Source organism: Lagopus leucura, unplaced genomic scaffold (genome assembly GCF_019238085.1).
Source record: "Lagopus leucura isolate 7727_CA_CO unplaced genomic scaffold, USGS_WTPT01 Super-Scaffold_774, whole genome shotgun sequence".
Classification (NCBI taxonomy): Eukaryota; Metazoa; Chordata; class Aves; order Galliformes; family Phasianidae; genus Lagopus; species Lagopus leucura.
Window position 1 is genome coordinate 5250681 of NW_024962258.1, and position 144179 is coordinate 5394859.

Here is a 144179-nt window from a genome sequence, read left to right on the forward strand (position 1 = left end):
GGGGAAATAAATGTCTTGTAAATTCCCAAGAAGTTGCTCCTTAACTTCATAATTTAACTAAATAAATATAATTAGCAGTGTGCACATTCAGCACAAATGCAAAATAATATACGCTTGCATGTAATAATATATATGTATCAAATGCCAGCTCTTCTTTTGGACTCGTTGGCAATAAGAATCTCAGTATTACTCATTCTCAAAGTTGGAACAAATTACAAACTTCTCCTAGTACTTCTACTTCAAGAGACGAAGTGCTAAACAGGAGCAGAACTGTTGATCCTGCTTTCCCATATCTGGCTTTAAAAAACAACAATAATAATTAAAATTAATTAACCAGCCAGAATTCATAATTCCATTCCAGGCTCTGAAAAGATGAAGCCTGGTTCCTCCACAGATCCACATGTCACAGGGCAGAGACTAGTAGTGCTTCAGGTACACCTGCATGAGCATGGGTCTGGAAAGCAGCCAGGAGTGCTGCGGTCCTTACAGGCTCAGGTTGGCGCAAGGTGATAGAAAATTAATCTCATTTTTATGCTGTGCTGTCTTGCAGATACTTCTACTTTCATTTATATCAGTTAGCACCCAGGCTGGACTTTTCCTGGGCTTACCCAGTCTCCCCAGTTTCCTATTTTCATACTCTGATGAGATTTTAAGGTGGGCAAATTAAAAGAACTGTTAGAATATTAGACAAACTGCCCTGCATTGGTAGCATTTTGCTCACCAATCTGTCTGCAAAAGCAATTTTAAATGCAGTTCTTTATACATCCATAAGAGACGGCTGTTGGACTGAGCTTGTGGTACTCCTAGGGCCTTCCTGCCTTTCCCATGCACCCATATTGGAGCCAAATTCTTGGTGGAAAGACTGGCAGAACAGGAATTAGGAAGCTGGTTTTCTTTTTCTGAGTAATGAGGTCCTTGGAGTTTTAAAGAAATTGAAGCTCATCTTCCTTCAGGACAGAAACTCACACTTGCATAAGGGCCATTCCTAGAAATAGCAATCCTGTGAGCTTTTCAGCCCTCTGAGGGACCCTGGCTGTCACCAGGTAAAATGGTGGATGCCTTTCAGTGCTCATTTCAGTCAGGAAGGCTGTTCTATGAAAAACTATGGTCATTTTTACCCTACGTTGGAAATGGAGGAGCTCTGCTGTCAGAAGGTGACTATACAACTATATAGACTATATTCAGGCTTAGTCTGAGCAAGGTGATCAAGCCCAAGAAATTTTCTGGCATTTAAAAGAGAATAAGGCTGTGTGAATGTGCCAAGAACAAGGTTAAAATGGCCCACAAAACCCGAGGAAAAAATCATGTGAAACTCTATCGCTAATGAAGTTATGAACACAATTTACTTTGTTCTGCCTTCAGGAATATATTGCAGGTATGACTGTGATGTTGGACTTCAAGAATGCAAAAATGCAAGCAGAGCACTACACAGCTGACTTGTAATCCTGTGCAGATAGGGTTTTCTCTTCTCTCCCCCTTAAAAGATATAAAGTGCAAGATAAAAAGAGGGCCCAAGTGATTAACGGTAATAGTGTAGAGCATGACTAGCCTACATCCCTGCATAACATTGCCTTTCCTGTCTTTGGAAGGGGCTCTAGTTTCAAGCCACCCTTCTGTGCAGAAAGCAAGTATTTGTCCATGGCTCCTTTCAGTCTGGGAAGGTCTTCATCAGAGCTTTTTCCTCTACCAAAAGAACAGAAATCCTGAGCTGCAGATTCCCCACTTGCCCATTGCTCTGCATTAATGGACTTGGTAAAGCAACAGGGAGGCGATCCTTCACATGAAAGCATGGATCTGAAAACCTTGTCATAAACTTGATTTGAGCTGAAGAGGTGGTAATGGTTATCCCAAAAGGGGATAATGAAGAACCAGCTTCTTAGTGCTTGTTTTGGTGGTCTGAATCCTGGCTGCTGGAAGCCTCCCAAAGATGTAATTACTGGGGACTTTTTCACCATTTTGTAAGCTGAATCCTACCTACCCAGAGCAGACAATGTCCCAGATTAGTTCCCACAATTGTAGCACTAGGTCCCACCTGGAGTGTTCTTTGATCTTAACTTCTTTCTTGTTGCAGAGGCCTTAGATGGGCTAGGGGGATCAGCATAAGGATGTTCATAACTCCCCTTGAACATCCATTCAACGCCTTCAGCTTTCTTCAAGACCAGACCAAATAATTACTGCAATAGGTATTGTACAGTGATAGGTACGAAGATGAGACTACCACAGCAATTCAGAATCTTGGGAGAGCCTGCTAATTGTCTGGGCAAATGGAGAAAGTTACAGCAAGGAATATTAACCGATTGCAACAACAGTGGCCCACATGAAAAACCCTCCTGAAAATAAACCAGTGTGATTCATGCAGATATCATCTCCAACTCACTGTAGCACATAGATAGGAACTCACTTGGGAAAGGCATCTACTGACATATATCGCTATGCCCTCTTTGCTTAGCAGCACCATCCCTAGCCAGCAGCAGGGCCTGGTGCCCTTCCCTGGGGACATGGTCAAAGACCCCTGTGTCACGGAAGAGAACAGCACACATAGGCACTGGGGCTGTGAGCTCAGGGCTCAAACCGAGGAAAGTGGCAGGAGAGAACAGCCCTGGCTGCAGGCCTGTAGCTTCTCCAGACAGAGGATCCATGCCTCAGCCCACCTGGGAGAAGAAGAGGGCCCATGCCTCCTGCCTCCTCTTGGTGGGGGATGAGGTCTCCCAGAGGGACGCTGCTGCTGCTGCTGCTGGCAATAATGGTGGTGACCTTACACTGCTTCGGGTCCAGCACTGCCAGCCTAACAAGGGAAGGAACTGCCTCACTCTGCTCCATGCTGTACAGGCTTCCCTTGAGCACTGGGTCAGTTTGGGCGGCATAATGTAAGAACATGAAACTGTGAGAGAGCACAGAAAGGGAGGTTACAAAGATGGTGAAGGAGAAGATGCTGACCTTTTGTGCACTCAGCTCAGAGCAGAGGAGCTGAGGGGAGCCCTCATGGCGGCTGCAGCTCCTCACAGGGAGCGGAGGGCAGCGCTGAGCTCTGCTCTGCTCTGTATGATATCGACAGGGCCCGAGGGAACGGCATGGAGCTGTGTCAGGAGAGGGCAGCTGAGGGTCAGGGAAAGAATCTGCAGCAAAGGGTGGTTGGCATGGAATGGGCTGCACAGGACAGTGGGCACGGCCCTGAGCAACAGACAAGAGCAAATGGCCTCAAGTTGCACCAGGGGAAGTTCGGGTAGGGTATTAGGAAACATTTCTCCTCAGGAGTAGCGATGCAATGGCACAAGCTGGCCGTGGAGCTGGGGGAGTCACAATCCCTGGAGGTGTTCAAGAACCGCGTAGATGTGGCAATGAGGGATGTGGTCAGTGGGCATGGTGGGGTGGGCTGACGGTCGGATTCGGCGAGTTAGAGGTCTTTTCCTTAATATTTCTTTGATTCTATGACCCTTATGTCCCCCCCGAATGGCAACATTTTGCGGTGACTGTCACGCTGGAAACGACACTCGCTCCACCCCACCCAGGGTCGGCTCCGTACCGCGACCGCGCTCCTCCCAAAGGCTCGGGCAGCCCCGCCCCGCCCCGCCCGCCCGTCCCCTGCCGCCCCGCCCCGCGCAGCCGCGTCCCCCGCCCCGCTGCGTGCTGAGGTCAGGCCGGGCCGTGGTGCAGGCACGGCGGCGGCGCTCGCGAGAGCGGAGCTGCGGCGCGGCCGGGAGCGGCTGCGTCCCGCGGGGAGTAGGGGCGTCTCGGCGGCGGGGAAGCCGCCGGTGCGCGGAGCGGAGCGGGGCGACCGGCCCGCCCGCCCCGCCGCCCAGCTGCTCCATGCGGGCGGTGGCGGGCGGGGGCGGCGCTAGGCGCTGAGGGGCCGCGGCCGGCGAGGACGATGGCTAAATGGCTGAATAAGTACTTCAGCCTGGGCAACAACAAGACCAAGAACCCCCCGCAGCCTCCGCGGCCCGACTATCGGGAGAAGCGCAACGGTGCTGGCGGCGCGCCCCGCCCCGACGGGCCGCCGCACCTCCACCGCCACCAGCACCACGCTTCGCCCGGCTTCCCGCACCGCCACCTGCGCGACGACACCAGCGAGCTGCTCCGCGCCTACCGCGCGCAGAAGGACCGCGACTTCGAGGACCCCTACAGCGGGCCCGGCTCCTCCTTGCGCAAGCTGCGCGCCCTGTGCCGGCCCGAGCCCTGCGCGCCAGACGAGCCGGGCCCGGCCGCCCCCCGCGCCTTCTCCTCCGCCTCGTGCGGTGCCGCCGCTTCAGCGCCGGCCGGCTCCCCGCTGCTCGCCCGCAGCCAGAGCGAGCGGCGGCCCGGCACGCCGCCCGAGGTGCGGTACATCTCCCCTCGGCACCGCTTGATCCGCGTGGAGATCGGCGACGGCGGCAAGTTCGGCCGCGGCGGTGAGCAGCTGGCGGCTTCCGCGCCCGCCAAAGAGAAGGTGAGCGCCGGGCCCGGCCCTGCCCTCCGGGGCCGGCTGTGGAAATGGGGCCGGGGAGGCGTTCGTCTGGATGAGCTGCTGGGATGGAGGAGGCCTTTGTGCGTGGTGCGGATCGTTGTGTGCGGGGCAGGCGCCTCCGTGGCGGTGCCTGTGGATGCCTACCCTGCCGACAAGCTCTGGGGCGTGTCGTGGAGTCATGGAATCGCTGAGTTGGAGAAGACCTCTAGGATAACTGAGTCCAGACATCAGCTCACCCTCCCCATGCTCATTCACCACGTCCCTCAGTGCCATATCCACGTGGGTGTTGAGCACCTCCATGGTTGGTGACTCCACCACCTCCCTGGGCAGCCTGTGCTCTGCATCACCACTCTGAGAAGCAATTCTTCATAGTATCCAACCCAAAACCTGTCTTTTGCTGGTACTCTGGTATGTCTTAGAGTAGATGTGCTGTGGAGGAACATGGAGTGTGTCCCCCGTTCTCAGAGCGTACTGTGATTATAATCACACTGTATCAGATCAGCTTCTGGGGTGACAGCAGGCCTGGGCCAAGGGCGATTGAGGGCTGGTTGGCCTCCTGGTGCTGCAGTGTGAGTGGCAGGGAGTGTTCCCGGTGTGGTTGTAGTGGTTTTTTCTTCCTCTCTCCTTTCCTGCAGTCGCTCACAGCCCCTTGACAGTTTTGCACAAGTCAGGCTGTGTACCAGCATCGTGCTTGTTTTGGCATGTGAGGACTAATTAGTTGGTAAGATCTCGAGAGCAGGGTACAGGCTGTTCTAAGGTCTGCATAAGCTGTAACTGTGTACAACATTAGAAGAGGTTTTCTTTATGTGTTACTAATCCTCTGCAAATCTGCCTACTTTAGTGCTTGCTACAGGCTTTGGCTGTAACTGCTGGAGGAGGTCTTTATCTAACATATATTTATAGGAAAAATTTGTGTCAGAAAAACAGTGTACTCCTCGCTTTCCTTACTGGGAAAAAAAAAAAAAAAAAAAAAAAAGCCATGCTCTAACTTCTTCACCTCCTTGTTCACTGCTGAAGGTGAGGTTGTTCAAAGTCCTGTGTTACAACAGCACAACACTTCCCTGGACATTTATGTTTCATATTCAGCTGACAGCTGAAGCAAGCTCTGCAGCCACTGGCTTGGCTGCAAATGCTCTCTTGTCTTTCATAGTGTTCTCTACAAATATTTACAAAAACACTGTAGGAACAGTGCTGGGAAGGTTCCAGGTGCAGGAACTCAGGTTACAAGGGGAGGCTTAGGAGAGGCTAGAGCAGCTCTGCTGTTGTAAGCACTGTGCCTCTGCTCTTTCTTTAAGTACATCTTTTTTTGCTGTGGTGTGTGTGTGTGTGTGTGTGTGCTGAAAATCAGTTTTTCTGCAGTTTGTAAATTGGCTTGTGAAACTTAAGCGTTAAGAGTCTCATCACAGGAATTCTAAGTATGTGCTGAACTTACCAATTTAAATTAACTGTGTGGGTGCATGTTTAAGTATGTAAAAGGATTGAATTGAGTGGTAACACATTTCTGCAACAACGTGATAAATTATATCCTGTCCAGGTGGAATTACCAATGTATCTGTTTGTCATGATGATGACAAGATATTAAAACACTAGCATTTATTACACAGTCTGTCACTTTACAGGTAGCTCCTGACTGGAAGCAACTTCTTTCTCGGAAGTGAACCATCATTAAAGTTACAGTCTCAGTGTATTCACTCTTCTGTCAATTACTTGTGTTCAGGCCAAGTGCTCTCAGGCAAATACTTCCAACAGCTTCATGCTGTAGGAAAAATAACTGCTTTGCTTGGGGCAAAACTATTCCAAGTGCAACTGCTGTTCTTCTTATGTAGAACAGGATTTACTACTATTATCTTTATATTTTAGGCCAACTGATTCAATCTGCAAAATGGAAATAACATCTGTTTCAAGCAACCCTCTTTGCCAGCTTCTGTGATTATAAATGTATGCTGCTGGTTCTAAAATTTGCTTTGAATAAGCAGCCTGCACTTCTGTAAGATAGGATGATTCCCCAGAAAAAACAGAATACTCATACTGCAACCACATTCCTTCTGGTTTTGAGAGAGAGTATACATGCCATGCAGGAAGTCTTAGCTTTCTGAAGAGTCAGATGTGCTCATCCTCACCTTGCCACAAGGTTTTTTTCATGTTCAGATGGAACTTCCTGTGTTCCTGTTTGTGGTCACAATCTGTTGTCCCGTCACTGGGCTGAAAGAGCCTGCCCACCTCTGGCTTCATTCCTGACCATTAGATATTGGTAAACATTGTTAAGATCCTCTCTTGATCTTCTCCAGACTGAACTGTTCCAGGCCTTTTAGCCTTTCCTCAGAAGGGAGATGCTTCAGGCTCTTAATCATCTTTGTAGCCCTCCACTGAACTCTAAGTTCCCAGTCTTGAACATGGGAGCCCAAAAGAACTCCAAAAGAAACCTCATCAGGTCAGATCAGAGTAGGAGGATCACCTCTCTTGACCTACTGGCCACGCGTTTTGTAATGTGCTCCAGGACACTATTGGCCTTGGCCACAGGGGCACAGTGCTGCCTGATGGTCATCCTGTTGTCCACCAGCTGCCCAGGTCCTTCTTTCCAGAGTTCCTTACCTGTACTAATGCATGCAGTCATTTCTTCCTGGCTGTGGTACTCTGTACCTGCCCTTGCTTAACCTTATAAGATTCCTCTCCACCTAACTCACCAGTCTGTCCAGGACTTGTTGAATGGCAACACAGTTTTCTTGTGTGTCAGTCATTCCTCCCAGCTTTGTATCATTGGCAAACTTGCTGAGAGTGCATTCTTTCCCTTTATCCTGGTCACTGATGAAGATATTGAACAAGGCAGGGCACAGTACTGACCTCTGGGGAGCACCAGTAATTACAGGCCTCCAGCCAGACTCTGTGCTGCTGAGCTCTACCAGTCAGCCAGTTCTCAATCTACCTCACTGTAGATGTCCACTCATCTATCTCACACTTCCTAAGCTTACCTCACAAGAGTGTTGTGGGAGACGTTGTTGAAAGCCTTGCTGAAGTCAAGATATGCAATCTGCTGCTCTCCCCTTATCTACCTGGGTAGTTGCAACTTCCTAGAAGGTTGCCAGTTTGGTCAGGCATGATTTCGCCTTGGTGAATCCATGTTGACTACTCCTGATAACCTTCTGTGCTTTCTCTTGCTTGGAGATGATATCCAGAACAAGTTGCTCCATTCCATTCCCAGGGATGGAGATGAGGCTGACTGGTCTGTAGTTTCCCAGGTCCTCATCCTTGCCAATTTCGAAGACTGGAGTAACTCTGGCTATTCTCCAGTACTTGGCCACATCTGCTGTTCTCCATGACCTTTGAAATAGAACAGAAAGTGGCTTAAGTCACTTCTGCCAGCTTCTTCAGCACTTGTGAGTGCATCCCATTGGAGTTCATAGATTTGCATGTGTTGAGTTTGCCTAGATGACCTCTGACCAGATCCTCCTTGACCAACGGGAGTAGCATAACTTAAGTACTTATATTATGAATGAAAGAAAATAAAATTGCTGTATAAGGCTCTTCTCACAGAAAGATATTAGTGTTTAATAATCCAGGAGTGTTCATTAAAGTCTTGTGGTCTGTTCCAGCACCTCTAATCTTTGTTTTTCTTCTTTTTGAATATACAATTATAATGCTCTGCTTTCTTTTACAGAGAACTATGGTTTCCCACAAATTCCATGAGTGGTTTTTCAAGCTTTGTTTCTGATGTCTGGGTAGGACTGCTGTGGGTTAAACTTATGAGAGATTCTGGAATGGGTAGTAGATCTAGGAAGATGCCTGTTCAATGTACAGGTTCAGGTTACATGTAAAGGACAAATGGCAAAGTGTAAATAACAGCAAACTAGATAGTATACATTTCTAGGAAAATGATAAACCAGATAAATCTGAGTAGTAGAGGAGATACATACTAAAAGTAATGGCAGGCCTGGCTGCATCTGGCAAGATTGCAGACATAGGCTGTAAAAGTAACCACAGAGGTGTAACTCATCTGAGCTTGAAGAGCCTTAATAAGCAGAGGTAAAGATGCTGACTGAAAAGCCAGATTGGTAGCAGGCCGTGCACATACAATAGCGAGGTGAACAACCTTCACAAGAAATACACAAGGCAGGGTGTCATCACTGCCAGGTATCTTTGAATTCATAATGGTTTGTGGACTTTTTTACCTAGGTGGTACAATCAGACATATTTGGGGGCTTTAGCAGTGATGTGTATCTGAAAGCAAAGGAGATTGGGCAAGGTTATCATTTGTGGCAGATTTATCTGAATAGCTCTAGTATAGACGATAAGGAATGACTAGCCTCTGTTTTCAGTGTGGGCCTGGGAGAAGTTAAATAGTCGGTTCTCCTGGAGCAGAAAAATGAGCTTAGGTGAGTTGGAATGGCGTGTCCATACACAGCAACTTCCAGGTTCATGCATCTTTGTAAGAATGGATGTGAGACTCAGCTTGCCATCAACTCAGTGGACAAACCTGTTAGTAAAGAGTGAACTTATGTCCTCTAAGTGATCTTTTTTTCTGGTGTAAGTCCATGAAAGTAGTAATACTTAAGCGTATAAAAGGTTGTTTTGTATATTTTCTTACCTAAATACTTATATGTGGCTTTGGATCTGAAGAGCTATTCAGACAGCAACTACATTACACTCCATTGCAGTAAGTTCTTAGTGTTTAAGAGGTGGACCTGTAGTGTACTTGTCTTGTAAAAGATGATTATTTCATAATAATGAGCAACATTTTTCCCTCTCTGTGTGCTGCAACTAGAACTGTGCAACCGATCTAGATAGTGTGTGCAGAAGGCATTGCAAATTGTAAGATCCATTTCTGGCTGTGAGAGAACCTATAAATGTCGCGTGGCAGCAGGAAACCATTGAAGGCAGTGTAGCTGCTGACTTGATTTCCAGAGGTCTAAAGGCTTATATGTATCCTGCGTTTGTGCAGGAAGGGAAAACTTAGTTTCCATGGAATCCATCTCGGAAGTGTGTGGTGCAGAGATTGAATGCTAGCTAAGTGTGAGGGCTAAAGCCATGTTTTGCATCAAACATCTGCCTTTCTTACATTACAATAGGCTATGGAAAAGCTGTTTGAACTTTCCAGCATTAACATCTGTGTATGATTAAAACCTTTTAGTAAACATTGAGAAAATGTAAATGTTTGTTATATTTTTTGTATCCAGGTCTGAGCTGTATTTGGTCTTGCAAGTAGGAATAAGTCAGGTGTATTTAACAGAATCTTTCAGCTGGCATTTCAACATATCTAAGCAGTGTTAGGGTTATTTATTTCAGGTATATACTTCTCAAAGCTTCTAAGTTTCTGATGAGACTCTGCTGTGTTTCTGTGTTCAGTCCATTTCAGCAGACTGTCAGGCTGCCATTCTTTCCAACAGGCTGTACTCTGAAGCTTACCTTATCTCTTCATGTGGTACTTATTGCCATATGGCTCTGACTTTAAGTCACATGTCTGAGAAGAAGATACCGGAGGCTGCTGGTCTTGTGAGTCTTCAAGAGTAGCTTGTGCAAGGCTATACAAGCTATATTTTTTTCTACGTATCTCACGATGCTATGGCAGTAAGACCCTGCTAGAAATGTGTTCTTGTAGAAATGTGAGCACCATGATCAAGGGATTATCAAGAGTCTTATGGTAAGATACTTAGTTGTTACCTGAACCTGTGGAGTGCTAGAAATTTTGTTACATTGTCTGTTGTCTGTTACAAGTATTGAGGTGGCCTGTTTGGGTAGAAGTGGGCCTGGCTTCTCATTGTATTGCCCAGCTGGGAATCATCTTAGGTCTGGAAATGATCAGATTTTCATACTCTTGGACAAAGAGAATTGAAGCAGAAAAAGGCTAGCTGAAGGGAGTTTTGAAGCTGTTGGAAACATGGAGATGGGAGAAGGGTGTGGTGATCTCCTGAAAGAGCATGGTATGTATACCTTTACAGTTAACAGATCCAAAACACTGAAAGCTCCTCAGTTACTTGATTCAAACAAAATGACCGACTTGCCCTTTTTTTGAACTCATTACTGAATCATTTACTGGAAGATGTGGCCTCATTCTGAAAAGGGCTAATGTTACAGCAGTGGACCTTTGTCCAGTTTTAACCCCCTACTGTGCAACATCAGTATCTAATATACATGAACCATGCTCACCTGGTGCTCAAGAAGCAGAAACATATGCCTGCAGTGCTCTTTTGCATGTTCCTTCTGTTGCTTTATGAGGAAGCAAGCAAGACTCGTGTATATGCTGGGATATTATTCCAAGTGCAGTATGGCCACTCTGTTTCTGGTGATAGTAGCTCTGATTTGTCATGTGCTTAATCTCTGCACTCATGAATTGAGGTGAACTGCTTATTCCCTTTGTCTCATCCTGTGAGGATGAGACAAAATATTAATTGGGAGGTTGAGGCTGCAAGTTCTAGACAAAAACTCAGACAAAATTGTTTGCTAAAACTGCTTGTGTCTTTCCTAGAATTGCCCAGTGTAAGTTTTTTGATTGCATCTTTAATCATAGACAGTTCTGTCTTGATTTTATGTGCCTGTGCTCTTGCCAGACAACAGGGTGTGTGCTTTTCTGTTTCTCCAGGCTGTATTCTGAACATCCTGTGGCCTAAGAGCTGACCAGTATGTGTGCTGGTAGTCTGTGCTTGGTGCTTTGATTTTTTTTTTTTGTCTCCTCATCTGTATTCATAGTCACATTTTCAAATGGTTACCAAAATACATGAAGTTGGCACCAGGACTTCATCCTTTATTGCAGGAGACAGAGTTATAGAATAGATTAGGTTGGAAAGAATATCTCAAGGACATCTAGTCAAACAGTATTACTGCTGTGGCTCTCCTCTTTGCACCTTCCCTTCAGGTATTTATATAAATTGATAAGATCTTCCCTGAGCCGCCTCTGTTCCAGTCTGAACAGTTCCTTAGTTTTCTTGGTGGCCCTTTGCTAGTCTCTCTCCAGTGTGTCTATGACTATTCTCTACTGGGGAACAGTGAAACAGTGCTCCAGGAGTGGACTCACCAGGGCTGAGTGGGAAGGAGGGCTCTTCTCCCTTGTCCAGTTGGCAATGCTTTGCTTCGTGCAGCCCAGGTTATTATTAGTCTTATTTGTGTCAAGGACACTGTGGTTGGTGTTCAACTTCATGTCCACTAAGATTTCCAGATTCCTCTTTGCCAAGCCTTTTTTCGTCTGTGGGCCCTGGTTCCTTCCTAGGAGCAGGACTTGAAGCATCTCCTTGTTAAACTTCACGTTGTTCCTGTCAGCCTATTTCTTCAACCTGTTGATGTCCCTCTGGATGGCAGCACAGCTCTCTATTATACCAAACTCTTCTCCCAGTTGAATCTGCAGACTTGCTGAAGATATACTGCCCCATCATCCAGACCATTAATGGAGATGTTAGACAGAGCTGGACCCAGCATTGACCCCTAGAGCATGGAGCAGAGTGAGGCTAAGCAGATAATATTCACTGTTCTTCTTGTATACGAGGCCAGTCATCTTCACTTCTTGACCATGGTATTTTATTTCTAACTGAAAAAACAGCAGAACTACTCATAGCTGCTGTGGCCTGCAGGTACTTGTGTTGGTTTCTCGGGAGGGATGGAAGCCAGCATAAGGTGAATAACTTGTTAATCTTTAACTCTTTAAAAAATAGTTGCGGTCTGTTTGGCATGAGTGAAGAATACCTGCTGAACTGCTTTGTTTTTTTTTGTAGCTGAATTCCAGACTTTGAAGTCAAGCAGTAATGCTTGAATTTTTTCTGTGTGATTTTGCAAAAATACCTGTTATTGAATTACCAGTGACTACAGTAATCTTGAAAGTATTAAAACATTTAATAGGCTTCATGCATGGGAGGGGAATGATGGTGACCACTGAGGGGCTTCAGCCACTTACTATTTATTATGTGATGGTTATTAAGGATGGTACACTATATGCTGCTGAGGTACCACAGGAGGAGCATCTTTGAAAGATTACTAAGATCTCTGCTCTTCTGAGATGTTCCAGCATGTATTTTAATCTTGCATGGTTTTTGGTTGAGGCTTTTTTTTTTTTTTTAAATAGAGCTACTCTTCAAAGAAAATCACAACAGTGTGACAGACATAGTTTTGAAGATCTGACATGCACTGTCGGAATGAGATACGATGGACCCAGTACTGTGTTACCTACTTACCCTGTGAGTAGTTTCTATGGACTAATATTGTAGAGATTGGTAAGTGCTGCATTGCAGTGGATCCTCCTCAAGTGATGACTTAAAGAAAGAGATACTAAAACAAGTAGAAAGCATTGATCGAGCTTGCTCCTCTCCTGTCTTCCATCCTCTGACATGTTTGCGTTAAATAACATGGTTAGCCACAATGCTTGCCACAATTGTCCAGCAGTCAGTGTAAGACTTGAAATTCATTTGAGAAGCTGTTCTGTGCCTAGCAGACACACAAAAGCAATGCAAAATTGCCGAGACAGCAGCAGCAGTGAAGAAGAGAAGCTGAATGATTAGCCAAATAGTGGGGGGAAAAATATATATATATATATATTTTTTTTCTTTTTCTTTTTTTTTTCCCCACTATTTGGCTAATCATTCATATATATATATATATTGGGAGGATTAGACAGCTTAAAGGTGGATAAGGATCAAAAGATATGACCTGCCACATGCTCCAAGATCATGGTTAAACAGTTGAGAGCTACCCAAAGTACTTACTGTATTCTGTCTTAGGAAGAAAAAATCATCCCCAAAGCATTAGCCAAACGCTTTTAATTTTTCCCACCCACACTCTTGTCATGAAGCTCACATGGGAAGTTCTAGTAGGGGACTTGGAGCAGTCTCTGGAGGCTGGGCCTCCTGCATAATACAGCACTGAAAATGAATGGATAGCTGATTTGGCCTGTTCATCATTGTGGTTCTATGTGTATTGAAAGGTAAATTGATGAGTCTCATAGTCTGGGTTGTCTGAAGTGCAAGTGCACAGGTGTTGTTGAAAAGTTTCCAGCTGGCTTTCAAGGGTGATGGAGAGCACTGGAGGAAACACAGGTGCTGTTAAATTAGACTTGCTGTCAGTATATTTTCTAAAGGGTTCTTTGGATACTGAGCAGTGAAATGATACATGAGGCAATACCGGATTTACAGTGATTTATTGTAGGGATAAAAGACTAGTTTTGCCTTCAGTAAGCAAAGAGCACAATCAGATAACAAATAGGAAAAGTAAAACATTAAGCAATTGCTAAAGCTCAGATTGATGAGATCTCTCACCCCCCTGGGGTGGACTAGCAGCCAAATCCATGCTGCATACCAGCCTCACACACCTCCACCAGGACGTGTCCTTTGCTAGGCAGACCCTCCAGTTCAGCTACCAAAATGAGTGGTCTCTCAAACCAAATATTCTTTGTGTGTTCAGGCTGGGAGACCTTTTTGCTCACTGGTTTATTCTGTAATCTGTTTTTACTGAGAGAATGGACATGCTGCCTTGCGAGCCTGCCTTGTTTTGGGTTGCTGCACTGAATTTGAATGAAACAGTGTGAACCATAAAGAGGAACAAAATGGCACATATTATGGTGTGAGCAGGCACACTTGACAATGGCATTTGTTGCCATCATTGTGTTACTGAGAGAATTGGAGGAGAGGATGGCAGCAGGTGGGGCATTATTGTTCACTGACACAAAGTTTGGAGAATGTTATGGCAGTGGGCAACTGTTGCTGGCTTGATGTATTCAGGTTGTGATCTATTGTGCAGGAGACCATGTGCTCCTGATGCTGGAGGGAAGGTGTAGAGGGCCACGTGCTGTTGTGATGGTATATGGCTGTGAGGTGAGATACCCTGTTTGGGAAGTGGCTATCTGCATACAGGGCAGAATGGCATGGCAGAGCACTGGCTGTATTTCCTTGGCAAGGTGTTAGGCTGGAGCTATACTTGGGCTTCTGCGAGCTGCTGGGAGGACTCAGCTCCCACACTGCTGCAGAAAGAGGAGCCCTGCAGCCCCTCTGCGGCTCAGCAGGTTGCTGTCATATAGCTGAGGAATCAGCAGGATGCAGAGATGTCCCTGCAGGGAGAACACTGCACCAGGGGCCTTCCAGGCCTCAGCACTGGCGTGCCCTTTATGAGCTTGACTTAGGAGTTTCACGGTTGGTTTGCATTTTAGTTCTGCTGCATAAAGCCACCACTTAATCCTTCTGTCTGGTGATTGCTGTGATGATGTGTGCTGAAAAAGCCAGCTGGGGGAAAGAGTGAAGAAACGTATTACTGCTGGATGCCTGTTGCTGATTCAATAGTGATGACTTTGACCTCATTCCAGTAGCTGACAAATGCATGGGGACAGAAGAGAAAGCTGCTGCAAATGCAGTGCTTGTTCTCCCAGTCTCTATAGATTGTTCATGTCAGACAGGGGGCCCTGAAGCATTTGGTTGAAGTTCACCTTGCTTCTGTTACAAGCTTTAGCTTACCAGAAGATTTAGAGGAATGAATAACGTTAATAGTAGTGGTGAGACTTGTCCCTGTGGTTACACTTCTGTCATTGTGCTTGTGTGTTGAGATATCAACTCTAATTGAAGCTGATCAAACTAATAAATGTAGCAGACAAGGGTACATGAAGAAGGCATGCTGTTTGACCTCAGACGTTAGTAACACAGTTTGCATAAGGCTGAACGTGTCTAGTAGACGTGAAGGAAAATATTACTAAAAGATAATGCAATACTGGGATTTTGCATGGACAGCAAAAGAAGGCAGATGAAAGGAGATTTATTGTCCTGCAAGTTCCAACTTCAGATAGAAGTGAAAAATAAGCGATAGATGCTATGCATTGCTTGTGAAAAGAGTTCTCTAAACAGAACGAGAGCAGAGCGGGAACTGGGGTAAATGTCCAGCACAGTCTATTGGAGTGGTGCTTGCATGCCTTCCATCTTCAAGGAAACTGTGAATGGAATCCAAATACACACTTGGTGCTTCATCTGGTGCACACATCTTCTGTCTGATCTAAAACTGTTGCTGCAGTCTGTCTATTACACTTGCATTCTTCATTTGTTTTGTCTCAAATGTAGGTTTCCCTGTTGCTGCATATTTAAATAACTTGTAATGTTTTCATATTTAAAAGAAGGCTCTAGGGAGACCTTGCTGCTCTCTAGGACTCACTGAAGGGAGATTGTAGTGAAATGGGGTTTGGCCTCTTCTCACAGGTAACAGTGACAGGGATTGTTCTTAAGCTGCATCAGTGGAAGTTCAGGTTGGATATTAGGAAAAACTTCTCAGGAAGAGTGATGAGGTATTGGCAGAGGCTGCCCAGGGAGGTGGTGGAGTCACCACCTCTGGAGGTGTTGAATGTGGCACTAAGGCACGTGGTCAGTGGGCATGGTGGGAATGGACTGACAGTTGGACTTGGTGATTTTTGAGAAATTTTTCAGCAGTAATGATTCTGTGATTCTGTCATAGGTATATACACATAAACATGGTGTATGTATTATGTAGCTATACATAAATGTACATTCTGCTTAAAAAGAGGTTATGAAACTTCCATCTTTAGAACATTTTAAAACTTGTGTGGGCAATACCCTGAACAATGAGCCCCTGCTTTGAACAAGGGATTGATATAATTGTTTTCAAAGATATCGTACAACCCAAGCCTTTGTTTCTGTGTCTATGCCAGATGCTCAAAACCTGCCCTGCAGTCTGAGTGCTGCGAACATGTTAATGTAGTGCATTCCTGTAAGAAGAGTAGTGTAGGATGCAAGATACGGCTCTGTCAAGCTGGAATGTTTTCACCGTTCTGCAGTTCAATCTTTGCAGCAGGTGAAGGTGAACTTACAGCAACTTTGGTCTCCCTGGTTCAAGCTTACTTTCTTCTGCAGAACATAAAGGAATGAATAGGGCTTTGTTCAGATCAGGTGTGTACAGTTGGGCATGGCAGGGTGAGTCATGGGGGGGGAATGGTATTGTGAGGACACCAAAGCAGGGCTGAATACTGATCAGCAAGAAGGAAAGCATTGTGCTTGCTTCTGTAAATTGTCCTCTGAACTTCTAGACGGGTGTGTGCAGGAGTTAAGTACATGTTAGTGCTGAAATACTGAGACACTCAACATCCGCTGAGGCATCAGCGTTACACAACTCAGTTTCTACAGTTAGGCCACCATAAATCCGGCATCCTTAGTGTTGTCTGGCAGCACGGATACTGTCTTCAGTCTTAAGCTGCTCAGATAAGGAAAGAGGTCTGCAGTACAGTTATTTACATATGCAGCTTTAGGGTGACTTGCAGAGAGTTAGGACTGTTCTACTGTAATGTGGATGTGGACAGGGAAGCTTTCTGCAGACAGAATAAGGTTAGTTTCTTATGATTTAAAGGGCCTCTAAATGAGAAGGCAGGCACAGTAAGAACATGCGTAGAAATTTAGCTAAGTGGCATTTAACCCGATTAATGAGAAAGAAAGTCTAGAAAAGTAAGAATTAAATCTGTTTCTTTTTAACCATGAAGCTGTCTAGTAAACTTCTGGTTTGCAATTTGACCTTGTGCTGATGGCCAGCTTGCTGTTGTGTTTGCTCTTATCCCTGTCAAAATGCCTGTTCTGTATCTTTACAAGCTCCTTTTCTCCTCAGGTTCACTGAGATTGTTGGAGGGACTTATGTCTCTGAACGTCTTTGGACAAGTCTTGACCAGCAGCAGTGCTTTTGGTGCCTGGTCCCGGATGTTAGTACAGAACTGTGGTCAGTTTTGCCATGACAAAGAGAAGGGTTTGACTTTTTCTTCTCTTTGCTACATTGTGACAATGTGATTGTATCCTGTAGCTGAGCCTAAGGCACTGCTGTCCTAGTGGCAGAAGAAATGCCAGCCCTGACAGCTGAAAAGGTATGTGGTGGATTCTGGTGACAGACAGGAAAAGGACTGCAATCCACATTTCCCTTGATATTCCATAGGTTACAGCAGGACAGCCCATTAGCATGGAAATGGATGCAAGCCATGATTTTGGAACAGTTGTGCATTGTGTATGAAATATGGAGAATTCTTATAAAAATTCTCATAACAGTGGTCCATGAGATATAAGCCTTTTTGGGGGGGGGGGGGGCGGGGGGGGGGGGGTTAGGATTTTGTTTTAACCTGGTATTCAAAAGGAAGCAAGATACGTTAAGCTGTATCTGTCCACTCTTCTGTAACTTTTGTAACTTATTGTCTGGAAAGTATATTTTCAAATTTAAAATAATAGAGAATAGCTCAAGGTTGGGCCCTTTCACTGCTGAAAGAAAAACAGAACTCCTTCTAAGCTTTTAGCAGCAGTTTTTAGGCCTGTGTTGCCCTATGTGAAGTAGGGACACATGGAGTATGAGCAACCTGATGTAGTGGGAGGTGTCCCTGCTCATGGCAGAGGGTTGGAACTAGATGATCTTTAAGGTCCCTTCAAACCCAAGCCATTCTGTGATCCTGTGCCAGGGAACTGCAGGCTACCAAGGGCCTAGGACAAGGGATATGAGCAGACAAGAAGGCAAGAGTTATTGTTAATGTCTCAGATTGTTAGTGGTTGGGTTCTGTTAGTGTGAGGTGGAGGTTAATGCATTTGTTTGAGATTTGGAAACTGCAAACTGCAGTCTCCTGTGAGAATGGAGCCTTACAGATGGGTGAGTGTTACTAAACACTTTTTTTTCAGTGCCTTACCATCCGTCCACCCTCTGTCTAAGGGTAGTATCTGTCTAAATTACTCTGTCTGAATTACTGTCTCAGTAATTTAGGAGCTACCTTGCTGAATTTGTGCTCCAGTCACATTTTAGACCAGAAGTGCATTTCCCTTTTGTGATCATAGCTATGAATAAGGCCTCTTATTCCGGGGCAGAGCTGAAAATGGTCTTTCCAGCATGCAAGATAAGGTGTGGAAGAAATCACCCTGCACCTACACAGAACCATCTGTGGGGCATTCCCTTAGTATCATGGCCTAAAATTCTGAAGTCCTTCTAGAGCTTATCAGAGACCTTTCTGATGTGTAGCTGCATGGGCATTACTTGAAAGTATTGTTTTTAAAGAAATGTCTGTCTAGGCCATGTTTGGGTTGTGAGGCCTGGAAATCTCTTTGGGACAAGGAGAAATCTGGTTATGCCAAAAATATCACATGGTAGTTAAAAGAAGCAAACAAAAAGGAAAGCAGCACGTAACACAGAGTGATTTCTACTGTACCTAATGACTGGTCTTTTTTGACTGTAAATTCTCAGAGAAGATGAAGAATTTTCATTGGGGTCTGTTAAGTGTGTGTTTTCTGACGAAACGTGAGAGGGCTCATTTTAAATGAGAGCTCCTTCTGTATCTGCTGCCAGCTGCATGTTCTTGTCTGTGATATTAGTAGACTTAATTGCCAGTCACAAAAACTGGAAAAGGCAGACTGTGCAGTCTGTTTTTTCTGCAATTTTTCTAGTAGGGGATTTAATTACAAAATAATGGTGAATCTCCCCCCTGCCCTCCCTCCCCCCTTGCCCCCCAAAAAGGATCTTTAATAGTAAGTCTCCCAAAGGTTTGGCTACCAGGAGAGGTTTTTAGTGTTTTTAATGAGATAAGGATATTTGCAAAATCATGCATTAGGCTTGCTCTTTGTTTTCTTCCACTGATTTCTTATGCAAGTCATGCTTTTTTCATATAAAAGAACACAATTAAACTTGTATAGAACATAATGACATATGTAGACTTGTACAGTGTTGTAAGACTGTGGGTGAGAAAGACAGTGATGCTTGCAGCTTAGTTAGTACATACTATAGGATTAAAACTGAATTTCAGCTTTATTTAATTTTCTGAGTTTTGTTTTTGAAAACATCTTGTAATTTCTAATTGGCTTCTTAACTGATGCTGTTGCTTGGGATTTGCTTACCTTGTAACTAAACCATGCTCATTTTCTTTTGCCTTTTAAAAGACTACCTGCCTGGGACAACTCCTGGAAGTGTTCCCTAACTCCTGGTTGATGTCTCTGATGTAGTAAGGTCAAATATAAGATTCACTTAGTTTTATATCATTGAACTTCTATTTATATTTCAGAATTTGTCATACTTGTGTTTATTCATACCTTAAGTATTACTAGATCTATGTAATAGAAAGCCAAATTGTTTTTCTTCTCTTTCTGTTGAGGAATTCTTAAACATGTCTGGAATTTCCTTCATATGATTGATACTTGGTAATCCTAGTTTCTGAAGATGTTGGCTATGCTTCTGGACTTTGTCTTTCAACTGACTTTTTTTTTTTTTTCTCCTGTATACCATTCTTCCAAAGGCAGCACAGATTCACTTTTGTTGAAAAGAAAGATTAATGTAATCAGATAAGTGTAAGTACGTGTAAATGGATTACACTGCAGGAACATTCAGTGGAAAAGTAGTTTATTTAAAAGATTGAAAGCAAAAGTTGTTTGTTTGTTTGTTTTGTGGGTTTTTTGTACAGACCAGTAAGAAAGTGAGTTATGTAGCTGGCTTACCTCTTCTGTCTGCCTGCACTCTGCTCAGTTAAATGATAGGATTACACTTAGACAAATTCTTTCTAAATTTATTTCTGAAACTGGAGTTTAAATGGCCTCAGTGTTGAGGTTTGTTCACTGCATAGCATCTGAAATACAGGCTTCCCAGACCCTGGCTTCCTGCAGTAACACAACTCAGCCTAATTTTCCTACACAGTGTTTACACTGTTAAAATTCATGGTCTTCCTTTGTGGTGGAGGAACCAGTCCATAGTGTATTAGGGTCTGAGCTATTATACTCAAAACATTACTTCCATTTTAAAGACAAAGACTGTTACTGAGTTAAGTCTGAAATTCGTCAGACATCCTGAATTATGCTGAATGGACGGAATCTCAGCCTTTGGTTTGAGTAGGTGTAATATTTGCCAAGGTTCCTCCTTTTACATGGAGCTGCTTTTGAGCACTCTAGAATGGTGAAGACTTGAAGTGCTCCTCCTTTGCACTAGGAAAACCTGGTTAGACTTTCAGTCACTGATATAGTTGATCATTCTGCTGGTGTTTGTAATTTGGGAAAACCAGAAAATGTTGAGACAGGTGAGTACCTTCAAAATAAGGCACATGCCTCAGGATCTCTTGTTGCTGTCTGCTGTGTGTTGGAGTGCTTCTACCTGTTCTGTAGGGTGAGAGTGTAGTTTTATTGATGTTTTTAAGTGTAAGGTGTTGTTTTTTTTTTCTGTATACTTTGGCTCGAAGATGAAGCAGAAAGTTTTTGCTTTAACTCTAGGGAAGGAAAAGGAGAATAATATTGGCAGTGTGACTTGGGGCTGGATGAGCTGGCATGTAGCAGGTTTGGAAAGTGGTCAGCAAAACCCGTTCACTCAGGGTCCTAAGAGCTATGATTTGGCACCCTTTTCCCACTGTACGTGGTATTTGTTTGCTCATCCCTTGATCATGCATTGTGTATCTGAAGTGGAATCGTCAAATTCCACTTTCGTCACATTTTTCTGTTGCCTGTGTTGGCCTTGGCCCCTTGAACTACAGAACAGATGACTGAAACCACTTTTCTAGGCAGTAGATGGAAGGTTGTTGAGAGAGAAATGCATGACACCATCATCTCCATCTGAAACACCGACGAGCATTCGTGAATGCGGAGGCGCTTCATTATTGTATGGAAAGTCCTGTTCCCTCGTGCCTGTGGTGAGAAGGATGGCAGCATCTTTTCCATGTGGCGTAAAGGTAGAGGTCTGCAGAGCCTCACTGCACAGCAAGGCGTTTATGTGGTGAATATCAGCTGGTAAGCAGAACATGCACCATCAACTGGCAAGATAGTTCTTGGTGAGATTGGTATTATTAGACTAACAAATATATTAATCTAAGGTCTTGATGGCATTTTTGAATTAAACTCTTTTTTTGGAAAGAAGTGTAAAATTGGTAGCAGTTAACAAGTACGGAAGAAATCAAATGTTGTTACTGGCCAGCTACCATATCTAGGCTGAGAATTTATACATTTGAATATAAACAGAAACCATAACAGTCACTTGAAGCTTTCTTACAGCTCCTATCTGTAGAGCTATTTTTAATAGAGAAGTACAGGTGCACAGCTTGAGGAGGGGAGGCAGACTGCTATTTCTGTGCTGTAGAGTGGGTTGGAGATTTGTTTGTGTTTTCTTCAGAGGCCTTTTGGAGAGAAGTTTGCTCAGTCTGATAACTCTTATAGGTGATCTGATTGAAAACATGATTATAATTTGCTGTACCCAATTGCTTAGTGCTTTGATGCTACTATTCCTCTGGATGGGAGAAGTTGCACCACTGTTCAAGCTAGGGGAGATTTTCACACTGGGGAACACAAGTTCCCTGTTCTGGGACAGATTTATGGATACTATGTTAATTATAAAGAATATAATAATGAAATAATGTGGATTTGGACTTTTTTTTTAAACAAATCTTCTAATTGCAAGGAAGCAGATTTTGTTTTATTAATCTCTTCTGAATATCAAGTTAGTTGCTGAAGTCTTTGTGTTCACATTAGGTATCACAAGGTCTTGACTGTTAACATTATCAATCTAGATTTTTACCTCATTTGACAGCATTTTGTCTGTATAATTTTCCTTCTTCCTAATTTGCCAAAAAATATACTGGGAGAAATATCGAGAAACTGTAAGACTGTTTTCTGCTTCATGTTCTGGCATAGTTATGCTAAGGATAGGCAGATATTATGTGTTGACATTTGTAATAGGAGAACAGCAGGGAGCCCATATTACAATCAGCTCTTGACAGGATTGCATCAGAAGCGTAAATGGATGGGCATTTTCAGCTGCGGGGCTTTTAGAGATAAATCTCGCCTTTTGAGGAGCAGAAATTAGTGCTGCATGATGCACATTGTTGCCTTTGTCTTAAGTCTGCGCAGCAGCTGACACGTCTCTGATTTGCAGCTGATTTGCTGCTTGGGCATATGTCGCCTGTGATGGGGGGAGGGAGCTTTTCTCCTTGGGGTTTCACAACGAGACCATCATTTTGGTTCCTACCAGAGAGATAAGTATTTTTTCCTCCCTCTATTACCTTGTCAGTCTGATGCTTTCATCAAACAGATTTCCAAGCACTTTCAACTCTAAGTGATGGAAAACACACTTGATTTCTAATTAAAATGTCAATCCAGGACTGCTTGGTAACCCAGCTGTGAACCTCTAACTGGAGGACAGCTAAGCCTTGCTCTAACACTTATGCCTTTGTGGTCAGTGGTAATAAATGCATCTTCAAAAATCTCCTGCTGGGACATGCTTGAGAGTGGTGTTTTTCCTCTGTCTGGTGGGATATTCTGGCAGGAGGAGTTGGAGCAGATGCAGCTTCAGTCTGAGAGCTGGCACTGAACCCCTGGTTCTTTGTTTAGAAAAATTGGAGTTGTTGGCGTAGCAATCTGCTTTCTGTCCCACTGTTACTGGTCTTAAAGATGTAAAACTGGTGGGACAGGAGAAGTCATAGTTGAAAAATGCCTCTGGAGGAGACCTGTCTTCAGGCCAGAATCCTTAAGGCTTTCCCTGCCCTGAACAGGGGACTGAGCAGGGTGGGTTTGGTCCCATCAGAACGGTTGCACAGTTCTTTGTGTTTTGGCAGTGAGAGATAGTAACCTGCTGCTGCTTTCTCAGCTGCAGACTCATTTTCCTGTCCTGCTTTACACGTGCATGCTCTGCAGTAACTTCCACATGAGGGCTTCTCTCATTGCTCTGGCTCTCTTGTTGGCTTCTGGAAACAATATTGTTTCAGCCCCTTCGGTAACAGGGAGAAATGATTCCTAACAGCTGATAAATTGTTTAGTAATATTGTGAATTGTGTGCTTTTTTTACGAAATAATAGCAGAAATCTCTGTTAAGAGTTATGCTGGATTGGATATGGTGGGTGGTTGGATCCTTCTAGTTTGCCCATCCTAATTGTTCTGTATCTTGGATAACTTGACACACAGCCTGTTTTTTGTGCACTCTCTGGGATGAAAAGAAGCAAGCATATTTCAGCACCATTTTGTCAATGGTCCACAGCATTTCTATCTGTCCTCTGAACCAAGGTTGTAATTGTAATCTGAAGATGGCATATGATGCATTCGTCTGAATGAAACTTCAGATTTTTTGCTCTTAGGGTGATACTGCATTCTGGTTTGCAAGTCTGCCTAGAGATCTCGTAACAATTACTTTCCTGTCTTTCAGGTCTTGATAGCTGATGACTATTCAGATCCATTTGATGCCAAAAGTGAGTTGAACAAAATGGTTAAAGGAGAGAACACTGGCTATATGGAACCATATGAAGCCCAGAGAATAATGACAGGTAAGAAAAGAAAATTGCACATGGAAGATTTAGCTGCATGGCAGTTCACTTGGATATTAGAACTGCTGTGAAACAAAAATGTCTTTTGACATGCAAAACTGTTTTGTTTCTGAAAATGTCAGATAGTAACAGTAACTGCTGTGAAGGCTTTTCATGTGCTTGTACCTGCCTTGATATCTGAAAATACTGCTCTGGAGCTGGCTGTCAAATATGGATGGTTTGTACTGTCATGTAGTGAAATGAAAAAGTGATCATGGACGCTGGAGTCTGCATTGCCCTGCTTGGTAATGACAAGGTTATCATCTGTGTACATAGCAAGAATAGCTAAAGCACAGTGTTGAATTAGAAGATTATAATAGGGTGAATTAATGCAACAATTGATCAATTTGCTTATGGCCATTTTTTCCTCCTTCACATTCGGTCTTCTCAGCTTTCTCTGTTGCAGGAAAGCTGCAGAGCTACATCTTTATGTTTCTTCCTTCCTTCTCTAGTGGTTTTCTGTGACCATGCATGAAATGAGACACTTTAGGATGCTTGTGAGCCTTTTAACTGATGTTCTTGGTAGTTGTCTTCCTACTGTGTTATGAAGGGAAGTGGTTTGTAATTGCAGAGTTGTAGGAATTTGGAGTGATCCCTTTGTCCTGTCATCATGTGCTGTCTTGTCTGCATGTTTCTCTGATATGATCTGCATCCATTCCCTATTTGTTGGCTGTGTAGTCTAAAAGTTTCTGAAGTCTGCAGACATAAATTTTTTAACTTACAATGATTTGATGCAGTACATACCTTTGTGCAGATAGGATGTGCTTTTCTTGTATTTCTACAGCTGATCCTTTTACTGTCACTGTGAGGTGAAAGTCACACCTGTGCCAGATAAGTTCATTGTATGCTTTCCTTTTCTGTTGAACAGCTCCTGTTCTGGGCAGTCAAAACATTAATCCATGGGGAAAGACAAAAGGGTGTTAGATGCAGAGATCCTTTTTTCGTGCAGATGTTCCTCTTTTTCCCTTCTTAAGTAGATTTTCTGATAGATTCCTCTGATGAGGAAATTTCTTGTTGACTGTATTGCTTGAAATTTCCAATAGACGGACTGGGACATCTTATTCCTTGTTGTTGTGCATTTATTCATTCTAGCTGAATAATCTCAGAAAAACAGATTGGTTGAGATGAATTCTTGCTGCTTGCACACCAGTGCAAGCATCAGTAATTTCAGCTTTGAAGTTTACAGTGCATTGATTTCTCTCTTTCTGTGCTCCTAACAGAAACTTATGCCATCTTCTTTTCCAGGATTAGCCATAATAAATGGATGGTTTATTATACAATACTGAGTGGCATAGCTATAGTGGATAGTAGATGTGCGTACCCTTGCAAGAAGCTGTCACCCACCCCCTTGACCAACCGTAGTGTTTGTTGCAGCTCATAAACTGTCAAATTTGCTTTGTATTAAAATAAACGTTTGTTACAATCAAACATTATAAATGCTAAATGCACATTTGAAACTGTGCTCTAACCATGGATAGTGATATAATAAGTGTTCTAAATATGTTTGATTGATCCAGTAGAAGATGCGTGAAACTTTACTGAAGACATTTAGTGTGTTGAGATCTGGGTGATTAGATTCCAGTCATCTTGCCCAGATGTGGGTAGAAATAAAGTTTCTTTGTAAGTCTCTCTGAGATCAGGTTATATTCCATTGTTTTCAAGCATGTGTTTTTATATTTGTTTATTGGAATTTACATTTGTTTTACTTGACAAAGGAAAAAATAAAGATGTCTTTTTGGGCAGTTCTTGTAGTTTGTATTTCCCGGGTGAATTTTAGTATTTAGTACTTGTAAAGAAATCATTTGGATTACAGTTTGGCCTCAGCGTTTGGTTTGCTGCTTTGTTTGTGGTGTTTGTTAGCCATACTATCTGATGTGGATGTTTATATGGCTGTCTGTTTAGCTTAACTTACATAGTGAAGTCCTTCTTGACTGTGTTAAGGATGGGCTACTTCCAAATGGGGGCAATCTGCTTACTGCTTCAGAATGCAATTAAAGGGAACCAGTTAAAAGAGTTTCTCTCCATGCTTTGTGGTCGTTAAGTGAAAATATTTAAATTGTTCTTGAGATGCAGTATTAAACATGCAGAGGACAGTATAAGGGAAACAACCTGTCTTGTGGCTTGATAGAGAGGAATATGCCCTAATTGACATGTGCTAGTCTTTCACTATGAGCTAATTAAAAAGCAGAGAGAAATCTGGGTGATTTCTTTTCCCTATCAAAATTCCATACGACTGTATCACTGCCACGTAAGATTTGCTGTGGGGAGCTCAAAAGGGGGTAGTGCCTTTCCCCCACCTTATGACAACTACGTGTGGTGACTCAGCTCTTCCAGGTATTTATGCTTCTCAGAAGGAATTAGTCAGATCTTCAGACCATGTGCCACGCTTCTGATCAAATGCCAATTCAAAGCAACACATAGCTATCTTTTTGTTGGACCACAGAGCTCATAAGAACCTTACATTATATGGAGAATTCAATTTTAGATCATTGCTTAGATGGAGTGTCAGCCTTTCAAGGTATCACAAGGAATGATGGCAACAAGAATGAGATAAAAGGGCAACAGAGTCTATTTAACTTACTGTTTGGCTTTGAAGGGAGCTTCTTACCTCCAACGTATGATTCTTGACTACTCAGTGCCTGACATGACAAATGCTGTCATATTAAAAAAAAAAAAAAATGTATTTGAACAATTCGAAAACAGGATAGTTAGTCTCAAACTGGTTTGGAATCAATTTATCCAAAATGTGTGGGTTGTTTTTTTTTTTTTTTTTACTAGAGAGGAAGAAGTACTATCAATGAGGGTATGGCTGTGTAAAAGCACACTTTGAGAAGTGTGTTGGCAGCAGAAAACCACTGTCCTTTCCTGATCAGAAGCACTGTTTTCTCTGTGCTGGAATGGGGAATTAAGGAAGATTTGGGCAAACAAGGCCTTTGAGCATGGATCTTGGTTAGGAAGTTGAGATAAGCATGTAGTAAGTACATCAGTGCTCTCATTTCTTAGAGGTTTTAATAGGGCCTTAGGACTGTGCTGTGCCTTGCAATTTAAATGTGCCCCTTGTTTTTCTTTTGCTTTTTTAGACATCACTTAGTACTCGGCCAAAGGCTTCGGTCTCTGCTTAGGGCTGTGGTCTCTCTTTCATGTATCTACCTCGGGGAGATGCAGTAGACAGGGAGAAAACTCACCTCTTGTATTTCAGACTGCTACAGATTACAGTGGATGGCATTTCTGAAAATAGTCACCTTTTCTGAGATGTAACTTGCCTTGTGTTCCATGTATAGTAAATGCTATGTTGTGAACAGGCTTCAGAAGTCCGTCACAATGCAACTGGTAAAATACACACTGGGCCTGTCTTCTCAGGAGGCATTCAGGCTAGGTTGGATGGGGTGCTGAGCAGCCTGATCTAGTGTGTATCAGCCCTGCCCATTGTAGAGGGCTGGAACTAGGTGTTGCTTAAGGTCTCTCCCAGCATAAGCCATTTTACAATTCTGTTAGGGATAACTTCAGAGGCAACTCAAGGCTATTTCAGGAAAATTAAAGGCAAATGTTTGATACAGGGCAGTAGGAATTCTGCTTTGTTTTTTAATGTATTTCTTGCAAGAAAGTACTTGCTTAGTTGTCCTTGAACTGGACGTGTTAGATCTTGTAGGTAGGATATGCTGACTCACAAGATGTATGGAGGTGCCAATGTACATGCTTTTGAGTTGGTCCTGAATCAGCACAGCAGCATGCTGCCAATATCTCTTGGATAATGGAAGATATAAGTCAGTCCCAGAAGGACTTCTGCATGTAATCTGAAAGGGGAGCGTTCTTCCTCATGCAAGTCCAACATATACAAGACAGGTTGACTAGATCAACTTGTGTATATATTCCAGCAATGGCCAACAGCTGCAGGAGGAAGTTGCGTATGCTAGACTCAAGGAGTTGGAAAGACTTCCAATGAATGCTTTAGAATATTTGATTCAAATGCCTGTTGTCATCTTACAGTCTTGCCTGTGGTTTTCAACATATTCTTCAAGCTGGGTGATGGCACATAAAATCACAGTCATAGAATGGCCTGGATCAAAAAGGTCCTCAAAGATCATCTAGTTTCAACCCCCATGCCACAGGTAGGATCGCCAGCCGCTAGGCCATGCTGCTCACAGCCACATCCTGCCTGGGATCTACACCATTAGTAAAGCTTTGCAGGTGATACTAATGAGGATTTCAAGTAAAAATTCACTGGTTTGTCCACAGGCTCACAGCATTACCATTCTCCTTTCTATTTTTTTTTCTTTTTGTATATTTGTCTGGTTTCTATCCACATCATTCTGACTATGCAGCAGAAGAACAGTGAACAAGTTTGACTTTCTGACACCAAGGGTTTTTGTGCAGAAAGCATACAGCCAGTGCTAGAACAGCAGACGCCTTCGTACACTTCATTGCTTTTTTTTCTAGGTACTGCAGTAAGAGTCCATGCCTGAGTTATGGCGGCATCTCCAATGCATGACAGACAGCCTAGGAAGAACAACCTCATCTGTCTTAACTGGGAGCTCCCCATGGGGCATCCTGGGAGCAGTAGGACTGTCTTCCTTCAGGCTATCACAGAAATGCTGGGAGTGTACAGAAAGCAGCATTCCCATGAACCTGCACCTACTTCAGAAGGCCTTGAGTGTCAGTTTCCCCTGTAACTAAAGAGGCTGTTTTTTTGTTCAGACATGTAGCTTCATCTGAATAGTCACTACAGTGCACTGGTGGTGAGTCAGGTCTTGTAAAATCCTTCTTCCTTCACCAGGTTGCCTCTGGCACGTTGTTTGCTGGCACCAAGTTTCCAGCTGCAAATAATGCAAAAAAGAACAATGATAATTGCTTTGATAAATACTAGCCTGGATATAGTAGTGTGTATAGCATGAAATGTTTAGAAAAAAAAAATTCTGGCCTCTTCAAGGTGGCTGAACTGAGTAAACCAACCAGTGATCTTTCAGCACTATAATGGCCCTGCAGTTTAAGAATTGCTATTTGCTTGCACTTGAATACTGAAATCAGCTCTAGCCAACATGTAAGAGTTAGTGTGCTTATCCACTAAGCTTTACAGTGGATGTAGTTTTGAAAAAATCTTCAAGTTGGTTCTCTTGCACCTACATTTGTGTGTGCTCCAGTTGTAGATTCTGCTTGAAAGTTTTATATTTTGCCAGTCATGGTTAGAAGTTGGCCCCAAATGGGAATTTAATCCATCATCAATCCACCTCATATAATATTGTGGATTTGTCACTAGGACTTACATGTATATTGTCCTGTTGCCAAATGGTGTGGCTGCATGCTGGTCATTCTGGCACAGCAAGATTTGTTTTTCTTCAAGTACAAGGTGGGAAAAAATGCAAGGTAACTTAACTCTTGAAATTTGATGTGTATGTTCTCTCAGTTCTTGGTTTACAGTTGCATCTGGTGAAGTTTGAAGTTCAATAGCACACAAATAAGAACTTTTGACTAGTAATGAGGCAGATGTATTTACGTGTTAGGAGCCCTATAAAGGACTGCACTGGAATATTAAGAAAACTTAATGTAGTTAGACACCTCCTGTGCTTTGGAATCTATTTAAAGTTGTTTCTTGCTCTGTTAGAAACATCTTAACTATCCTGTTGTTATTGTGTAGTGGAAAGCAATACAGAAGACTCCTTACTTTCCACTAGGCCTGATTTGCCTGAGTTGAGGCAGAGCAGAAATAATGCTGGGGCTGCTTCAATATAAGTCCTCACCTTCTCTCTAAGAAAAGCAGCTGATCTCACATGTGCTGTGAAACTGCATCACTTTAGATTTGTGGCCAGTGGCCACCACAAGCACTTTGCACTCCATGGTGACTGCAGGGAGATAAAGCTAGAAATTCTTTTGTTGGGAGGGAATGTGATGTGTTGTGTTTGCTATAATTGGCTGCATAACGGGGGTGGGGGGTGGGGGGTGGAAACCAGCTGTACATAAAATGAATAGCGTTTCTCTATATTTAACTCTGTCTCCTCCTCTAAAATAATTTAAAGCATTCTTCCTAATGTTTAACATGGTGTTGCTTGCTGCTTAGAGTAGTGTATACCAGCCTACAAATATGTAAAAATAAAAAGAAACAAATCTTCTCTTCTATGTGCAGCTGAGTAAATATAAAATATAAGGCTTGGCCTTTTCCTGAAAGGGTAACCCTTCCCCTCCAGCTTTGGTCTGGAATTGGAACTGGGAAGACAGATCTTATGTATTGATTGCCCATACATAGGTTTTATAGGCAAGAGCTCAACACTGGAGTCAGAATTGCAAAGGTACCAATTCTTATGGTAATTTCTGGCTACTAATTTAGAACAAAGAATGTTAAGCTGATGCACAGGATTCTGTTGCCTTGCAAAAATGTACTATGCAAAATGGGTTTAAGGTAAGACTGAAAAGTTGTCTTTTTTTCTTGGGATTTTTTTTGGCCCTTTTTTGTTGTCTTTTTCAACACTTTCATCTTGGTAGGACTAGATGCAACCTGGAAATGGACTAAGTGGTAAAATTTGAATCACAAGTCTTCAAAGATGTTAACTGTTGGTTATTTGTTGTTGTTGTTGTTTTGTTTTGTTTTTTTGGTGGGGGGGTTCTGTCACTTCTCATAAAGATGACTTTTTGACTTTTGAAATAAAAAGGAATTTCTATCCTTAGCAGACGGTTCTGAAAAAAAATGTCCTGCTGGAAGTCCTTTGTATTTTCTTTTTTGTTGTTAAAACTGGTGAAGGTTTCTGTTTTCTGAATACTGCACAATCACTCTTACCAATTCTCTCTTTTTCCAGTTACTGCTTTTCCACTGTATTATAGTGAAATGGTAAGCTAGCTCAAAGTAAAACAAGTTGTTACACTAAATATTAGCTCAGCATTTGGTGAAAAAAACACAATAGTTTTTAGAATGAGAAAGTGCTTCTGCAACTGTAATATTTTGTCTAGTTTGCAGGTAAACAGATAGAATTTCTTTGTTTGCTGGCTTTTCAACCAAACCCTGAAAGTCTGTAATGGCAATACATGAGTGAAACCTTAAGTAAATGTTGTCTGTTTCTGAAATCATCTGATAAATTGATAGCTGCAGTTTCTCCTGCATCTTTTTAGGTTTTTTTTTTGTGGTCCAAACCAGAGGTTTTCTTTGAAAGTAAAAGAAGATTGAAGATTCAGACATTTCTGTCTGCTTGTTACAGAGGCATAACATCTTGCTTTATCAACTTAGCAGCCTTTTACTATGACTTTACAACATTGTCACAGAATGGTCTTAAACTTCAATGGGAACTGGTCAGAAACTCAGTTTTTGTGCTCCGTGTGTTTTATGTGGACTGGTAGTGCAGCGTACAGCTTCTTCTCTGGTTTCTGGCTATCAAGAGTTCTGCGTGAAAGAGTTCTTCTGGAGGATCTTAAGTACCTGTACAAACTCAGCTACTTCTTGACTTTATGCTTGCTGACTTTTGAGGTCATTCTCTGCAGGAACAGCCTGTCCTTTCTTGGTAGGGGCAGATAAGCCTCTTCTGGTTCTGATCTGTGTTGATGTGCTGATAAGAGCATTTGTTTCTGTTGTACTTCCACAGACAAAGATCTAGTAAATGGTTGGTATGTTTATGCTTGCTCTGGGACCATGATGACTGGATTTCTTGAGCTATATCAAAATATCCAAAAAGAACATGGAAGAATTCAAACTTGGTTTGAGTTTTTTGTTTGTGCTGCCTAGCTCAATGTCATAAGTTGGTGAAATTGTGATGAGAAGTTTGTGCACAGCTTGGCATCATGAAGCAGGATGTAGGTATGCAAAACACTCAGTCTTGTAGGCCAGACTAGTAATTAACAATAAACCAGGCAAACTGCAGGGAAATAAGGCCTGCCTGTAGGAAACCTGGACTTGTTTCGAATTCTGCATTTATTTTCTGTGTAGTAGGTAATTTTGAAACTGTGTGAAAAAGCACTGGATCTTGTAGCTCTAGTGCTATAGTTCTCTTTCCTATGGTTTGTCAAACCATAGTGCACTTGTCTAGAACTTGCTGCACAGCAGTTAAGTGTGATGGCAGAGCTGAGTCTGCTGGAGATTTCGTAAAGGCCTGGAGAAGATGTTACAGCTGTAATGCAGCCTCTGGTGGGCAAGATGATGTCTGTGTTTCTGTCTCAATTAAAATGAAAAGAGAAGGAGAGAAGTGAAGAAAAATATCTTTCACGTCCATCATTACTTTTGTGTATCTTATGTGCTCCTCTCCTTGGGCTACAAGATGCACCACCACCAAGAAAACTTGGAGCTATAATGGAATATAGAGCAGATTAACAGGCAGTTTGTCCTAATCTCTTTTTGGGGATCTTTGTGTGTCTTTCTTTAAAAGCAGAACGTAACATCTGGAAACAAATACAGTTTTCTACAGTCATCTATTTGGATGCAGCTCTGTGCTCTAGAAATGTTTGCATGCGCTCTCATTGTTGGTTTAAAGGCACATACTGGAAAATAAGTGTAACTGGAGAAATCATCAGAAAGTGTTGATTCAGTAATATGCAGCAGGATCGTGGCTGGAATGAATTTTAAAATATGGTGTTATCTGACCTGACCTCAGTGGAAAATACCAGATGTTACTCTTCATGATTTGTGATGCTTCTGTTGCAAGGAGGAAAGAAAACTGGTTAATGGTGTTTGCATGACTGTGGTTTGGTTTTCCTAACAGTAGGGTCTGTTCTTAATGATGCTTTACTGAATGCTAGCCAGATTTATTTGCTGTTGTTAGGTATTTGTGCAAGCACAGATGCTCTTGGATGATAATGTAAAAGACTGTATGCCTTAGTGTGTTTTGTCAATAGCTGCAAACATTCATACAGAACACATCAGGTTCCATACTGTTGTACGAAAGTGTTACCCCTAGGGGGAAAAAAAATAGCTGCATTACCAACAGATTTCTTTGTAAGAAGGCTTTCAGCTAAAAATTGGCATCTAATCATGGTTTGTCTGAGTATCCTAACAACTACAGTAAGGTTGCAAACAAATGCAAGGTATTGAACAAGAGCAGCTGGACAGTTCCATGTAAAACACTTGACGCTCATAGATGCCAGGGACTGGTTGTGCTTCCCATCCATCTCTTCCTGAGCTGACTTGATGAGTGAAAGAATCATAGATCAAGGAGGTTGAGCTGAAACATTTTTTTCTCAGTAATTTCAGTTTTCACATCCCTTTCGCTTTTCTATGCTAGTAAGTCAGCTGTCTTCCATTTAATGCAAGGCCTTGGATTGTCAGAGACAAAAATCCATGATGGTGGATGCAATCTCAAATGGAGGTTGTATTCTAAGTCAAACTATCTTTATCTTCAGAACTGAACAGCAAATTTAGCCCTTCCTTCACTGTGTACGTTGATGACTGTTGCTGTATGAACACGTAGGACTGTGCTAGACACCGAGCTTACTGAATCTCCTAACATTCTGAATTGTATCTGATGGCGTTTACTTCCAACAGATGATGGCTTATCTTTATTACAAGTCCTTGGGTACTGAACTCTTGGGTTGTACTGGTAGCTCAATTTAAATGACAGGACAAAGACTGCAGCTAGGATGGCATTCTCCTTGGAGGAGCAAACCAAGTGGGCAAAACTGTAAATAATTTCTGTATCTGATCCACATGTCTTGCAGTTTTCAAGACCGCAAATAACTGGTGAACAATCACTGTGGCTGTTCCTTGCAGTGAACAAGGAAAAAAATAGACAGTTTAAGATGACTTGAATACTGATAGTGCTTGCTGTTGCTGGAATCCTGCTCAGAAGGAAAGCTCTCTTGCATCATATATCACTCCAAAGCTTTGACTTTTTTGTTTTAATGGTGCTTTTATGAAAAGTTGCTAACAAAGAGAAAATAAATTTTAATGGATGTTAGTCATCTGAGAAGCTTCAGGCTATGTGTTTGAGCTTTCAGTTTTGTTGTTTTTAAGTTATAACTGGCAAAATTGTTTACTAGCTAGCACAAAGCACAAATACAGGCTGAGTGCAAAATGGAGAGCAGCCCTGTGGAGAAGGACTTGGAGGTTTTGGTGGATGGATAGCTGGACATGAGTCGGAAGTGTGCACTTGCAGCTCAGAAGGCCAACAGTATCCTGGGCTGCATCAACAGAAGGATATCAGCAGGGAGAGGGAGGGTGTTGTTCCTTTGAGGCCTCATCTGATGTACTGTACCCAGGCCTGTGTCCTCCTGAATGGGAAAGACGTGGAGCTGTTGGAGCAGGTCCAGAGGCAGCAAAGTGATGAGAAGGTTGGAGCATATCTTCTACAAAGAAATGCTGAGAGAACTGAGCGACCTGTTCAGCCTTCAGAAGAGAAGGTTCTGGGGATGCCTGGGAATATATCTAAAGGGTGCCAACCAGAAAGCCAGAAAATGACTTTACAAAGTCATGCAGTCATAAGTTGTCCAGAGAAGCTGTGGGTACCCCATCCCTGGAAGCATTCAAGGCCAGGTTGGATGGGGGGACACTGTGCATGGCAACCCTGTCCTCAGCAAGAGGTTGGCACTGGATGATCCTTAAGGTCCCTTACAATCCAAACCATTCTATGATTCCATGATCCCTTGCAAAATCGTTTGGAATGTATAAATGTAGATACATATTTATACCTGCTAAAAAGCTCATTGCTCAGTCTCATTCCATGTTTTGAGTAAACTATCTGCTCATCAAAGTGTCTGATTATTTGTGAGTTTCAAGAAGACATTTTAGTTATATGAAAGCAATGAGCTGCGTTACATTATGAATGGAACCTCCTTCCACACCCCATGCCTCTCAAGGTGATTTCTGTCAGGGGGTGAGATCCTCTGCATGAAGAGAGAGGGCAGGAAGTTGTGAGCATTGGTTGTAGCCATGATTATTAGGGCTGGCTGATCTAAATTCAGGAAATCATAGCCATCTTTGCTCAAACCTTCTCTGTCCTGATTCTGGAGTGTATTAGTTTTTTAAAATACCCCCTGCATTGGTATTAAAATGTCATTCAGTGAATTGGTTCTGTTTGTGCAGATTGTTTTTTCTGGGGGGAAGATACTGTCATGTATTTAATGAGGCAATGAGAACAATTGTGCTAATGGGTGTCCATGAAAATACTAGTGCTCTGTTCCCAAGAGTTCTTCCACTGCCACTTGACATAAGAAATACATCCTCTTTTGCATGGCTTAGAAGTTTCTGCGTATGGAGTTGGCAATATGAGTTTTGATTTAAGTAGTCTCTGTTTTGCTTTATCGCCACTTGAATTGTCCCATTTAACTCATGGAACATTGATTCTTGATTCCTGCAGTTCAGAAAAGGTCAATAAATCCTACAAACACAAATGTAGAGCAGATGATGCAGCTGGCTTTAGTAACATTCAGAGCTGACTTGACCAAACTACCAGTAAATGAAGAGGGTTTTTTTTTGAGGGGGATTCTTCCCCCTTCCAAAAAATATTAAAAAGAACATCCTTTTTCTTCTTTAAGGTCTCTGAGAAAACTGTAATGAATAACTGCCTAACCAACCTAAAGCATCTCTTATGCAGACAATGTCTGCAGAAATTTTGAATTTTAAAATGTCAGTAATAATGTTAAATCGCTGCTTATTTAGTAGAAATTTTTATGTTTGGGAGGAGGACTTCATAGAATAAATTCCTGCCTTCAGAGAACTGAAGAAATTAAACTTCACTGCATCTGCCGTAAGAGAAATACGACTCCAAAGGCAGTTTCACATCCTTTGGAAACAGTAGTACTGTTATTCCAGTCCACCAGGATTTAGTCTTCCTATGTGTTTTGTCTTTTAATCAGTATCCTTGTACTACCTTGGATACCCCCAAGAGAGGAACATGTCTTTTGTGCCATCTTTGACAGGGTGAATTTCCCTATTTTATTTCAATGCATACCTTCTGTGGAAGATAGGAATCTGTTCTGTTGCTTGTTTCTTGATACTGAATCATAAAGGGACTTCTCCCCTACTCCCTTGCTCGCTCTGTTGGCAATTATGCTCTTTATTACAACTGTTGAAATGCAAAGTTGCTTTGTTTCCTGGAGTAATGAGTCATACCTGGAGTTCAGTAGGATATCTGTTACAGTGCAAGCTGTTTCAGGCCATTGCTTTTCACATCAGGAGGTTATGCCAAACTTTCAAACCAAGGATGGACAGTAAAGGTCTGTTGTTCATTCCTGGAAAGTGGCTCACTTGTGAGTCATTTGGCTTGTGTTTAGAAGGGAAAAGGAGGAAAGAGGTTGCAATATCCTGCAGTGCTTTCTGGAATAGTGGGAGTTGGGAGGCAGCTGTTGCAGTCTCAAGCAAAACTGTCCTTGCTGTATTGGGATGTTGTTGACGCTCTCTTCTGTCTAGTAGCTGGAGGCATCTGGCCGGACATAGAAGCATGGCAGAAGCAAGCTGTTTGAATTCCAGTATTCTGAGGTGAAATTTGAGCAGAGGTCAATTTTAGCTTCTGTTGTGTATAGACTCTCTGCTGACATGATAAGAACTCTACGGACTGAGTTCTGGAGTGTTTTCAGATGATCTTACTGAGGTAGCTGTGAAAATAAACATTTACAGTGAGGCTTGAAAAAAGTAAGCAGCTGCCGGGCCTGTGTATGGAGAAGGGAACATTCAGTGAAAGCAAACCTTCTCATGGCAAGGTGATCACTGTAGTAGCATCTGATGCCTCTGGGAAACTGGTTGGTTGATCTGTTGCCTGGTGCGAACATATGCCCAATGGCAACAGCTCTGTAACCTCCAGTGGGTTACAGGTCAGTAGCTCTCCATTGGAAAACTCAAGAGCTATGCATGCAGAGAACAGGAGCTTAGGCTGATTCAGTCAGAACTGTTCCCTAATGAAGAAAAGGAGAGAGACTTCAAATCAGGCATGACTTCCTATGTACAGATCTGGCCCTGATGTGGCCTTTCTCTGCCAGAGACAGTCATGCTTTAAGGATAATGTCAGGTTAAACGCATCAGGTATTCATCAGTACCCTTCATGTAAGCCTGAGCCTTCCTGAGTTTCTTTCTGCTCCCACTGATAACTTTTTAGTGGCAGGTGAGAATACAAGTGGCTATTGTATACAGACAAGCTTGTTCTTCAGTTATGTACTCGGGTACTTTTTCTTTTTTTAAGCATGATGGTCTTCTGCTTATTCCGGGCTTGTTGATAGAAACCAGTGTACTGCACCAAGTCCTCCAAACACCTAACCTAAGTTGCTACTGTGGAGCTCTTAAGTATAAAAAGTTCAAATATGAATTTTAAAATCTGTGCTTCTCTTTGGCTATCCTAGCTGAAGAAAGGTTAGCCTTTTCCCCAACTACTGTAATGTTACCTTGCTTTGTAGTTCACTGTACTTCTGCACTGAAAGAACAAGATGTAAACAGGGGACTGTAAGTATTATTTGCTTGTTTTAATTAAACTTTCAGACTATTTTGGTGAATAAGTGTTTGGGTTTTTTTTCTGTGTGCCTTGAAAACTGGATGCCAGAAAGAAATTACAGAAATTGTAGAAATCTGTAATTTCCAGATACAACTGTTACAATGCTAAGATCCCTGCCACTGGAATTACCTAGCAGATTTAGGTGGTGCAAATATATTAAGCATCACAGCAGTATTCACTGTAGGTTGGTTGTGGTTTATGTGATGTAGCTGGTGGTAAGTTGTGCAGGAAGCCAAATCTAGGTCACTAAGATTGAAGCTATTTAAATGCTGACATTTGGGAAGAGTGGAGCAACTATCCAGAAGAGATTCTGAGCTCACCTGTATGGAGAGAGAAATTTTTAAACATCTTTTCTATAAACAGCCCTGTTCTGTATAGTCCTGCTCCAGCACAGTACTTAAATATTTAATTGTATGTATAAAGTAAATGAACTTGAAGTACTGCCGTGTTTACTTCAGATGGCCGTGTATCTGATGAAAGTTATGTGCATTCACAAATGACTTCAAAAAATCATTGTGCTTTCATTCAACTGACGGCTATTGATTGCAGTAATTCTTTAGGAATAGCGCAAGGCTCTATCCACCAGTCTGATCTACATCGATTTCTACTGTTGAAAGGAGATGGGTGTAACTACAAGTGCTGTTCAGACTCCTGATAACAGCATGCTGTCTTTGTCCTGCTCCTAGGTTTGTCAAGTACAAAGGATGTTGATAGTCTTTTACTCTGGTTTAAAATTCATTTTATCTGCTACCTGTTCGAATCTGGCACTGAATATCAATGCCATTTCCAGCATGTTGTCTTCATAGCAGATCTGGCACACCAGGGTAGCACTTCAGTTATAGAGAAAGCAGCTGAGGAGCCATTAGGACTATTATTTTAAATGCTGCATCAGTCCTGACATTGTTAGCTGAAGTGGAGATGCAGTTATGGCTGATATGTGTGGATCTGTACACTTTGGAATCTGACATAGTAATGAGTCAAAACAGCCTTATTTTACTGCATCTGGTCAGCCCACAAGTTAATGCGTCTGTATCTAATTACGCTATCTCTTTCTTAAAAAAGCATGCAGAAGTGTTATTATCAGAATGATAAGGAAACTCATACATCTGTGTTATCACAGATGCTGTGAAGTCCTTGCACGTAAGGAATTGAAAATACTCTCTTGTGGAACTTAGGATTGAAAAAATAGGGAGATTCATCTGATTTTTCTGCACTGCCTCTTGCAGGCTAGAACTAAGCTGAGCCAGTATGAGGATTTTGTCCAAAGGCAAGAACTCTATGTGCTAGTGCCACTTCTATCCTTTATTAAATAGCCCTCATAGACTGCAGGAAATTTATATCTGATTGAACAGGAGCCTCCCTTTTGGCATATTGGATGCAGGTAAGAAAGATATTTCTACTTCAGTACAGTAAATTGGTGTTTTTAGTCTGACCAAGAGTCTTTAGCTCACTGCCTTTTGTGACACAAGAAAGAAAAAAATTTTTCTCAGGTGCTTAATTTCATTTTTCTTTACGCTGTTGCGGGAGGCCTCATTTGCTTTGTTTTTGCTCCAAATAAATGTTACAAAGGAGGGTGGGGGGGTGAAATGGTACATCAGTTTGCTTTGAGTTTATTACTGCCTAGTGACACAGGCATACTTCATTTGGGAAAATAATTCTTTTGTTGTCAGAAATTTTATTTATGAATGCAACAACATTCTTTCACCGCTTATTAGCAGGCACTTCAGGTTGAGATGCAAGAAATATCCAGTGGCTTCTGTATACTGTAGGAGGATCTGCAGTTTTGTTGCATCCCCTTGGGCAGAGACCTTTGATTCTCTCCTATTGGATTTTGAAAGCAAGAAGTACTACCTTCAGAATTCACTTTTGTTTTCTGCATAGTTGTTTTCTTGATGGCATATCCAAGTTCTCTCCAAATTCATCTCAGGAATACAGCATATCAGTGAGTAGTGCTTATGATGGATTTAAGATTATTAAAAGGTTTGCGATGACCTTACCGTGAGGCTATTCGGTGCAACTCAAGGTCTACTCTGTATGTGCATTTTTGCTGAATTTGCTCACCAGCTAGAAGGAAGAATGTCAAATTCAGTCATGTATTACAGAATCTTGTGCTACCAGATGTCTCTGTTGCTGTATTTTACTGGTCAGGTTCTCTGGTTTACAAAAGACTCCAGTCTCCTGAGGCCTTATTCTATTATATCTGCTAATTTGAGAGAGCAAGAGTTACCATGATGTTTTCCACTCTACTACCAAAATTAGTTCTTTCAAACCATCAGTTGTTTTTCTTCTACTGAGTAACAAAGAACATAATTCTATAGAAACGTACTTTTCTGTATCAGCAGTAATATTTCAAATAATTAGTAAATTGGAATTTCAAGACACGAAAGTGTGAACTAAGAACAGCCTGTACAAATCTGCACTGTATTTTCAATGTACTTTTTGTTGCCCTTGCTACTTGACCTTTTAAAGGTCCAAAGCCAGTGCAGTAACACAATTTTGGACTCCCTCGTCACTAACTGTGACTATTTTAGTACTTAGAGCTGTCATTGATGGAGATTATGCAGTGCAATCTTGACTGAGCTGAGTGTCTAATACTACTATAGTATCAACTTCGCTGCCTACTATTGAAAGGAACAGTTTTTTTTCTTGTTCTACTTTCAGTAGAATTACTTCGTATGTACTTCCAGTATATTATGTAAAAGATAGAATTTCAGACAAGTTTATAGGAAGCTATGAAAAGTATGTATCTATATGTACACACGTACGTTTTCTCCTTCCACTTCTTTTCTCTCCTGAGTCTTTCCTAGGTAAAATTTTCTGCTTCAGGATCAAAAATTGATGTTTTTTTTTCATTGCGGTTTCTGACCACAAGACATGAAAAGCCTTCTATTATGAGATTATCTTTTCTGTGCAGACTGATACTGTAATTCTGTGAGTAAGTGAAAAATGTTGATCATGGACTCCTGTTTTCATATAATCTTATATGTGGCAGCTATTGGTGTAGATGTCTTTGGTACTTAAAATGAATATAAATTATACAATTTGGAATTCTGGTTTCTGTTCACAGTGATGCAAACTTCCTGGGATAGCCGTGGATGGCTTCACAGTACTGGAAGACAGACAGGCATGTAAGATTAGTGACTTAGAAGAAATACTATGTTTGTCTTTGATCCAGGGGAGTTCAGGAGAGCGTCAGCCATGTGTTCTTTCTAATGCAGCATACTTTTTTTAATGCAGCATTTTAAAAAGATAGTTGAAACAAGGACTGTGTTCTGCTTCAGGCAGGTTGAAAGCACAGTTCTTTTTAAATAATGTACCCTTTTGAATGCCGTTTTCTAGATTTTCCCAGTATTGGACTGTGTTAATGTGGTTTTCGTTTGTAACTAGGAATCATCCTGACCTATCTGATGTGTGTATTTACATCATTGGCTGTGATGTAGGTTTCATCAGGTTTAGTATATTTATAATGCACAAAGTTTAGTTGTTTGTTTGTTTTAAGCAAAAAGGGTGTTGTCCTCTTACAGACATTTCACGGTATTTTTTAAATAATCTGGAACAATTATTCTATCAGTGTTACTGAGTGATGAATTGATGAAGTGAGGAGGACTGCTCTATGTCTTGCATTTATTAAAAAATTCTCTCCTTTTCTCTGATTCTTTTTTTTTTTTTTTTTTGCGGTCAAGCAGAGTCAGTAGAACAGGTTGCCTGTAACTATGCCTACAATTATACTAATTAGGTCTCTAGTATCTCTATAGTATCTCTCTAGGCCACCTGTTTCATGTTTGACAGTAAAAACCAAAAAACTTTCTTCTGTGTAAGTGAATAAATTTAGTGTATTTTGATTTATGCTTTCTGCCTCTTGCCTTGTCACAGAGCTTTGCAAGAAGAGTTTTGCTCTGTCTTCACTCTGTGCCTTTGGGTATTTATGTACCTGAAGACCCTTTCTAAGAGATCCTTTCTTACCTTTGCAGGCTAAACAGCCTCAGCTCTCACAACCTTTTTTTATTGGAGGCATGCTCCAGTCCCATCATCATCTTTGTGGTCCTATGCTGAATACTCTGCAGTATGTCTCCTCTTCTTCACCAGATGGCCTACAACTGGACATAGCTCTCCAGCTATGGCCTCACTAGCTCTTAGTAGGGAGAAGATATCACCACCTTGTGACTACTGGCAGTACTTTAGGTAATGCAACTAAGAACATACAGCCACTGCTTATCCTCATCTGCCAAGCTACTCATCTTACTGTGAAAGGCTATCAGGCTGTTCAAGCAGTTTTCCTTTTGTAAATCCATGCTGGGTACTCACAGTCATTATTCACATCTCTGGAAATGGCTTCAAAGACCAGATGCTCTGACACCTTTCCTAGAACTGAAGTGGGACTGATTGGTTTACCACATCTTCTTTCTTGAAGACTGGAGTTGCCATTTACTTTCTTACAGTTTCCTTCTTCAGTATCTCAAGGTTACCACAGCCATTCAATCAACAATAGAGACTGTTCTCACCAGCACTTGTAGTTTATAGCATCACCTCCCATAGATTTCTACATTTCCGGTTTTTCAAATGTTTATGCTCTGATTCTGATAGTTCTCCACCAGGATGGTGCCCTGGTCCATACTCTCCCCTCTATTCTTAGAGGTCTGAGATTCCTGGGTCTGGGGTCTTACCAGTAATGACTGAGGAGAGGGAGGAATTTAATGTTTCTGCCTCTTCTTTGTCTTTTTTATCTAGTTCACCTGCTACATCTAGCTGTGACCCACGTTTGTCCTAGCTTTCCCATTGCTGCTGAATTACTTTCTTCTTGACTTCACAGGAGTAAAATCCAAGTGACCTTTGGCATTTCTAACTTCATTCTGGTGCAGTCAGTTGCTGTCTGTATATTCTTCCCGGGTCACCTGACCCTGCTTCCACCTCTTGTACACTTCACAAGTGGCTTGACTGCACATATAAAATTCACCTTAATGGTTAAATGACACTTCTGAAGACTTGTACTGAAGACATGCATTTTCTAGACAAAACAGATATTCAAGAGGGAATTAAATTTGTTACCAGAGCTTGAAAACCTTCTTTTATGTTGTTTTTACGCAGGGTTGATAGGTCTTCTGAAATGGCCCCACTAGTAGACAGAGTGACTGCAGCTTTGTAATCTCCCAGGAGCAGATAAACCAGAATCACAGTGCACTGTTGCTTTCCATGAAGCTTGTCATGCTTATTTTTTTAACAAAGTCCATGTTAACTTAAAGGAATACATATTGTTTCAGGCATTTTCCCTAGTGGTCAGTAATGGGTCCTGATTTTCATCAGTATTCCATCTGAACATGAGGAAAAACTTCTTTACTGGAAGGGTTGCAGAGCACTGGAGGAAGTAACCCAAAGAGCCTTGTTCTCTGGAGATATTCAAAACTCACTTGGATGCTTTCCTCTATGACCTACTTCAGGGAACCTGCCTCAGTGGAGGGTTGAAGTTGGTGATCTCCAGAAGTCCCTTTAATTCCCTATGTTTCTGTCAATTTTGTCCCATAATACAATGTAAACTAAGATCTATTTATCACTGCTTTTGTTGCATCTTCTTATTGTAGTTCCAGTTCATTTTTTTGCTGATATTCTGCATTCCCTAGAGAATTTTTTTATCAGCACATTTAATTACACTATGGAATTCATTTTGGTTGGTCTTTGTATCTGAATTATCTCTTCCTGAAGACTTAACCACATACAAAATATCAGTGTTCTTGAGGATTTACATTCAGTTGTTTGTAAATGTACCTTGCACAGACTGACAAGTACTGTGTTTCCTATAATCTGGTTCTACACAAGCTGGGGTGTGTTGGAGGCATAAGACTTTCTGTACTATGATTGTTAGCTAGAGCAAGCTTTTGCTTCCAGACAGTTAACCAAATGCAGAGGTGGAATTCGAAGTCTTGTAGCAGCTTGCAATATGTGTAATTAAGTAGAAATTAAGGAGTATGTGGAAGCTGAACTCTCTAAAATTAACAGTGATGATAAGGCATTGTGGGTAGTGACACTGATGCAATTCTCTTTCCTGACAACAGAGTTCCAGAAGCAGGAAGGCATGAAGACCCATCAGAAAAACATGCAGCTTTATGACACACCCTATGAACCAGAAGGTAGTGGTGTGGAATCCGATTCTGAAAGTGTGGTGAGTCAACGTTTACGAGAAAGCAAATTGCCACAGGATGATGACAGGCCTGCAGATGAGTATGATCAGCCATGGGAGTGGAATAAAGTCACCATCCCAGCTCTGGCAGGTAGGATTCTTAGATTCTGGCCAGAAAATTCTCTCTCACAGTATTTGTTTTTCCCTTTGGGAGAATTAGAATATTTTGTTCTTTTGGGATTAGAGAGAGGGGAGAAATCTCTGAAAAACAAATATGCATAGTCCAAAATCTTCAGAAATGTGCAACGTTGCACTTTCCTGTTCGGTGCTTCAGCTATTGTGAACTATCTCAGCACTTACTTAATGTTAATAAACATCTCATTTCTCCCACCTCTTAGTCTCACCCCTGTTTTAATGAATGTCATGCAGATAGTGTTTATTGTTAGGTGGATCTATGATGAGAGAGTGGCTTTGCAATGTCCTTAAATTGTGGGCCAATTCTTAAAGGGGTGGGACAAAAAGCCATATAATGTGCCTGCAGTAACGTTCTTCTCCTCACCAGTGTTTTTTGATAGCTGTCATTTTCAATTTAATCGTTCATCATTTCTCTGGATTTGTAGAACTTGTTTTCAGATTAATCCTTCTGAATTGCAGAATTTCTCAGTCATAGAGATCGTGCAGAAAATGAATTGCTCTCTCTGCAAATGTCTGTGCTTGTTGTCGGTTATGTTCTCCTTCCTCCCTTCTGTTGCTTTGCAGAAAAAGCAGAAGGGACTTCATTCACTGGTGTGATTCTAAAGGCCAGAAGCTTTTTCATTGGTAGAATCTATGTTTGCAGTGAGAAGGAAGGGCAGTAGATATCATCTGCCTTAGGTTTAGCCTTCAACACATTGTACTGTGGCATTCCTGTTACCTAGTTCGAAATGCTATAACCTAGATTGGTATAGTACAAGATGAGTGGAAGTACTTCCAGGCTGTTGGACTACCAAAGGGTAGTGACTGATACTCTTCCTGGACTCTGCATAAAAGTGATTTTATAGAGGACCAATTCTGGAACCCTCCCTTTTTGATGTCTTTATCAGTAATCTAGTCGAGGGGAGGAAGTGCACATCATCAAGTTTGGAATTGCTTCAAATGAGAAGGGTACAGAGCTGTCATTCAGAGGGAATAAAACAGGCTGGAGAAATGGACTGACAATAAGCTTGTGAAATCCAATTAGAACAAACTTAAAAATCTGCATCTGGAGCAGACTAACCCCTTCAGTGATACAAAGTAAGGACTGTCTGGCTTCCCATTTTACAGCTTTACTGGAAATGGGCTGGGAATCCTGGGGAAAGTGAGGTAAACATGGCTAATAGTGTTCCCCTAGTCGTGATGAAGGAAAGCAGCATCTTCACTTGTGTGAGCAGGAGTTTAGCCAGTAGCCCTTCAGTTGACGTTTCTTGGACAATGTATGGAATGTTAAAATAACAGAATCGTAACATTGTTCAGGTTGTGAAAGAGCTTAAAGACATCCAAATGGTTTTTAAACACATCCAGGGATGGTGACTCAACCACCTCCCTGGGGAGACTATTCCAGTGCTTAACAACCCTTTCTGTAAAGAAGTGTTTCCTGATATCCAACCTAAACCTCCCCTGGCACAACTTGAGGCCATTTCCCCTCATCCCGTCACCAGTGAGAAGAGATCAACTCTGTTCTCTCTGTATGCACCTTTCAAATATTGGAAGAGAGCAATAAGGCCTCCCCTCAGCTGCCTTTTCCTCAGACTAAACAGCCCAGTTCCCTCAGTCTCTCATTGGGCGTACTCTCCAAGCCCTTTACAAGCCTTGTTGTCCTTCTTTGGACCTGCTCCAGCACCTCCATGTCCTGTCTGTACTGAGGTGCTCAAAACTGAACACAGTACTCGAGATGAGGCCTCACCAGTGCTGAGTACAGGGGCAGGATGACTTCCCTAGTCCTGCTCACCACACCATTCCTGATACAAGCCAGGATGACATTGTCCTTCTTGGTCACCTGGACACGCTGCTGACTTATATTCAGCCGACTGTCCATCAGTACACTGATGTCCCTTTCCACCAGCCACTCCTCCCCAAGCCTGTAGGGTTGCCTGGGGTTGTTGTGTCCAAAATGCAGAATCCAACACTTGGCCCTATTGAAACTCATGCAGTTTACCTTGGCCCATTGATCCAGTCTATCCAGGTCCCTGTGTAGTACCTTTCTCCCCTCCAGCATTCCCTCCCAACTTGGTGTCGTCTGAAGGCTTACTGAAGGTGCACTCAATCCCCTCATCGAGATCATTAATAAAGATGTTAAATAGAAGTGGCCCCATTACCAAGCCCTGGGGGACACCACTCGTGACCGTCCACCAACTGGATTTAACTCTATTGACTACAACTCTTTGGGCCCAGCAGTCCAGCCAGAGTTTCACCCAGCAGAGCATATGCCCATCCAAATCGTGAGCAGTCAGCTATGCTGTGTCTACTATTCTGATGCCAGGGAGATGTTGATAAGTGTTGATTTCAGCAGAGAGACACCAAAATGGCAGGAAACTGCAGCACGTGACCAGTGAGGAGATGCTGAGGACTGGTCTTAGCCTGCAGAAGAGAAAACTTTGGAGAGCTCAAATAAGTAGTTTTTCAGTGTATCCGAGGAAGTCATTAAGAAGAGAGAGAAGCTCTTCACGGATGAGCAGATGTGTGATGAGAAGGTTAGAGATAACAAGCATAAGTTCAATAAGGCAAGGTTCTGACTTGATATGCAGAAGAAGTTTTCTCCTCTTTGAGGACAGCCAAGCATTGGAGCTGATTTCCTAAGGAGATTTTGTGGTCTTCATCTTCAGATGTTTTTATCCTATGAGAATGGATGGCTGTATAAAGTTCGGAATTACCTGATCACATAGTGGACCCTGCCAAATTGGACTACACAGCTCCCAAGGCGTCTTTGTACCTGAATTAATCCCTGATATTGCAGATCTGTGTACCATAATATTACCACACTGCATAAATGGGGAGTTACTTGTCTGCACAGATCTACAGGGCTAGCGTTGTATCACAACAGGCTGTATACTACTCTGCTTGGGTGTTTCTAACCTGATTGCCTGATAAGTAGGTGCAGGTGAATGGCACAAATGCATTTCTTTTGTAGCACAATATAATAAAGCGGTGAAGATGTGATGTGTGAGTGATTCTATTCCTCTGCTTCGTTTATGTGTATGTCTTTATGTTGCAGTTGGTGTTACATTTTTCCAAACCAAGCTGATGTCTGTGAAACCTATAATGAAAAAAGGAGCTGGGAGCAAAAGACCCAGGTGAACCTGAAGCAGTTGCTTAAAAATAAGCTTCTTGCTGGAGTCCTACAGAAGAGAGAAGTAGGATAGAGAAAACTGATTTCTACTTTCTAGCAGCATGGTGTGCTTCAGCATGCCAAACAAATAATCTTGTGGGATTCCATACTCAGTCACTTTACCTTAAGTATATGCTAATAGTTGTTCAGAACCTGGATGTAAGCCACCATCCAGTTGTGCTGCATGCTGTGCAGTACAGTCTCTCTCCCTACATTGCATGAACTCTTAACTAAATTCTTAACCTGTCTATATGGCTTCAAATAGAATGTACAGCTCTGGTCCTGAGCCCTGCTGTGCCGGCAGCAGGCTTCAGTTCAGGCTTGCCTGAACTGACTCATCCCCTTTGTTAGGCCAATTAAAATGTTTACAAGAATTGTGCTGGGAGACTTGTCTGTCTGTAAGATCCTGGCTACAATTTGAGATACCTGTTATGTGTCAGGATAGGTTGGTCAGTTTGACCATATTCTGAGGAGATACATATCACTGGGTTTCCAGGACTACAGCAGCAGATTCTGAAAGCCAGTCCTGCATATGTGTGTAAATCCTTTCTTTGTTCTGACCTATTGCAGCCTTTTTATGGCCTACGTATCACTGCCCGACTTACTTAGAGCCTTTTGGCTTCCTTATGATGGCAGCAAAGCTGTCAGTGGCTGCAGCAGGTGTACAGCACCAGTCTTCTGATTCAATAACCTTACTACACTGTAGCATGGTCTCTAGTAACTCTGTTGCAGAGGTAGAGTATCTGCTGCTTGGAAGGATCTACAGGCTGCCTGCAAGGGCTGTGCAGTGCCGTAGGCAGTGGATTTGCAGTACATCTTCAGCTGCTCTGCACAGTTTCCCAGAGAATTTACTTGATTCCAGAGAGGATTTCCTGTCTTCTCCTCTCTGTTGCTATGTCTGCATCTTGCACACTGGTGTTTGTTTTTTTTTTTTTTCATCCCAGCCTTTGTAGACCTCTGGGCTAGCATGGGTATCATGAGAAAGTCTGCAGGGACAACAGATTGCTGTTGAAGAGCTTCTGCAAAGAAACTGAACAGTTACTTTTGGCTGGATGTGTTATCTGAGAGACATCCAAGTTTTTGCCATTCTGTCTAGTATTGGTTTGGCTGGAGGCGTAGCCAGCCATTCGTACCACTTGGGACTAGAGCTACTTTTGAGCAAAGAATGTTTTATTTGAATAAAGACCTTGAATGGTAAAATGATGTTGGAGAGAAACACATGCTTGTGTATGTGACACTTAAATACTTAAATGCAGAATTCTTTGAAGCTGTTTAACTGCAGCTTCTTTCTGCAGCATAGTTTAGTATAGTTTTAGCCTTGTGAACTGAGCTTTTCCTTATGTAGTATTTTTGATAATTTTCCAATGACTAAGAATAATATCAGTCAGTGATCTTCCAGCACAAGGGTAGTAATTGTGTGTACCCAGAGGTCATTTTTCTTTCAATGTATGTACAATAGCTAAGACAGAAACTTCATTATTTAGCAACATTGAGATACAAGCTAAATATTTACTGTACAACTCTGTGGGGCCAGGGCACATCTGTCTGCAGTGAGATCGCACCTCATAGATTTCTCAATTAGTAATACAGCAGACACAGAAGGGAGATTACTGGCTTCAAAAGTTATTGTCCCAAGACCTGTGTGCACATGGAAATCTTAGGCCTTACTCTTCATGTATTGTGCATATCATATGAAAATGTTGAGTTTTAATTAAATTCAGAGGATAAATGTATTAGTTTCTATTGCATTTCTTATTTTGCGCTACTTGGCATTTGTGAAGTTGCTTAGTGCTGTAATTGTTTTTGTGACCAACTTTTTTGATCTTTAATGAGTGAATTCTGAAATAGTCTTTCTTGAGTGTTGATTTTAAAAAGACCTTAGCATTGTCAATTCTTTCTTCATCGTGTACTTCTTAATTTGTATATACGTGAATGTAAATTAACAAGGCACAATCTATAGATATTATTACATTTTCTCATTTGCCTGTGTGTAAATATTCTTCTAAAGCATTATGTAGTAAACTTTAATGAAAGCATACTAAGTTAAAACATTGCTGTACAAAATTAACAGATTAAGAAGAAATTTAATTAAAAAGTGTTATGATATGGTTGGATTCCCTATGGGCTCATCAACATGCAGAGTTCTGTTTTACAGTGCTAGGAAAATAAGCTTTTAGATGAATAAGATTTCTGAAATGGGGTGTGTCATTCATTATAGCTCACTATGTCTTAGGCACCTGGTTATTTGTTACAAAGCAATGTATCAGGACGGTCTGCAGGCTGCTTCATAACACATTCTTTCTGTTCTTACTCTAATTCCTTGGATTTATAAATATTTAAAATAAGAAAAGAAGAGATCCAACTCCTAAGTTTGAAACAATGAAATGTTTGCACTGGAGAAGTACTGACCCTATGATGAGGTGTGTGAATTACTTTTCTGCATACCGTGGTTCTGTAATGTAGCTAGCTAAACAGGCTGGATGGGTTTTGCTCAATTTTGAACTCAGGTGGATTACTCTGAATAGCACATTGGCCTAATGGTATTAGAAATTCTTGCAAGGAGCAAGTCTGACTTCATAGAGCAGTAGAGGTTGTGAACCTGCAGGCAGCTCCTGCTAAAACCTTCCTTTGTTGAGAGGTTTATTTGCAGGGAACAGCATGCATTTGTGATGTGAAGTGCAGACACAATGAGCTTTACGCAGCAAACATTTTTGATTTGTTAGGTGATGGATTTAGGAAAGAAGCCAAAATGGCAAGAAACACTAGAATTACCATGAAGTCAACTACTCATGCAAGCCTTTTTAGGAAGACGTTTGTACATCTGGCATGACTTCAAGATTTGTTGCTGAAGCATGGAGAGAAGCTGTCTGTCTCCAGCCTGGAGTCTGAGATGTGCCAAACTAAAGGTGTGTGCAGGCTGTGATGGCTGAGCAGCACCGACTGAGTGCTGCAGCTGTTATGTGCAGCGCTGAAAGATGTGGCTATATGGAATGGAGTGCAGCATTTTGGCTGTCTGCAGCTTGAGTGCTTTCACAAAAAGGTTTGGTTTTATTTTATTGGAGGCAGTACAGAGAAGAAAATAGGAAGGAAATAATGGCTTCAGCTGAAATGTGTTTTTAAAGGCCTTTATTAGGTGTGGGGCCTCTCTTGTTAGACCTCCTGTTGAGCTAGGCAAACTAGTTTGCCCGGAAGAGCTGAGTATGGCAAAATCACAGGGACAGAGTAACTTTTTGGAAAGTAAGTCTGAAAAAGGAGATAGCAACACCAGAGAGGTGGTTTGGTACCTTCAGTCTGACATGGGTCCCTCCTTGGGTGTGAGGGAGAACAGGCTTTCCATATTGCTGTGGGCAGAACAGACCTCTGGGAAAAGGAAATGCACACAAGGTCTGTAGAGCCTATCTCAGAATCGCTTAGTAAAATAAGTGGCCCTCTGATATGAAGCAGGCCATCTGGTAGTAGTTTTCACCACGTAGCACTGATCACAGAGCTCTTGATGGAGGATCTTCAAATTCCAAGCTTAGCCAAATGTGCTGGATGCAACTGTTACTGCCAGGGACCCTGGTCAACACGGACCAGGACAGCTCTGCCACACCAACTCCAGAAGGATGAGCCACCAGCTAAAGGCAGGAGAAGAGAACACATGAGGATGGTGTGCAAAGGCTGGGATGCAGTCAGTTCCATAGCTGACGTCCACATAAAGACAAATACCAGTGCAGTAACTAACTTTTCACTCCTAGCTGCATGGAGTTTAACATATGAATTGTCGCTATATGTGCTGCAACTTACATGGAGGGTGGATTTACAGTGCCCTAAAAATTGATCTGATAAGACCATCGTATGGGTTGGTGCTGAACTGAGTTATCACACTTGCCAGTTTTGTCTGCCAGGATATATCCCCTTAGACTGCTTCTTCCCGCCAATTTAGTTCACAAAAAAGAAATAGGGCATGAGTCCAGAGACTGTCTGAGCTTTTCAGACAAAAGCATTCAAAACATTTGAAATTTAACTTTGTCTGTGCTATTTTTGCCTAACGAGTCCTATTTTTAACTATCATAATGTTTTAAAGATTCTGCTGCTGCTGTTAGGAACTGAATTTCATGATTGTTTTATGAACTGATTTCTGGCATCTGGAAGATATTGCTCAATCAGTAGCTGATAACATTAAGATCACCTACTTTCACAGAGTTCCCATATTACAGTATCCAGGTGTTTCTTGAAGTTGAAACAATGTGCTGTTCATGTGTCACTTGCAAATATACACATGCAGTATTTCTCCTTGTTATGCTAGTCAGCTCTCAGTAAGGTTAAATGTGAATGTACATTTCAAAATGTAACTGTATTTCTGCCTGTGTAGTTCGGAATGTGAGTTACTGCATCTGTCCAATTTTGATAATGTTTAGTGCCTAATTTCTCAAAAAAGAGGGGCAATTTGAAAGTGTGCCCAAGACATGTGGAAAGCATATAAAAATAACCGAAGCAAAACCCTCCACAAGATTTTTCCATGTCCAACACATATCTATTCTGTATGAATTGTATTATTGAAGATTACAGCTTTTTCCTATTGTACAATTGCTTTAAAGCAGTAAGTACTAGCAAACATATGCCTAGCTGTCTGTGTGTTACAAGCTGAGACCTAAATGCACATGATCTGCAACATGCTGTGATAGTGATTCTCTGTAATTGTCCTTGCAATATTTTCATTTTCTCTAATGCTGCTGTTGAAATTCACATAAAAGCTGTTTAAAAGCTGTTCTGTGTGCACTGTGATATTTGCCTGCAGATACAGTGAGGTTTGTTCAACCTGTTCTCCCCTAGATGATTTTTAGAACAATAATCTATCTACAGCTGGTTATTTTACAATGAAGAAAGAAACCCCAGAAGGCAGTGTGTGTCTAGAAAGTGTAGATAGCTCCTTTCGCTGCTTCTGTCAGAATTTGATCCTTGAATTCTTTGAAGTTATAGATATGTAAAATCTCTAAGTGTGTCAATTTTTTTAATGGAAATGAGGCTGCAGGCCTCGTTCATACGTGCTTTGATAACTAACCATATTGCTTTTCCTGACATAATACAGTTTGTGAGAGAAACATTACAAATGCAATTTTTCCTTTTCAGCATTTCATGCCCTAGTATTTGAGTAAAAAAAAAACCTTGTGGCAGTGCTGTAAAAGAAAACATTTTAAACTGTTTGCTACTTGCTAGCATTTCTGATGCATGTAGATGGGTGTCACCAGTCTGAAATTGCACCAGAATCACTGTGTGGATGATTTCATGTAAGCTGAGGCAAGCTGAGTTTGTGATGTTCTCACTTGCCTATTGTTCTGTAGCAGCTGAGTGAAAGACTGTGTTCATTACTGCAAGGAGTATTTCCTCAGCATCATCTACTGAGGAAGACAAGACCAGGTGTTAACATAAGCACTGACAATTTTAACAGGATTTAGAAGTGTGTGGATTTTTAGGTCTGTAATTTGCATTGTTACAAACATTTCTGGATGATAAATATAACTTTGAAGGCAAACCATTTTAATGTTAATGGATGCATGCTTATTCTCCTTGGGAAGTGTGAAACTTCTCTAAATACAGCCATGTTGCTTCTTGTTAAACTTGCCTAGAGAAGTAACTTTTGTATATCTTGCAGCCCAATTTAATGGAAGTGAGAAACGGCAAGCATCTCCTTCTTCTTCAAATGACCAACGCAGGCAGTTAAGAGCACCTGGAAGAGGCTTTAAACCCATCAAACATGGCAGTCCAGAATTTTGTGGGATTTTAGGAGAAAGAATAGATCCAACTGTTCCACTGGAAAAGCAGATGTAAGTAACACCAGTAATTGCTCTCCAGCAATTTGTTTCCTGCTTACAGCAGCAGCAGATATCCTAGATCCCACTACATCTCTACTTCTTCTGCATCCCCTCTGTTAGTGCACTCAGAACCGTTGTTAATTCTTTAAGGTGTAAACTAACTTCTGTGGAAAACAATATAAAGTTAAATAGGCATCTTTCAGGAACAGTCAATTTCATCTTTTAAGTTGTGTGCAGTTATTCTACTTATTGTGTGGCATTAAGAAAAGCAAGTACCTTTCATGTACATCCAAATTGTGCTTTAAAGCTGTGTAAATTCTTGTGTTTTTATGACTGCATATTGTGTTTCTAGTAGCTCAGGACATGCCTTGCATTTGGCTATAATACTGCTGTAGGGAGAATTTTGATGATAAGCGACAACGCTTAAATAAAAGAGACTATTTCTGCTCTGTGGCATCAGATCTGAGGGTGGTATGTAGAAGCAGCCTTGTCAGCTCCAAATTCAAGTTCTGGGAGAATTCCATGGAGTTAATCAATCTATTATCTGCAAGGATGGCCTCTGTCCTGCGTCATTACTGTTCCTCAGTTTATTCAGACAGACTGGTGGGCGTGAAGGAGCGACCCAAAAGTGTAGCCCTATGAAAGGAGCCTGAAACTCCTCATAAATGAAGATTGTGGATTGTGGAGTGATTTACACAGATTATGCTGATATTTGTGAGCAGTGAGTTTTCCTACAGGTTCAAAGGGTAAAGCTAGAGATGTGTGTTTTTAATCCCTTAAGGAGTCCCACTCTAGACAGTGTTGTGATAGACACAGAGGTTTTTTTTCAAGTGAAAGAGAGGACATGCCTAAATGGTAGTGGTAGTGGTAAGATGAGCACTGAGTCCTTTTTGCACTTCCAATTCCTCAGATGGAAAGAATCTCCTTTGTCAATTGAGTTTGAACAATGGTGATTCCAACAGTTCCTTTTCCTTTGATATACTATTTTTACATGCATTACATGATATTAGCATTTGGAACCTTCAGCTTGAAACAGTGAATATTATAATCCACCTTGTATCATTTTCCACCCAGCCAGCCTCAGCCTTTGAGGCACCTGCCTATCAACAAAGGGTAGAATTACCTAGAACAGAAGAAATAGTAATCACTATTGTGAAATCACTTGTTTACAGTACAGAAAAATTACTGATGACTACAAACTTGGCTGTAAAACTTAGTTCTCAAACTTGAATTGTTTCAGTCCACAGTAACACGTAAAATAAACTTAAAACATTGTGAAAAGTTGAAATCTTAGTTAACTTTAGCCTTGGAAATAGGTTATTGTAGCAGATTTATACAATTGTTACTGCAGTTTAGAACTGTAGTCTGCAGAGTTAGTTTTATTTCTTTTAAGTGTTAAGTTTCCTTTTTAAGTGTTAATCACACAAGATTATTTTTGCTTCTTTGTTTTGCAGGAACAATACTGAAATGATTGACCAGTTAATAATAATTGGTCAAAAAATGGAAGAGTGTGGATTTATTGTACTTTAGATTATTTGCAATAATTCAAAGTGTTCAATTCTTACTGTTGTCAGACTACTTAACAGCACTATTCCATGCTTTCTCCTTATGAATGGATTTTTTTATTGTAGAGAGGAGCACAAGGAATGAAAACATGCAAATTAACAAGTGAATTTTTAGTATGTAATTTGGGAGTTTCTTAAACAGGCAGAAAGTCCAAGATGTAATAATGCATTAAGAAATTACTTTTAGTTGCTTGTGACTAAGGAATCCGTAACCATGAACCGAGTTAACTCACAGACACAGGGGAATTGAATGAATTTGTTCCACTTCCTCAGTGTAACAGTGAAAAAGGAAAGTGTGCATTCCGTGCATTCTATTGAAAGTGAATTTCTCCTTGCTGTGCACACACTGTCTGACTTCCTGTTTTGCCCTAACCAATTCAGAAACACAATAGTATTGTGCCTTCTGTGAGCTGTAGTAACTGATCATACCTAATGTGTGACTGACGCGGCTGTCTTCTCTGCAGTGGAACTGTGGCCATATAGTGGCTGTTAGATGATCGTTAACAAAATAAGGCAAATCAGGAAGAACTTACATAAACCACGGTCAGGGTGGTTTCAGTTTGCCTATGTGTGATTGTGTTTGAATTTCGCTTCCAAATTTGTACTGTATGCTGTTGTTTACCGGGATGCCTTAGGAGATAAACATGTCTTCAGGCTCTCATGTCCTGTGCTTTTGCATTGGTGTGTTTTACAAGTTATTTTACAGTTTTGTTATCAGGTCTTTCACTTCTGAATCTTTGAACTTTCTATACAAATATCAATATGTTGACATCTAAAAAATAGACACACCCAGAGCAAACAGCCACAATACATTTGAAACTGCAGTTTAGGCAGGAACTTTAAACTTATTAGAGCACTATGCTTATCTTTAGCTAGCTGGAACAGGAGCAAGCCAAATGTCCCATTTGCATGGGCATATGATTCACAAGCAATTACACTTCTCAGCACTGCTGTTGACTCTGAGCTGTAGCCAGAACAACTTCCAGGCATCATTTCTGAATCAGATGCTCTCCCATCAGCAGTTGTCTTCAGATTTTGCTGTAGTTTTTTTTCTGACTGTTCAGATCACTAGGTTTTGTTGTATGTTTTGTTGTTTTTTTCCCCTGGAACCAGCTCTGTGCTTGCTCTTAGTGAGCCTCCCTGCCAACTGGGAAACATGCAGCCCAAAGAATGTGTTAAATACTTCCCTCTAAATATCAGACTTCAGTACCTCCCTGATTTGGGCTAGGTCACGTTTTATTTGGCTGCAATTGGTCCTTCAGGAGAAAAAAAGAAATACAATTTTTAAATAATAGAAGTGGCTTTTATGCTCTCCCAAATGCATTTTGTGATTGACAATATTAGTATTCTTCTTTACATTCAGAAGACAATTCAGTCTTTAAACTGCTTTTTGAGAAGTTTTCTTCAGCAGTAAATAACTGATGAAGTGCCTGAAAACAGAAACATCTTTGTTTCTGTGGTATTTGTGATGAGATTGAGCCGTCTAGGGTATCCCTTGCTACTCCATCTTGAATATGCTGCAGGATAACCTTACTTCTAGCTTCCTTTATCATAGACTTTAGCAGTAGCCAGACACAAGATGAATTTTTTTTTGAACACCAATTTTCATTTATCACGTTCACAAGATTTGACAGCAGAATTGACATTGGCTCAGTGATTTCTGATAAAAGAGCTTCTGTTTATTCACTTATATTTTAATTGGAGCATCTCTCAGAGTAAGTTAAACAGGGAAACACATGTAGAACAAACAAAAGGAAACTTTTGCGCAAGGCCAGTCTTTGTTCCTGGTAATGACAGAACGGGAGCATTCCTGATGCATGCATTATCTTGCTTGGGAAGACGGGGAATTGTCGCACTGTAGTGCCTCAGAGTGCACCTTACAGTTGCAGGAAGGGGGAGATCTCTCAGAGAAGCAATCAACCCTGTGGAGGGCAAGGCTCATTATCTCACTGGAGAACATTTTGGGAAGGGACAAAGCACTTCCGACTGGATTGCAAAATTTTGCTTGCTGATACAGAGCAGCAGGTACTGAAGAGATTGTTTGCAGTGGTCAGTTTAATAAAGGACCCTCCTCTCCCCATTCACTTTATTTCTACATAGAAGATGCACCTATTCCACTTACTCTAGAGATTGGTAAGTGTGCCAGTTCTATCACATGCTTTCCTGATCTGACTTTTTTTCCTTCAGCTGAGACAGACTACAAGCCTCCACAAGTGGTGATATTAATTTCAGGTAAAGCAAATGTTGTGTTTTTTATCTGCAATATATTAGATCTTAAATGTATCCATATGGTATTGACTGCTATTCACACCTTAAAGAAATAAAGTAGTATGAGTTGAGAGATGTGTCTTTATTCATCTCTGATTTTTCCTAGATGGTATCATGGAGCAATCAGTCGGACAGATGCAGAAAACCTTTTACGTTTATGTAAAGAGTGTAGCTACCTTGTAAGAAACAGTCAAACAAGCAAGCACGACTATTCTCTTTCATTGAAGTAAGTACTTGTCAGTAAAACATAGTAAATGTAATTTAAAAGCCATAACTTCTCTGGTGCAAGAAAGCAAAATTATTCAGTCTGTTGCTGCGCTAATTCAGCTCTAAAGGGCACCCAGAGGGTGTGAGTCTGTCAGCCTACATGATGTATAGTGACAGTTGCTGAATTAAGACCTTGTAATTTTGGTATGTTAAGAGGTTTTTAGTCTTCTTGGTGCCCACTTAACTAAATAAACTTGGATATTTTTTTTTCTGGTGCTAATTTGAAATGCTGTCCTGCTTCTGCTTCAGGTTGAATAAATATTTGGAGAGGAGTGGGGTTATTCCTTTTGTAAAAGGCACTTGGTTTATACATGGAAGGAAGGCATTTTGTTGCAGAGGTCAACAGTAAATTGGTTCAGTCGTTGGAAATAAAAAGCTCCAGATCAAGAATTAGGGAATAAACATTATTCCAATTCCAGTACTGGTTTTTGCATCACCTAACTTGGCTTAGCAGAGTATGTTACAGATCTTTGCCTCAACATATGCTCATTTGCATATCCAGCAGATGAAGTTCTAAGATTCTCAGGTTTTCCACACACGAGAACAGGAAGTTCCCTGACTTTCATATTGGCTGTATGGGGGCAAAGAAAATTGTTTACTAGCTTTTCTGCTTCCAAGATAGGCTCTGATGTGGAACTGATTTTCTGACAACAGACCTTGTCTCTTTCTTGTTGGTTTTGTGTTTTTTTGTTTTTTTGTTTTTTTTTTAAATGGTGGTGGTTTTGTTTTTAAACCAGTGTTACTCCTGACAGTTTATCTTTTAAATGGTTTATTTACAGAGTTGTTGAAGCACATTTTACTGCTGTAATAATGGTAGTACATAATGGTAACACTTTCAGATACATTGCTGAATTTTGTATATCCTTAGGTTAATTAGAAATAAAGGGTCTTTAGCTTTAGCTGGATAGTCTAAGCAGTAGATTTCAAATTTGTTTTCTGTCTCAATTTTAGACATAGTAAAAGTGCATCTGTTAACCTAGTTTTTAGATTCTGTTCAGATATTTTGTAGGATTCATTAAAATCTTAACTCCTTTGTCATAGTTGTGGTCTCTGTATAATAGATGTCTGCCTTAAACTAGAAAAGACTATTTGAGGAATGTAGTTCAGCTCTTGTTGCATTTGTCATTTGATCTGTGCATTCTCTGATGCAGTTTCTCTCTAATTTCGTTCAAACATTGGAAGCTTGCTGCCATATGCTTCAGATATATGTAGGGCTTAACTTTTCATATTCTGTAAGTCTTAAAATACAACTTTTGTTATTGAAGCATGTCATAGCGTTTCACTTAATTCTTACCTTGGAACAATGCTCTTGTTATTTAACAAGAGGTAAGCTCTGAGAAAAAAAGACAGTTAAGGTCTAGTGAATCAGCTCCAATGCTTAGTTATCCTTACTTTGCCTGGTGTTCTTTATTTTCTTCATATTTCAGAGATTTGTACAACTGGATGCTGGTCATTAATGGCCTTTTTGTGTGTTGTATTTTAGAATCTTCTAAACTAGATTTTTCTCGTGACACTTAATTAAAGCTTCCTCAGCATTTGCTTTATGAATGACATCCTCCAACCTATGTTTTCTGGAGTATACGATAAGATTTCAATACCTTTCAGCAGCTCTTCTGTACATTTATCAAATCCGCTGTCAATCCTCACCTGTTGATGTAACTCTGTGTACCACTTCCCTGTGGTGATGATCATTCTCCCATGGCATCACTAGAGTCTGTATTATTTTCTCAATCCCGTGGTATTGCACTTAGAATTCATTTGCTATCCATTACCCAGTCATCAGTTTCCTTTTTTTCTAGGAACATCTAGTGACATCCTGCAAATGCCACCAATGTTTTCTCTTAAAATATCTAGTTAAAAAAAAATCTTGCTATTTAATCATATATTAGTTATCGTGCAAACCTCCTTCCTCTTCTAGCAGCCTGCTTCTGTTTTACTTTCCATCTCGCTGGCCATTACCATCTGCAAACTACTCACAAAGTTAATATTTGATACTGCTGTTCCCTAACACCTGATTCCTACTCACTGCCATAGAGTTCTTTTCCCCCTCATTCAGTACAGGTTGTATAATTCATTGTTCTTTTTGTGTTCTTTTCCAAATGGAGAGAATTATTAATATTATTATTTTTTTAAATCAGCTTGTGGAGGATAAGGCTTCTGAAAGTTTTGTTAATGGAAGAATTCTTGTTCATTAAGCTCAAAAAGTGACATTCTCAGATTTCAGATTTTAGTTAGAATGTTTGTAAGGAAATCAATTAGGCTTGTGTATGACTACTTTTAGATACAGGAAATGGGCCTTTCAGAATACCAACAACATGCTGCTGTGTGGGGCTCTGATTCCTTTAGCAGTAACTAATCAGTACATAATGAGGTTATTTTGCGCCAGGTACAGTCAAGAATCTCTTCATTCATTTAATTCTTGTGAGATCTCATACATTTGTCTTGTGGGATTTCCTTCTTCCTTCATTAAAATGTGAAATACAGTGTATGTACTCATTTCTAAACTATGAAATTTTTCACCTTTTCCCACAAATTTCCTCTGAATTTGGCATGTATGTTTCCTTTACAGTATTTGTTGTTATCTCTTTGGGGAGCTTTAGTCTCAAACTCCTTTTACATTCTGGTGAGTTTTTGGGGTTTTTTTGGTTTTTGTTGTTGTTGTTTTGTTTTGTTTTGTTTTAATTTCTCTGTATTTCCTTATCAAGTGTATCTTTGCATACTGTTTTTCTGGATATCCTTCCAATTGATAGAATGAAATCTTTTATGAGCGTTGAAAGAAGTGACATCGTATACTGCTGTTGTACTTTATGTCACAATGGAAGCAACAGCTTAAGGAGTCCTGTGTCTCCCTCTGTGGGATGATAAGAGAGATCTCAAGCTTTTGTCGCTCAGTTTTGCGGACTTAACTGAATAAGCTAAGAAGTTTTCCGGTAGGGCTGCCTGTGTTCAGACAGTTTTGCACTCTTCCCAGCACTCCACTTTTCAGTGAGATTTATGAGACAATCTGTTTCACCTCCCATTTTCACCAGGACAGATGTGTGGCTTGTATGGAAGTGCTCAGAAAAGATGCATGGAGTAATTGGCAGGATTAACCACAGGCATAACGGCAGTCAGCCATCCCCTTCTCAGGCTGTACTGGGGAACTGTATAACCTAGTTCATACTGCCACAGATAAAATTACTTCTCTTTGAAGAAAAGAGCCTCTGGAACATTCCAGTGCAAACTGAAGTTGCTGGATGATGTTACTGACAGGTAGTTGATTTCCACTGTCATCAATAGAATGTGAGACTGGCTTTCACGTCAGAAAGAAAAAAAAAGATGAAAGAGCTGCAGGAATGTGGCTGCTGGTGTGATCATGGGTGGGGTTGTGTTTAGGTATCTTATGCCAGTATCTTTGGTAATGCCAACCCCAACTTTGCAATAATGCACCTCTCCTACACAGAACAGGACTTGTGTTGCTGTAACAATCCAGTGCCCTCCTCACTGCGTGAGGCTGGATCAGGACTGGAAAGAGAGGCTTTGCTCACTTTTCATGTACCAGACAGTTTTGGAGGTGCTTGAGGTCTTGTGCGGGAGACCTGTAAGGATTGGGTCTTTGGATGTTGCTGCTAAATGTGCATGGTGAAATGAACTTTAGAACAGTTTCAGCGTCAAAATTCTGTTTTATTTTATGATGTGTTTATGATGAAATGGAAAGCCTTGACTGTCTTGCAATCTGATAATACACTATGAAGATTCATAGTAGTTAGGAGGGAAACAAGTTAATAAAGCTATAGCACAAAAATAATACTCACCAGCCATGTGTAATTCGCTCTTGTTACAAAGTTGCAGCGTTGTCATTGTTGCATTTACCTACAGTAATTACATTAAGATATGGTTCTTGAAGTCTCTTATATCTCTGGAGTTGATAGATGCCGTGGTGGAAAAAATAAGCTGTAATCTGTAAGCAATTCTGGAGCAATTTCTGGAGCTGATTGGACTCCACTTGTGCTTAAATGTGCACTACATACTTGGCCATGTCCTCCTCTGTATGTCTGTGTGGTGTTTTTTGCATAAAGAATAAGGCTGGTGTTTCCAGGGAATGACCTATCAGGAAGCAGTATGTGACAGAGACTCAAGTATATGCTAATGCTAGACTACTGGCTTTAAAAATGACTGCAGTTTTAACTATTGCCTGCTGTGTCCAGTAAACTGACTGCTATTTAAGTTGAACACACTTATAGGAGGTTGTGTTAAAATATAAAATATAAAATATAGACAGTGTCCTTACAAACCACAGTTTGGTGATTCTGCTCTGGTCGTCATGTCTTGTGGGAGAGGCTGCCAGGTGTTTGATGTCTGTTTCTCAGAGGCTTTTTGATCAGAAGTGTAGCATTTCTATTTCCCAAAGACTATGCCAGTGGCATGCCTGTAGTATAATTACAGTGACTTCGGTTCTTTTTATTTATATATGTATTTATTTTTCTGCGTAAGATGCTTGCTGGATAATGTGTTACTTATTCTCTCTTCTTGTCAGAAAAGAGAATTTATTTATTCCCTCTTCTTGTCAGAGCATTTCTTTACCTTGAAAATTAAGAAGTGTCCTGATTGCCTGCCCTATAATGGTATGTTTTGCAGGAAAGGCTGAAATTTTTATTTCAGGCTGTAGAGGAGATGGCATTTTTCCCTGGCATATGAAGAGAGGAGCTTCCTTCACTTGCCATTGCTTGCATCAGAATTTATTTTGAAAAGTCACTGGAGACATACTCTTTGGAAATGCTTTATAAAACTTTGGGAATATTCCATGAAGTCAGACTACAGCTTGATCTTTTTATTTCAGTATCATCTTGCTCCTGTGAGAGAGAGAGAGAGAATAAGAAATAGAAGTTACATTTATGTTTGCCCTGTCAGTGATGTTAAGTAACTGCACTATGTTCAACTAGAACAGATATCCAATAAGAGAATAATCTTGCTGGTAAATTTAAAAGCAGCATTTCTATTTGTGTGATGTTGCCATGGCTGCAGTGAAGCAGTATGTGAAATGTATCTTTTTCCAGATATATCAGTACCAGAATAGGAAACCATGGTAAATAAAAGCTGTAAACAGAGTGAGAGCTCAGTATGTTATTGCTGTTGTCAGCTAAACTCTTCTCTAATTATTCAATTGTAATTTGATTGAAATTATCGCTGCCTGACTGGCATTGAGCACTGAAACAGTACATTTCAAAAAGCAAATATTGTCATCTCCTTTTAAAAACACTGAAGGCCTTTATTCCAGCAGTAGTGAACTGTGGCATGGTATTGTCATGAGTTGGCATCAGTAGCCTTTTCAGGCCTGTGGGTATGGGTAGCATTCTATTTCACACTTGAATTGAATTTAAATTGTGAATAGCTCCGTGGATGCATCTTCTAACATCTACTTGATGGGTCATATGCTTATGCTTGCAATCAGGAGAATGGGTAGCAACTGACACAGATACTGATTTTATGTGGTGAGAATGTCTTTGTTTTTATCCTGTTACCTATGGCCAAACTCCAGATCTAATCTTGGATGCCAAAAAAGCAAGTTGGGTAAGGCAGACTATCATAGAGGCATGTGAAGAGAGCCCAACCTCTCATTAGATAAGGGACCTAGGAGCTTATTCCCATCCACATTCCATCCTATAATATAAAGCCTTGCATACTTTATTTGATTCATTCCCACTAAGCTCACACCTTAGAAGAACTGGTTATGGACTTGCAATGCCAACCTTTTTTCCCAAAAAGAGAAGATAGAGTACTCTCAGCAATTCCAGGAGTATCCGTCTTGGAGTAAGAGTGGTTTCTCTGGGGCTTTACAAATGGAGGTGGTGGGGCTGCTTCTGGAAACCCCTGAGGCCTGTGTTTTCAATTGAGCCACACTGGTTCATGCAGCAACAGACTGCTGAAGAAATGCAAATGAGTCTCTGCTGTGACTGTATTTAGAACATGGGAAAGCAGTGCTGAAGACGAGGCTGTGAGGCTGAAGAGATAAGCCCTCCAGGCTTTAGCAATGCATCAGATTAGATTTGTAAAACAAATAATTATTAAATTTGTTCTTGTGATGTCTTGCTGTGACTTTAATAAATTTAATAAATTTGAGGAAAGAATTAAAGCTCTGAGGAGCACTTAGCTATCCATAGTCTGCATCCTCCCATTAGAGGATGTTCCATTCATTAACCTGGCTGAGGTTTTTCACACTTCCTACATAGGCTTGGGTAGTACAAGTATGACAGACCTGAGTAGTTGTGATTAACAAAAGCAGTGTAACAGGTAGGCAGGCACATCACTATGGAGGCTTATGGTGCTCTCCTGAGTGGATATGCTAAGTACACTGACAGCTCAGAGGTGATGATCTCTCCAGTACTCCAATTCAGAAGATGATGTGCTTTGGACTGTCCATGATCAATTGAAATATGAAAGGATAGTTAGACTCCAACTGGCCTTCAGAGCAAATGAAAGTTGATATACATCATGTCTTCTATTGGGAGGAAGTGAGAAGCAGGCCAGATGTCTGTTTACCCACATGAGTGATTCCATGAAGTGAAGGAGTACATATATTGAAGTATCTGTGAGGGAAAAATAGCATCTATAGGGAAAATATTGAATTTATACAAGTGCATGCACATATGCATGAGTAAACTCACAGTTCATCCATGTTTTGTCTGAAGCACTTGACTATTTAATGCCAACTCCTGGCAAATCCTCTAGTTAGTGTTGAGAGCAAGCTCTTCTGTGAATGTAGATGATTTTTATGTTTATATATATGGAGGTTGACAGTAAAAAAGACAAACTCCAAGCTTATGGAACTGTGCTACAAGTGTTTTTCTTCAAAATATGTAGAAATTGTTGGCATATTCTGAGACAATAAAATAGTCCTTGTGTAATAACTAATAATTAATAATGTATATAAGTAATAACTAATAATAAATAAATGTAGATCAGTCACATTACAAAGTAGAAAGGTGGAGATTTAGTTTAGCTTTAAGAAAATAAATCACCCAATGAAAAAAGATTCTCAGAAGCTTGCAGGACTACTAGCTATACATGGACAAAATTAGAGAACTGAAATAGACCTTTTTAAACTACAGTTCTAAGCCTATTTAAGTGGTACAGAAGCCAAAGGCACTTCTCACATTCAGAAGCACTGTCTTTGCCATTTTAATTCATTACAATGAGGTTTCCAGTATTAGATTAAACTGATATGGAAATCCATTAAGTTACATATGAGTTACTTCTGATTTCTGTGGTTGCACTGCTTCATTGATGACCCTGTGTTTTCTCTATTTTTACTGTTCAGACAACAGTGATTCTACTTAGTCATAAAAATTGGGGAAGTGCCTAATGTGTAGGTGAGTGAGATATGGAATTGCTTTGTGAGGTGAGATAAATTCTAGTAATTTTGTAGCTGTGAGTCTCTAAGATCATTTATTGGCAGAAGTTGCAGCTTCTGCCCCTATTTAGGTGCTGTGTGCTTTTCCCAGGTAATCATGTTCACCATTGTTCTTTTGGTGTGTTTGTGCTTCTCAGGGACCTTCATCAGCATCAACAAACCAGCATTGTTTTCAGTTCTATCGATACATTTCTGATACTTGAAAAAAGGAAGAGATAACTGAGATAATGACAGCAATATAAAATCTATCTGTACCTTTATATGATTCTGTAGATTGATTTTATTTTTTTTTATTAAAAAAAAAAAAGCTTTTGATTTTATGGTGTTTTTTTTTTAAACAGTTTTTGATTTTATGGTATTCTTCTCTCTGACAACAGGAGACAAGCTTTAGGGTTTCTGAAATACAGCAATATCCGGCAAAGGGAATCTACAAAAACATTACCTATATCTGAAAAGATAAAAGACAGCAGCACTTGTTCAATTTCATTTAATGTAACAAATGTACAATGGAGAGGTCCCCAGAGACCATATTTTCTGGTATTAGGAAAGCTTTCTGTGTTCTGTGGTCTTTGAGAAGGTCAGACACATGAGTGGTTTGTCAGCTTCATGTTACGAAAGTGGTTATTCTGCATGTATGAAGCAACCATGGAAGATGCTCCATTTCCAAGTTATAATGCACCTGTAGATAAAACATCTGTTTTAATTTAAGTTGCTTGTGTAAATGGCTGTAGTTTTAAATAAGTGCTGTTTACCTGGTGAATATTCATTGTGAATATTCATTAATATCATTCATTGTGAATATTCATTAAAAATTGGATATCTCTGGAGGCATTAAATGATCTTTAATATGTAGGTTCATCTGTTGCTCAGCTCAGTTAAAACAAGGATTTTTTTTTCTTGATTATGACAAGTGTTTGAGGCAAAAGATAACATTCTGTGGATGATCTGGACAATCCAGAGACCTGAGGCAGCTGTGTCTTCTTTGGTAGCTCCTCCAGCAGCCACACATTATAGAATCATAGAATTGCTTGAGTTGGAAGGGATCCATAAACATCATCTAGCTCAACTCCCTTGCAGTGAACAGGGACACCTACAGCTGGATCAGGTTGCTCACAACCCCATCCAGCCTGGCTTTGAGTGTCTTCAGGAATGGGGCACCCACCACCTCTCTGGGCAACCTGTCCCACTGCCTCACCACCCTTAATGTGAAATACTTGTTCCTTATATGAAATCTAAATCTCTCCTTATTTACTTTGAATTCATTTTCCCTTGTCCTATAATAACAGACCCTGCTAAAGCTTCTGTCCCCTTCTTTCTTATATCTCCCCTTTCATTACTGAAAGGCTGCTATTAGGTCCCACCAGAGCTTTCTCTTCACCAGATTCAACAGCTCCACTCTCTCAGACTGTCCTCATAGGGCTCTAATCCCAGGGATCATTTTTGCGGCCCTCCTCTGGATGCACTCCAACAGGTCCACATCTATCCTGTACGGAGGACTCCACATCTGGATTCAGTACTCCAGATGAGGCCTCACCAGTGCAGAGCAAAGGGGCTTGGTCACCTCCCTTACCTTGCTGTCCGTACTGTTTTTGGTGCAGCCCAAGATGCCGTTGGCTTTCTGGGCTCTTAGGGCACACTGCTGGCTCAGGTCCAGCTGCCATCCATCAGTATCTCCAGGTCCTTTTCAGCAGGGCTGTTTAAGTCTCTGTGAATGGCATCCCCCTTCAGATGTGTCCACTACCTTGCTGAGGGTGCACTCAGTCCCATTTTGATGAAGATGTTTAATGGCACTGGTTCCACTACTGACTGATGAGCACCATTTGGCATTGTTCCTTGTGTTTTCTGTGTATTCTTTCATGGTTGTAAGTGCTTGGCCCTCTCATACTCCCTCACTCTTTCCTTAAACTCAGTTTTAATTGCATAAGGCTTAGTGAAAACTTGAGATCCATACTCCTGATAACTGTGTCACTGCTGCCAGTGAAATGCCCAGTTGCAAGCTTCTTTATGTAAGGTCTTACATAAGTAAGGTTTACTTACTTAAAGTAAATTTAAAAACTTAAAGTAAAATAAGTAAGATTTACTTACAAAGTAAGGTTTTACTTATGTAAGTAAAAAGCATTTTTACTAGCAATTAGGGTGGTAGAATAAGTGCAGGAAGAGGTATAGAAGCAAGAGGAGAGCCATCATGCTTGTGTTTCAGGTGTTCAGCCATGACTTCAGTGCACATCAAGCTCTTGTAGGTGCACTGTGAAATGTAACAGTAGGAAATCTCAATTTACATGCTGCCTTAAGTTTCAGTCTTTTTCAATGAAATCCAGCCACCTGCTGGACTGTAATAGCTAAAGCACAAGCAAAAGGACAAAAAAAGGACTGTGTGTACGTAAGTGTGCACACTTATGAAGCTGTATCTGTTGTGAGACCAGTCAAAACTGGAGCAGGTCCAGAGGCAGAGTCACTGGAAGGGTCGGTAGATTTAGCTCATGGCACTGAGCCTGGCTGCCCTGCAGAAGAGAAAGTGAGGTGGTGAGCTTTCGAATGCCTTACCAGGAAAGTTACTAAGAATATGGCTGTTTGTTGGATAGTGAGTCACAAGCTTCAGCAAGGAGTTCTCATTGCATGTAGGGAAGAACTTCTTCCCTGTGAGAACAGTGCAGCCCTGAGACTTGGGTTGGAGAGGTCAGGAAATGTTTATCCTCACAGATTTTATGAAACTGCCTGTTCAAAACACTCAACAACCTGATGGGCAGGTCCTGCTGCGGACAGGGAGTTGGACTGGCTGGAAGCACACATCTGGAGGTGTATAGATGTGCTGTAAGCCTTAGCTGAAATAGAATTGAAGTTACAACAATTAACAGCTATTGTAATTCTTAATTTAACAGTCATCTTTTAATGACGCTGTAGTGGTGAAAAAACATTTCCTGGTATTTGAGCATTGGTTTGCGTTAGGAAGTAAAGGTTACAAACTTGACATTGAGCAGTGTGTGCTGACAGAGATGAAAGGTGACTACTTTCTTTAAAAATGGAAGAGGGAAGATCCTGTATGGTTTGGTTTGCCTAGTGCCTTTGTTACTGTGCATTTCTACAGACTTCCACAGAGCTACTCAGAATGCATGAAAACAGCCAGCAGATTTAGATGGCTAATTACTGTCCAGATAATAGTAAGTATGTTGGAAAAGGGAGATCTAGAAATCTGAAAGTGGTTGAAGTATGCTTGCCTGACAGGTGGTGAGGACTCGTTTTCTCTGGAATAAATGGTAGGTAATTTCAAAATTAATAGTACAGCTGAGTATGCTTATTCACTGTAATAAAGGTTTCCAGCTTGATATCCTGAAGAGGATAACGTATGCTTTTGATCCTCCTAAAATCTATTCCAGTATTTAAATTCATCTCAAAACCCTAAGTACAGTTGCCTCTAACATTGTTTATTTGCTGGCTTTGAGACTGTTGTGGCCACAAGAAATATGTGATTCTCAACTCTGGTTTCATCAGAACCTTCAAGATGTTCTGCCATTTTTTTGAGTGATTTTTTAATTGCTTGGCTTTTGTCAGCTTTTTGAGGTTCCTAGGGTTGTTTAACTCCTTCAGTCGGGGTCTCCTTTTGCCAAGGCCCTTTGCAGTGGTGTGCACCTTCCTTACACTTTTTCTTTTCAGTTTGGAGAAATGTGACTACTTCTAAATTTTAGATTATTTCAGAAATGAACTGAATGTGCATAGTGTCAGTAAAACCAGGAATGATCTTTACTTTCTCTCTTGTCAAATAATTTCTGTGCAATCATTGCCTTCAGTGGGATAGAAGAGCTGAATTCAGCCTTTTTGTCATCCATGGAGGATGTTGTTTACTAAAACCCTAATCCTACGAGCTTACAGATATACTTGTGGTTTTCCTTAAATGGCATAGGAGAGTGAAAGCAGAGTTTTTGTTGCATGTGAAAATGTAAGACTGATTTGTAGAAGAGGTCCTGTTTTTCAAGACTGATTACATAAGCTCTACAGTAGGTTCTGGTTTTTGTATTAACCTGGGCTCTATACATTTTAGTTAATTTAAAACACATAACATCTTCTTGGAAAGCAGTAGTTGTAACATAAGAAAATCCTAATTCTTATCCCTCTATGCATTTCTAGTCTGCTTTCAGCCTAAACAGAAATTACAAGGAGGTGGCTGTTAGCAGATGAGGATTTTGCCACTTCTACAGAAGTCCAACAGGCTAAACATCATTCCTGCTTTCTTAGCAGCAGATTAGCATTGCTATAGAGAATAGAGCCTGGGCACAACAGAGCACTCTTCTGCAGAGTACTGTTTTGCATGGTGCTGTTTTGCATGGTGCTGCAAACCCTTTTTACAGAGGAAGTGACACATGCTTGTACGGTGGAGATAATGGCTGTTAGACACAGGATGACAATGCTGTATGTTCTGTGTTTGAAAAAGCAGAGCTGAGCCACAGGAACAATAATCAGGTCGGAAATTTGATTTTTCCAGTAAGTGACTTGTTCAATTGATCACTCATATACGGGGGAAAACAACAGGTTTGTTTTTTGTTTGTTCCAGAAAAGACTTGAATTCATTTCTTTGTTTCTGTAAGTTGCAGTGAAACATTGTCAGTTTTGTTCAAAGTGACAACATGAAACAGCATTCATTTCAAGCATTGCTAGAATGCTTTTCCTGATGCTGCTGCAATGTTGTTGCCTTTTTCCTTGCCCGAGTGACATTTCACTATAAATGCCCTGATGCAGAAAATCTGTTCTGACAAGACACCACTTTCTACAGCAAAACCTGTATTCAGAAGGCTTGACCAATTTTCCTGATTGTGAACACGAATAATATTTCATAGTTGTTAGCATTTTCTGGAAAAAAAATGCTAGGCTTAGTGCCTAATTAATATTTCCTGAAGGTTCTTTTACCAGAGTTCAGGCATAGGATCAAACAAAGCGCGATCTGACGAGCAGTCTGCACAATCCATTTTCCCATCCTCTCTGGATTTTGAAAACCTGAGGTAAAATGTGTGGGAAAGCTCTAATTCAAAGTCGCTTGGTTTTATGGTTCAGTTGCAAAACATTTTAAACAAGGTGTGACTATTAGTCATGTATCATGTATTGTGTCTGTATAAACACGTGCCCTGGAGAGTCCAAAGCAGTTTGGTACAGGGATCAGTATTCAAGAGTTCTCCAGTTCTGCATTTGAAACTCATGAGAATGGTTGAAATAAGGTAGGAATTATTGTTTTCCGTAGTGTCACTGTGTTGACGCTGTCTTTGTTTTGTCACTCTCAGCTGAACAAAAACTTGGGAGAAACACTGTGAAATCATAGCAACATTTGGAAGTCACACAGGAACCATTTGTTACATTAATTAAATAAAGTTCCAGCATATTTTCTTGCAAAGTGATTATGTCAGATCTACATAAGACACTGGCTTTCATCAGTGTTCATGTATTCAATTTGGGGTTTTCTTTTAGGTTCTACTTGGTTGTCAGACCTGGAAGCCCAGGAAGTTTCTAGCAACTATTGTTGCTGAAATAATTGAGTAATCCAGATTCCAAAAACATGACAATACATTGTCAAAGGCATGTTTTGCTTGTGCTTGTAAAATTCAAGTGAACACAAATGACACTGCAGAAAACTAAGCAGAAACTGATTTACAGCCACTTCAATCATAGAGCTTTTCCTTCATCTCTACCTTACATTTCAGTAACCTCTATATTTACTAAGATCAAGGCATGAATTGAAAGGGTTCGGAGGAGATGATGATGGAGGAATATTACTTTCAAGTTTCCTTCTGAACTATATTCCTGTAATTCTAGTCACTGGTCTAACAGAAGTTTTGTTGTAAAACAAGTGTAGACATATTCTGTCCATGCCAGTTACTAATGAGCCCTAATTTTCTTTGAGTTGAGGCATGTCAGAAGAGGGGAGCCTGTAAGGCAGACTTCAGAAACAAAAAGGGAAGGGTTTACAGCACAGGATCCCAATCCTGTGATCTCCGAATGGAGATCTTTCAAACCATGTTTGAAATCCTTGGCACTTGGAAGAGCTAATTTCAAGGGCGTGGTTCCAACAAGGAATTAAGTGGCTCAGCTGGAAAGAACCTACAGAGATCTTTCAGTCCACCTACCACACCACTTCCTTCCGAGTGAATTTGTTCTTCATTCTAGAAGACTGGAAATGTCTATCTTGGTATTTCTGGCTGCAACAAAGGATGTCTCAGTTAGTTTACTCGGAGCAAGGAAAGCAGATAACAGATTCACAGTGTAATTTTTGGAAACTTAAAAGAAAGCAAGAAGGGAGGGAGGAAAATACTGAAAACAGAAAATTCAGCTTCTAATGATCTTTGCTTTCATCTGCCAGTAACCTTGGAATAGTGCTCAGCTTAAAGAGTTCTGGACAGCTGGGATAGAAATTAGAACTCACTCCATCATTAAAAATGCGGTGGTTACTGTTGCGTACAAACACTAGCAATCAGCAAAATCTGTTCATTGTTCGAATGCTGATCTTTCCTCTTAGTCTTTTTTCTTTTGTGAACGAGCATTCTTGTTATTGCAAAGCTTTGACATCAGCTTCATGTGGCTGCTTAGCCACTCATAGAGAAGGACATCAGAAATCTACTTCTGAGGGCTGTGCATTCAAATGGGGTTTTACTGAGTAAAAATTATGCTATTTTGGGGAGAACTCAAAACCATAGAAGTGCAAGGGAGGAAGTACAATGGATGTGAGGGGGGTTTTCTTGTTTTGGTTTTCTGCTTGTTTTTTGGGAGGTTGGTATTTATTTCACAAGAAACTACAATAAGATCTACCCCCATTTCAAACCTATTCAGGGAAAACCTGCGAAGGGGAAACTCTGGGTTTGGGGCTGTCTAAACACCAGACTTCTCTATATCTTCTTCAGCAGGGGAGGGAGGGGGGACATATATGTAGGTGCAGAATCCCAAATTTTCAACAGTCAGAACACTAGGTTAGCATTTCCTACTAGTTTTCTAATAAATACCTTTAAAAGAAAACTAGCTTTCATTGAGAACTGTCAGAGATCTTGCTGAATAATTAGTGGAGATAGCTAAGAATGAAAATAATGGAAGATAACAATGAATACAGTTTTTCATCTCCATGTGACCAGTTGAAAGTTGAATCACCTGGGAAGTTTCACAAAGGTCTTCAATAGCAATTGGTTTTAATAGAAGAGCCTTGGGCAAATAAAATCCCTGCGTGTGTTAGCCTTGTGGAATTCATCTTTCAATGGCTAAGTGAGGCCAGCATCCAAGAGGGCTACAATGATTAAGTGGTGACATAAATGATGATATAGTGACTGCAGGGAAAGGTTCTTTGATCATCAGTTTAATCCTTCTATTCCCAATAGTTCATTTTGCTTCATTACTGAGTTTTAACAATTGCAGGTCTACACCTCTCAAAAATTATAGTGCAGTCTGATTGAAAAGAGAGTATGTGTGTTGAGATACTGATGAGTTAGAATAGAAGACTTGGAAAACAGTGATGGATTTTTGATCCTATAAATATGAATTGCATGTAGCTGACATTAAGGGGACTACCGTTTCTGTAGGATGAAAGTGGTCCCTCTATCTCCAGTCATATCAGTTTTGTATGAAAGGTTTTTCAGTCATTCTGCTATGAAATGAATTGATCTAGGGTGAGTGTGGCTTGTATTTTTCATGAAAAATTCATCAAGCAATTACCAGAAAAAGTAAGAGCTGTGAGAGGTACATATTAGCTGCAGGCAGTATGTACCAGCAGCTGCAAAATTACATCATGTATTATTAAATATCTTGCTTTTTAGAAGCAGATTGGTTTTGTTACTAGGGTCAATTTCATTAGCAGCATTTCATAGCCCTTTTGATCAAAAATTGCTTTTTGTTATGGTAATGAATGGTATCCAGCATTGGCATGAATTGCATGTTTCCTTTCAAACACTGCATACACTAATGAGATGCACCAGTGCTGGGGAGTTCTCTGTGATTGCAGTTTGCTCCGCAAACACGTTTTACCTAAAGAAAGAGAAATTGCCGAGAAAATTCTTCTTTTGATGAGAAATGGACCACTGGAGCTTCTCTGAGCAACATCTCTGAGCTTTGATGGAGTAACATAATAACAGAAGTATTTGTTCTTGCCATACCTCTCTGCTTTGCAGTGAAGGGAAAAACCAGCAGCACAGATGTTCCCTTGTTTGTAAGAAATGGTCTGAAGCTATGACCACTGGACCAGAGCACTGCTCAAGTCAGTTCAGGACGTGCATCTTTGCAGACTCCTTGTAGAACTGCCTATGGTGATAGAATTTTGCCTCGTGCATTGATAGTTAACTATTATTATGTTTAAGCTAAAACATGTATTTAGTTTGCCTTAAGAATGTAAAAAAAAAAATCTTCAACAAAATCTCATACTGACTTGCACCTGCGGGAAGGCGGCAGGCCAACAGCCAGAACTAAGCACAGCACAGATGGAATTTTTTAAGCCCTAGATCTCTGTAAAGGGCCGATCTGAGGAATTTTCCCCAGCTGAAGGCAGCAGGTCTGCCTGCACAAGGTCACACTCTGGGCAATTGCTGTAGGGTAGGAAAGGTGTACCGTGCATAGAGGTCTCCCTAGGACAAGATCTGTCTCATCTGAATGGGGCTTACAGCCTGCATAGACCCAGTACAACAAAAAAGTGGCACCTTTTGTTGAGAAATGATGGGTGGTTTTGTGAAAAGTAAATGCTCACAGCAAAATGTAAGGGAAGGAGAAAGAGGCTGTCCTCTTGCATGCCTCTAGGTAAGCTCTAGGGTAAAACAAACTTGCTTTGCCTTTGTGCTGGACTGCCTCTGAATGTTTGCAACTAACAGTCACTGTGTGTTGGAGTAGTCTAGACCTGTCACTTAGAAAATGTCTTGCTCTCTGACATTCCCCTGCATTGTGAATGAGTCTGTGTGCTGAATGATGTCTTGTGGTGCTGTCCTCCTCCTGTACAAAATCATGAACTAATACTTTGTTTTTCTTGTAGGAGCAGTCAAGGTTTTATGCACATGAAACTGATGAAAACCAAAGAAAAATACATCCTGGGTCAGAATAGCCCTCCCTTCGACAGTGTTCCTGAAGTCATTCATTACTACACTACAAAAAAGCTTCCTATCAAAGGAGCAGAACACTTGTCACTGCTCTACCCTGTGGCTGTGCGGACCCTCTAATATCCTAGTCTCACCCCTTCCTGTGGATGGGAGGTGAGAGGTAAGCAGGGTTGCACTAAATCCATTGTTGGAATCCAGCACTCAAGTCTATGATGCAGAGCAACTGCCTTTAGACTGGGGCATGTGGGTCATCTACAGAATTGCGTATGGGACTTTGTGTATGGGAATATTATGCTGCAGCATGCCCCTAAAACTGTGCTTCTGTGTAAGAGAAAGAAATCTTACCTTAGTACAGAGAGAACAGATAGCCTTCCCAGAGCTTCTCTGTGAATGCAAATACTTCCCAACAAAACATTCTTTCTCCGGGGTTTAAACTGAATCAAGTTCTTCTCAACAGTAAAGCACCAGCAGCATTTATTCTCTTCCTACCCTTAGGAGCTTTTCCATGTGCAAAAGTAACCTGCCTGTGAGGTTCTTGGTGTACCTGAGAAGGAGCTGATAGCAGCCAAATCCTTGCAGCTCAGTGTGGTCACTTAGCTTGGTGCATTTTGTTTTCTTAATGCCCAGAGTTTAAACCCCAGTGTTTCTTGGGGTAGTCAAATGTGGAAACGTTATTAGGCACATCAAACTTAATGAATAGTTTTGTGAGAGCACGTCATGGTCAATTATTTATGAATAAGGGGATATAATAAAAAAAAGTAGTCTATTCTATATTTTTATCCTTTTTTTTTTCTTTTTTGGTACAATAATAAATCTATAAGGGTTACTGTCTTCATTTGCAAGTTTCATTCCTAGATGCAGGTGGCTAATATCGTTTGGGGAAGTTGCACCCTGATGTTTTAAGTAGTTGAGAATGAGTCATTTTAATATGTGGGTTAGTATTTATGCATGAGGGTGGTCAAAGGCTTCTAAAAAGCTTTTGTAGGCAAAATCTTCACTTGCTTATTTCATCTGAAACAAACAGTTGTCACACTGAGGTAGCAGACTCAGAAGTGTGTGTTACACTGCCGTTACGCAAGCTGGCTTTCACAGCTGTGCAGATGAAAACAGTGGTATGTAGCAGAGCAGAAATTCGATTTTCCAGTGTGCAAGACATTCTTAAAACATGGTGCCTCAACACACATCTTCTGGCCAGTGTTCATTTTCCCCATGAGCAGAACTCCCCTTGCTGTATTTCATACACTGCCAGCAAGAAGCACTGCAGAAGCTGCTCTCTACCTCAGTCCTGCCAACTCGGTGCCCATTCACTTGAGAGATATTTGGTACATGCTCTGTGTGCTCGTTGAATGCGATAAGTGAAATACTGTAATTGTGCAGCAATTGCAACTGGGGATTCAATAGCCTGGTAGTCCTCACTTTGTGCCATCTCCCACCTATATCTAGAGTGTTGTGCATTAATCTATCAGATGTTTTAGTAGCAAACTGGTTTCATGCAGTTTAGGTATTTTACAGACTGCAAAAGGACTGTGAAATTGTGTGTTATTTAATTCAGCTTTTCTTTCCTTTCTTCTCTTTTATGTATGTGTAGAAGTGCAAATCTGAAAAAAAATGTAATGAAATAATCACTTACTGCCTGTAAAAGTAGTGCTTCACTGTATTGTCTAATCTGATAAGAACCTGAAGGAAGTCACATATAATGTCATCAGTGGTGAATGTTCTGCTGCCTGTCTTTTAAACCTGCCTTGTTCTGTTTATTGACATCCAACACAGTCTGAGCAGGAGCGGACCATATGTACATGAGGAGCCTAGTGTCATTCCGTATATTAACAGTCATGAGTCAAGCTGTCCCTGTCTCACATGGAATTCAGAGGCAGAGGTTCTTACTGGTTTTCTGAGAGAAGGGTTGTACAATGAAGTTTACAAAGAGACAACATTCCTCTCCAAGAAACAACTACTCCAGTTTTTGTGTTCTCACCTTGCACCCTTTGCATTTCCCTAATGCCTTCATTCTCCTCATAAAATCACCCAATTGGCAGGAGCATAAAAGCACTTTAACATCAGCATGTTTTTGCTGGTGCAGGACTACATGAAGGCAGATCTCTCACAGATTAGGAATCAGATTGCTTGCATCTGCTGCTGTCTCTTTTTTTTCTTTTTTGCTTGTGTGACTCTGGCAATGCCCACACGCCTCCTGGGTGAAAGGGATGTGATACTGCCTTTTTCCCATGGCAAAGTGTGTTTTTTAGAATCTGCCATTGTTGCTGTCCTACAACTGTTTTTCTTCTCTTATGGAAAAGTAAGCCCCTACACTCTCTAACAATTAGGAGCAGAAAGCAAAATAATTGTAAACCAACACCTCGCCCTTTCTTACCTATACTTCTTTAGTTCATGGAGAGGACTGTTGTACTGAATTTTTCTTGACACAGGCTGATAAAAAGTCTGTTAAAGCCAGCAGTGCCACTTTATTGCTGTCTGCAGGTTTGGGGTTGGGATCCCAAGCCTGGCACAAATCAGGTCAATGTGCAACATACAGATCTGTATACAGTTTACTACAGCTTCAAGGATCAGACCATGATTGAGCAAAAGGAAATCATCTCAGAAAATGTTGGTTGTCAGTGGGTAGGTTTTTTAATTATTTTTTTAAAAAAACTTTTAGAAAGAAAATACTCAGTAATTGCAGAATAAATAAAGCCAGGATTTTGTTTGCACTGTAATGTTGTCTTTGTTTATTTAAGTGATTGTATGATATTTTTTCCAGTGAAGGAATATTCTTCCCAGACGTTTTAATGTACATTGAAAATGCAGTGTGTTGCGGTGTGTAGTATTGAATATGGGTGGACGATCTCGTAGTGATCATGCCTATATAGCACATTAAAAGTTTATTTTAAAAAAATCATAAACATCTCCAATTTCTTCCTGTAATTGTCAATGTGTACTCAGATTGTTTTGAACAGAACAGTTGAATTGGCTTTTCAAAACATCTTGTATTTGCATGTCTTAACGGTGTACTAAATATTATTGCTGGGCTATAGAAAATCAGATGCCTTGGTTCTGCCCTGACTAATTCTTTGGACAGTGTGTATCTTTGCAAGGATGCAACAAAAGCAGCACAGGTGCATGTATGAATGATGTTGCTGTCTAATTGCTGGAGATGCTCACAGAATCCAGTTTATTATTGTTTATTCTGTGTAAATACTGCTGAATCATCTTTTGCAGTCTTTAAAAGAGGTGCTCATTAGGCCTCTGTTTTGGTGAGTATTTCAGCACGGTGAAGGCAGCTGAGCATCTGTACGTTGGGAATGGAAGTTTTGTTGGCTAGTACTGCACCTTGCGTTTCCTTCCATAACTGGGAAAATTTTTAAGATTTGTCTGAGTACAGCCTTCTGTGGAGGCTGTACTTACCCAGAGATACAAAACACACACTTGGAGTTTCTCAAAGAACTTGGCCTGTGTCCATGTTCTGAGGAAAAACAGTTGGAGAATGACATATTTATGTACTGTTTATCTATATTGCAATGAGGTTCAGGGTTTGCCCTTTCTCTTGCTGTCATTCTGCAGGTTGTCAATGCAAACACTGTTTGCATACTGATGGCAACATCAGTAGTAGCTGCAAATGCCACCTTTCATCCAAAGTGTGACTCCATGTTCACCTTTCTGATTACTCTCTGGGGAAACCCTTCCTTAATAGCTGGATGGCAGGGGAGAGCCTGCCTTAATCCTCCACTGCTGCTGCCAGTTATTCATGCTGACCTTCAGCTGGGGCATTTCAAAGCTGTGCCACAGAAATGACACAGGTCTGTCTGAGCAAGAGAAGAGCAGACTGAGCAGTAGAGCATCTCCTGTTTTTATGTGGTGTTTCTCTTTTAATAATGTGGAACGATCACACTACGAAATACTACAGATTGCTTCTTTTTCATTATTCTGGGTTTAGTCTCTTGTGAGAAGGGAAGGATATCACAGCAGACTAGTTGCTGGACCCTGTAGTTAGTTCAGTTCTTTCTCACGTGTCTTACACTGTCTTTGTGTTTCACTTACTAATGCTAGCAATTCCAAGACAGAAGCACAGTAGCTTAATTGCAACTTTGCAGAGCAGCTTTGGGAGATCGATAATTATTGAGGGATGACACCTCCCTGTCATCATTTTGTCAGCAGAAAGTTGTTGCTAGCCTGTCAGCTAGAAGTCAACATCCACAAAGCCTGTAGATAAAGAGTTTATTTAAGGTAAATCCAGTGACTCTCTTAGGTCTGTCTGCCAGACATCCTGGACTAGTTCTCTTTCTCTTCCAATCATAGAATCACAGAATGGCTTGGGTTGGAACAGACATCAGGGATTATCGAGTTCCAACACCCTCACACAGGCAGGGTTGACAACCACTAGATCAAGTACTTATCAGGCTGCCCAGTGCCCCATTCAGTCTGGCCGTAAACATCTCCAGGAATGGGACATCCACAACCTCTCTGGACAACGTATTCCAGCACCTCACCACTCTCTAAGCAAAAAACTTCCTCCTAAATCTTCCTTCTTGTAGTTTAAAGCAATTTTTCTTTGTCCTACCCATGTGTTTGAGAGGACCATAATTGTTAGTAAACTGGAGGGAAATTTAGAGGGAGTTTGACAGTAAGGAATGGGCCAGCATAAGCCTCCTGAAGTTCAGAAGAGACAGTTCCATGTTTGGAAGCAGTTACCTCTTGCAAGAGGACAGACTGGAGGATGATCAGTGGGAAAAGTTGGTCCCCCTCCTGCTTAAAATCTCCCTTTAAATACTGGAAGGCTGCAAGAGGAGGACTTTGCCCCACCCTCGGAGTCATACTGAACAATAAATTAACAACTGATTTCTTTATAGATACTGGAGAAAACCATTCATGATTAAGATAGAATAATGTCCTGTGTTTAGGGCTTCAAAACAACACATTTAGTGCTCAACCGAAATATCAAATGTTATTAGGAGACCTAAATATACTGGATGTGAATATTCGAAAAACAAAAGTGGGATAAAGAGAAATACGAAATGGGCTATCAGAATTACTGATAAAGAAATGGTGCCAGCGTTGTCCATAATAAATCTTTTACAAGCTGCCTTGATTCACAGAATCATAGAATCATAGAATGGCCTGGGTTGAAAAGGACCACAATGATCATCCAATTTCAACCCCCTGCTATGTGCAGGGTCGCCAACCACCAGACCAGGCTGCCCAGAGTCACATCCAGCCCGACCTTGAATGCCTCCAGGCCAGGATGCAGTGCTGCAAATGGAGACTTACAACACTGAGTAGAGGGAGACAATCACCTCCCTCTCCCTGCTGGCCACCCCTTTTTTAATGCAGCCCAGAACACAGTTGGCCTTCTGGGATGCAAGAGCACACTGCTGGCTCATGTCCAGCTTCTCATCTGTCAGGACCCCCAAGTCTTTCTCTGTGGGGCTGCTCTCAAGGGGTTCTTCCCCCAGCCTGTATAAACACCTGGGACTGCCCCAACCCAAGTGCAGCACCTTGCTTTTGGCCTTGTGAACTTTATTACCTTCTGGTAAAACTTTATTGTGATATATTGCTAATATTTTAACAGGAGCTTTCACTGAAGAATTAGTCTACAAAGTCTATAAAGTCACACACAAAGTTGGGAATATTTAACCAGATTAGGACTGGGAATATCACATGAAAAATATTAGGGCTCTATCCAGGAAGTTACTTACCTAAGAAACCAATGGAAGGTGAAGAAAAATCAGTCCTAGCTGTGACACTCAATATCCTGTTATATATGTCTTTTTCAATAGATGAAAAATCTCTTGCAATTGTTCTAAGGACTAATCTCATTATTTTCATAACTGTCTTGGCCTCTATAATTTATTTAAGAAGAAATGAATCTGAGAATGGGCTTCCAGTCACAAAACCATGATTCACATTTAATAGAATTAATGTAAATAATAATAATTCCATCATTCCACTATCCTATTCTGCCTACATCTCATAATGAGATAACAGTGTTTATGGTAAGAATGTAATGCTTAGCACTCCTATCTTATCTGACTTTGTTCACTTTTCAGCAGTCAGTGGCTGCCAAGTTCTCCAAAATAAACACATCCCTTTTGCAGAAGGGTGCTTAGGGCAATTTATACCAATCTCAGGGAGATGGTAAATCTCGGTATAAATCATTCTTTGCATATCCATCTGCCTATTTTTAAAGATCATGTAGAAGGCCAAGAGCTACCCCTAGGGGTAGCCCAAAAGTCTACAGTACAGCAGTGTGCACTTAAAATTTGTCATTGCACTGCCCCTTGGGAAAATTATTGTTCAGGAAGGACTCTCATTTGAATGTGACTGTCTCGAGAGCATAAGAGACATGCCATCTTCTATTCCTATTCAAGATGCTCCCTTTTAACACTAATGATACTTTAGAAGTACAGTTTAAAGATGGAAGTGTCTATGTAAGAAAACATGTTTTGTTCAACAAAGCTATAGACATTTCTGCTGATGGAAAAGCAAAGATAACTTGGGCTGAATTACTGCCCATTACCCAAGTTTTTGAAGCTGGAGCCAGCACTGTTCGTACTGATTCTAGTGATGTACACAGCCACCCAGTGGCTTGGAAATCATAAATGGTAGTGAAAAGATAGGTTAAGCAATGCTTGTACTGGGAAAAACTACATCCTTTAGCTGTACTCTAGCATATCTTGCTCCCTATGCATTTCAATCAAAAATTTTATCGTAGAATTGGTCATAGCACTGGTCCCAGGATGTACCTCTGGGGACAGTACTCATCACTAGACTCCACATGAACACAGAGACACTGACCACAATACTCTGACTGACCATCCAACCAATACTTTAAACGTGGAATAGTCCACCCTTCAACTCCACATCATCTGACCAATATGGAGATCAGGGCACTGTGTGGAACTATGCCCAAGGCCTTGTATAAGTTCAGGGAGATGACGTTGGTTGCCCTTCCTTTGTCCACTAAGGCCATCACTGCATCATAGAAGGCCATCAGATTGGTCAGGCGCAATCTGCCCTAGGTGAAGCCATGCTGGCTGTCTTGGATGACCTTGTCTTGCATGTGCCACAACACATCTTCCAAGAAGTTCTGCTCCATAATCTTCCCAGGCACAAACATGAGCCTAGTTCCCTGAGTCTTTCTTTTTCCCTTTCTTAAAAAAAGAATGATGTTTCCCTTTTTCCAGTCACCAGGACTTTGCCAGACAGCTGTGACTTTTCAAACATGATGGAGAGTGGCTTGGCAAATTCATCAGCCAGTTCCCTCAGAACCCTGTGATGCATGTTGTCTGGCTCCATAGACTTGTACACATTCAGTCTTGAACAGTTTCTTACAGTGTATGGGATTTTGTTCCCCAAGCCTCTGCCTAAAGATTCTGGGACACGAGAGGTATAGGATTCCTGATTGTTACTGAAGATTGAGGCAAAGTACTTGTTGAGTACCTCAGCCTTCTCCACATCTGTAAAAACCAGTTCTTCCCTCTCATTTATCAGGGGGGTACAACTTCCTCAGCCTGTCTCTTCTGACCAGCATACCTGTAGAATTCCTTCCTGTCATTTTTCACATCCCTTGCCAAGCTCAGTTCCATCTTCACCTTGGTTTTCCTGACCCTATCCTTGCACATCCAGACAGCATCCCTATATACTTTGAGGCCACCCATCCCTGCTTCTACTGCTTATACTTCACATTTTTGTTCCTCAGTATGACCAGCAGTCCTTGCTCAGCTGTGCTGTTTTTCTGCCTTCTGTGTGAGATTTCTTATCCTGGGGAATGGAGAGTTCTTGTGCTCTCAGAAAAGTACCCTTAAAGTTCTGCCAGCTCTGTTCTGTTCCTCAGATCCTAAGAACATTTCCCAAGAACATTTCTCATCCAACAATTCCTTACACAGCTGGAATTTCGTTCTGCTGAAGTTCAAGGTTCTGATTTCCCTCTTTGCCAGGCTGATGTTTCTCAAGATTACAAAGCAAACCAGTGAATTGTGGCTGTAGCACAGACTGCCTCCAGTCTTAACCTCTTTAATGTTCTCCTGTGCACTGATGAACTCCAAATCTAGTAATGCTTCGCCTCCGGTTGGTTTGTTCCAATTCCTGGACCAGGAATTTATCCTCATCAGACTCCTGACGACTCCTGAAATCTGTTATCCTTTTATCTTTTTAAACAACCATTACTCTGCAAGAAAGAAGTGTAATATAATTAATCCCTTGGTAGACAGATAAATAAAATTCAATCAATTTATGCTTGCATTGTTGTCAGGTTTAGGTATTGTGAAACTCAAAATAGCTACTGTAAATATTTCTGCTATGTTTGATGTTATTTAAAATGCTTTAAAATATTCACGATCTAACATTTACTGGCTTTCATGATTAACCATTCAAAACTGTTGGACTCCAGGTTATCTTTTGGCGTAACAAGGAGGCCTACTTGTACTCTTGTTATAGCTTGTTATAGCTTGTTATAGCTTCTGGAAATACATTGTTTTATTTTATATCATGTTTCAAATCTTTTTGTATGTCAGCTACTCAAATCAATGTTTTGTACACTATTCTCCTCTCAAGTAAACAGCTTTGGCCAACATATGGACCACTGTGACCAGTAAGTCTCTTCTATGACCCCATTGCTAAGCTGTAGGTGTGATAAAGAGAGAGACTTATCACCAGGGTTCTTCACAGTTAAGGGTTGGTTTGTGATACGTACACCCTGCTCCAGACTTCTGATAATATCACTGGCATAATAATAAGGCAAATGGCTACTCTATGTAAACAGGCTGATCATGTATCACTCCTGTCCTTTCTTTACGTTCTTGGCATTGTGAACAGCATTTGCCCAATCAATATTGACATCAGGATGTGGTGACACCAATCACAGAACAAGAAAGCTTCCTGACAGCAGTGTGATAAGAAGCTTTACCCAACTGTCGTTTTGAAAATCTGGTTTGCCAGGTTGCTGTGACACCAGGGGATGTGTAGCAGCACATGAGATGTGAGACATTGCCTATAACATCAAGCAGCTGCATGTCTCTGTGGGACTCGGATTGGAACTGCTGCTGAATGGCAAACTGTGATACCCTGAAGACCAGGAACAATTCCACTATTGTCTGCTTCTCCCAAGGAGTGAGTGACTCATGCTCTTTTAGGTAAGTTCTGAGCCTAGGTTATGATTACTGTACTGTAATCTGATTTGCACCAGATTAAAAATTCAAAGTGACTAAAAATTCTAAATAAGAAAGTTATATTAATGAATTAAAAATCAATGTAACGATAAGCTATGCTGACTTCTAAAGATTCTAGATAATACTGAGCTCTGTTGATTACTAGAGTGTGTATGTAATCATAAGGCTATAATTACAGCCACAACTCAACGGCCAGACCTGATTCCAGCAGGGATGCCCAAAAGAACCTGCCTATCTCTGTTACACCCAGTGAGGACGAGTCACTCTATACAGAATCTGGAGTAACCCAAGAACTCTGGGGCCAGCGGGTACTCAAGATGGTGCTGTGAGGTCAGTGGAGTTGCAAAGTAATGTTCATATTGAACAGCTTAGTGCACTGATGAAAGAAGGAAAGACCCAATGTGCAAGAGAAGGCCCTGCAATGCCCTACAGTGCCTTTCTTGTATGTGTAGGAAAGCTCTAGGGCTGTGTATCACATGTGCATCTGTGGCCATTCTGTGCAAAGGTAGCAGTCAATAAGAGCGTCTCACTGTGGTATTCTGGATATTGAAGATACATTTTCTTTTCACTGGGGCCAGGGGCTTCCAAGTGCCTCTCTTTGGGCCTCTGAGTATGACCCAGGTGGCTTCAGACTGGCTTTCTGTTGCCTTAGTTTGAGTTGGAAGGGACCTTAATGCCCATCCAGTTCCAACTCACTGCCATGAGCAGGGCTGCCCATCACCAGCTGAGACCCAGGGCCCATCCAACCTGGCCTTGAATACTTCCAGGGATGGGGCACCACAGCTTCTATGGGCAAAGGCAGAGGTGAGTGTTTTCTAAGTTTAAATAATGTATTCTTCTCAGCCAGGAAGTTCTGAAAGCAAAACTTTGTGTCTCTGCACTTCCTTCCATAAGACAGGACATACACATCTTTCCTAATGGTGAATATGGGTGAAATCCTTATTTGACTTGTCTGCATCACGATTCAGGCACTCTCATTCTGATTCTTCCATTGGATCAGTGGTGATTAATCCTGGGGACTATAAAGCATAGTTCCTATTTTATGGAGGGTATAATTGTAAGAGCAAGACTTTTGTGTGGAGAGGACACAGAGGGGCTGCCTTGGAAACGAGAGGGTGTATCACTTTTTGCAATGCTGGCTTCTTCAATTACTTAGTAACTTCATCAAAGCCACCTACTTCACCTATCTCACAGTGAGTAGGACATGTAGGGACAAGGCTGTGCTACCCACTGAGAGCTGAAGGCTGGCAAAGTGATCGCCAGCCTGCACAAATATATTCACAATTTGAGAGTAAACAGTCCAGATACCTAAAAAGAAAGCCTGTAATATCTGATAGAAAATATCAGTAGCTATGCTATATGTCTTCTTTTAATGACAAGAAGTTCATCTACAGTTTGTTTTCAGTGTCAAGACAAGTGAATCCTAGCTAAGTTTTACCCTTGTAATTTCCACTCATATGCAAAATCTTTACCTTAACTGACACAGTGCTTGAATAAGCATGCCCATTATGAGGCTGAGGAAGAGCCTGAGAGCTACAGACAATTGGGCTTTCAATGCTCTTCAGATATTCACAACAACATGGGCAGTAATTCACAGTGCTGCATTTTTCACAGTGTCGCTCAGGTGCTGGTGTGGAGTCTGAACCAGTTATAAGCAGCAACCCAAGCATACTGTTTCAGGATGTCACAGTAGAAGCTAACCAGAGGGCAGGTCTCTGCTGTTCATATTCCCATAAGCTGTTGGAAGAGTATTGAGATTTGCTGCTATGGCAGTAAACATAAAATAACACAAATATGTTAGTGAAATGGCCATGTGTGTAATATATGTGCAATTCTGATTGCTGTTCTCAGAAAGTATTATGTTTAGACACAAAAGGTACAAAGGAAGATCATAGAATCACAGAACCATTGAAAGACTACTAAGATCCTCTAGTCCACACCTGTGACCGCTATAGAACATGTTCATCAGCTCCACATCCAAATGGTTTTTGAACACCTCCAAGGATAGTGACATTATCACTCTTCTTGAGAAGCAGTTTTTCACAGTATAAAACCTGAACCTCCCCTGGCATGTACTCGAGGCCATTACCTCTCATTCTACCATTGTTACCTGGGAGAAGAGGCTGACACCCACCTAACCACAACTGGAAAAGTCCTCCTGAGTTTCACCATGAAAAGCAAGCATCTGAAAAAGAACATGTTCTCAGTCCGTGAAGTCTTTTATGTACTGCAGCAGAAGGACAGAGGATGATTATTCACTATTTTTCACAACATTAAATCTGGAGAATAGGTGATGAATTATCACAGAGGAGATTTACAAGTATGAATGGACAAGAAAGCACACTTTTTAATTCACATCTGTTGGCCATCGAGTAATGTAGGAGCTAAGAGGATCAACAGACATAGAAATATCAGAGGAGTACTGTAGGTAAGGGAGAACTGTAAGACAAAACGCAACCTTGGAGCACCTCCAGCGGTGCTGATAGACAAGACCTGGAGCAAAGTGCAAGCTATATGATCACTATGTATTTTTCCTTCTTGTAACGTATGTCAGTGAGGCATTCGTTCAATTCACCAACCTGTGAACATTCTTCTTACATTTTTAATCCTAAAGCCATTGGGATAGATTTTCTTACAGGCCGTTCAAACCTGTATTACCTTCATGATTACAGATGTTGCTGTTCTGCTCTGTTCTTTCAAATCTTCATTTGCCAGGTTTCTTCTGTCTTCTCTTTTCATTTATTTCTTTATTTGAATTGCTTGAGTCAGCAGCCAGCACTTCCTTACAACATTCAAAGAAAAATATCCCATTTGTCATCCTGGCAAATCCTGGCATCCTGTAAAGTGAGATGTTATTGCTTTCTAAGGAAGCTTTAATTTAGTCTTAATTTTCTGGAAGACAGGATTTAATGTTCAATCAAATAATTTCCAGTTAAGTCCTGCTTGGAACTGAAGTGGTTCGCAAACAGACACCATTTTGACTGAGACTCCAGGGAACACTCGATTTCATTGTCACCAAAGAAGCAGTTCCCAGTGACTTCCTGCACAACTACATCTTTATCTGAAGTTATGGCTCTTGTTTGGTCACCTCATTAAATTCTTAATTAAATTCACCTCATTAAATTCTTGTTCTTTTTTTTTTTTTTTTTACTTTTTTTTTTTCTGCTTTTTATTTCTAGAATTACATCTTGTTCTGCCTGTGTTTGGTAAACAAGTTCATGAAACAGTAAGAGATTATGATCACATTTCCTTTTAGAATTCCATGGTGTTCCTGTTCCCACCATCCTTTGATTTTTGTTTATTTTCACTGAAGGCCAAGTTTTATTCCTACCCTCTCCTTTTCTGTTCTTGCTCCCAATTTGTCAGAACATTTCATCTCTCCACCAGAAATTATTTGCTCTTTACCTGTGTGCTTCACTCTCATGTCTCCAAGGCATCTGCAGTTCTTCCCTGTTGCCGATGGAGAGGTGCTGCCAGTTGCTGCCAGCTCAAAAACCACATAGTTCTTCTAACTTGCCCTTTAACTGTATGTTCATTTTAGGAGAAGCAAAATTCTCTCCAAGGAAGGAGGTACAAATCTATTTGTGCAAATCAAGGCAGATCTGCACACATTGCAGGTTGGCAGAAAGATTCTGGTAGCCTTCAGGTGCTTTGTGCCATAGCCATTCTTCTTAGCCATGCACAATTTGTGTAACTCCATGAACACTCCTAAGAGGTGATTGTAAGAGCAAGAAAAGGAACATTAGAATTCAGGTTTGTGTTTCTTTGCTAGACTTACCTTGAGATCCTTCTCCTAGTAAATCATTATAATCAGAATTTAAATTTTGTCTGGATTAATTTGTTAATTTGATGTAGATTACTTTATCTTTTTCATTTGCAGTAGTAACTAAAAAATCCAGCAAGAGTTGGAAGTTTCCTATATTTGTGCTGTGTATAAAGCACAAATAGTCCTGACCACAGAAATCCGTAAGTTTCAGATACACACAAAAGGAGACAATATTGACACTTTTGTATTACGCAGTGCTTTGCATGATAGAAAGTTGAAGGCACAAGGTACTTGTATTTAGTCAGGACTTGTATTTAGGCATCCACAAGAGAACCTAAGCATCTTAATCTAAACCTCATATATAGAATCTTTCTGCATTTCTATAAAGAGGCACTGTTTGGAGAATCACTCACCCTGCCAGCTATTTCACTTACATGCCTGTCTCTACTAAGTAGCTTGAAGATAGAATCTTAATTCCAGCATTTAAATTATCTGCAGCAGGTAAGGCTGTGCAACTCTGCATGAAATAGTGCTGACTTGTGATAGAACTGTTCTATCCAGAGCCAAGTAAACTCTGGAATGAGAATGTGGATATTTATTTGATGAAGATAGAAGTTAGTACCAAGGCATAAGAACAGATCTTGGGGCACTAATTGCTCATGCAGTCCCATAAATAAATTACGAATGGTAATGATAAAAAGCTGCAACTGATTAAAACGAAATGATCCAGAGAAATATGGTGTAACGAAAATCGAAGAGGCTCAGTTTTGCATTCCAGCAATCACTGGTGCTTAGTGATAGTAACTAACCAACCATAGTAAGTGGACCAACCATAGTAAATGGAACTCAAGATCAAGACCCAAGATCCATAGTAAATGGAACCCAAGTCTGACTACATAGAGCACTGAATCATGGGCTAGACTTTTCAGAGAGCTGGTTCACAAAGTGCCTGGTGTATCTTTAACCTCCACCAAAGTAAGCGTGCCACATCCATGCATACTTTACTTCTTTTCCTCTGGTTTGGATAAATCTGTAGTTGCTGCTATTTATTATAGGTCAGAAGTCACTAGTATTACAGTATTATGTAAGAGATTCATTAACTTTTATTTTGAAAGTCCACAAAGTCCAATTAAGAGGGATTTAGAAGGTTTGCTAGAAAATCTTATTCACAGGACAAGCAGAATAATGCCAGGATAAACAGTATAAGCAGCAAAACACCTGGCTAAGGAAATCAGCTTACATGTGCTGATATCATTGTCAGTGAACTGAGATTAAAACGCGTGTTACAAACGCTTCTGGGATACTTTGTGCTGATAAACCTATGGAGGAGAAACATGAGTCGTTATTAAAAAAAGGCATGCCAACAAAGTAGCCTCAACCCACTTTATCGGGTTTTTTTGCACTGGACTGGCACAGCTTGCAGCATCTTTAGAAGCAATATTTTTTATCTGCAGATAATTTTTGTTCAAACAGATAGCCATAAAGAGCACATTGCTTTCATTGCGCAAAGGACAAAAACATGTGCTCAGTGTTGTGTTTGGTTCACAACTGCGGATCCAGCTCTAATTACCTCTTTCCAGAGCTACAGTTTGTCAGTGATGATAAGCAGCATTTCAGCTGATTTTGCACCACAGTGTGAATACATATACAGCTTTGAAAGAGCCTGGCTCCTTCCTTTAGCCAAAATTGTGTAGGAGTACATTTTAGAAAAACACAGAGAGCACTGGCTAGAGAGCGAAATGAGCTGAGTTGAATCAAGTGGGCAGCCAAAAACAAGTGAGTGACCCGCTGTCTGATTTCACTACTGGTGCAGCAGAAGGATTTGCTTTTAAGTGCTGGGGTTGGAGTGTGCAAACTGAGAGAAAGCAAGGTCTTTTTCAGGGCATGTGCAATCTTTTCAGACCTAATCCAAAAGTTTTGGTTACTGGAAGTCTGGTGAGTTAAAGAGCTGAATGTTTCCTTATATAGAGAGCAGACTTTATACCTGACTTCCAACAGTTCAGAGAATTGGAACATTTAGAAATGAAAAAGAGCATTCCTGGAATGTTTGCCTCAAGCCTGAACCTTTAGGTTAGAGATATCTTGGTGACCTTTCTGTAGTTACATCATTAGATTCACAGTTCCCTTAGTAGACTGAATTCAGCATTGGCACCTCATTAAAGCTCTGATATGTTCATCTGTTTAAAGCCAGCACCTTGCTCTTTGTTTTATTCTAGATAGTTTAGAGTCATTTAGCCCTGTTCGACTCTCACAAAGGTTTCAGGAACATCCATGTACACATACAATAACATATATATATGTACATAACTATGACATTTGCTTTCCTTGTCTGTGTTATATATGCATGTGTACTTAGATATTTGCCTTCTTTATTGCCTCTATCTCTGATGTCTTGTTCTAAAGTGAGGACATGACTACTCATCTCATAGACGGCACGCTAAGTACTATTGAAGACAAATACTATTGCAAAGGCCATACTTCTCACTTGTCTGAGTGGCAGGAAACCAGACAGTGACAGGAAATGTTAAGTCCCATCTCTAGAATATCTTATTATCCTATTGGAATCCTATGGAAATTCTCCCAAATGTGATTCTGTGAAATCTGAAAGAGGGCTGTACAACAGTTAAAAGGAGAAAAATTGGAAAAGTTGTTGAAATGAAGTGCTCAGTCCTGTCTGTTCTGCACTACCTTTTGTCTCACCCAAGAAGATGACATGCAAATCGGTGAGCATATGCTTGTTTCTCATAGACCAGAACTCTCTACAGAGGACCATGGGTTCTTGGTAATGTATCTGATCTCTATGGCATAAGCAGGAATTGTGGATTCCTTGCAAAGATAGTTGTATTTTGTGTGGGAGACAATACTGAGGCTGGTTGTCAGTAGGAATTGTAGCAGATGGCCAGCTACCTAAAATGTTCTGCAGTTATGTCCATCTGTCTATTAAACTCCTAAAACTTTGCAGTCTTACTACCATCAAAGCGTTGCCTTTGATCATCTGGTTTTCCTCTTAGTTTAAAGGTATGCATACCTTTTGAGAGAAGACATCATGCTATGTTAGAAACAGTTTCATTTCTGTTTCTTTTTATGGCCACAGTTTATGGCAGTTTCTGAGAACCATCTGGATGCCAACCTGTACAACCTATTATAGGGTACCTGCTTTGACAGGCGGGTTGGACTTGTTGGAAATAATCCAAGTAATTTTTGTCAGGACGGTATCTCTGATAAAAGCAGAATTTATTCGCGATTGCAGTGGCGGGCGTCCCACAAGTAGGAGCGCGCCTATGGACACAACATGACAGCCTTTATACCCTGTTTTCTCCCCCTTGCATTTCCCCCTCCCCTGATTCCCCAATGGCTGGGTACTCCAGGTTCACAATCTTATCAGAAGGTTTACATTTGTTATTTACTTGTTAATTTATTTGTTATCTGGTGCCAGTCAGTAGTCATCCTGTTGTCTCCAAGATGTCTCGGTGCTCTCCTTGTCCTATTGATATGGTGATTTTCCTTAAAGTCATCATCGTTAAACAAAGAGCACTCGGGCATGCCATGACTTGTTCCCTGGTTTGCTCTCGTGCAGGATATTCTTGCAGTGTGTATGACAAAATATACATATATACACTTATATACGGAGTATGTGTTCCTGGGAAGGTGATCTTCCCCAAGTTAAGTAGAAGGACTCCCAAAAAGAACTATGATAGCAGAGATCATAAAATAAAAATAATATTATACAATTCTAATGCAGAAACAACACTTGATTCTCACAGACTCAACAATCTCCTATGGACCCTGCCAACCCCAGCCATCCTGTGCTTCTGTAATGGTCACAGTGTGTTGCCTCTCTGTCTGAGCATTATCTTTAGCCCTGCTCACTTTCTGGTCCTGGTACAACTCCCTGGCTTCATTCTCTGCTTATATGAACTCCAGCTCAACTCATTTTGCGGCACATAAGCCTTCTCCCCCCACTACTTCCAACCTCTCAACAAAACAAGTGGAAAACCCTCCCCAGACAAGAAAGACAGTATGATGTCTAATGATACAGAGAGAAAAATCAGGAGCTATATTCATTAAATTGGAAAAACAAACAAACAAACAAGCAAACAAAAATGCAGAGCAGGAATGGAGCAGTTGTTTGAGCAGTGATGAGGGGAGTACACAACTGCCTAAGTTTCCTGCATTGTAGGAATTGCATATTATAGAGAATGGCAGTGGACTCAATCTTACTTCAGTAAGAGAAATATACACCTGGCTGTGGTACGTACTCAAAATCTGACATCTTTCATTAAGTGTATTGTAAGAAACAAATCCTGACCATAGATCTATGCTGGAAAACCACAGTTGAGTACTGAAGGCATAAAAATGTTGTCATTGATAAGCTACCTTGAGTAATTTCTGCTGTTGTGGATGAAGGACAGCTTCCAACATGTATTGTCACCCATACTGAGTTGTGTGTCTATCCAGATATATGCAGCTTCGAATAGCATTTGAAAACAGGATATTAAGGCGTGTGCAGCTCCTGTTTCTGCAGACAGTCCTTTTCCTTGCTGTAAGAATGCTGAGTAGGTCTTCCCATGCAAAGGATTTCCTGTGCCTCTAGACATTACCACAGTTCCCCAGCGTAACAACTCAACTATTAGCCTCTTCAAGGTCCTTTTACACCTTCCATCTCAAAATATGTGCTGCCTTAGAACCTCTACTGTGCTCCAGGACCTATTCAGTCTGCAAATTGCTGTGTAGCCCTTAATCCAGGCCCTTACTGCTGCCCTCAAGGCACCTGGATAGACAGTTCTGTCTTTTCCTTCCCTGTTATTCCATGATGCTGAGACCTTAGTGTAATTGGAGGTAAAAGACACTGGGAGGAAAATTCAGGGTTAGAAAATAAGGTAAGGTACAAATAAGGTATAATTTAAGAGAGTTCTTTTTTTCTCACAAAGGCTACAAACCCAGGAATGTGATAATTATGCTTTATCTTGTGACAGATGCCCAGCAAAATATGTACCTGGAACAAAAGCCATGGATTTTAGCTCCTTTGTTTCAAGAGGGCATCAATGGATGACATTTGACAAAGTAGGGAGCTGGTGGGGCTAACAACACCTCTTGCCCCTGAGAGAATGGACAAGAGGAGACCTCAGACCAGCAGAGGCACTGGGAATCAGCCCGCTCCAACAGGAATCAGCCTGCTCCAATCTACTCAGTAGCCCATAGCATAATTGTTTCCATCTGGAATAGTCCACATTTTACAAATTTTCCCCTTGTCCATTTTGCAAATGCATTAAACAGAGAGAGGGAACTACTAGTTAATCAGAGATACAAGGCTTGGCTTTGTGATTTATAGAAAATGGTTGCATAAATATTCCTGAAATCTTCCTATCTTATGCATTCATGTAACAAATTAGATGAGACTTCCACACAGGAGGGAGAGTCTGAGCCTTTAATGTCTGATGTTTAGCTTACTTTGCTGATAGTAAGACTGAAAAAGGACAAAGCAGGCTTCAGCTACCTTGTTAGATGACCAGGATAACAAGAGATTGTAAAGTCTGCATGTGAAGAGGCAGGCCAATGCAGTGCCATTAATACGAATAAGCAGGGAGGAAACTGAAAAACAAAGAATAAATAAAAGAGGCTGAGGAGCTGTGAGTATGAGAGCTAGTACATGTCCTCCCAGGGTAATCAGTGAGCTATGACTGTGTTTGGACAAAGAGGCTTCTTATGGAAAAGCATGCCAAAGAAAATTAGTCATCAAAGGAACCATTTGTGAGACAGCACGGCTGCAGCAGAAAAACAAAATTTTTACTTCCAGAAAGACAGAAGCGTTGTGCAAGTAGAGTACCACCCGGTAACACAGACTGCAGGGGAGTCATGGCCCTGAAGACGAAACTTTCCAGAATTTCTTCCAGAAAACAAGTTTCCCCTGAGTGTGAAAAGGGACTTCATAACTAACAGGGTGAGTTACTCTGTTCACAGAGATGGAAGGACTGTGTATATCTGAAATGCCTCAGGCTGAATACAAAGATAGCTACTTCTTAGAAGACAAATGTAGGAATAAAATGAAGCACCAAGGATGAGCTGAACTAAACCTTGAAAACTGTATTAAAACACACTTTAATCGCTAAAAGAGGAAAATAAAGATGGAAAGAAAGGGAGAGACTGCAGTAATGAGAATAAGAATTCAGTAATTCAAAGAGAAGACACATGTACTGAATCCCTTACCCTCTGAGTCTCTTGATTTTATACATCAATGCTTAAACAATTTAATTTCTGCAGAAGTGGCATCCTAACCCTCACTGACAATGATCATACCTTATCTCCACTACTTTCTTCTTTGTAATCAAATCCTTTTCAGAAAGGAACCCCTTTCTGAAAACGTAAACAAATTGGTAGTTCTTGAATGTCAGATGGTGAACCACCAAGGTTTGATCTCAAGAAAACATTCCTGCTTAAAGAGGATAAAAGACAAGCTAGCTAACATTTTCCTGAATAATTTTCAGAGTCCTGGAGGACTGAATTTTTGGAAGACATAGCCTCAAAGTAATTTATCTTCAATTGTCTTCTGGCTTGCATTGTATTTTATAAACTCTGTGGTAAACCATAAATGTCCTACATCTGATGGTCAGTACTTTCAGTTTGTACAATTTTCATGGGTTAAGTAACTAACCACTGGAAGAGAAAGAAATGTCAGGATATAAGTATACCCCAGTTGGCATGTGCTAAGAAACTGGCCCTCACATTTTTGCATGAGAAATCTGAGTGTAGAAAGACTGTACTCTAGGACATTCATGTTTCACTTGAAGTTTTATATATCCTTGTGGATAGCCTGTTCTTTCAGTGATCCAGTTCCGTTAGACCTCTGAATTCAAGGTGCAGTTTTACTTTGTCCAGAGGACACTATCATCAATCACAGCCCTAGTAGCTGCTGTGGTGTAACTTAAAATATGGAATTATGACAGAGAGATTTTTCAGAGTAAAGGGAAGCTAGCATATAAAACACAGCTTACCAGCTTTCTTCTCCTAGGAATTATTCTCCTGGAAATACTGGTATTAGTAGTTCTGCTCCCAGCAAACCCAAAAATGGACAGAATCCAATTAATCTACTACAGTAAGTGGGGAATATTTCATTTTATGAAAGTACATTGATAAATACTGCCCAAAACTTTTTTTATCATGGACTAAGTAAGTTGAAACATAGGAATGCTAAGAAAAATCAAATTACAGAGATGGTATTAATTAGAAATCTCAGAATATCAAAAGGTGTTTGCAAATACTTTGCTTTTAGAGATGTGAAAGAGGTATACCCACCTCCACAGATGCTGTGTTTTGCTGACTGGTGTGCTGTCATACAAGCGAATTGAACATCAAAACCTTGTGATGCAGTAGGCTGTGCTTTACATTTGCACATGGAAATCAGGAAAGTGCAGTGGCAGAAAATGATGCAAAGCAACTTTCTCATTATTGGTAACCTTAGGAGAGTTCCCTGATTTCTCCATCTACACCTGGGTCATCAGTGTTACGACACTGACCTCACAGAGCTGCACGGTATTAAGGGTGCACTGATAATGGTAAGCTGAACCTCTATACGCATCTCAGATCTGAAGTTTATTTCTGCAGCCTAGTAAATGGGTTGCACTGTTCATCCATTTGAAGGTTTTTCCATCTCCCTTCCTCTTCCCTTTATAAATGCATGGTGCCTCATATCCTAGTGAAATAGTCTTCCCCTCACCTGCTAATTTTCATGAAAGGATAAAGCTGAGTTCAGCACAGAACATGAGACTGCTCAGAATAAAATGAACATCTGGGTGCCCTTGGTGAGGTGAAGCATTATAATGTCTCCACTGTAGCTCATTTTCATGAGGCGTCTGTAGAGGTCTCCATTTCCTACCAAATGATATTCACCAGTGATTGTAATGCATTCAGAATTAATAGGCATTCTGAAATGTTTCCTCCTTATGTTTTTCAACAGAGAGGCCTAGATACTTGCTTTCTCTTTCTACACTATTCAAGCAGCTCTCACAGGAAACTTTTAGTATTGCTCCGTTTGGATGTTATTCACCACTTCTTGTCCCTTATCAACATCTGCCATCCCCTCCTTACAAGCAGTGCACCTCAGCCACATCTGTCCTGCCTGAGGATGTAGGGGGAACTGCCATGCAAAGGCAAGGACAGGCCTGATCACATTCACTATGTGCACACTGTACACCTCCAGTGAACTGTGCGGCTTTTGTTCATGGTCAGAAGACAATGACAGCCCATTAGGAGCACCTGAACAGCTCAGTCTGTGGGAGAGATGGCCAGCAGCAGCCATGGAATTTATATACCTTAATACACCTTACTAATGTTACTGTGCAGAAAATCATCACCTTATAAGGAAAAAAGCAACCCCCCCATTAAGTAGCAGTCTACTGTGGCTTTATTAATTATTATTATTATTATTACTATTATTCTACTTGTTTTTATTATGCGCTAATTGTTATCATTTTATTATTATCCATGGTGTCATTCAGCACTGATCCTTTTAAGCAGTTTATCCACAAGAACCCAACAGAGCTATATCCAGTTGTCAACACACCACAGAGCCCAGCTTCTCATTGCCTCTCAGTCGGGAGTGATTTGCTTCCCAGTGACCAAATATCGTTACCTCTAACTGGTGCTGTTTCCACACCTTCCCTGCAAAGGTGTGAGTGACTTCACAAGGCCAGAGACCCGCCACAAGATCTGTGAAGCATATTATGCCTTCAGTTTGCAGCTCATGAGCAGTCTCAATGGAAAACATGAAGTTTTAAGTTTCTTGGAAAATGGAAAATGGAACAGATTCCATTTTAAGTCACTACATATTCCTCAGTCTCTGTGAACAACAACAATAATAAACAAACAAACAAACAAAAAAGCAAACAAACAAAAAAACCACCCCTCAAACTACAACCATGATTCCTGGATACTGAAAAATGAATTAGCCACATATGTGATATTGCTTCTCTGTCAGGCACAAGGTCTTGGTGAGAAACTGTGACAATAACCTGTAAGCCACAGTATTTACTACTGTCTCCACCTACTTTAGTATCAGCAACCAACTGCTGGGGAAAGGCAGCCCAACTGGGAGAGAAAGACAGAAAGTAGGAGTAGGGATTCTGTCACAAAGGAACAGAGGCTGACTCACCGATAGATTGTCAATCTTTACTAACAGGACATCTTCCTATGACCTATCTTGACAAGAGTATTAGCAGACCTGAACATTATCAGCGTGCTTATCTGATACCAGATCTGCTTCTTATCTAGAAAACTGTCTTAGATGGTTCAGAACCCACTAAAGAAGGCAGCACTGAGATTTCTGCTTAGCATTACTTTGTCATTTTTGCTCTGGCAGCTTAAGGTGCTATTTCAGATTTTAACTTTCATTCTCTCTGTTCTGTTGCAAGACAGTTACAACCCCGGGCAGATGGAACGGTGAGGCATTAGGATAGGCATCCTGCAGTGATTAGGCAGAGCCGTTTGGCTCGGAAGCAGCATTACCTATTCTAACCCAGAATAGGTGATAGCCTCTAAAACTAAAACTCCAGGTGTATAAGTTCATCCCCTAATCTTGCACTAAAAGCAAGGTTCTGCATTTTCAGTCTTTCCCACATTAATTTACAGCTTAGATTTTTTTTACTTTCTATTCAACCAAAACAGAAGGTTTAGTTACACAAGTTCACTTCCCACTTAGGTTATTTACTGTGAGCATGAGGTTAAGCACACAAAGTTAGCATACCACTTTCTTAAAGGATTGGTTATGTCTTCATGTATGGACTCATAAAATTGCTTTCAGCAGGAGCTATGTCACTGCTGGGACAGCAAACATCTCACCCGCATGGAGTCTAGTGCCAGAGCTGATTTATCCTGTCACTTATCACACTCACTTCTGTGAGTTCTCCATGAGGAAAAATAGCCTTGCACACAAATCAGCAAATCCCGAGATAGATTCAGACGATTGGATTTCACTGTACAGGTGAGTTTTCTTCCCTAGGGCATAATGAATTTAGTGGGTATCTACCCTGTAGATAAGAATTTAGTGGAATCAGCTAAGTGCTCACCCCATCAGAGAGCAAGAGGCTGTGAAGAGCCGTTGATCACTACCCTGGTCCCAAATGAGGCTACAAGAAATTAAAAGAACTCAACCAATTTGTGCAACAGGATGTCAGCTGCACCTAAAAGTTAGCAATGCAGAAGTAATGTGACCTGTGAGGAAAAGCTGGAAAGAGAGACTGGGCATTTATTGCAGGCAGGCAGGCAGAAAGAGCTTCTCACCCAGCAGGAACTGTTGAGGGAGCAGATATGAGATTTGGGCAAACTAGGGGTAAGAACACATTCATTCAGATAAAGATCTATCTCTGTATATCTTGTGCCATTTTAATTGTTCCAGCTCAATTGGTTCTGCAGAATTGGTGCAACTCAGGGGAAAAGACATAAAATAACATAGAATCTAGGAAAAAGCTTCTTTAGCAGATGTCAAGAAGCATACAACTGTTTAAGCTAGACAAGCACAATAAGGTAAGTATCACAGAAACTCATAAAATGCTGGAAGTCTAGAACATTGTATACCAAACTCCATGGGCAATGACGGCAGAGTGCATAGGGAAAGACTAGGGCAGGGGGATGCTGGGGATGCTGCTGTTCTAGGGGATCCTAGATCCCTTATAAAGGTGGCGAGACGGATAGCCCGGCTGAAGTGCCTTTATACCAACGCACGCAGCCTGAGTAACAAGCAGGAGGAACTGGAAACTGTGATGCACTCGGGAAGTTATGACCTTGTTGCTATCACAGAAACATGGTGGGATGACTCCCACAATTGGGATACTGCCATCGACGGCTATAGACTCTTTAGGAGAGATAGGCGAGGTAGGAGGGGTGGGGGAGTTGCTCTCTATGTCAGAGATTGGATAAACTGTGAGGAGCTCCCTACGAGAAGCAGTCAGGAACAGGTTGAGAGCCTGTGGGTTAGGATTAGAGATGGGACAAATATAGGTCAGCTGGTGTTAGGGGTATACTACAGACCACCTGATCAAGAGGAGGCTGTTGACGAGGCTTTCTTGCTCCAGATGCGTGAGATGTCTGGCTCACGGGCTCTTGTCCTGGTGGGGGACTTCAACCATCCGGACATCTGCTGGGAAAACCACACGGCGAGCTGCAAGAGCTTCAGAAGGCTCTTGGAATCCATTGATGATAGCTTTCTGGTTCAGGTATTGGACAGACCAACCAGAGGTGAAGCGTTGCTGGACCTGCTGCTCACCAACGCCAAGGAGATCATCAAAGGCGTCAAGGTTGGAGGCTGCCTGGGCTCCAGCGACCACGCCCTGGTTGAGTTTGTGATCTCAAGCGATGTGGGCCTGGCAAAGAGCAGGACCAGGACACTGAACTTCAGAAGAGCAGACTTCAAGCTACTCAATGGATTGCTGGCCAAGATCCCCTGGCGCGCTGCCCTCAAAGACAAGGATGTTGAGGAGAGCTGGCGGCTCTTCAAAGATGCCCTCCTGGAAGCACAAGAGGTCTCCATTCCTCTGAATAAGAAAGTGGGCAGGCGAGGTAGGAAACCGGCATGGCTCAGCAAGGACCTGCTAAGAGAACTGAGGGCGAAGAAAGGGGTGTACAAGCTCTGGAAACAAGGCTGTGTCACCTGGGAAGAGTACAGGAATGCCGTCCGGACTTGCAGACGTGGGATCAGGGAAGCCAAGGCGCAGGCAGAACTGAACTTGGCAAGGGACGTGAAAAACAATAAGAAAACCTTCTACAGGTACATTGCTCAGAAGAGACAGGCCAAAACGGCCGTACCTACTTTGGTAAATTTAAAAGGAGAACTGGCTTCAACAGATGAAGAGAAAGCTGAGGTGCTGAATGAGTTCTTCACCTCGGTCTTCACTGGTGGCCAGGATTCTAGTCTTTTTCACGTCCCTGAACCCTGCATCCCCAAACCTCTATGTGGGGACCAAGGAGGTAAATCCCTCCCCACTGTAAGGGCAGAGCAAGTCCGAGAGTGCCTCCTTAGACTGAATGAATACAAGTCTATGGGGCCGGATGGCGTGCATCCCAGGGTCCTGAAGGAGCTGGCTGAGGTGGTTGCCGAGCCGCTCTCCATCATATTTGAGAAGTCGTGGCTGTCAGGTGAGGTCCCGAACGACTGGAGGAAGGGTCATGTCACTCCCATATACAAGAAAGGGAGCAGGGAGGACCCAGGGAACTACAGGCCGGTGAGTCTCACCTCCGTGCCTGGGAAGATCATGGAACAGATCCTCCTGGACAACATGCTCGGTCACATAAAGAATGAGCATGTGATCCGAGACAGCCAGCACGGCTTCACCAAAGGAAGGTCATGCCTAACTAATCTTGTGGCCTTCTATGATGGAGTGACGGCATTGGTGGACGAAGGGAAGGCGACCGATGTCATTTACCTGGACCTGAGCAAGGCCTTTGACATGGTCCCCCACCACATCCTCATCTCCAAATTGGAGGGAAGTGGATTTGATGGGTGGACGACCCGATGGATAAGCAATTGGTTGAAAGGCCGCAGACAGAGGGTGGTGGTCAATGGCTCTATGTCCAGGTGGAGGCCGGTAACAAGTGGTGTCCCCCAAGGGTCTGTCTTGGGACCGGTGCTCTTTAACATCTTTATTAATGACATCGATGAGGGAATTGAGTGCACCCTCAGCAAGTTTGCTGACGACACCAAGCTGAGTGGTGCGGTTGATACGGTGGAAGGAAGGGATGCCATTCAGAGGGACCTCGACAGGCTGGAGGGCTGGGCTCGGGTGAACCTGATGAGGTTCAACACGGCAAAGTGCAAGGTTTTGCATTTGGGCCAGAGGAACCCCAGGCACCTGTACAGGCTGGGAGGAGTGGTCCTTGAGAGCAGCTCAGCAGAGAAGGACCTGGGGGTCCTGATGGACGAGAGACTGAACATGAGCCAGCAGTGCGCTCTGGCAGCTCGAAAGGCAAATGGGATCCTGGGCTCCATCAGGAGAGGGGTGGTCAGCAGGGACAGGGAGGTGATTGTCCTTCTCTACTCGGCTCTTGTGAGGCCTCATCTGGAGTACTGTGTCCAGGTGTGGAGCCCTCAGTACAAGAAAGACATAGAGATTTTGGAAAGGGTCCAGAGGAGGGCGACTAAGATGATCAGGGGGCTGGAGCACCTCCCCTATGAGGACAGGCTGAGGGAGTTGGGCTTGTTCAGCCTGGAGAAGAGAAGGCTGCGGGGTGACCTCATTGCAGCCTATCAATACCTGCAGGGAACCTACACCCAGGAGGGGAGTAAACTCTTCAAAAGGGCTGACAACAGCAGGACTAGGGGAAATGGATCCAAGTTGAAGGAGGGAAGATTTAGGTTGGATGTTAGGGGGAAGTTCTTTACTAGGAGAGTGGTTAGGCCCTGGAACGGGCTGCCCAGGGAGGTTGTGGATGCCCCGTCCTTGGACGTGTTTAAGGCCAGGTTGGACGGGGTCCTGGGCAACCTGATCTGAATGTGTATGTTTGGTGGCCCTGCTAGGCAGAGGGGTTGGAACTACGTGATCCTTGAGGTCCCTTCCAACCCGGGTGATTCTGTGATTCTGTGATTCTGTGATTGTGCTCCTTACTGGAGTTCACAGTCACAGCAGACAACAGGAGGCAGGCAAATACAACAGCAAAGTGATGAGAAATCATTGCACCTTGTCACATGAACATTCAAGAGAGGAAAAAATAAATTGGAATAAATAAAATTAAAAATTAAAATTACTAGTTGAAAAATACTCTAGTAATGCAGGACATGAAGTTCTGTCCTAGAATTTTTTCTCCCATTAAAAATTAATAGATCATTGATTTGTTTACTTGTTAGGAATTATGAGATCCTTCATTTAAAAGAATGATGAGCAATACCTTTTCTCATGTCTTGTCATATACATTTTGGTGGCATTCAGAATAATGGTGATAAAATAATCACCAATAGCCTTGGTGATTCTGTGATTCTATTAATGATGAAACAGAGAGAAAAACACAATAAACAAAGGTAAAAATAAATACTTCCTTTGACATTGTCTAATTGGCCTATGAAAAGGCAGCAAAGATTATTGAGATGAAGAGCTGGAGAAAATTCTAAGGTTTTTATGAAAAAAAAAAAAAAGATATTGTCTAGTTAGCACAGTTAACTATACTACAAAATGCAAAGCAATATAGGAAGGGTGAGAGCTTCGTCATCGTGGCGGCAGATCACACCACAGTGCTGATGCTGGGACAAAATGATGGGTTAGATGAATAGAGTGTGAGCAAGCACAGCAGTTCCACTATTCCTGTGTCATCCAAACTGTGCTGAACAGTCAGTTTATGGATTACAGCTGGGGGTTAGGTTAGTTCAACAAAGTGGCAGAAGTAGTAACAAGGCTGGAAGATGGGAGTGCAGAAGCAAGAAGTATTTTCATGACCATTGCTGAATTCTGCCTGGTGCTCTACAGATACTTCATTTCATTCACTTAATTCTGAACAGATGATATTTTTCAAGAAACATCAGCTTGAAAAATCACTGTGTATGTGGAGTTGCTTTCAGAGAATCATAGAATCGCCAAGGCATTTCTAGGTATTCTGTCACCAAAGATGATCCAAGATCATCCAGTCCAACTGCCCACCTACCATCAGCATTTCCTACTAAGCCAGGTCCAGTACCACAGCTAAATGTTTCTTGAGGACCTCCAGGAAGGATGATTCAACCACCTTCCTGGGCAGCCCTTTCCAGTACCTGACCACTCTTCTGGGGAAAAAATTCTTCCTAATATCCAATACGAATCTGCCATAGTGCAATTTGAGGCCATTGCCTTTCATCCTGTTATTAGTTTTGCCTAAGAGGCTGACCTTCACCTCACCACAACCTCCTTTCAGCAGTTGTAAAAAGCAGTTAGGTCTCCTCCCCTGAGTCTCCTCTTCTCCAGACTGAACAATCTCAGCTCCCTCAGCTGCTTTCCATAATAATTGTGCTCCAGACCCCTCGCAGCTTCGCAGCCCTTCTCTGGACATGCTCAAGGACCTCAATGTCTTTCTTGCAGTGAGGGGCCTAAAACTGAACTCATGGCAGGGGCTCACCAAAACTGAGTTCAGAGTGATGATCACCTGCCTGCTCCTGCTGGCAACGCTGTTTCTGATACAAGCCAGGATGCCATCGGCCTTCTTTGCACTGTGGGCAAACTGCTGCCTCATGTTCAGACAGCTGTCAGCTAGCACCCCCAAGTCCTTTCCTGCCATGCTGCTTGCCAGCCTCTCTACCCCAACCTTGTAGTGTTGCCTGGGGTTGTTAGGGCCAAAGTGCAGACCCAGCACTTGATCTTATTGAACTTCAGTCCACTGGCCTCAACCCAGTTATCCAGCCTGTCCTGATCCCTCTGAAAGCCCTTGCTACTCTCAGGCAGATTGACTCTTCCCGCAAATGTGGTATCATTTGATACCACTGATTACTGATTACACTGATTACTGAGGGTGCATTCAATTCCCTTTTCCAGGTCATCAATAAAGATAGTAAACAGGATGGGCCCAGTTATGACCCCTGGGGGGCAGAGGTTATCCTTTCCATGTTGAACGATGTTGTTGTTGTTGTTGTTGTGTGCCATGAGGATTTTTGGTTTTCTCTTCCTTTCCTCTTTCCTATTCTCAGTGGTAGTGAGGGTAAGCAAAACAGGGGCTGTGAGGCAGTGAGTTGTTTACTCAGGTAAACATCTCCGGATTTTGACTGAGTTGATAATGGTATGTTTCATAATAATCTCATTAAGTGTTTTCTTTGTTTTTCTGACAAATCTCTCTCTCTCTCTTTGAAGACACAGGAATTCTATTAGTAATAGTTTATTCCCTCTGATTGTTTTTTCTATTCTGATTGAAGAAATGTCCACAGACTGGGAATCAAATCTCTAAGTATTACTGCTATTTTAGCTTTAGCTTTATGATATCTCAAAAGTGTGTGACTATGTGAGTGAGTCTTTCAGAATGTTTTAAAGCTAGCAGGAAGGGTGGGCATGGCTCCCATGCTGTGAAAGGCAGGAGTGAGAATAGATGAGATTCAGTTCCGAACATCAGCTTTTATCCCTCTTGTGTGTGTGTTCTCATTGCCGCATTCTGCTTTACAGATGTTAATTGCGGAACATTTTAAAGACAACAGAAAAGTTTGTAATATAACATATCTGAGGCAAATGCAATGTTTTGTCCAGAGCTTCCCAGCAGTACTTGTATCATGTTATTCTCTGTATGATGAAATGAAACTCAGAAAATTGTACAATTCCTTCCCTTAAAGGTTCAGCCCTCCAGAGTTTTAGGAAGGAATTCCGAGGTACTTGTTGATATGGCTGACCCAGGAATGTGATGCGATCCCTCTGGTCCCCCAGTTCTCTGTTGTTTTCAGAACTATTTTGTGAGGTGTTTTTCTAGTACTATGTTATTTATTCCCTTCAATAGCACAGAATTCCAAATTCCTGTCTGAATTTATGGTCACAGAACTTCTACAGACATATAGGAAATGGGTTTCCACTGTGTTTTGTGCGCTTCCTCAGCTCAATAGGATAAATGCCTTGTCTCATCAACTTGGCTTTTTGTTTATTTGGATTTATATGATTAAGTGGCACTGTTTGAAATTTTCAAATGCTTTGGACGTGAACAAAAAAGAGTATATTTTCATCCTCTACTTGTGTCAGTGCTGACATATCACTGAATGTTTTTTGGACAGTACACCCACACCCCATGCTCCTTGTGTAGTTATTCTGTTTCTGGAATGCTCACTTGATTGATGCATTGAGCTGGGCAAAAGGCTAATGGTGTAATGCTTTAGAATTCACTGGCTGTTGCCTGGAAATATTCTCTCAGATGTTTCTTTAAGCTAGCAGCTCCTGGCTCCAGAGCTATTCAGCAGCTTACCTGATGAAGGGCTCATACAAGGGTCCATGCTCTGGTAAAACACCTTTTATTCCTTGAAGGGAATGGTTTGTTGACAAAGCAACATACTCTGCTGCCCAAGATGGCATCTATGTTGAGATGTTAACTGTGTAAGAAGTGTTTTCCTCTTCACAGACATCAGTTAACAGAACTCATACTTGTTAATGGCATCCCAAGAGCCTCCTCAATAATTGAAGGTGACTGAAGTTGTACAGCCAGAAGAGGCCAGGAACGAGTCCGACAGTGTTGCTTTGGGTTCTGCAGCATTATCTCACTTATCTCACATCAAGCTCAGTTCTTCCCTTCTCTGCAGTGCATGATGTTGTAATCCTGGACAACATAGTGTCCAGGCTCTCTACTGAATGTTCCATGTGCTTGCTGGCTGATAAGGAGCAAAACATTTACAAACATAAGTATGTATGTGAATCTGCAATCACTAGTTAGATTAGTTGAGTTGTTTAGGTTATTAGCAGCTGAGGATATGACCTTTTATGCCCTGCAGTATCAGTGGGAGGTCTGTAAACATGCCTGAAATCATTTCTTTGCTACTAGCAACTCCCTGACCTGGATTTCTGTTTAGTAATAACAGCCCTTCAGGTCAGAGGGAGCCAACCAATACTACAGGGCTCTAGCATTACAAGAACAGCTGGTATAGCTTTAAATAACTTAGCAAGTCTCCAGAGTCCCCAACTATGCTCTCTGTTTTAGAAACAGCCTGCAATAATGCAGAGCACCAGAATGCATATGCAACTCGCCATCCTTCTTTGAGTGCACCTGCTAAACATCTGTGTCACATTTCACTAGATATGAGACATACTGTTCATGGACAAGAACTTTCGTGTCTTTGTGACCAGGATTAAACAGCTCCATCTTTTGTAAGATTTTGTCAACATGGATTCAGTGTGGCCTGGAAAGGCATGGGATTCTGCTCCTGCGGGACACAACATAGAATCATAGAGTCATGGACTGGCTAAGGTTGAAAACGACTTTAAAGATCCACTAAATCCAACCCCTTTGCCATGAACAGGCTTGCCAGTCGTCACAGAATGGCCAGTGTTGGGAGGGACCTCAAGGATTATGAATTTCCAACCCCCTGCTTTGTGCAGGGCCACTAACCTCCCCATTTAATATTAGACCAGGCAGCCCAAGGCCCCATCCAATCTGGCCTTGAACACCTCCAGGGATGGGGCAACCACAATCTCTCTGGGCAGCCTGTTCCAGTACCTCACCACTCTCATAATGAAGAACTACCCCCTAACATCCAACCTAAATCTTTCCTCCCTCAACTTAAAACCATTTCCCTTTGTCCTGCATTTATCTATCGATTCAAGGAGTTGATTCTCCTCCTGTTTGTATGCTCCCTTTAGGTACTGAAAGGCTGCAGTGAGGTCCCGCCTCAGCCTTCTTTCCTCCATGCTGAACAAGCCCAGTTCCCTCAGCCTGTTTTCTTAGGGGACGTGCTCTAGTCCCCTGATCATTTTTGTGGCTCTCCTCTGGATTCTCTCCAACAGCTCTCTGTCCTTCTGTACATCAGATTAGGCTGTCCAGGGTCCCATCCTGCCTGGTCCTGAATGTCTTCAGAGATCATCCAATAAACTCTTTATCCTCTGAATAGGCCTTCGAATCTTAATCTGTCCAATTTGGAGGTACATATGTGATGTAGGACCCTATCAAAGCCCTTACACAAATCCATCAGCTGCCCTTCCTTTGTCCACTAATGCCATCATTTCATCATAGAAGGCCATCAGATGGATCAGACATGATCTGCCTTTGGTGAAACCATGCTCGCTGTCCTGGAGCACCACCTCATTTATTACGTGTCTTAACATCTCTTCCTCAAGTATCTGCTCCATGATCTTATCAGGTACAGAGGTGAAGTTCACTGGCCTGTAGTTCCCCAGGTCTTCACTTTTTCTTGAATAAGGGAACAATGTTTCCCTTTTTCCAGTCACTGGGGACTTTGAGTGACAGACATGATTTTTCAAAAAAGGATGGAGAGCAGCTTGGCAACCACATCAGCCAGTTCCTTCAGAACCCTATAATGCGTGTGGTCTGGCCCCATAAGCTGGTACATATTTGGTCTCATGAGGCAATCTTGAACTTGCTCTTTTCTTTCAGTGTGGGGAGTTTTGTTCCCCTGAGCCCTTCTTAGAAGATCAGGGACATGAGAGGCATGGGATGCCTGACTGTCACTGAAGACTGAGGCAAAGAGCACACTGAGTACAAACTTCTCCATGTCTGTAGAAGCAATTCTCTTCCCATTTAGCAGAGAAGGTACACTCTCCTTTGTCTCTTCTGATCAGTGTATCTAAAGAAACCTCTTCTGTAGGATCCCTTCTTGTTATTTTTCACATCCTTCACTGTGTTCAGTTCATTTGCCCCCTGAATTTCCTGATTCCATCTCTGCATGCCCAGACTGCATTCCCATATTCTTCCCAGGCCTCCCATCCCTCCTTCAACTGCCTGTGCATTTCCCTCTTAATCCTGTTTGACCAGCAGGTTCTTATTCAGCCATACCATTTTCCCATCTCCTCTGCTTGATTAGATAATCTCCTTACAGCCTGGGAGAGACAATGCTGTCTTTGATGGCAGCACAGTACTTGGGCCTCAGTGGTAGAGAATAGAGTGAATTTAGTTGTCACAGAGCTGGTGCTACGTGATTTACTGATTGTCCCTGTCTACAGTCTGATGATGGGTAAGACAGAAAACATTACTACATTAAAGATTTCAAAATTTGGATTAAATTTTGCAGCTTTGTGAATTGCTTTTATATGCCTCATCTAATGTTGAACTGCATGCTTAGGTAAAATAGATCAGTTGTGGGATTATTTATTGACATTAGAGCAGCCCAAAATTTCATAGGCTCTGAATTTCAGAGATCTTGAGTATTCCTAACTCAAGAATGAAAGCAGGACAAGAAGAACAGATTGCAGTATTTTTTTTTTTTTTTTCTTTGAAGATGCTCAGTTGTACAATATCCAGCCATAGATATATACAATATCAGCCATGACATAGGAAAAGAACTGATCTGCCTTTCTAGGTGACCCTTTGTATTTCTATCAGCTAGGTATTTCAAATGCTGATCATGCACATCTGCTGTCAGTAACAAATTCCTGGCTAACATGAAAATCTGCCGGCACACTGAAACTATTTTTCATAAAACAAACAAACAAAAAGGAAACAAAGAAACTAGGGACAAAAAAAAAAGGTGCTTGTACTTCCAAATGCCAGATTTTTGTATTGGTTGAAAAGCCAGCCTGGCAAAACAAGTTATTAAGTTATTTTTCCTTTTAAAAATGTCTCCACTAAAAATAAAAAATACTCTATGACCAACCTGCAGTTGCTTTTTAAATTGTAAAGCAAGCAGGAAAATTTCCATTAGCAAATATGATTTCGTACACAATTGGCCATGATTCTTGTCTCCTGAAGCGACTAAACATCTACATATTCAATTAATTTAAACTTCATACTGGTTGCAGAATGTGAGCCACTTCTTTCCTATACTGACAAAAACTCTGTTGTTCTTCATTTACCGTCTTTCAACCTCTATCTACCCTATTGCTTGCTTGTGAAGAAGTAATAGGGCATGTTTGCAAAATAGATCTTTCAATATCCAAGAAAAGACCCTCCCAGTCTCTGAGAAGTACTTGCTTCAAACTATTTCAAAGGCTATTTGAGTATCAAGTGCATCCACCAGCAGTGTGTCAATAGTTTGGAACTACTTCACGTACAACACCTCTAATTAACATTCAGCAGAGGTAGCTGTCCATAGTATGGCAAATCAAAACAGTGAACAGTGTTGGCTTTCATGGACTAGAGCTTACCCATCTCTGATCTGGAGGAAACAAAAGATATCAACAAAAAGAAGTACCTTATGATTCCCTTGAGTTTGGCATTGTTATGATTTTACTTGCTGAGATTTTCTGCTTTCTCGTGACCAATTATCACTAAGGTAACAGAGTCCCACCTTGCCTAGGCAGTGTTTTTTATGTGTTCTTGCTGTGGTGGGAGAAAGGGTGGAAAGTAAGGAATGTATAACAATTACTTCTGAAGTACAGTTGGTCATATGAAGAGAGAAAGAATAATTATTAGGGAGTAAATTTTAGTTTGCACTCTGGAAAATGACAGAGGTGGCCTTTCAGAATTCCTGCCATAGTCCAACATTTGTTTAAGTCAAATATTTTTTGCTGGTCTCAATACAGGGAGAGAAAATCTGTGTCCTATTAAAGAAATTCACGCTTGAAGAAATTAATGTTCCTTCCAAGATGAATCCATGAATGTTGAAATTTTCCCAAGCACTAAAGTGTTTTACACTGTAAAATGAGTTCAGTAGAATCATTTCATTATAGTGCTGTGAACACTGGGCACTTTTTCTCAACCACAATATGCATACATCATCAAACAATGAAAGTTCTAATTATTTTCAGCAGCTGAAATGATGGTTTGTATAATAATAAGACTTTGAAAATATGAGTTGTTTTTACTTAAAAAAAATAGCATTTTTATTTTTTAATTGTGTTCTCTTTTACTAGAATCACCATAAATAACATTAACAATCAGTAGGCAATTTGTTTGAGTGGTAAGAAAAGGTTTTCACATACTGTGATGCCAAAGAGTCTTTGTGTTGTCAAAAGATTAAATAAATCAGTCCTGTTTAACTCAGATAGATATCTATTGCTTTTTAGACCATGGGATTAGTGGCAGTAGCATCTGGCTGAGTGTTTTAACAAAAGAGGGTAATTTCATTAACAAAAAGCAAAAAATAATAATCAGCAGCAGCAAAAAAAAAAAAAAAAAAAAAAAAAAAAAACTGAAAAAACCCACAAAACTAACCGAGATTAAGGGACTGCCAGTCATTAATATTTGGATTAAACACGGTCAGAAAATAGAAAAGAACTGCAGAAGGTGGGTTTTTAAGACAGTCCCAGAAAAATACCATACTGTTTCATGAGGAAGTGAGGGAAAAGAGAAAGTAACATCTATAATACTTTACATCTATGCTCAATGAAAAAACAGCAAGTGAGTTTCAAGTGTTTACTTACAGGAAATTCAACAGAAGAATAAAATTTGAATCTGATTCTATCTGAAGTGTTTTCTGGAGAAAATCCAGACACCTTTAGTAGTGAGTACATTCATAAACTGATGATGCAAAATAGATTCTCGGGTTCCTCAAAGGGCTTGGCGTGACTCATTTCTCAAATTTCAGGAAGAACGTAGTTTAAAAGAAACTCACTGTGAGTGAGTAAGTGATCAAGTAATTATGAGAAATTTGGGAAGTATTCAAAGGAAAGTGAACCTGGGAGGAAATTTTCATTCAAAATTTCTTATTGATGTTTTCATTAAACCAAAAATTTTGTCACATCTTTGTCAGTTGTATTGAAAGTGTCAACAAATCTTTACAGACACTTTGCTGGAAAACCGAATTATCTTGGTTTTATTTTTTCCACTTCTATCATAGAATTAGTTGAAAAAGTCAAAATTAATTTTAGTGACTTACCTAAAAAAAATTTAAAAATTGTTAGGAGATAAACACTAAGGTAGAAAATAGGTGGGTGAGTGGGGTTCTAGTTGCCATTTTAGGATAAGAAAACATTTTGAAATGTCTGCCTTTCCTATGATACAGCAGTTCCAAATTTCTCAGTGTTAAATGGAAATTTTAATGTATTGATAACAACACCTTCTTGAGCCAGTCTCAGTGCAAACAGGAACTTTTTATTCTCTAGATTTTGGAATATGCATGAAGACAGAGCATTGGTACCCACAAATAATCCGCTCCCTCTGTGCTTTTGTCGCTGAAGCAGAGCGTGTATAAATGAGGGTTCTATAAAGATAATGTAATACAGACTGTATTTGTTGAACTCCTACCTAGAAAATAAACATGGATTTATTTCCTACAAGGAAAGCAATCTGCTTGTCAAACACAGAAAATATAAAAAGATCAAGAGAAAAGGATACATATAGTAAGATTTCACTTCACAAATTAAGATCTTTTCTGCACAATTAATATTGAAAGCTATAGTCAGAAAAGTTGCAGTTTTCACAGTCATACAGTTTACTACAGAGAGCAGACAAACTTTTTTCCTCCTTACATATTATCATTTGCACACAATGTTTTTTTTTCTGGTATGTCTCTCGTCACCTTAGGTTTGCAATGTGCAGCACATCACAAAACGTGCTCACGTTGTTTCTGGAGGACCAGGATTAATGTGAGTTTAACAGTAAGATTTGTGAACAGCTTGAAGACGATGCATGGCCAGTGGACTTTTTGGTATATATTCTGTACTGAAGACTCCAATGTGCTGGCTTTGAGTACATCTTTTCACATCTGTTTCTCTTTGTCTATGCTCCCCATGTATGTGATGTAAAAGTATATGCCCTTTGTAAATCTTTTGCAATATCTTTTTATACATATTTAATCACTGGACTACTACCCTAACAATTAGGTACCCAAACTGGCCTACTAATTGGGACCCTAACTGGCGTACAATTATTCAATTGAAGACAGGGAAGATATCCTCCTGTGAAGAAAGATTGAGGGAGATGGGTTTCTTCAGCTTGGAGAAGAGAAAGCTTCAGGGAGACCTCATTATGATCTTCCAGTACTTGAGGGGACCTTATAAGCAAGAGAAGGATTGACTTTTTACATGATCTGAAAGTGACAGAACAAGCCGCAATGGCTTTAAACTAAAAGAGGGGAAATTCACGTTTGTTCTTAGGAAGATGTCAGAGATCAATAAAGTGCTGGCACAGGCTGCCCAGAGAGGTTGTGGATGCCCCATCTCTAAAAGCATTCAAGGCCAGGCTGGATGGAGCCCCAGGCAACCTGGCCTGGTGGGAGGCAGCTCTGCCTATGGCAGGGAACTGGAACTGGGTGATCTTTAATGTCTCCTCCAACCTAAGCTATTGTGTATTATATGGGGCCCTGATTTCCCAGATGCCCATACTCTCTGGTATCTCATCTGCTCTGATAGCCATATCCAGCCTTATTTCTGCCTTAATTCATCTATATTTCTTTCCCTTCTTCAGTGTCAGGGAATTTCATTCTGTTTCTTCAGGAGGAGAAAGAAGTTCAATTGCATTCATGTAAGCATCTAATAACTTTCCGTTTACACATAATGACTTCTTGTTCGGATACTTCAGCTGTTGCTATGAAATGTGGGGAACACTTACAGATCTTGATCTTGCCTGCCTACTCTTTGTTCACACCTCAGATTCCTCAAAGCATTGAAAAACAACTCTACATTAATGTAAAAAGAATCACTGTTGTTGACATTACAATGTCCTACCTGTGAGTCATTTCCCTTTTCCTTCACACTCCTCACCTCCCTGCCACTTGCTCAGGGGTGGGTTTTGCAGCACTGACAGATTGGTACAGTTTCCAACAGGATCAGAGTTGATCTCTGTCTGCAGATCATCATCTCCTACTCATCAGCCTTTCTCTTCCTGCTCCCTGTCCAGTGATAGCTTGAGGAAGAAGTCCATCTCAAATAAATGTAGGTAAAAGCCCAAGTAATATGCCCAAAGCTCCCCTGGCAGAGTTTATAACAAACTTGGTTCTTTACATTCTTAATCATCCACAACACTGAGCATGAATTTCAGTTTCCAATACACTCAGCACAGATTCATTAACTCTAGGACCTTTTAAATCAAGCTCTGAGTAACTTATCTGTCAGCTTTTGTTTCTCCTAATAATACAAAGAGAAGAGTGGATACTCTGATGGTTTTTATTTAACTCAATCATAACAGCCCAGTTAGTTTAGTATGGTGCCAGAAATACTCTTGTCTGTTTTCCCAGAGTTGAACAATCTGCAATGACGCTTGATTTCACAGAATACATATAATCATTGAGGCATTACTTAATTGAGCTTCAAGTACAATACACCATAATTGCTTGCCTCTGCGAATTTTACAAATCAACTTCACAATTATAATTGACATTACCATGGAAAACAAAGAGTGTTTGCTGTGAATATGGTGATTCTCAAATCACATAATGCTCTACTTTAGAGAAAGCAGTAACATAAAAAGGCCTACGTTCTGAATGCATAGCAATAATGTATAGCAAGCAACATAATTTCAAAGAGATCTATCTATCAATTCTACGGAGAATAAACTCTTAGCCAGGGTAAATATTTAATATAATAAATATTTACAAGGCATTCTTCAAATCTCATTGATGCCAATGACTCTCAGACTGTTAATGTATGAAACTGGAACCATCCTGCACCTGAGTCAAATACAATAACTGTTCAGAAATGTTTGACCAGAATATTTATTCTCTAACTTCTTAATGTGTCAAATGTCTTTATTTTCTGAATTGCTACAACACAAACAAAAGCGCAAAAGTGCACTCACAAATGCACTTTCCATTCTAACACCTCGTATGAATAATCCTGTCTGTTCAGTAGAATGTATCTACACCAAATTTTCAGATTTTGCAAGTAAAATATGTGTATTTATGTATGCACCCATATCTCAGCCTGTGCTTCCGTGTATAACACATTACACATTTTTTATATGGAAGTCTTAGAAATACACACATTTATTTTGCAGAAAACTTATCTGATTTGTGATAAATCCTTCATGTACAAAAACTAGCACAAATATATAAACTCATCAGCCTGCACTGCTCATGAAGTGTATGTTTCATTAAACAGTGCTTGTTTCACTAAGATACACAAACTGAAAACTGCTGAAGTTTTCTTTTCAGAGAAGTATGTGTTTTGTAAATATGATTTACTAGGAATAAAGTTTAAAAAGGCCACACAGAGAGTATCAACTCAACAGAATCTTTTGCTTTCATTACTAAGAGGGCACACCTTCCCCCTCCCAACTATGGTACGAGAAGATCTTTAGCAATTTTTGACAATTTTCTCAAATCAAGATGGAAGTATGATAATGATTTCAAAATACTTCTTGAGAGAGAGAAGAAAGATGTTTCCTACGAATCCTTCCAAGCAGTGAAGAAACCCATTTGTATGTTTGAGAAAAACTAGTACCCAAAAAATGTTTCTTTACTAGTCCTTCTAGTGGGACCTCAGAAATAACACAGCCCTCTCCCAAACTAAGTTGTAGATGGGATGGAAGTGGATTTTCTGGCCAGCCCTGGTACTTAATGAGCACAGGTAGCAATGTGCGTCAGTCAGGAGCAAAGCAGCAACTGTGATCCAGTATTAAAATTAAGTGTACAGATGTGTGCTGAATTTCATAAATCAATTTCATAAAGTTTATCCTGAATTTCGTTGTTTGCTCTGAAAGGTAGTTAGCTACAGTGGTGTTTTACCTGCAAGATCCCTAAAAAGCAGGAATTCAGTGTAGTATATAAAAGATAGGAAGCATGAATTAGCTTAGTAGTGTATACTTGATGGTGTACACATTTCAGTGAAATCCTAAAACTCCCGTGTTTTCTGTTAACATTATGAAGGATGAAGAGCATTCCAAAGCACATCTCTGCTCCTATTCCCTCTGAAGTGAAGTGGAAAAGCATGCCTTTTACTCATTAAGAGATGTAATTAATGTTTAAGATACATTATTATCCTCTAGTCTAGAAAACCAATAAGGAGACTGCTTGAATTAAAATAATTTGCTATTCTATTCTTAATGATTTGATTAAATACTGTGATTAATTTCTCTTTTTCTTTTCTGAGAAGACATTTGGTCTTGAAATATTCTCAGTAAACAGTTGAAGTTCTTCTGCTTCTGTTTGGCTTCCCTTACTGTACCTGTATGACTGTTTGAGAAGATTAAGGGAATGTTTGGAGATAGAAAGTTATTGCCTATAACCAGTAGTTCCACTAGTAGCACCAGAAAAGCACTGCCCTGTGAAATTGTTTTAATGAGAAAAGCATTGTGTTCAGATCGTATTCCTTTTATTTCAACTTGATGGAGAGTTGATCTCCATCTGATGAAAGCTCAGCAAGAGATAGAACAATTATTGCTTTGATTAACACCATGAGTTAAGATCAATCAGAAGTAATTATAAACCTAGCTAATATTGGCTTTTCTAATAAAAAACTAGGTCTAGGTTTAGGTTTATGATACATCAGCCAACAGTCATTCCATTCCTACTTGTAGGTATGACCTCAGTCTCTAAGCTTGTGAGGTTCACCCATAGCTGCTGCTGAAGAGATGTTGGGCCAGCAAACCTGAAGGCAAGGGCTTGCCTACAAAAGGCTAGAGAATATGTATTTGGTAATCTTTTACTTCTATTTCCCACCAGCTCTGAATTGTCTCTCCTAAAAAAAACCTCTCTGTATGTCTGTATAAACCCTGGTTTGTGAGACTCTGTCAGGGTATTGCTTCCTGGAGAAAAAACAGGCAGATCCACAGGTGAGATCTCCTTTAATTCTGATCCCTATTACTGCAGTGGTTTCTCACAGCTGCTACATGACTCCCCATGTGCAAGATCCTGTAATGGACACAGCTGTGCATCAGAATGCCCTGCTCTGAAGACTACATGCCTGGCGTGTTAATCCTTGCTTCTGTGCAGATGTGGAGATAACGCAATAGTAATAAGCAGCTATGCAGTGAGTATGCAGTGTTTTCTGAGTTCCTATTTAATGAATGCAGGGAAAAAATAATCTGAAACAAATCTCAGTCAGGAGAACAAATCAAAACAGACTTACAGGCAGAAAGTTGAAGAGATGATGTTTAGCACGGTTCTGCATTCCCAAACCAGCTGTCTTTGCCTTACTCCAGTCTCTATCTTACAGCTTATTGTCTTTGCAAAAGCTGCTTAATGTGTGCCAACATTCAGCTAAGCTGAACAGTCTTGTTCTACCAGTTGGCACTCCTATAGTGTAAAACAGACCCTGGTCTGATGAGTTGTTTTTTTTCCTCTCCAGATATTCTTTTTTCTTTCAGCTTACTAATGACTCTTGGGTAGTCAGGAGGCTTTCTCCTGAGCACAAAGTCCATTTTATCAGCAGGTTATGGCAAGAAAGCTGTTTTAAGAAGGCCTCTAATGCTGATGTTTGTAACAACTGCTTTTTTTTAATACATCTGAATCATCATCTTCCTCTCCTCAGCTAAAGAGTAACAATGAGACTGAAATTACGTAGGAACACTCACCAAAGCTTGCACAGTTTCCACAGAAACGTTCCTCAGTTCCTGTCTTTCCGTACAAGCAGATGAACCTCTTGCATTTCCATGTTCTCTGTTGACTAATACTCCAGAGCACAAGGCTCACTTAGGAAAAAACAAACAGAAAGCAGAATTCAAGTCAGAGCCATAACATCAACAGAAGAATTTGTCAAATATTACATTACCCTATCCAGACAGACAGAGAAAATAGCATACTTTAGGTACCATATTCAGGGCTGGACCCAACATGCCAAAATCACAATGAACTGGTGTCCTGAGAAAGAGTTTAATTCATTAGTGACTTTGCGGGTGATAGGTACATGAGAATCTTCTGTTGTTACCCTCAATTGTGTTTTAGCTGAAGTAGCCTGAGAAAGTCTCTCTCATAAAAGTTTCAGGAGATTCTGGCTTAACAAGTTCACCACACTACAGGATCTGAAGCTCCTTTTTTCCTTTTGGTAGCAAAGAAAATTCAAACCACAATATTTTAGCAATGCTAGTTTCTGTCCAGGGGATGATCTGGCATGGAGAACAAGAAGGCCTGGCTGTAGGTTAAGCAGCAATGCCAGAAGCAAAGCAGTCACAACAGGGAATGAAGTTTCGCTTGCTGCCGAGATGAAAAATGATGCAGCTCAGTCCTGTGGAGCTGATGCAGTGCCAGAATTTGTGGCCACCTCTGGGGAGCAGAGCTGATGCTGGGGAACAAATCCAATGCCAAGTGAAGACATCCCAAGCCAATGCTCATTGGTACTGGCACAAGCTTATGTAAGGAATTGTCTCGTAACATAACTTCACAGCTTCCTTGTAGATCTGTTTACAGTCGTAGGACTCTGTCCAATACCTATTCATTAAGTTTTATTTTATAATTGAGTATACACTTACATTTAGTTTGTCTTGAAGTATATTATAAAATTTCCCTAACAAAAACATTCCTGGAGGCATATAATAAGTACAGTCTTGGGTTTCAAAATTAACTTTCCAAGGCAAGTGATTTACAATGTGAACAGCTCCTGAGGACACAAATTTCTCCACATTTTCACTTCAGAAGCCTCTCTGTGTTTCAGCTCATCCTTCACCTGGCTGCAAACAATACAAATACGAATATTGGTGTTAACCTACCATTAGCATATGCAGCAATTTGCAAATATCTCTTTCTGCTTTTCTCGGGAACTGCTAAAGTCTTTCCTTGAGATGCATATACTGTCTGACTTCACTTTGATGTAATTTCATGTTTGGGGGATTTGGAATAGAAAAAAAACCACAAAATATTTAGTGTAATATTATTAATTCTTCAGTCAACATTTCTCCTTCAATATCTCTTACAAAGGGGACTCATCTACATTACAGATTCATTATGAAAGTAGTGCCCTATGTAGTGGTATCAAAGAATCATAGAATCATTAAGGTTGAAAGAGCCTTCTAAGACAATCTATTCTGACTATCTAGCCATTTCTACCATGCCCACAAACCTATGTTCCTCAGTGCCACATCCACGTGGCTCTTGAACACCTCCTGGGACGTGATTCCACCACCTCCCTGCCACTGCCTCACCACCCTTTCTGAGAAGATATTTTTCCTAAAGTACAACCTGAACCATTCCCTCTCATCTTATCCTCTGTTACTTGGGAGAAAAACCCTCCCTTCAGGGACTTGTAGATAGCAAAAGCATCTCCCCTTAGCCTCCTCTTATTCCAGTTCCCTCATCAACTCCTGATAAGATTTTTGCTCCACATCCATTACAGTTTCATTGCACTTCTCTGGACATACTTGAATGCCTCAGTGCCTTTCACTAGTGCTGAGCACAGAGGGACAATCACCCTCCTGCTCCTTCTGACTATGTTATTTCTGATACAAGCCAGAATGTCAGTGGCCTTCTTGGCCCACTGGACACAATGCTGGCTCACATGCAGCAAAGCATTGACCAACATTCCCAGATTCTTTTCTGCCAAGTAATTGGGTGCTCCAAGCCTGTAGAATCGCATGGAGTTGCTGTGACCAAAGTACAGTACCTGGCACTTGGTCTTGTTGTAGATCATACAGTTGGCTTCAGCCCACCCAACTCATCTATCCAGATCCCTCTGAAGGGCCTTTCTTCTCTCAGGCGGGTCAACGTTTCCTTCCAGTTTGGTGTCATGTGAAGACTTGTTGAGAGTACACTTCATATCCTCATCCAGATCATTAATATGGATATTAAACAGGCCTGACCCCAGTACTTACCCCTGGAGAACACACTTGTTACCGATCACCAGCTGGATTTAACTCTATCACTACCATTCTCTGGGCCCAGCACCGCAGCCAGTTTTTCATTTAGTGAAAATACACTGGTCCAAGCCATGGGCTGCCAACTACTCCTAAGAGAATGTTATGGCAAACAGTGTCAAAGGCTTTGCTGAAGTCTAGGTAGACTATATCAACAGGCTTTCCATCTCCATCAGGCAGGTCACCTGGTCATAGAAGGAAATCAAATTGGTTAAGCAGGACCTGACTTTTGTGAACTCATGCTGGCCAGACCTGATCCCCAGACTGTCCTGCACATGTGCTGTGATCTCATTCAAGGTTATCTGCACCACTGCCTTCCCCAATACTGCAGTCAGGCTGACAGGCCTGTAATTCCTCGGATCTTCCTTCCAACCCTTCTTGTAGATGGATGTCATATTGATAAGTCTCCAGTCATCTGGTACCTCTCTGGCTGACCAGAACTAATGATAAATAGTGGGAAGTGGCTTGGTTTCTTGTGCTTAGAAATACTACATGTAGGAAGAGTCATAGCAAGGAATATTGTCATGGTTTTACAATTTTTGGTTATCACTATTCCACCTCATAACATCATGTAGTGCACCAGGAATTAGAGTTAATGCTCCAGTTTTGGGTATCTGTCCCAAGAGAGAAGAACTACATACCCCAGAGGACTTCGTGTTCAGAGAGGAGATATAACCCCTGGCAAGGTCATGAGACCAGGCTCTCTTCCCTTCTGCTTACTCCAACCACATGTCAGGACGTCATCAGTTCTAGTTATATTGTGTTATATTGTATTATAGTTATCTTGCATTCCAATACCTTATTTAGTAAATTAGTTTGTTCTCTCCTCTCCACTATTTTGTGTTGAGGTCCATCTCTCTAACCTTTTTCCCTTTTCCCTTTCCAGGGTGCGGATCAGAGGATCCTTCCACCCTGCTAGTCAAGGAACTGGGCCAATTAGATGATCATTGTGGTCCTTTTCAACCCAGGCCATTCTATAATTCTATGGTTCTATGATAAACTGTTGACAAATACACGTTTCTCCTTCCAGACAGAAAAAATCATACTTAGCCACTCATAGAACTGTTGAAAAAGAGTGTGCTGGGAAGCAATAGTGGAACTGGTTTAAATAAAGCCAAAAAATGCAGCAGGCTTTCCACATTCTTTCCTGTACTCTATAGGTTGTATTACAGGAAAGCAAAACAGAAGAGAAGATAAAAGCTTAGATTCCAGAAAATAAATAGAGTACTTCTGGAAATAAACAGCTTATGTGAGTGAGGGAAACTTCATGATACACACAGATTTCTTACAGTTAGAAACATTTCCAGTCACAGAAGACTCTAACGTAACCTCTTTAAAAACCCTCAGATCCTCTCTGCTATCTGCCGCTTACCTTAGAATTCCTTGCATCACTGGCAAACTGAACTGCCATATTTTACACTGCAGTAACATTTCTTCTTGAAATCTGATTTACCTTTTTTTTTTTTTTTTTTTTTTTTTTTTTCAGATTCTGACTCAAGATTCTGAATTAAGAAAAATTTGGACTGCAAATTGCATGTTCTCAGCCACTGGAAGTCCTTTGGTATCTGAAATTAAAATTCAGCGTAATTCAGTGAAAATTTAAGTGAGTCAAAAATCCATAAAAATGAATAAATATTAAAAAAATGTGAACGTGAGCAATAAAAGCCAGTAAATCTTTGGGTTTCCTCTAGTTGCTAAATAAAGGATTTCAGGTACTGAGACCAACATTCAGAGGTAAAAGTGGTTGGTGGGTTATAAAAGTGGTGCAGAGAGACTTTGAATAGCTTCATTAGGAGGCTATGCAAGGATTCAGTTTATTTTAATAGGGGCTTACTGGGACACGAGTGGACTCTAACTTTGCATTGCTCAAATGCTAACTTAAAGGAGGAATTTATTTTGCATCTAGTAAAAGAATTCAGATGAGAATCAATCTACTAGCTGCTAATGGCAAATGTCCCAGTCATGTTTCAGTGCCCCTCATGAAGTGAAATCCTAAAAAATCACAGCTGTCTTCTGGCATTGCAGTATGAACAGCAGCCCCAGCAGAGTTCTTTAAGGATGATGAGTGAGGTGTTTTCTCCAGCAGAAATCAAGAGAAGAAGAAACTGGAGAGCTCACACTTCTTCAGGAGTAGTCTCTGACTAATTGGCTTCTTCTCTTATTACATACTAGCTTTCTCTCCACAAGTACACAGCAAGCCATCCTCTGTTGAGCAGCTGATGGCTGCATGTGACATGATGGGGACATTGGTAAATCTGTCTGCTGTCATCTCTTTCTAGCTTTAATCTCTAAGCAGGGCTCTAAGGGAAATGCAACTTTGCTTCTCCTGCATGATCAAGTACCTGCACCCAAGAAGCTGCAGAAAGCAGAACAGTTGAAAACAAAGCTTCAAGAAATTAGTGAGAGTACACCGGAGAGAAGTCATCAACTATATCAATGTGATCACTGTTCAGAGTATGAAGCTCAGGAAGCTTTCTTTTTCTTTCCTGGTCCTCTAATCTGTGTGATCTCTGATCTTTCCTTAGCTACAATACTGCTGATAGTGTCTGCTAACTTTGATGCTCAGCTACATGCTTCAAACCTCAGAGAGAAAGGAAAACTCTTTCTGAGGGTAGTCCAGTGATTAAAAAAAAGCACCTCTTTGATTTCAAACACTTTTCTGAGCCTTGTGGAAAAGTCAAGAAAATTTTGTCTTGTAGCTTTTCTCTTCCTCGTGAAGCTAAGGGAAAAAAATGTCGCGTGCAATATGAAATCCCAGACTCATCAATGCAGGCCATGTATTGACAATGGTGCAATTAATTGTTCTTGGAGCCACAGGTTTGAAAGATTTGTCTCAGCAAGTGCTGGAGAAGGACTTGAGTAAACTTGGCCCAAACTCTCCATTCAGAGCTCAGTATCACACTAAGCCATATTTGCCCAGTAATGCATATAAGCCCTCAGGCACTTTCTGTGAAGCCAGTCCCTGTGAACCAAGGCATTGATGTAGTGCTTTCTTCAGGTTGCTCTTCTCTGATTTGGTACACAGAGCAACTATATTCACCATATCACTATATATTCACTATATTCACCATATCACCATGCCAGATATGCCTGGCATGGGAGATTGGACAGAAATCATAACAACTTTGACTAGTCGGACAATCATGTACATATTTATTTCAAGGAGAGAAAATGTAGGACTGCACAGTCTTCTGAGAGAGAAGAATGTCCCCAAAGCACGTCTAGGCCTTGCTCTCTATGATGAGGAAGGTGACAGAAGCAAAGTTGGTATCTGCAGGCCCTTAACAAGGTACTTAAAAAGGTACCAGATTCAGACATGGGCAGGATGTTCTGTTTGGCTTTATACAACTCTGCAGGAACAGTCTTCACTTGGATCAGAGTCTGGGCAATCACTGAGCTGAACAGCACCAGAAATTCTTCTGGCTGTTTTTTAAGAAGTACTACAATCTGCCTCAGTTCTTCCTAATTTATTCCAGGGATTTCTTGATTCAAATTCTCACCTGAACTGCTGCGTAGTGTTCCACAAGATTTCATTCAAACATTCATGTGAATGGGCCTGCAAAATTGATGGGAAGTCACATCAAGGGCTGTGGTGAAATTCTTGAAACAAAGAAAGGAGTATAGCAGAACAGTCAGAGGGAGTTGCTGCTTGCCAAGAGGAATGCAAATGTCTCCTGCGGTTGGCATTGTTTTGGACTGAGGTGAAGATGCTGAGAACATATAAAACCTTAATGGCAAACAGTTATTTATCTGCAGGGAAAGTGATTAGAGTCAGCAAGAGACGTATTATTAGAGCAAGGAGAGCCCTTTAAATATTTACAACACTACTCCACAACAACTTGTTACAAAGACTGAAGAAACACCAAAGAAAAGGAGGTATACTTCTTAGAGCTGTGCAGATTCCTTAGCATAGTATAAAAGACAGACTTGCCCTCCCTGTACTGCAGAGCACTTCAACGAATTTTAGTACCTGAAGTATTGCCCTTTTGCCATCAAAGCCATTGAGTGATACAGTGAATTTGCTCACATTTCACATCAGTGAAACAAAGACAGTGAGAAACCAACACTATCCTCTTATTTATTTCAGTTTGATTAATGAACATTTATCAAACACTATGCAAAGTTTTTTGATTGAAGAATATCCTGCTAGCAGTTAAGAATGCATGATTATATATAGGTATATGTAAGTAATTTATGCCACATCAAAATGTGACGTAGGAGGAGCAGCTTTGAAGTTCCATTTATTTCTGTCATCAAAAATTTGTATCTTCCTTTCAGAAATAGAGCTTTCCCCTGCAAAAATGAAAAAGACCTATAGATACATATATTATCTCAGCTAAGGACAGAATGAATATTTTGCAAAGGTGAAGGAGAATCATCTGAAAATCACACGCCCAGTTAAATCACCAACGCTGTGTGAATAGTCATCATAAAAACAGAATGTACTTTGGCAGTGAGTCAAAGGTAAGAAGGCAGGCAGTGGGAAAGCTTTCTTCTCCTAGTATAGAAGAAGCTCAGTTCAGAAGTTTCATCATGCTGGGAATATAATGAGAGTTGACACCAAACAAGCCCTCTTCCAATCTGACATTTCTGTCTGTTATAGTTTAAACAGTGGTCAATGACAAATTATACCTTGTTAGCATTGAAGTTTGATGCTAGTAAGGATACTATTAAGAGGAAATGCAAAATTTAGCTTGTAGCAAGGAACAACCCAAACGGAGAGTGAGAATTTCCTGTTATCTCTGACAGACTGCTTTTCTTCTGAGCTTGGGGAAACTCAGGCTTGCACACGGTCTTCACATTTAGAAGTGTGCTTGTTTTCTCCTCAATCTTTTCTTTTGTGAAAGATAGAGTCTGTGATGCCAGTACATGGAACAAATACCTTAAGATTTCCCTAACACTCATGACAGTCAGCAAATCATACCAATTATTTCCATAGAGGCACTGCTAAACTCAACAAGAGCTGAATATGAAGCCAAGAAAAAACTGTAAGTAAAGAAGATTGCTTTATGTTGACTGCAATAGATTTTAAGTTAGATACTATTCAGAAATTAGGACATTAGCACTTTTGTTGAAAAAACAGCAGAGAAAAATTGTACATTTGCATCTCTACTTACAAATGATGCAGAAAATTCTTTCTTAGACACACGCAATCTGAGTTCATTAATACTAACCAGGCTTTTTCATGCATCATAAAAAGGTAAAAACTTAACTCTAGAGTTAAGAGTTCAAGTACACAGTGAGGATTCAAAAGAGTATAAATGTTCTAATAAGACAAAAACAGAGACTCACAGGCAAGCAGTTTTGTTAAGTCTTGCAATTCTACTGACCCACACACAGCTTTTTTTGAAGTGGCTGTTCTTATAGACTTGAGAAGAAGGAAAGAAACTTCAGTCGTCTTTTATAAGATACAGCTTTCAGAATGCTGTTAATCATCTGAGTGCATGGTTTTAACTGCTAGCTATCTGGCCCGCAAATAAATTATTACTGTTATTACACATTACCATTTTAAAGCCTGTCTCAGAGTTTCATGTGGCTGAAGACCACAAATACCACAAAAAGTATCTTTGGATTGGTGTTGTAATATTAATCTTAACTTTGTACTGTTGCTTTTGGATGCTATGCCTAAAAATCTTTGAGATCAGGTGTTCCCAGAAAGCATCCAGAACTTCCAGAATTTATCACTCAGAAATTCCACAAAAAATTTAGATTGATTTTTATCCTCAGTATTCTTTGAGAGGAGGTGAGCTACGTTGTTTAAATATGGAAAATCTCCCTTAAACATTTGATTCTATCTGATTCCATTTAAAAGATGTTACTTCTTGTTCGTTTTCTCTTACAATACTTATACCAGTTTAAAGTCTTGTTATCAGTATGGGAAAAAAGAAGCATGGACAACATTGCTGTTCACAGAAAAATATAAGATTTTTCTCTCTTTTGAGATGCGTCGGGTTTCACTCAATACTGATCTGCCTGTTTCTAAAGTTGGGAAGATACTATGAAAGGAAAGAACTCATCTAAAAGAGGTTAGTAGAAGGAAGAAGAGAAGCAGCTCAGGGAAGGTTTGTAGCAAATCTCACATTTTGGCAGAAATCTTTGTAATCCAACATGACGATGCTTTTAAAAAACAATCTCTAGAACTTATCTGGAAAACTCCAGTATCATTAGTGAGCCAGAAAATCGTTAACGGTGCAAATGGGAATAAAGTGCAAAAATAGGATTTAATAAAGAATGAACTGTATGACTTACTAAGAGCAGGTACTGCAGGTACTGCAATGATGCAGTACAAAGTACAAAGTACAAAGTACAAATTATGGTGTCATTAGATTTTGTGAGAGCTTCTCAAGAGTACATGCTTGGAAGGAAATGCAAAGGGAAATGTAAGGGAAAAGTTCATGCTAGGAGGGCAAAGTTAAAAAAGATTGGAAATGACAGTATAAAAAAAAAAAAAACAAAACCTACACAGTAGCCAAAAGAGAGTATTTCCATGTTGTACTGGTATTTTCCTCATGGCAACATGGCTAACACCCTGATTTGAAGGGAATCTTATCTAATTATTTCCATCTTAGAAAGGCACAACCATGGAACTGTGTGACTACCTTATTAACAGTATATGCCTTCAAACACAAAAGGAGCTCTGAAACTCTCCCATGAAAGAGAACCAGAAGATGTAAAGCAATGAACCAGTGAAGAAAGACAAAGAGGCATATCTACTAGTGAAAGCACTGCTATATTTTGGGCAAGGACAATATCACCTGTCACGCAGTTAACAATAAAGCAATATAGAAGAATAACAGGTTAGATATCTAAGGAGGATGGGCGTGGTATAAATCAGAGCAATGGAGATACTGTGGCAGTATAATTATATACCCTTTTTTTCTGGGTTTCTCACTTCTTCCTATTTGCATGGCTAAGCAAGTCAGGAAAGCTCATAAAATCAGCTGCTTCCCACACATGGGCATAATTGTCAAATGAACTTCGGTGTAGTTTCTTCAAACCTCACTGCACTGCTGAAACTGCACAGATAAGCAGATGCTCACAGAGAAGCCAAGTAAGCCCTCTAGCTATTAAACTCAGCTGTTCTTGCAGGACCTTATGTCAGGAAGAGAAGATACCTGGATCTGCCTAATGCATATGTAATTCGGCAGGGAAAGCCCCCTAATCAGCTTTAAGCTGAGTCATTCAGCTTGCTCAAACCACCTTTCTTGCAAGCAGTGTCCCATAAAGAGCAGCAAACAGACAAGTGCTGCCACAGACACCTTCTGAGAGTGCCATGGCAGGGGCAGTCTTAAGGATATGGAGGCAGAGGAACAAGACTGGAAACAAAAATGTTATCAGCTGATATTTCTGGCAAATGTCTGACCACAGCCTCAGTCCTGTTAGATGTCAAATCAAAACAACTGAGTAAGAACAACGTCAGTGCTATTCCTATATCTGGGTAAAGGATCTCTGGTGGTCTTATCTATGCATCTATTGCATGCCCTGAGGAATAATTAGTGTCCTTGATGCAGACTACACAGAAAATCTGTAACAGAGATAAAAATTAAAGTCTGGTGTTCTGTTTGTTGGGAGAAGCAAGAACAGTGATGGATCAAACCTCTGCCTAGCTGGAAGCAACTGCCATGGATACATAGAGAACTCATGGAAATATGAACCAAGAAATCTCATTTCCATGAGAGAATGAAGTGAAGTATATCAGTGCAAATTAAAACCCCAGAGGCTTCACGTAATGTGAACATGGCCCCAGCTCAGAAGATGCAGCAGGAGATGGCTGGAGTTTAGGGGGGACAGGTGTCAGAGCAAACATCCCAATTGCAGTGCCAAAGTTCTTGGGCTTGCTAATGTCCTGTTTCTGCCCTAGGAGTTTGGCCCAAGTGAGGGAGTACTGTGAGAGGGTAACGGGGACAGAAGAATCTGAATGATGCCATTTGTAAGCAGAGCTCACAATTGTGCATCAGGCATTATAATAACACCCCTAGGAGCCAGCACCACTATGGAAATTCTCTTAAATTTTGATTATCTTTAGCCAGCTTAAACACATCTCATTTTGAGACAAATTCCCCAGCATCTGGTGATATCAGAGAAGTGTTTCAGTTTACAACAGCAAGTCTAGGCCAGTAGGAAAAAATGGGTATTTTGTTAGGGCAATTCACAAGCAATCAAAGATTTTTTTCCTTCCACTACACATAATTATTCTCCAATTTATTTGTTGTTTAAATGCGGACCCTTACTCTTTATAGCATGAGTTTCATATTTCACTGAGGATCCAGCTGCAAGGGGCATGAAGGAAAGGCCTCACTCGAGGACTTCAGAAATAAAATAAAATATTCTTATTTCCTTGAGCTATCTGTGTGCCAGGACTCAATTTTTTTCACAAGAATCTGGATCTAAGTAGTACAAATGCAAGACAAAATCCATTTCCACAAGGCCCAAAGGCCAGCTCCATCTAATTAGCCTGCAAATTCACTAACATTTCCACTGTCTCTTGTGTTTCTTTGTTGTTGTTTTTTTCTTCTATCCTAGTGATAGCAAATAATACATAGAATGATGTCTTGTCAGAAACAGTTATCCTTTTATTAACTACCACAAAAAGTAATTCACAACACCCACTTTGCCCTCACTGCTCCGCAAAGGGTTATGAAACTCATTGACGCTGTACAACATTTAAATGTTCCCACAAATAGAAACATAATCAGCCCTGTGAGAGGTGCCTGTATGCAGACCTGATCTTCTACCTTGCTACATCCACAGTGGTTTTCAATCACAATTCATGATCTTGGTCTTCCAATTCACCACTTTCTGTCTCCCAAGATGCTGTTCTATCATTACAAACTTTTTTCAGTGAGTCATCATCAGTACTTGTATCAACTGAGAATAGGACATGCAGTAGTCATGTCAACTTGCATTAAGAACTGTTTGACAGCCAAGCGTCATTTTTCTGTTTTTAGTGACATAAAATCACACTGAGATAAAACCACAGATAGGGCTGGAAAAGACATGTTTTTTCACTCCAGGATGATAGTTGAGTGGCCCATTATGTTTTCCCCATGAAAATTAAGTCATGCTCATGCTGAATTTCAGCACAAGATCTCTGTTTCAGATTATTCATTTTCCTTTGTTTTCTTACATCATATTATGCAGCCAGTCTAAATGGCTATAGAACAGACTGGTGTAGGTGCAAATGCATGCAGACACATTGTGTCTTTACAAAGGAGAGAAAAGATACGTCTTCATCTGGAGGAGATTCTGAACAATATTATGGGATATTATGAGAGATATTCTCAATATTATTGAGAATAAAGTTTTCCCAAATCCACTGGAGGGGAAATGTTCATGTTCTATTAAATGCATGAAAGCTAAAAAAGAAATGAACTTCCAGGTAAAATTTGTCATCTTTTATAGTGGATTCAGTGACTCTGCCAAGTGTCCTCGTTTACATGTCCCTCAGCTTCCAGCAGTGACAGCTGTGAGAAATGATGGCTTCAGGAAGTTCAAGGTTGACTGTTTGAGTTAATAACATTTCCTCAAGTCGTTCTAGCAAAAGTGTCTAAATGTCTTGGTCAACCTGTTTTCTCCAGGAGAGATCCTCTGAACCTCACAGCCTACAAACTATGTGCAACAGTGTTAAAGCAATAACAAACACAGCTAGGAACAAAGAGTGCAAATGGATATGCCACCAACGACTCAGCAGCTACTGCTATCCAAAACACCTTCAGCACAGCTTTTGATCTATGTTTCCCAGCATGATTTTTGTATAAAGCAAATCTAATCCTTACTGTGTGGGTTTTAGAATTGAACATTGACTATGCATTTTGCAGAAGAGGGACATGGTTATAAGTTTGCAGAGTCATTTGTTTGATATATGGCTTTATTTTGTGTGTTACTGTTGAAAAAGTTTTGAGAAATCTAACCCATACAACTGCTCCCATCAAGCTCACCATCAAGCAGACAACAGTGATGAGAATTTTAAAATATGTCATATTTCTTACCCAGGTATGGATGGAATAGATACTTTTAATCCAGAAATTACATAATGGATGTATTTATGTGTCATTTTTCTGGATTTCCTGGAGGAACTGTTGCTTTGCCGGTTTATTGGCTTTCTTCAGAGGTAAATATTTCCTGTTTATTTCTAAGTACATCTGATTGCTAGGTTGTTTACTGGATTACTTTTTCAAAAGTTAATTCTGGATGTCTAAATATGCAAATAAGTTATTTCAAAACATCTTGAATATTTCAGAAAATATTTTTTGTCAAATTTGTAAGTCTACTGATAACGGTAATAGTAGCTCTCTTCCACACTGTGGTATTTTGCCTTGTATACCTGTTAATGGGAGAGTCAAGGGGACTCGTGCTCCTGGTTCCTCATTCCCTGCATGCTCCTGTCTCTGCCTAACAAGGTTCAACAATTGACCACAACCATATCTGCTGCATACACTTGGTATGTCTGTAATGAAACAATTTAATGAGCCAGATGCAATGCTGGTGTAAGGATGGCATGCTGCCTTGCTCTTTGGAGGGGAAGACCCATTGTTATAGAAAGGATGTTATTGTAGGCTAGTTAAAGACACCTCTGTACTTGCATGACCATCTTTTTTGTTCTGATGAATGAACTGAGAAGTACAGCAGCCATTCTCTTTCATTAGACAATAATTCTTTCCAAGATGATAAAAATCAGCTCATTTTCATCCACATGCAGTATATTCTTTGCATTTCCAGATTCTTTTTTTTTTAAATCCTTTTTTTTTAAATTCATAAATTATTATTTCTTTATGGAAACACTCTTTGGTGTCTAAACGTAAAAATTTGAGCGATTGTGCACTCACAAGTAAGCATTAGAGAATTAGATACTGCAGTCACTCAGGATAGTTCTGCTTCATCTTTGTCATAAATACTCTCCTCAGTTGCTCAGAGAGCTTCTGCTGCAGTAAACAGAACATTGGTATATTTGAGGAGCATTGAGTTTCAATTATTAGGGAGCTTGTCTAAAGAAGATATTTGGTGCCTTTATTCTCTCTTCTTGATAAAGGAACTAAGAATATCATACCACTTGAAGACTAATTGTGAATTTTGGCACTTAGCTTCATAATAAAGTCCTTGGTTCACTGTATTTCACTCCAATGCAAAAATTTTAGTGCAACATGGGAAAGTGTTGTAAGGCACACTTTGTATTATACATGAACAAGCATTGGGTACTCACTGTGTGTATTGCAATATTCTGTGCATGTACTCTTAACAAAAGCTTTTTTCACAGAAATCTGCCATTGCAGCCATCTGATGTTAATTATTTTTCACATCAAAATGAACAGAACACCTTATAGCAAAGATTTCAGCACTTGAGCTTGCCCTCCATTGTGAACCTTCTTATGGCAGGCAGGCCAAATCTGGGAATAGATCAGGTCTTCAGCAGAATTTTGAATAAAAAAACAAAATATTCCTCCTGATGAGTCTCTATTTCCTCTACATCATAGGCTGATGCTGATTTTTTTGAAGGGATAAAGGTCAAAGGAGGGACATTCTTTGAGAGGGATAGCTAATGCAAAAGCAAGGCTTTGACTTCCTGAAAAAAAATGAAAGCATGTGAAATATTCCTGGTGTTATTTCCACTTGAATGACAGGTGTCATAATCAGTTGTATAGTTCATACAGTTTTAAATCAGTGAAAACCTTTGCTACCCATGCTTCTGCATTCTTTTCTCCGTACAGTTTTCTATATTGTTTGCTTTGTTTGCTTCTAAAATGCACTCACACAAATCAGAATCTAGAGAACAAGTTGAAATGTCCATTCACTTTTTTATCTTTGTTGGTTTCATTGCAGCAGTGTCTAACATGAAGAATCAACCAGAGAAACATGTTCCACTGAGAAAGTGAAATAAAATGTATACATTTACTCCAAGACCTCTGCAAATAATCTGTTTTGGCAAGGAAAGATCTTCATCTCCCAAAGAAATGTACGAATGATAAGTGCCCAAAGTACGCAACAGAAAATGCAAAGAGAAATTTTGATCCTAGAAGCTCTTCTGGAACTCCTGGGCAAAGAAGCACATAGAAAGCTGTTACCTTAAACTTCTTACCTGTTATTGAAAAAAAGGAGGCACATAATGTTGTCATTCATGAGATATGCTATCCTAAGCAAGTTCTTCTCTGCGTAGTGTTTCCCCTTCAACTTCCTCACCAGAACGGATGTCATGGTCCTTGTAAGGAACGCATGGTAGTGATCCCGACCAGCAGGGGCCACCTGAGTATGCTCAGGTCTGCCCTGTGCTGTGCTGCCCATTAAGTCCAACCCTCTGCTGGACTGCACAAATCCCTTGGACTGGGCTTAATCTCTTAATCTCAAACCAGTTTCTTGTAACAAAGGAACATTCAGGCAGCACCCACACTGTACTGGTAATTATGCCTGTGGGGTCTTTTCTTCACTCAAGAAGGTCTCAAGAGAACAATGTTTCCATTTTTACTGTAGCAACGATACAGCTGTTTACTCATCAGAAAATCTGATACAATCTTGAAGGACCAAAAGGGAGAATTTCTGCAAGCCATCTCTGCACAGCAGGCTCTGCATGAGTCGGAATCCTGTTGGATGCAAAGCCATTCAGGGTTCCAGTATCTGAAGGGATGAAAGACTATCCTTGCTATTTTTTCTTATGTTAGCTCTAATAAACAGCATTTTAAATGAAACCATACAAAGTTTAAGTGCTTTTCTTGCTGGGATCATAACAAGCCAGCACTTCTCAATGTAAAATATATACTTACCCCTGCTTGTTATGAGTGTGCATTGCAGGCTACTAACACATTTCTACCTGAAACAACTTCCTAACAAGTTGTTGTTGACAACTCTGAAGTACTCAGACATGCTCAGAGTACTGGAAAAATCTTCCACCAATGTCAGTGAAGTGAATTAGAAAGAAAACAGGCTGATGAAGGCAGGCTTGTTCAGCCTGGAGAAGAATAGGCTCTAGATAGTTGTCATTGTGGGCTTCCTGTTCTTGAGCGGAGTTTATAAACAGAAGGGGGATCAGCTTCTTACATGGTCTGATAATTACAGAACAAGTGATAGTGGCTTTAAACTAAAAGCTGTTGGAAGGACAGGTTTTACTTGGATGTTGATGAGGCCCTGGCGCAGCTGCCCAGAGCTGTGGTGCCCTATCCTCGGAAGCACTCAAAGGCCAGGTATGATGGGGCCCTGGGCAGCTGAGCTGGTGGTGGCAGCCCTGCCCACCTCTAGGGGTGTGAACTGTATGTATGGTTTTCCAGAAAATTACAAACATATTTGGAAAATTAAGAACATTACAGGGTGGAAATGAAGTTTCCCTCTGTCTCTGTACTGTCATGCCGGAAGAATATGTGCATGCTGCAAAAGCAACCCTCGTGCCTCCTTGCATTTCTCATGAAATGCTGCATATGATCCCTGACAATATGAACCATGACAAGAGCAGCTGGTTATGTGCACAGCAAGTACATGGTTATAGGATGGAGCCACAGTGTCTGATTTAGACTGCAGGAGGACAGTGTATAGATGAAATTATGGCTGCGTAGTATCTCATTTTGCCATCGTCATGAATTTAAAAACAATGTTCTTGTAACATTTTTGTAAAATACACAAGAGGCATAGAAGCAACATAAAAATTCTGTTGCAGACTGTAGTTAAGAGTAGGCCACTTTTCTTCCTGTGCTGTTTGTTGTTCTCTGATATATGAGAAAAACAAGACACCACTGCTTAAACTTTCCAAGTCAGATGATGTACTTGAAGATACCAATCTAAGGAAACATATGGGGAAAAAAGGAATTAAACAAGTGTTTTCTGTCACCTTGGCAAAGTAATAAAGGTTTCAAAATGAAAATACAAAGGAAGAAGCAACATTTTTCAGATGTTCTGTGGAGAAGACCTCTTTGTACATGAGCCTATCTCAGGATTTGTCATGCTGTAACAACTGAAAAGTTCAGTTATTTATGTGTTGGTTTTCTGGCTTACAGGTTCTCACTTAATCAAATCTGTACTGCATGCAATCTGCCTCCTGAACCCAGGGCACATACTCAGCTTGTTGAGAGAACACAGCTTTGATATAATGGCTGATATTACATTGGCCACGTCAATCTCTACCGGTTTTCCCATACCGCTGTGTTCTGTGCACAGACTCAATATTGGACTTTTCTTGAGACTTTGCCAAAATTCTCAAAGCATGTACATGTCAACACCCATCTGCTAACGGCATTTGGAGTAATTCCACAGAGAGGAACACTGAGTAATTCAACAAAAAGGCCAAATTACCAAAATGGTAAGCAGTTGATTGCAATCTTCTATTAACCTCCTACAGAAGCAGGTTGGTCCTCATGGTATCCCAGCGACAATCTGTCTGGTTTAAATTTATTAATACAAGAGAAAAAATATTTAAAATATGCCACAATGAATGGACCAGTAATACATTTTTGATAATCAAATGCTGATGCAATCTTCTTTCATTGTTAGCTTTAAAAATTAATTTTTACTTGTTTAAGATGCCATTTTAAGATTATGTTCTACATATTCTTTGATCTTGGTGAGAAAAAGGTCGGAATCAGATATAGGTAATTATGCACACTCATGTTTTGATGCATCTGTGATTTCAAAAACTGTAAGAAATTTATATTAATTGAGAATGTTAATCAGAAAACAGCTATTCAGGTTTATGTTCAGAGGCATGGTAAAGAGCAAGGTCAGATGGCTGGCATTATATGGAGAATTTATTGGAAAAAATATTCATAAAAACATGGAACTACCATCTCTTAAGGTATTTTTTCTCTGAACTGTTATCATTTAAAATAAACTTCAAATAATTTGAACATTTTTTGGTATGTTTCGTTTCCTGCATGCTGAGAGATGCTCTTTTTCTGCTGCTTTTCTTTCTCTGGCTCCTATTTCCTTCTTTTTGCATGTCTCCGTTAGAAAATGGAGGGGCAAAAGGAAGAAAAGTGAAAGGGAGAGAAAGAAGAGCAAGAGAGAGAAAAGGAGGAAAATTTCCAGTGGCTGTAAAGCTTCAGATCAACAGGATTAATCAAAACAATTTGAAAGTGAGCACAAATAGCAGAAGTCCTGACAGTGCCTGCTCAAGCCATGCAAGCAGGGGCCATGTGCACACTTTGCACTCACCCAAGCCAAAGTCAGGCTCTGGAGATTGGTTTGAGCTCTAGACCTGATGTCTGGCTCTGGAGCGACATGTCATGCAGCACAGCTGATGCCACCAGATGTCATTGCTGTGGGCAGCACTGGTTCTAGAGGGACTCTCCTTAGACTTTCCACCACTGATAAAAAGTTGTCCTGCAATGGGACAAAACATGGCCAAAAACACAGGATGATCAGGACTCAGGGCAAAATCTGACCAGAAAAGGTAAGCAACGCTTGACAATGGAACATGCTTTGGGCAAAAGAGAAATAAGGGAAACAGAAGGATTTCCCTTTCCTAAATAAGGGAAGAAATAAATGTAAACTACTCATTCAGAGTTTCCTTGACACTAGAACTTCGGCTTATTGTATATTTAAGTAATAAGTACCAGGTTTCCATTTGTTTTCTTACTGATATATGTTGCAATAATCTCTCTGCTGTAGTCTCATGTTTTCACTACAGCACTTTTTAGTTGCCATAAACAAAAGCTGCTACAAAATTAAAATACACATGTGACATTAGCACAGTGCAAGAACATGCCTATCTGCAACCTATTTGGATTAGATCACATCCTTAAAACCTGGTTTTATTTCAGGATTTTTTTTTTTTTAATTTCTTTTTTCAGACTCAAATGAAAACACTAAATGCTAGCAAAGAATTTTGTTTTGTTTTGTTTCTTTGGTAATCTCTATCCTGTCACCCCATGTTTGTAAGCCTCGGCTGTCCCACCCAGAGGGATGTAAAGCGATGCCTCTGTTATGAGCCAGGGCAGAGAAAACTCTCAAGAGTTTTCTGGAAAGAGGCTGTGCTTCCTCAACACCAAAGTCAGTACTGAAGGAGAGTAAGAAACTGTTTTGGGAAGGACGGGGCTCCTTGATCAGACTTCTAGCAATTTCAATTTCTTACGTCCACATGTGCTTCTTGCTCTTAGTGGGAAGAGGGAAATAATTTGGTGTTAATATTAGCATGTCTTCCTAGGGACGCCATGGCTGAGTGGAAGATAGCTTGGTGGAGATGCTAACCTCCTGCAGCTCTTAAAAGTGAGCAACAGAACACCATCCCTGATGCCTGAGCAGCCTGCACAAGGGGATTCTGACCACTGATCCACACCTACAGGAGCAGCACAGCATAGATCACTTCTGTGGCGTTGGTAATATCTTAACGTGAATGTCATTTGTTGAAAGGTTGCTGTTACATTATCCTGAAATACACAACTGTCATTTTATATTCTCAGCCTTGAAAAGCTTGTTAACATTGGTTCATTGCCAGCTTTCTGCCTGGCACAACTTTAGCAACATTGATTACTGTGTTGTTGGCAGTGCCTTCATAATCACACATCCACTGCATCCTTCACAGTGAAGGTGCACATGGTTATGTCAGACCAGTATCTCTCAGGCAACAAAATTCTGAGGGAGAAGAATCATGGACAAGGAGAGGAAGCAGATTCCCTCAAGAACCTGAGTGCCTATTGAGCCTTCTGCCTTTCTTTTCTTTCCCAGCCTTCATGGTTGTCTCTTTTGTTTTGTTTTGTTTTGCCTCATTTAATTTTTTTCTAACCTATGTAAAACTACATTATTTTCAACTGCAGGTAGAGAAATATCCTGATAAAGATGTCAAAAACAGCTGTGGGAAAGAGCCTCCTCAAAATGAGGTCTTAGAAACTTTTCTGTGGCTTAGTATCACTCCCTCTACTGCAGCAGAAGTCCTTCCCATCCTCCCAGAGTTGATCCACACCACAGGGGACCTTCTCTTGGAAGGACCCATCTGTTTTTCAATTTGGTCTCATTTAACCTCCCCTCTTCTATTCCCATTTGTGTTGTTTTGTTTGTTTGTTTATTTGTTTTCCGAGGAGGATCAGTCCCAGGATACAATCATTCAACTCTTCTGGGTGCAAGTCATTTATTAGACATGGTAGTGGATTATTTTTATTTAATTTTAATACTTTTATTTTATTTTATTTTTTGTGAAATGCTACAAATAAGAAGTGGGTCTGAGTTATACATCTCTGTGGAAATCATGAGAGTATGGTCAAACAGAGTGCTTGAAACATTTTAGGCACTCTGTTGTCTAAAAAGACAGCATTTGCTTTCAGCTGACATAAGCAAGTCTACTGCCACTGAATTTACCTGGAATGTGTGGGCTAAAGCTCTAGACCAACATGGTCTGCTCTCCAACAGCAGAGGCTCTCCTCACATGGGCATTCTGTGTTCTTATGTTCCTCGTTCAATTTTTTGCTGTCATCCGTTTTTCTGTAGTATAGGAATAATGCCTCTTGGAAAGAAAAAAAACAAAGAGGAAATTCTATCCAGAGTGATCATATGAAAAATGGGGCAGGTCAGCCTAACCTTATCTTTTGAGACACCGCTTTAAGATCTTACGGTTTTAATTATTTCTTTTTTAATTTCAAAGCCAGATGCTTAATGTTAACCTCTGTAAATCTTCAAGCCACAGGAGAGGGGAGGCAAGACAGGGGGAGGCAGGGCAGCCACCGCTTCCAATTTCAACACTGTAATGGCATGTATTTGACTGGATTTAACTGATTAACTGGATTGAACTGGATTTAAGAAAAATGAACTACATTCTTTTTCCTTAAAAAAGCCTGTCATGGACACAGCTTGACTCTTCTTGGTACAATAGGTGTGTCTCAAAGTGGAGAAAGTTGGAAAAAAATATGTATTCAATGCTAAGATCTCAGTGTACAATCTCTATATGCAAGTCAAATTGGCCTCCCATGCACAGGCCCTGAGAGTTGTGAAAGAAATACAGTAGATAAGTACAAGGTGTTTGTTAAGTTCTCCTGGACCTGCAGGACAAAACTCAGTGACACAAGGGGAGATTACCATATTACAAACCAAACTGTTGTAATTTAGCCCTCATTTTTTCTGTGGTTAGGAATCCCTGACCTAATCTTGCCATAACATCTCCCTCAGTCACATGAATCATCTGATCCAATGCACAGCAATTACATTAGCGAAAGCACTTAAAAATATTGAACTAACGGTTCAAACCACTAGCAACAACAGTCCTTGTGCCTAGTCAGACTAAAGTTAATGCCTTCAATGTCAACTTACCAGGTGTCAAATGGCTTCAGATGATGACTGGTGAGAAACATACAGGGTTAGGATGTCCTGATGTGCTGACTATTCAGTTGCTTCTTAAACTGAAGGGAACTGAATTAGGTAGTAATCCTTTGAAAAACTTCGTGCCTATTCTTTCCCCACACTTTTGCAGGATTTAGGGAGCCTACAAACAGGAGGGGTATCAACTCTTTGAAAGGGTTGATAACTGCAGGACAAGGGGAAATGGGTTTCAGTTGAGGGAGGGGAGATTTAGGTTGGATGTCAGGGAGAAATTCTTCCCAGAGACAGTGGTGAGGTGCTGGAACAGGCTTCCCAGAGAGGCTGTGGATTCCCCTTCCCTGGAGGTGTTCAAGGCCAGATTGGATGGGGCCCAGGGCAGCCTGGTCTAGTATTAAACCAATCTAGGGAGGTTGGTGGCCCTGCATGTGGCAGGGGGGTTGGAGATTCATGATCCTTGAGTTCCTTTCTAACCCTGGCCATTCTGCATGATTCTGTGTGATTCTATGTGATTTCAAGTGGATAGTGATAGAACAAGAGAGAATGGTTTTAAACTAGTGGAGGGAAGACTTAGACTGGATGTCAGGGGGAAGTTTTTTCACTGGGAGAGTGGTGAGGTGCTGGCACAGGGTGCTCAAAGAAGTTGTGAATGCTCCACCCCCAGAGGTGTTTAAAGTCAGGTTGGATGGGGCCCTGGGCAGCCTGATCTAGTACTTGATTAGTGGATGGCAGCCCTGCCTGTGGCAGGAGGGGTGGAACTTGGTGATCCTTGAGGTCCCGTCCAACACAAGCCATTCTGTGATTCTACAATTCAATGATTCAGTGATTCTATGATTTTATGATTCTATGATTCTGTGATTCTAGGAAGTGGTCTTTTAAGATCATTTTAAAAGACATACCAAACCAAAGGAAAGTTTTGTGCTAAATTGCACAAAATATCTGCCAATTCCACACCCAAGAATCCTTGCAGTTATAGAATCATAGAATCATAGAATCAGCAAGGTTGGAAAAGACCTAAAAGATCATCCAGTCCAACTGTTCACCTATTCCCAATAGCTCCCACTAAACCATGTCCCTCAACACAACATCCAGCCTTTCCTTGAACACCCCCAGGGTCGGTGACTCCACCACCTCCTTGGGCAGTGCATTCCAGTGCCCGACCACCCTTTCTGAAAAGTAATACTTCCTAATGTCCAGATGTTATGTTAGTTGCAACAGTGTTACTAATTAAAATACTTGGCAGAGAATGAAAAATTGGTTGCTCTCTAACAATTTTAGAAAAAATGTAGTTGAGAGTTCAGCAGATTGTTCTGCGAGTCTATCTATAAAGATGCCTTTGAAAATGGGGATGGATGCCAGTATGTGAGTTAAATTTGATGCACTGTTAAAAGAATCACACTTGCAAGTTAAGATGTCAATATAATTAAAAGAGAAGTGTTTAGATAATCCATTGTGCAACATCTTTCTCTGAAGCTAAAGCAGCTTCCTGGAGAACAGTTATGTGTTCTTAAATCAGTGCTGCATTGCATGTGAATAGCAGTAAGATTAACTTCCTACAGTGATGCAGAGCTGAAAACCATGGATGGATCCCTATTGTATTTAATACAAATTATGACATTTGCCCTAGCTACAAGTTCAGTTCTTCTAGATGTTCTGTGGAATATTTTCACTTACATCTTAATAGCTAAAATCTTTTAAAATGTACGCTGTAGAGAAATGGGTTTCAGAAAATGTACCTGAAAATGATACCAGAAAGGGTATTTTTTCATAGTAAATACTCCTCACAGTACTATGTCCTTCTTTTTTTAGTCTGTGTTCTGGCATGAAACCCCTAAACTATAGAGAACAGACAGTACCACAATGTTAAGGCTTTTGTTTTAACTATACATGCTCATATTTCCTGCAGATCTCTGTATCTTGGCCCATGGATGTATGTGTGTGAGCACTGATATGAGTGTATACATAAAGTATAATTAAAAAGACATAGTAGAAAACCTTGAAAGTTACTGTACTATGTGGGAAGGTGAGAAGCATGTTTCCAATAAAATGTAAAAACACAGTGGAAATAGAAGTCTACAGTTTGAATTTATGAATCTGGAAAAATCATATTTCATCGGTCGAGGCAGCACCTCACAGCTCTATGTGTGTTTTAGACTCTTTTCTGTTCCTTTTTTTACATTACAGCTGTATGTTTGTCCATTGTTTCATTCTCCACCAATGTTGTTGTCTAGGTATTGGTCATGTGGATGTGCTGTAGAACCTTCCATGCTTTCCAATGAGGTCATCAAGTAATCACAGAATCATAGAATCACACAGTCACAAGATTGGAAACTACCTGTAAGATCATCTAGTCCAACTGTGTTCTCATTACCATTGCTACCACAAACCAAACCATATTTCATAGCTCCTCATCCAAATGCCTCTTGAACACTGCCAGGGACGGTGACTCCACCACCTCTCTGCGCAGCCATTCCAGTGCTTGACCACTCTCTGAGAGAAGAAGTTTTTCCTCATGTCTAACCTAAGCTTCCTCCGGTACAACTTGCAGCCATTTCCCCAGGTTCTGTTTGTTGCTGGGAGAAGAAGCCAAACCCCTCCTCGTCACTGCCTCCCTTCAGGAGGTTGTACAGTGCAATGAGGTCTCCCCTGAGCCTCCTCTTCTCCAGACTGAACAATCCCAGCTCCCTCAGCCGCTCCTCATAAGACTTGTGCTCCAGACCCCTCACCAGTTTCATTGCCCTTCTCTGGACACTAGGTAGACTACATCAACAGCCTTTCCCTCGTCTACCAGGCTGGTCACCCAGTCATAGAAGGAGATGAGGTTGGTCAAGCACGACCTGCCTTTCGTGAACCCGTGCTGGCTGGGCCTGATCCCCTGGATGCCACGCACATGCCTTGTGATCTCATCCAAGATGATTTGCTCCATAACCTTCCCTGGTACCAAGGTCAGGCTGACAGGCCTGTTGTTCCCCGGGTCTTTCTTTCAGCCCTTCTTGAAGATGGGAGTCACATCAGCAAGCCTCCAATTCTCTGGGACCTCTCCAGTTAACCAGGAGTGCTGGCTGATAGATGGCTGAGTGCCTCAGCAATCACCCCCACCATCTCCCTCAGCACCAGAGGGTGCAGCCCATCCAGTCCCATGGACTTGTGACAGTCCAGATGGAGGAGGAGCTCTCTGTCTCCACCTGTATCGCTGGGGGTATATTCTGAGTAGCATCCCAGACTTCCAGATCAGGGCATAAAATGCCCAGAGAACAACTGGTCTGGCTATTAAAGGCAGATGTAAAGAAGGCGTTACGGACCTCAGCCTTCTCCTTATCCTCAGTGGCTACATTTTCTGCTGCATCAAGTATAGGATGAAAATTCTCCTTGGTTGCTTTTTTGCTGTTGATATATTTAAAAAGGGATTTTTTATTGTCTTTTACTGCAGAGGCCAACCTGAGTTCAAGTTTGGCTTTCGCCTTCCTAACTTCCTCCCTGCATACCTTCTTTGTAATCTCCCTGAGTAGTCTGTCCCTTCTTCCAGAGGACATAGACTCTAGTAGTTCCTAGTTCCGACTCTAGGAACGTAGTTCCTAGTTCATCCACACTGGTCATCTTCCCCTACAGCTCGCCCTATGGCAGTCAGGGGCAGCCTGTTTTTGCACCTTTAAGATTTCCATCTTGAAGAGTGTCCAGGCTTCCTGGACCCCTTTACCGTTAAGAATCAATTCCCAAGGGATCCGTGCTATAAGTGTCCTGGACAGATCAAAGTCCACCCTCTGAAAGTTCAAGAATGTAGTTTTGCTGGTCACTCTTTTGACATCTCCAAGAATAGAGATGTCCATTTCCAGAATTTCCAGAATTCTACATTCCATGTAAACATCTCTTCATTTTCTATGGAATGTTTCGTGATAGTAAAAAACAAAGATGATATTATTGGAATAATATTATGCCTGTTGCTATAGAAAGCTGTTACACTGTAATAATATTGCCAAAATTTACATATAGCTTTTGCATCTACCTTTTTAGCTCTGTAAACTGTATTATGCAGGAGTTATCACAAGATAACGTTGTGTGTTTTTTTTTAACTAAGCCACACTGTGAATGTGACTTCAATAATATGTTGAAAATAGATTATTTCATTTGGGAACAGGGCTTTTTCATCCCTTAATTTTATGTGGCTTTAAACTTAACAATTTAGGGATCAAGGCTCCATTTGACTGAAGCCCTGCAAGAGGTTACTCAAATACACACAGAGCTTAGTTAATAGATTACTGACTGTGAAATCAAACACCTATAATTGTGAAATCAAATACTAGTAATCAATCAAATAGCAGGCTAGATTCAGTAACCACTGACGTGAATTGACAAGTTCTCTATTAATTCAGTGGCCTCTGGGCTGGTACCACATAAACAAAATGACTTAACCTCAGTGGGCTAATTTGACCAATTGAGATACATCTTGCTTCAATTTATTCACCTGCAGATAATTGATATGACTAATTTGATACAGTAACATCAGCTACTGTTAAACATTACACATAATAGAGTAAAAAAGAATCCAGTGGTGACTGCCATTTAAAGTACCATTGCCTCTGACAGAGTTCACAGTTGTAGAAACCTACTGATATTATTCTACAGTCTATTGGATTAGAATACATGCCATTGAATTGATTTATCCCTTAGTCTCTAAGGTTGAATATTGTGCATTAACTGTAACATTCACTTTCTTGGGATAAAAGCTGTGCACTCTGTACTATTTGCTATAAAATTTTGTAGGAGCTTTCTGTGTGAGCAAAACTGGAAACAGTGAAGTTAAAAAATGACAGTCTCAAGAAAAACTGTATAAATAATAGAACCTGAAAGTATACAGACCAAATTTATGTTGTGAACTGTAACTTCAGTTCTCCTTGGTCTGGATGGCAGCATTTATACAAGGACAAAAAGATTGGCACATTACGACCTCAGACCAAATTTAACTTGCCAGACACATCTAAGATAGGATTAAAAAAATTTCCAGGAAGTGAACTGATCATGTAAACTATCCATAACTGGCTATTTTATGTTCTATTTCATAGAAAAATAAGTGAACTGCACTGCATGTTTTTATCTCTTCATATCTAGGTATCTTCATATCTTCATATAATATCAGATTCTGACCTTCTCTTTTCCATAAGTTTTAGGGAGGCTTGGAAATACATTTAGAAAAGTATAAGGGCTTTGTGATTCAGAGTTTCTTCCAGTAAATGGCCATGGCATGAAAGGAGAGGCAGAGCTGTAAAAAGCAGAGATTTGTGGAGAACAGAAAGTGTGTACAGAATGTTTAGGGTTGGCAGGAATCTCTTTTTTCATCTTTTCCAGTCCTTGCTGCATCTTTTCCAACCTTGCTGCTCAAGTAGGAGCACCTGCAGTAGGTTTTTCAGAACCATGTCCAGATGACTTTTGAATATGTCCAAGGAGGAGACTCCAAAACTTCCATAGGAACACTTCTGCCTGTGTTCCAGTTTGTATCCATTGCTTTTCTGTCACTGGGCACCACTGAAAAAAGCCTGGTTCCATCCTCTTTATGTATCCCGCTTCACATGTTTGCATACATTAATGGGATTCCCTTTGAGCTTTCTCTTCTCCCCACTCAGCGGTCCCTTTTCTCTCAGCCCTTCCTCATTAGAAAGATTCTGCTGCCTTTTCACTATCCCTTAGACCTTTCACTGGACTCTGAGTCCAATGGAACGAGACATATTGTTTGATACATCACAAGAGTTTACTCTTGGGTTATTCCCAAAGCCTCACCATGCAATAAAACAAAGTGCCTGATTTGTACCCACACTGAATGAAGAGTGATTTTCCCTGGCAGCAAAAGTCATGGGACAATTCTTAGTTCAGCTCCTGCATTCCTGATCTCAAATTTCCTTTCATTAAAAAGGAATGAGTTTCCATGTGTGATGTCTTGTCCAGGAACATTAGAAACCTGCCACATCCTTATCAGAAACACCAGAGACAGCTAACAGAAGTGTGAGCCAGTCTCTGTCCCCATGCCGTGGAGAACTGTGAGAGCCAGTGGGACAGTTTGTGGTAGTGCTGGACACATTCCTCTGCCTTTCCAGTAGATGTGAATTTACTTCACATAAGAAGCTTGAATAGGAGCTACAGAAAAGTACAAGCAAAAGTTCTTTCCAGGACAGTATCAAGACAACTCTTTTCTTGCCCAGTGCTCTTTGTCTGTAGTGAAATTTTTCTGATCATTTCCTGTTTCCTTAGTATATCAGAGAGTGAGTGGGTAACTGAGCAAGTATACACTTCTGCAGAGAAATGCAGAACCAGGTTTTTCAAAGCAAATCAACTTGTACATCTAAATGAGATTCTTAGCTTTCACAGAATGTGGCACAAACTGCAGGGTCTAGCTAACAGACTAGGACCTCCTGCTGAGCACCAGGGATCATTCTCCGATTGCCCCATCCTGAGGAGAACAAATGGGACAGGGTGGTTGCTGAGGTTTAGTATTATTTTTCTACTTTTATTGCAGTTGTACAAAAGAGATGTTACTATTCTGCACATCAAGACCTGATGTTTAAAGAAGAAACTATAATACCAGGGAATTTGTATTTTAGTGATAAATTATTTTATTATTTTTTTCCACATTTTCATTCTATTTATTCCACTTCAATGTTACAGGCAATATAAAAACAGAGCTTAGATAAGGGTATTAACCGCTACACCAGTGTACTAAGTAGCATAATATTTTAATCCAGGTGAGAAAATGGCTCCTTTCAACCTTTCAGACTGCTTTCAAATGAGCTCATCTGTAGCTAGCTGATCACTCATTGCTTCTGGAAAACCCATGGCACACTTCTCTACTACAGTTTGCCTCTTCTGCTTCTTCACAACTGTCTTGCAGTCACACACAGTTTGCAAAGTGCAAAAATGCAAATAATGAAAACTCAGAGGAAATAACTTGGTTGTCAGTAAGGACGTATTTTTCTCCTCCCTGAATGGTAGAATTTGCAGCATGTGTGCTTTCAGTGGTGGATATGCCATTCAGATTGCCAGTGTTTCCCACTGATGCGAGCTATAAGTACTTGGCCATGACTTTCTTACCAGTGACTCCTAATAGTCTCTGTATGGCTTCACAATCAATTGGGCTAGAGAGTGAGCTAGAGAGCTTGTAGTTTTTCACTTTGAGTTGTTTGCCCCCACCCAGCATCTCTCTGATATTTAGCTATTTAAAATTGACATCAACCAGATCCTGTATGACAGCACTGTGCTGTTAAATACTCTACTCTGTTGTGATTTAGTGTATGGCCTAGAGGCAGAGTTGTTCTAAGAGCTACCACTGATTAGACAGAAGAGGAATGCCTGCTTTGTACAGGAGAAGTTGTGCACACCGGCTGACTGAATCTCTTCTCCCATGGATCTTCTTTTATTCTCCAGTGTCCCAGTTGCATCTGAGAGACAGAAAAATTCCTCAGATTTTAAGGAAGCAAAACATACGTGGGCATAGTGGGTTTGGCTTTTGAAGGCTCAGTCCAAGGAGAAAAGTTGAAATATGACCCATCTACTGAGTCTGTGGCCCCCTTACTGACTTTGCTTGACTCCCTCTGCCTATTTTAAATGTAGTAAACATATTCTTTTGTTTGCTTTTTACCTTAAGATCACTTAGCAGTGACTTGTAGGTTCCTGTGTTTTTTTTCAGAGCAGTATGTGGTGAATCTGAGAATCAAGTTACTTAGACATGTTCACCTGCATCCAGACACCCAAGACTCTACTGCCAGTGTGTAAAAGACTGTGCAGACCAATCTGCTTTTGCTATAGCTAGGAAGGAAAGTATCTTCTATAGATCAGATATAAGGAGGAAAATTCTGGCTTTTAATGATGTAGTAGAAAACTGATGGGCTATGACACCTCACAAACATCACTGCCATTAATATTAATGTGTCTGCTTCATGGAATCTGGCCTTGGGGATTGTTTCTTTTGCTCTCCAGCCGGTCTGTGTCTCTATTAATAGGTACCTAGAAAAGGATACAGCAGGCATTTAGTGAAAGCAAACACCATGAAGAACTGCATGGAAAACAGAATGAAAGAATGAGAGAATCCACATGGAGAACAGAAATAAAGCAACTATTAGTGGAGGTACTTGAGGTTAGGAAAATATCAGTGGAAGTGGAGAGTTTATGCTAAAAGGAGATGGAAAAACATCGACCTACAGGGAGATGGATGGCATAGCTTGATCTAGTCTTGCAATTGAGAGCAAGAGATGAAAGAAGTGAGTAGACTTTGGGGCAGCTCCACTAGAGCTGAGCTGTTCACAAATGCTGACTGGAACCTGAGATGCAGCAGTGCAACTGCTGGGGGAGATACCACAAAAGCGGCTTACTTACACAGTTCTCTTCCTACTGTGAGACAGCCTTGTACAAAGGATGACCCTGAAGCATCGCTTTGTGAAAACATGATTTAAATGCTTGGACATTCCCTTTTGATTACTTTGTGATTCTTAATTTGACAACAGAAAGAACATTTGTTATTTTGTGTCTTTAAGTGACATCCATTTTGTGCTGCAAAAATATGCCCTATTCTTGCCTACAGACATATGATTAGATCCCCACTTATGTTCATACACCTTTCCCTACCTGCTGAAGGGCAGCTTGCTTGTTGAGAGATCTCCAGTGGGTTCGTGAACACTTACTTGAGAGTACTTATTTGATTTCTTTTTTAAGAAACAGGTCTTAGTCCAGTCAGAATCAATATAAAATAATCCTGTGAATTCAGGAAGCTTCCGGATAAGCAGAAGAATGTAGGGGCAACAGATGATTAGAGAAAATCAGAAAGAACATGCCTGATAAGTATATGGAAAGTCAGTTGTCGCTCTTGCGTTTCTTGTTTGGCTTGTTTTGTATGTCGTAGAGTACATAAACAGACATCTAAGAAAAGAATTTCAAAGAGAAATGCAGGGCTTGCTTCAACCCATTTCTTCCTTCTGTGACACTGGGAACAACCAGTGTCATGATGGTGAGTGTATCACTGAGATGAGGAATGGGAATCTCATTGGTATTGTGATTGAGCTATGTTTTGAAGTAAGAACACTGTGTGTTTTTTAAAAATGGAACTCACACTTGCATTGGTTTTTTTTGTATAGTTTGTATTGATCTGCTAGATACAAAATCTGGTATAACATTGGTACAACCATTTTCAAACAAGTAAGTTTAATATTAAACATTACACCCTCTACATGTGGAATATGAAAAAATGTTGAGGACTGGCTTGATAAACAAGGCCATGTTCAGAGTATCAAGGACATGATAACGGTGTAAAAGAATTTGGGTAAACAACTTATTGCAAGTTGTATAAAAAAGCCATTGTGAAGTGTAGGCACAGCGGGGAATTTCGAGTTGTCAAGGTTACAGGATGATGTGAATAAGCAATAACCAATAAGAGTGTGACAAATGTACCTAAAGTTATATACTCTATTGCTCTGCCATTAAACTTTGGACTGAGCCGCTAACTCATGTCGAGTCGTCTCTAAGTAACTGCCCCAGGTCCGCTCCCGCAAAAAAAAAAAAAAAAAAAAAAAAAAAAAAAAAGAAAAAAAAGTCAGAAACAAACCATCAAAGTGCTAAGAGAATGTTATACCTCCAAACTCTTGGGACATCTTTTTAAGAAAGAGGAAAGATAATTGAGAGCTGCCATTCAGATAAGGAAGGGATTTCTGAAGGCCAGAAAATTTTGCACCACGATGGAAGGTGAAATCAGCCTGAGTGAGATGTAGAGAAGAACATGTTTTCTCAGGCAGGAAAGGACTGTAAACAGAGGGGACTTCAATATTTGCATTGCATTTGAAAATCTAAAATATAACTTCGTCATATTATTGTCAAGACACAGCACTCCAGAAGATGCAAAAAAGGAACTGCCTCTTAAGAAAGTAACTAACAGATCCATGATTCGTATCTGCATACTTGTTACTTCAGCTCCAGCTCTAGACCGCAG

General features: G+C 40.8%; 1 protein-coding gene across 4 annotated transcripts; it reads left to right on the forward strand.

Annotated features, from left to right (window-relative positions):
* The first annotated feature begins 3825 nt into the window (after positions 1-3825).
* Positions 3826-81957, forward strand: SHB (SH2 domain containing adaptor protein B). 4 transcript variants are annotated; one of them, XM_042864941.1, is made up of 8 exons: positions 3826-4426; positions 23516-23633; positions 40125-40181; positions 43105-43320; positions 52148-52319; positions 56247-56366; positions 58977-59030; positions 72775-72860. In XM_042864941.1, the coding sequence occupies exons 1-7, from the start codon at positions 3869-3871 to the stop codon at positions 59005-59007; spliced, it is 1272 nt and encodes a 423-aa protein (XP_042720875.1). In that variant the 5' UTR covers positions 3826-3868; the 3' UTR covers positions 59008-59030; positions 72775-72860. The 4 variants fall into 4 exon arrangements, with proteins under 4 accessions (XP_042720875.1, XP_042720876.1, XP_042720873.1 ...); XM_042864942.1 differs by lacking the exons at positions 58977-59030; positions 72775-72860 and adding an exon at positions 81770-81957; XM_042864939.1 differs by lacking the exon at positions 58977-59030 and having other exon boundaries at positions 72775-75734.
* The last annotated feature ends 62222 nt before the right edge of the window (positions 81958-144179 follow it).

Bases quoted from the DNA above. Each gene is read 5' to 3' on its own strand.
- SHB (XM_042864939.1), top strand. From the start codon at position 3,869: ATGGCTAAATGGCTGAATAAGTACTTCAGCCTGGGCAACAACAAGACC. The intron at 4,427-23,515 runs GTGAGCGCCGGG...CCTGTCTTTCAG, and splicing joins CCGCGCCCGCCAAAGAGAAG to GTCTTGATAGCTGATGACTA. The intron at 56,367-72,774 runs GTAAGTACTTGT...TTTTTCTTGTAG, and splicing joins GACTATTCTCTTTCATTGAA to GAGCAGTCAAGGTTTTATGC.